Below are 143,301 nucleotides of genomic sequence, written 5' to 3'. Positions count from 1 at the left end.
TGAGTGAAAACATATGGAAAATTTGTTTATTCATTTAGTGGGGTTGCTAAAAAAAATCAATTTTTAGAATAATAATAGTTTAATAAAGAACTTGTATCCAGCATGCACTAGGAACTCTTGAAATTCAGTAATAGGCCAGGCTCAGTGGCTCATGCCTGTAATCCCAGCACTTTGGGAGGCCAGGCCACCATCAACTCCTGATCGCCTGGGGTCAGGAGTTCAAGATCAGCCTGACCAACATGGTGAAACCCCGTCTCTACTAAAAATACAAAAATTAGCCTGGCATGGTGGCAGGCACCTGTAATCCCAGCTACTTGGGAGGCTGGGGCAGGAGAATTGCTTGAACCTGGAGATGGAGGTTGCTGTGAGCTGAGATCGTGCCATTGCACTCCAGCCTGGGCAACAAGAGCGAGACCGTGTCTAAAAACAATGAAAATAACCACAACAACAACAACAACAAAGCCACCTTGGTAATAAAATAAAATTTCCTGATTTTTTAATGGGCAAAAGACTTCAACAGACCCTTCAGCAAAGAAGATATATGAATAGCAATAAGTGAGTAAAACGATGTCCAATATCATTAGATATTAGGGAAATGGAAACTAAAAGTATAATGAGATACAACTACACACACACACACACACACACACACACACACACCCATAAAGCCTTAAAAACTGACAATACTTAAGTGTTGCCAAGAATATAAAGCAACTGGAATATTCATCTGACATTGGTGGGAAAGCAGAAAGTACAGTTATTTTGGAAAATAACTTGGTGGTTTCTTGTTGAGTTAACCATTACCATATGACCCAACAATCTTGCCCAGATATTATCCAAGAAGACTGAAAACATCCATCCACATAAAGACTTGTGCACAAATGCTTATAATGCCTATATTTATTACAGTAAACAATTGGAAGCAATCTAATCTACATCGATGGGTGAATCAATACAGTGTTGTATATGGATACAATGAACGCTCCTCAGCAATAAAATGAAAAAGCTGATACATGCAATGACACAGATGCTTCCCCAAGGCTTTCTGCAAGTGAAAGAAGGCAGATATGAACAAGTACATCTTGTATGATTCCTTTTACAATACATAAGTCCTCAAAACATGATTTCTTTATTTCTTTTCTTTCTTTCTTTCTTTCTTTTTTTTTTTTTGAGACGCAGTTTTGCTCTGGAGTGCAGTGGTGCCATCTTGGCCCCCGGCAAACTCTACCTCCTAGATTCAAGCAATTCTCCTGCCTCAGCCTCTCGAGTAGCTATAACTACAGGCATGTGCCACCATGTATGGCTAATTTTGTCTTTTTAGTAGCCACAATGTTTCACTATGTTGGTCTTGAACTCCTGACCTGGTGATCCACCTGCCTTGGCCTTCCAAAGTGCTGGCATTACAGGCATGAGTCACTGCACCCAGCCAAAACATGGTTTCTTAGGTGAAGACCAACACATAGGAATCAAACTCAAATGAGTGCTTGTCAAGGACCAGAGGTAAGGGTTGGAGCAAAGGGATGCTAGAAAACTGCTTCCTTGTTGAAAATGCTATTTGTCTTTTTTTAAAACAGGAAACTGATTGTATTCATCTGTAGCCTGTCAACCCATAATTCTTTAGGATGTTCAAAGTTGAATTGACCATATGCCCATCCCTGTTCCTCTTGACACTCAATAAGATGCAGCCATCTGAATAAGTGGAAGTGTAATATTCGCTCCAGGAATTATGTCAGGAGCCTTAAATCCAAAATGCATTGGATTGAGTCTTTTAACCCAACAGTTTGCCACTGTTGGCAGATTTAGGAACATCTGAGGTGAGAGGTCACATTATAATGGGGTGGCACAGGGCTCCCCCATACCCAAAAATCTGTCTGAGTGTTTTCCAGGCAAATGCCTCTTTCTCCTCAAATCCACTGATCTTGGTTACAACGGATGGTAGTGCAATAGATGGGTCTGTGTGTTGATCTAGAAACATCTTGATGGTGTGATATGTTGTCATTTGCACTCTGCTAGCCGCCAGTCTAACCTGATCTGGTAGCTCTTCTTCCGGGGACTCAAATTCTCCTATTTTCAAAGCAAAGACGAGTGATCCATCCCATGGTCTCAAATAAAACCAGTCAGCCACCAGCCCCGCATTGTCACAAACAGGTTCGCACCACCCATGTGTGGGTCGTTGGAGAGACACCATCAGGTTCTTGAAGCATTTTTGAGCCTGGAGACTATTCACATGAATTTTGTCTCTCGACCTTGCTACTATGTTGGCCAGCAGGTCACAACAGTGCTGAGGTAAGACAATTTCTCAAAGGATGTGGATTCCAGGTCTTTCCTTTGAGGATTTCGCCATACAGTGTTTTGGTGTTTTTCTTTCCACTACTGGAATTGCAAGATACAACTCCCCAGAGATTCCTACAGATAAGAGATACTCAGCCTGGGAGGGTGGCTCTGGCCTGTAATCCCAGCACTTTGGGAGGCTAGGGCAGGCGGATGACCTGAGGGTGGGAGTTTGAGACCAGCCTAACCAACATGGAGAAACCCCATCTACACAAAAAATGCAGAATTCACCAGGCATGATGGTGCATGTCTGTAATCCCAGCTACTAGGGAGGCTGAGGAGAAGAATCACTTGAACCTAGGAGGTGGAGGTTGTGGTGAGCCAGAATCACACCATTGCACTCCAGCCTGGGCAACAAGAATGAAACTCTGTCTCAAAAAAACAAAAAGATTGTCACATAACACATCAAACAAAAGTAGAGAAACACCTAACTTGCTGTGATGGGATGGAAGTGTGATCAGTGGGTTGGGTCAAGCATTGATGTGGCTGCTGAGTCTTCTGCTTCCCCAGTTTGAGGATGCGGTTCATCTAGGTAGGTTGGGTACTGCCCAAATTTCCACTTAGCTCAAATGACTTCCGCCCAGGAAATAGCAATGTGGTGGGAGGCTCAGAGACATCCTCGGGGTCCTCCATGGTGAACTATAGTGTTGGTTTTGGGAGCAATTGGTTCCTTCTTGGTCCTAATTGTGGCGTCAGTTGCTGGTAATATACACAAAAATTGGTGACTTTTACTTCATGCAAATTATACCTCGGCTGGGTGCGGTGGATCACACCTGTAATCCCAGCACTTTGGGAGGCTGACACCAGTGGATCACATGTCAGGAGTTCAAGACCATCCTGGCCAATATGGTGAAACCCAGTCTCTACTAAAAATACAAAAATTAGTCAGGCATGGCAAGATAGGTGCCTGTGGTCCCAGCTACTTGGGAGGCTGAGGCAGAAGAATCACTTGAACCCTGGAGGTGGAGTTTGCAGTGAGCTGAGATTGCAACACGGCACTCCAGCCTGGCAACAGAACCAGACTCTGTGAAAAAAAAATTGTACCTCAATAATAAATCTGATTTTTAAAATCCAAGTCCTGGAGCAGTCGCTATGCCTGTGATCCCAGCATTTTGGGAGCACAAAGCAGGAAGATTGCTGAAGCCATGGAGTTCCAAATGAGCCTGGGCAATATAACAAGACCCTGTCTCTACAAAAATAATTTTTTCAAAAAATGAGTTGATGAGAGATGTGCTGACTGATAGTGGTTTTTATCTTAAATTGAAGAGAGTTGGCTGCATTGAAAACTGGTACCCCTGAAACCTATCGTAGGAAAAGGATGTGTGATTGTTTCCCAAGGACCAGATGTGATCTAAGGGGGTGGGAGAACCAGCATCAGGCTGATTAAAACCTGCCCAACCTTGAGTAAGAGCTATTAAAAAATGGCCAGGCATGGTGGTTCATGCCTGTAATCCTAGCACTTTGGGAAGTCGAGGCAGGCAGATCCCGAGGTCAAGAGATTGAGGCCAACATGGCGAAACCTCATCTCTATTAAAAATACAAAAATTAGCCAGGTGTGATGGCTTACGTCTGTAATCCCAGTTACTTGGGAGGCTAAGGCAGGAGAATCGCTTGAATCCGGGACAAAGAAGTTGCAGTGAGCTGAGATCGTGCCACTGAACTGCAGCCTGGGGACAGAGCAAGATATCGTCTGAAAACAAACAACAAAAAAAACCCAAAGAATAAAATCTGCCTAGGAGCGCCGCCTGGAGAGAAGGTGCAGCCCAGCAGCAAGAAGCCAAAACCAGAGCTGCCTGTGAGCCAAGAGCTCAGCTACACCAAGGGAAATGTAGGTGAGACCCCAGTAACGGGGTTGGCTGGGGGTCTGGGAAGGACCTAAAAAAAGTCCCAATAGATAAAGAGCCATATACGAAGCCCAAGAAGCTTTCATAGCAGCTCTCACAATATAAAATCAGATCTTCCCCCCCCCTTTCTTCCTTTCCCTGCCGTGTCACAATGCTGGGAGTCCAAAAGCAGCCATGTGAGTGAGGAGGAGGATCCCAGAGCACGGGAGCAGGAGGGGGTCAGGGGTACATTAAGAAGTTAATTAGAGTCTCTCCCTCCTCACCACACCCTTCCTTACACTTATACACACACACACACACAAACACACACAGCCTTTTGCGTGCTGCTTGCCCAAAACAGACTGAGAAGGTGCAAGGGAGAAGTTTTCAACTTTATTTTATTTACTTATTTGAGATGGAGTTTCACTCTTGTTGCCCAGGCTGGAGTGCAGTGGCTTGATCTCGGCTCACTGCAATCTCCGCCTCCCAGGTTCAAGTGATTCTCCTGCCTCAGCCTCCCAAGTAGCTGGGATTACAGTTACGTGCCACCACATCTGGCTAATTTTTTGTATTTTTAGTAGAGATGGGATTTCACCATGTTGGCCAGGCTAGTCTCGAACTCCCGACCTCAGGTGATCTGCCAGCTTTGCCCTCCCAAAGTGCTGGGATTACAGGTGTGAGCCACCGCCCCCCAACCAAAATTTTCAACTTTAAATGGACTTAAATTTTGGAGAAGGGCTGTGAGGTGTTTTTGGTTTTTTTGGTTTATACTTTTTTTGGCATTTTTTTTATTGTGATACAATATACATAACACAAAATTTACCATTTTAACCAATTTACATGTATATGAATCATGTCAGTGGCCCCAGATATGCTCACACTGTCACACAGCATCTACCGAAGCTGTTTATCCTCCCAGATAGACACACACACACTAAATAAACAGTAACACTCAGCCCGCTTCCCCCGCCCCAGTAATCACTGCTCTACCCTCCACTCCATGAATGGAACCATACTTATTTTTTAATTGCAATTATCAAAATGAAACATTTTCTTTTTTTGAGACAGGGTCTCACTGTCTTCCAGGCCAGAGTGCAGTGTGCAAATATGGCTTACGGAAACCTCTGCCTCCCGGGTTAAAGAGATTATCCTGCCTCAGCCGCCCTAGTAGCTGGGACTACAAGCACCCGTCATCCTGCCTGGCTAAATTTGTATTTTCAGTTGAGACAGGGTTTTATCATGTTGCCCAGACTGGTCTCAAACTCCTGACTTGAGGCAGTCCACCCACCATGGCTTCCCAAAGTGCTGGGATTGCAGGTGTGAGCCACCGCAACTGGCTAAAATGAAACTGCTTCAGCCTCCTGAGTAGCTGGGATTACAGGCATGCCACCACACCCAGCTAATTTTGTATTTCTAGGACAGATGGGGTTTCTTCATGTTGGTCAGGCTGGTCTCAAACTCCTGACCTCAGGTGATCCACCCGTCTCAGTCTCCCAAAGTTCTGGGATTACAGGCATGAGCCACTGTGCCCGACCATGAAATGAAACTTTATAACTTGAAGTGACCCAAAAACTTTTTACCAGAGCACAGTGTCCCCAAAAGACATGGGCCTGCTCTATATTCAATTCAAAAGAATGGTGATGGGCTGTTCCCACAGAACAAAATGTGAATGGAGATTAGGAGATTATAATAAAGATAGACTGTGAGTCCTTTTTGTTCACCACACAGCTACACAAAGAAGAGATTTATTTTCCCCAGGTGACAGAAATGGGAAGGTATAGAGTCAAGGGCTGATACCGCTGGCTGAGCAGTTGCTGAGGCTCAGCCTTTTTCTAGCTACCCACCACACTGTCCTTCACTGCAGTCCTTCTGTCCCCAGGGCCCAGGCCTAGAGGCTGAATTCCAGCAGGAAGAAAGGGAAAGGGCAAAGGCTTTTGGGAGAATTAGGAAAATCACTCCTGTGTTCTGTGGTTTGGAAGAGTGACCTGGTTGACAAAGCCTGCTCTAAAGACTCAAGAAGTAAGAAGTGCCAGGTGCGGTGGCTCACACCTGTAATTCCAGCACTTTGGGAGGCCAAGGTGGGCAGATCACCTGAGGTTAGGAGTTTGAGACCAGCCTGGTAAATATGTTGAAACCCCATCTCTACTAAAAAAATAAAGTTAGCCAGATGTGCTGATGCATGCCTGTAATCCCAACAATTGGGGAGGCTGAAACAGGAGAATTGCTTGAACCCAGGAGACGGAGATTGCAGTGAGCTGAGATCATGCCACTGCACATAGAGCAAGACTCTGTGTCAAAAAGAAAGAAAGAAAAAAATAGAAAAAAAAATTGGATTCTATTAGGGAGAACAGAGGGTAGGCAGCCAGAAACCTGACAAACATCACTGCAGCAGGTAATATCTAAGATAAATAAAACTCTTGACACAAGAAAAAGGCTGGGGCCCAAAGGCAACTAGAATCCTATTGGCAGGAGGTAAAAGGAGGGAATAAAGAACTAGATGCTACCAGAAAAGGCCTCGTAATTCATCCCCTCTGCTTCAGAAATATCAAGACAAAAAGGTGACAAAGCGACAGCCTCCTACTGGAATTGAACTTCCTCCCTTTGTCTGAGTCTTCCTCCTTAGTCCACGGCTAAGACACAGTCTTCCTGGGAGCCAGCAGGTCAGGAAGGCACAGATGCCCTCTGTTCCTCTGCAGAGACTTCGAGCCAGCGTCCAACTTGTTAGGCGCTGCTCCTGCCTCCCTGCTCCCGCTCCGAGCTGCAGGTGCTGTTTGCTGCCCTCTAGGGGCTTCTAGATGTATATGCATCAGTCGGTGTTACTAATTGTCAACAAAAGACACACTTCTGCCTGAGTTAAATAGAAAATAAATTTATAAAACATTTATGGGCACAGAAAGTGGATGGGGTTAGAGCTGTTGGAGAGCTAGCTCAGAGGCTATGCAACCAAGATCAATGTTCCAAATCATGTTGCAGAAATGTCTGGTGAAGGCACCACTGTCGCCACATCTGAGCCCCAGCTGCCACAGTTAATGTGCCTGGCGTTGACCATCACATACTGTGTCGCCACAACTCTGAGGCAAGGTTGTAAAAATGCACTGCTCTCCAAAAATAAATGACTTCTGGATTCTCTGGTGACTGGGATAAGGAACAACGCATTTGGCCAGGTGTGGTGGCTCATGCCTATAATCCCAGCACTTTGGAAGGTCGAAGCAGGCAGATCACATGAGGTCAGGAGTTTGAGACCAGACTGGCCAACATGGTAAAACCCCCATCTCTACTAAAAATATAAAAATTAGCCAAGTGAGGAGGCACATGCCTATGATTCCAGCTACTCGAGAGGCTGCGACAGGGAAATCACTTGAACCTGGGAGATGGAAGTTGCAGTGAGCTGAGATCGAGCCACTGCACTCCATCCTGAGTGACAGAGATGAGACTGTCAAAAAAAAAAAACATTTTCCAGGAGCTATGTTGATTTTCCCCATAAAGAAACACTTAGAGGTGGGGTATGGTGGCTCATGCCTGTAATCTCAGCAAGCAAATCACCTGAGGTCAGGAGTTCAGGATCAGCATGAGCAATGTGGTGAAACCCCGTCTCTACTAAAAATACAAAAATTAGCTGGGGCGTGGTGGTGGGCACCTATAATTCCAGCTACTCAGGAGGCTGAGGTAGGAGAATTGCTTGAACCCAGGAGACAGAGGTGCAGTGAAGTGAGATCACACCACTGCACTGCAGCCTGGGCAACAAGAGGGAAACTCCAAGTCAAAAAAAAAAATCATCATGACTGAAGCTCAGTGTCAGAGAAGCTGATTCAATTGGCTAAGGACTGGGTGAAAGGGAGGGACCAGGATATTGGTGTTTGGCTTTTTTCCAATTGCTACAGGTGATTCCAATTGCAGAAATCACTAGCTAAAGCAGTGGTTTTCAGCCTTGCCTGCACATTGACGCCACCTAGGAAGCTTCAACAATCGATGAAGCTACAATCTAGAGATTCTGATTTTATCATTTAACTCATCTGCATAGGTATTTGAATTTTTTTTTTCTACAAATACACGTGTTTGGTGAGTGACAGACAACAGAAGGCAGAGAGATGGTGCCGTACACGGCCGGTATAGGCTTGGAGGCAGAACTCTGGAGAGACAGACATGCAGACAGTCCTCCCAGCAGGGTAGGCCAGGCAGCACTCTGGGCCTTTTAAACCCTTGGTTGGTGGGCGAGAGTCGGCAAGAGGTCTGGTCCAGAGCTGGAGGGGCCCAGGCATGCTTCAGGCTCCCTGATCCGAGGTTCTGGGTGGCACTGGTGGTGGCGCCGGGGCTCAACTCACATCACTCAGAGCCTTGCAAGACTCAGGCACTCAGAGCCTGCAAACTCGAGCAGCACGAGGGTGGCGTGGTGCCCGTTGGAGTTGTGGCACTTCAGCTGGATTTGTGCCACCTGCTGCTGTGCCAGCAGCTGCACCTGCTCCTGGAAGTTGGTGCTCGGGTTCTGGCTGCACTGCATGAAGCCCATCTGGCCACTGGGGTAGATGGGGCTGGTGCAGCAGGAACCAGGGGGAATGGTGACTGGCAGAACTGCCACCTCTCCTAGATGAGGTCCGGGTGCAGCCACTGGCACTCACCCTAGCCCTCTTCATTGAGGGCCATCTTCATGACCTGGGAATAGGACTCTCTGGGGAGACTTTTGCTGGGCCCATGAGTCTGAGGAGTCGGTGATGGTCACATGGAAGGCCTCCTGATTCTTGTTTCATGAACTCAGAACTGTCACCCACATGGTCAGCTTCAAGCTAGACTAGCCAATAGCCATGCCCAGCAGGAACTTTTTGGGGACTTGGAGGACATCTTCGACGATCTCACACTTGACCACGGACTCCGCGGAGCGATGTGTTTCACCACCTCGCACAGGACCTGGATGGTCAGCACCTGTTGGGGGCAGGAGGGGGAAGCTGCAGAGAGGCAGGTGGGCGATCAGCTCCGAGGGGGAGAACTCATCCCCCTCTGTGCATTGGATGACACGCATGACACCAGCACGTGGCCATACGTCTGGCTGCAGGTGAGGATTTCCTGGGAGCATGTGCACTGAGTTTGGAGCAGCTGCTGCAGCTGCAGCAACAAGGCCTGGCTGAGCCACAGGCTGCAGTTCCCTTGGAACCAGTCCTCGTGGATGGCAGCGGGTGGGAGGCAGCTGGGCCCTTGGGGCTGGGCTCGATGATGGGTGAGGGGGGCAAGGGTCGGGACTGCAGGCTGTGTGGAGCCAAGTGCAGTGGCTCAATCTCAGCTCACTGCAACCTCTGCCTCCAGGCTTCAAGCGATTCTCCTGCCTCAGCCTCCTGAGTTCCTGGGACTATAGATGCCCTCCACCACGCCCAGCTAATTTTTGTATTTTTAGTAGAGATGGGGTTCACCATGCAGGCCAGGTTGATTTCAAACTCCTGACTTCGTGATCCACCTGCTTCAGCCTCCAGAAGTGCTGGGATTACAGGCGTGAGCCACCTCACCCGGCCAGTCGTTGAATTTTGTAAAGCTTGCCAGGTAATACTAATGTGCAGCTAAGGTTGAGAACAATTAGGATAAGAGGATGAATGAGGGAATGAATGAAGAAATTAATGAATCTACAGTCTTACACTTCAGACGTCAAGCCACTGTGTGTGTGTGTGTGTGTGTGTGTGTGTGTATTATCCATAGTAATCATGGGGAGACTGAGGCTTACAGAGCAGAGAAAGGAACCCATGTTCTTGAGGGACTGTTCTGTCATAAGCACTGGTCTAAATGCTTTAAATGCATTTTCTTGTGAATCCTCTAAAAAACCCCAGGAAGATGAATATTGTTATCCTATTTCACAGAAGTGGGGTGAAGATGCCTAGAGGTTAAATGTCTTGCCTGCAGTTATATATTCAGTTATTAGCTGACATGGGAGTAGACCCAGGCCTCCTAAAACAAATGCCAACCCCCACCCCTACCCTGAACCCTGAGCCCTGAAATGGGAAACGCCAAACTGGGAAATGTGCCTCAAACCCAGCCAGTGGAGGTCTCGTCCAAAAGAGCTCATCAGGCCCTAGCTGTAGGAGCAGAGGAACATTGGGTGGGCATGGTGGAGCTGAAAATAATGCTGCCTGCTGGACAAAAGGGGGCTGAGGCTGGGGCAGGAGATGGGGCAGCACAGACCCCTAACATTCTCAGATGTCTTTTCTTAAAAAGAAAGGACTGACCTTCATTCTGAGATTCTAACTTTCTTACATTGTGTTAACAGAAAGTGAAACCAAATTATTTTATGACATCATAATATGTCATAAAATAATCCAATGGTCATTTTGAGTCCCACCCTCCCACCATTGGCAAAATTAGAAGGTGGTAACCCTAGGCTGCTCTGATTGTTTTTTTTTTTATTGGTCCAAGAAAAAAAAATGGGGAAGCCAAAGGTTTCTCTGGGGAATTAAAGACAGACGCCAGCTAAGGGAAGAAATAGGAGAGAAGTGAAGACAGCAGGTGAAACTGAATTTGTTTTGAGACTGAAGGCGTGGTCCCAGGACTGTGGCAGTGAGGAAATCACGTCCAGCTGGAGCCAGACTTTCTGGGAGTGGAGCCTAGGGATCTGACTTCACAGGTTCCCCAGGTGATTGTGATGAACTTTAAAAACCTCCGTACTTGCTTGTGAAGAGACCTCCAGAAAGGGAAGCAGCTGGAGGGCCAGATGAGATGATGGATGATTTGAAGGATGATTTGTATGGCTGTTGTTTTAATGTAGAAAATACTTCAGCTTTTTATTTTTAATTTTATTGAAAGACAATATTCATATAGAAAAGTACACGTCATCAGTGCCCAGCTTGACACATTTTCACACTCAGGACAGTCCTGTAACCAATGCTCAGATGAAGAAACAACATTTTGACTGGGTGAGGTGTCTCACACCTGGAATCCCAGCACGTTGGGAGGCTGAGGCATGTGGATCACCTGAGGTCAGGAATTCGAGACCAGCCTGACCAACATGGTGAAGCACTGTCTCTACTAAAAATACAAAAAATTAGCCAGGCATGGTGGTGCACACCTGCAATCCCAGCTACTTGGGAGGCTGAGGCAAGAGAATTGCTTGTGTGCCTGGGAGGTAGAGGTTGCAGTGAGCTGAGATTGTATCATTGCACTCCAGCCTGGGCAACAAAAATGAGAACTCTGTCTCAAAAAAAAAAAAGAAAGAACATCTCCAGCATCCCAGAGGCCCTCTCATCCCTACTTCTAAGGGCAGACTCGTTTTGCCTCTTTGTATACTTTATGTAAATGAAAGCATATTGCATGTGCTTTCTCAGGCCTGGCTGGTTTCCCTCGTCCTTACGTTTGTCAGACCTGTGTATGTTATTTGCATATGATTGTAGATCGCACATTCTCATTGCCGCAGAATGTTCCACTGTGTCTTACATCGCTCATTCTACCGATCATGGATGTTTGATGCTTTCCAATTGGAGGCATTACAAGTAGCACTGTTTTGCAACAGGTCCTTGATGGGAATCCCAGAACGAACTTGGCAATGCTTGGTTTCCAGGCTGCGGCCTCCTGAACCAGAGTCGCATAACACACCAGGGAGTTCTCTTATGAACCAAGTTCCTCCCCAGAGAAATCCAGACCCGGAGTAGCCACAGGCTGAGCCTTGACTCTGGCCAGAGACCAGATACCCCAACGCCAGAACCTAGTCACGTGCTGACCCAAGCATGTGGGACCCCCAACCCAAGTCGCCATGCAACTGGAGCTCAAATTCAAGTCCACAGTTTCTAGACTAGAGTCCTAAATGGGGTCCATGGGCTATATCCCCCCAAGGGGAAAGGGGGGTGTCCAGCAGGTGCCTGAGTGTCAAGGTTGTGGCCTTGGGGATGGGTTCCTCCTCACTGAGCTGCGATCCCTTACAGGCAGTCACACCGGAAGCTGTGCCGTGAAAACTCCTCAGGCCTTGTGTCCTAATGGGGCAGGCTAACATGCAGGCTCCTTGGCCCCCTGCCCTGCCCAGACCTGTTCTGGATTCCACCCCAGCCTTCCCCAAGGTCGCTGCCACCTCCCACCTGCCAGGCTTAGGCAGGGCCTCTGAGACACGGCCAGGAAGGCTGGCAGGCAGGAGGGCTGGGGCAAGCACTGGGGGCCATGGAGGGGACAGCAGAGCCCATAGTCTATCAGAAGCTGTTGTTCTGGGAGCCAAGCCTGGAGTCAGAGGAGGAAGAGAAAGAGAAAGAGGAGACATCACAGGCACTGGTTCCCAACCCCTGGAGGCCCCAGGACTCTTCTGGTTAAGTAAGGGAGGGGTCTGGGGACCAGCCTCCCCAGGCTTAAGGTTTGTAATTCCCTCTATCTGGAGCCCCTCAGGGGGACCAGGAGACTCCCTGCTATGCTTAGCTCCAGGCACTGTCCCATCAACTTGGGGAAAACGTAGGCTGCAGCCCCAGACTTGGCCTGACCCAGTCACAGGTCTGTGCATCTGGAAAGACATTGGTACCAAGCCAGCCTCTGCTTGATACCATCTGCTGCTCTGTCAAAGGTCCCCAGCCCCCAAGCCCTGGTAGAGGAGGCACCTGCTGGGCAGGTTGGGGCCTGGCTACACCTGGCGGCTCCTGCCTCCAGCCCCTTCTCTCCCACCTGTCACACCCCACTGGGCCTTCCTCCCACCTGATTCAGTCTCCCCTTCAGAAGCTCCCGCCCTAGCTAGCCTCAGTTTCCCCAATCCTTTCACAGCTCCATGTCTTTGCCCAAGCTGTGCCCACTGTGAAGAAGCCCTTTTCTCCTTGGCAGACTTGAACTCCTCTTGTTAAATCAAACCTTTTTTTGTTTTTTTAAACAGAGTCTCGCTTTGTTGCCCAGGCTGGAATGCAGTGGTTTGATCTCCACTCACTGCAACCTCCACCTCCTGTGTTCAAGCGATTCTCCTGCCTCAGCTTCCCAAGTAGCTGGGACTACAGGTGCATGCCATTGTGCCCAGCTAATGTTTTTGTATTTGTAGTTTCACCATGTTAGCCAGGATGGTCTCAATCTCCTGACCTCGTGATCTGCCCATTTCAGCCTCCCAAAGTGCTAGGATTACAGGTGTGAGCCCCCATGCCCGGTGCTAAATCAAACCTTCTGGAAAACATTCCCTGGGGACTCTCAGGGTTCCTGGGCATCCCTCTGTCCCAGCCACAGCTCAGGACACCCCTCTGCAGGAACAAGGCTGGTGGGCTGCCCGGAACCTGGGCCTGTCTAGTGGCCGCCCTGCTGCTGCTGGCTATGGGCTGCTTCCTGGCCATGTGGCAGCTCCAGCATCAACGCAGCCCCACAGGAGGCCTGGGCTCCATGGCCCCTCCACCCAGCGGACACTCCCATGGCCCTGGCGTTTACCATCATGGTGCCATCATCAGCCCTGCAGGTCAGTCATGCTGGCAGCGGCTTGGGGGAGGGAGGGTCACGGGTCACCGGGCCCAGTCCCTCCTGCTGTATTACAGTCCCTTCCTTGCTGCAGCCATGTGCTCCCACCTAGGCTGGGAGCTGCTTGTTGCCGGGGGGCAACGTTGTGGATGCCGGCATGGGAGCTGTTTTGTGCCTGGCGATGGTGCATCCTCATGCCACGGGGCTAGGTCAGTGACCCGGGATCCCGGACCACAATCCCAGCCCACAGCATAATCAGTGACCTGGGCCTCATGGAGTCAGTAGCCCTGACCTCAAGGCTGCTTGATAAGCAGGACCCAGGGTTTGGGCAGCAGTCCCCATCCCTTGAGCCAGGTCTGCATCACCTTTACCTCAGGTGTGGCCAGTAACTCCTGATCCCAGACTCAGTCAAGGGATCTTGACTGAAACAAGTCAGTGGCCCTTGACCCACGCCTGCTGAGTAACCACTCTAGCTCCTGCAGGTGCCATGTTTTGGGGCTTCTTCCACAACAGCTCCTTGGGCAATTCCACAGCCCTGACATCAGGCCAGCACAGACCCTAGCCCGCGGAGTGGCACTGCTCATGGCTCTGCCCACCCTGCACCTGCTGCATGCACGCTTTGGCCACCTTCCCTGGCCATGCCTGCTAGTCGGCCCTACCACACTGGCTTAGGAGGGCTTCCTGGTGGACAAGCCCCTGGCAGCTCAGGGCACAGGTCTCTGTCCACTGCTTTGCCATCCTGATGGGACGCCCCTGGGTGCTGGAGCCCGAGCTACCAACCCACAGCTGGCAGCCACGCTTTGCAGGGCAGGCTTTGCTCCCACCTCAGACCTTGCCAGGGACTCACTACTGAGTCTGCTGGCAGGAGACCTGGGGGTGGAGATGCCCTTGGCTGGGCCCAGGCCCACTTTGGAACCAGCGCAGCAGCTACCCATGGCCCAGGGCATCCTGTTCACCACCCCCAGTCCCTCAGCAAGCCCAGAGCTGCTTGCACTGCTGGAGGCAGCCCTAGGGTCTGGGGCATCCAGCCTTGACCCCTGCCCACCAGTCTTGCAAACTTCTGTGAGCCCCAAGAGCGGCACCCTGGCCACCATGGACAGCAGCGGCTCTGTGTTCCTTCTCACCTCCTCGCTCAACAGCTCCCTTGGTTCTGCATACCTGTTCCCAGGCATGGGGGTTCTGCTCAGCAACATGACAGCCAAGTCTACCGCTAGTGCCTGGGCCTGTCCCCTCATCCTCCAGCCTGGATGACACAGAGGCCAATGTGTTGGGGCTAGTGGCTTCAAGGACCCCTGATATGGCCAGAGAAATGACTCACACTATACTCAGCCATCTGGCAGAGCCCCAAACCCAGGCCCAGCACCAGCACCAGGGGCAGCAAGAACCAACAGAGCAGCCCAGCACTTATGGTCAAGGGATCCTGCTCCAGGTGGCAGCCTATGCAGAGTACGTGCATGTCTCCCATGTCCCCCATGGCTGCTGCCCCTACCAGGGGATCTAACAGGATCGGGATGGGTCTGGCACAAGACAGAGTTATCTGAAGCCTGGGGAAGGAGTAGAGCAGACCCAGCAGTAATGGAGTGTACCCCAGCTCACACCGGTCATCTCAAGCACTTTGGGTGGTCAAGGCAGGAAGATTCCTTGAGGCCAGGAGTTTGAAACCAGCCTAGACAGCATAGCAAGATCTTGTCTGTACCAAAAATTTTAAATTTGCCAGGTGCAGTGGCAGATGCCTGTTGTCCCAGCTACCTGGGATGCTGAGGCAGGAAGCTTGCTTGAGCCGGTAGTTCAAGGCTACAGGAGGCTAGGATTACACCATTGCACTCCAGCCTGGACAACATAGTGAGACCCTGTCTTTGGAAATAATAATAATAATAATAATGGCTGGGTGTGGTGGCTCATGCCTGTAATCACAGCACTTTGGGAGGCCTAGGCAGGTGAATCACCTGAGGCTAGGAGTTTGAGACCAGCCTGGGCAATATGGCAAAACCCCATCTCTACTAAAAATATAAAAAACTTAGCTGGATGTGGTGGTGTACACCTGTAATCCTAGGTAGTTGGGAGGCTGAGGCACGAGAATTGCCTGAACCTGGGAGGTGGAGGTTGCAGTGAGCCAAGATCACACCACTGCAGTTCAGTCAGGGCAGCAAGAGTGAAGCCTCATTTAAAAAAAAGTGTGCATCTATTATGTGCTCACTGCTGACTCAGGCCCCCAACCTCTGGCTTTTTCCATTAGCTAGATTTGAGCTGCAGGATCCAGAGCTAGCACAGTCATTCTCCAAACCACCCACACTGAGGGAATTGTTGGCTCCTTTGCCAGGTAAGGAACATGACGGTGATGAGGAATAAGCAACAGGGCCCCGGGGCGAGCACTGAGTTCAGATCCAGCTTTTGGAAGGACAGCAGAAAGAGTGCAGAGCCTCTGCCTCGGCAAGCACTGGGCCCCAGGGAGCAGGGCAGGCAGAGCCCAGGGTACTGCTGGCATCCTGTCCTTCCCTTCAGGGCACCCTCTACCCATCTTTCTCAACCAGACTGATACAAAATAAAGATCAAGTCTCCCGGAGGCCAAGAGCCATTCCTGCTTCTTTAATTTCCCATCAGCCTTGAAGCAATTGGAGTTGGGGCTTCCCTGATGGGCAGCACAGGTGATCAGTAAACAGAGAGGGGAGAGCCTGGGTTGGTATCTTTCAGCTTCCACCCCGGCTCTGCTCACCTCCTGTCTCCTGGGGCACTAGATGTGCGAGGTAAATGTTTTAATCTCACTTTCTAGAACAGACAGCAAAGCAGGGAAGCAGTTGAGAGGGTGAGTTGGAGTTGAATGGGTGGAAATTCAAGGTGAAGGGTAGCCCTGACCTCCTCACAGCGTTAGGTCCTCTCTGGACCACAGCCTTCTGAAAACAGCTTCTCAAACCAGGAAGCAAGTGTGACCAGCAGCGCTTCCCTTCCCTGCCATTGTAAAAGGCTCCTCTGATTTAATAGACCCTTATTCCCACGACCTCCACCTTCCACTTCCAAGAAAATTCTTTTCCAGCTCAGTAATGGCACCACTATGTACTCAGTTATTTTAGTCCCAAACCTGGCATCCCCCTCACTTCCTCTCCCCCCACATCCAATCCATCACCCACCCCACCTGCTCCACATCAGCCGAAATCTGACCTGTTCTCATTTCCCTGGGTCCAGTCCACCACTGTCTCTAACTGGTCTTCCTGTTCTTCCTCTTGTGTGGACCTACAATCCATCATTTCCCACACAGCAGCCAGCATCACCTGGTGAGAATTTAAATCGGATCCAGGCCTGCCCCTGCATTAAACTCACCAATGACTTCTACCACACTCTGAGTGAAATCCTAGCCCGGGATCCTATGCAACCTTGCTTCTCTGAGCCACCTGGCAGCCTCAGCCCCTGCAGCCCTGGGCCTTTGCAGTTGTAAGGATTGGGATTTCCTCCCCTTAGATCCTTGCAGGAGTGTGGGGAAGGGCTTCTTGTCACTCAGCTCTCAGCCCAAATGTCAGCTACTTCCTGACAGAGGCCTTCCCTGACCGACCCCTCAAATCATTACCATAGACTCTGTTGAATGATAATTAGCGGCTGGTGCAAATAGATGCTCAGTGCTGCAAAGAAAAATCGGCACTGAAACAAAGGATCTTTTAGCAACGCAATTTTTACTTCCTGGGCTACAGGAAGTAGCCACAAGAATATGAAAATAAAAGAAAGCAGACATATTTATTTCTCAGGCCTGGATGCTCTTTCACCCCACTTACAGGGGGAAGAGCAGGTAGAATGAGGTAATGACGGTCAGTGAAGGGTCATGTAAATCACGTGTCTTGGAGACTGAGGCCCAGGTGAGGAGAAAACCTAAGGCATCAGCACTTTTTTCCTATACTTGTCAAGAAATAACAAGGTCACTAAGATTTATGTTACTAATTCTTATATTCTAAGAAAAAGAGGAACCAGGTACAGAAGCAGAACTTGAAAGTAGCCACGGAACATGACCACTCAAGCACAGCACCACAGAGAAACAGTTAAGTCCCTGGGTGTCTGTGGGCCTCCGTGACAGCGTCAGGCCTGCCACAAGAGCTTGGGGGAGCGGAGTTTTCTCCTTACTCCCCCAGGAAGATGTCCCGCCATCTTGGATGTGTCCTCCCCTAGCTGGCTAAACCGGGTGCTTTCAGAGCACTGACACAGTCGCACAGCCAAGGTGTCCTCCAGCAGCCCTTATGCGAGCGTGACAGAGGGCTTAGAGCATCTGTCTTTAGCGTCACCTCTTTTCCAATGCCATGTCAGTCCCATACTTCCTGAGGCTTATAAGTAAGATTAGAGATTATATCATTACATACCTATATGTATGATTAATATGAAGAGCTATATGATTATATGATTAAACATCTGTAGTTATGATTACATATAAAAAGCTATATGATTATGATTACATATAGGAATAACTATATCTCTAATTCTTTTTTCTGGGTTTTTTTATTGCATTTTAGGTTTTGGGGTACATGTGAAGAACATGCAAGATTGTTTACTAATTCTACACTTATATGAGAACATGCTGAGACTTCAGGCCCTTGCCTCGGCTCTTGCTGGGTTTCCCCCAACAGCTTAACAGTTAATAGCAGCTTATTCCTTGACAAGAAAGGAAACTTTAAAAGGAACCTTTCAACTTCCCACAGGCGTATTTTTAACCGGTGATGTATTCACGTTTCAGCACTGAAAAGGCTCCCTCGGACCCCTGCATTCCCAGTTCTCTTCATAATTACGAATCTTTTTTTTTTTTTTGAGACGGACTTTCACTGTTGTTATCCAGACTGGAGTGCAATGGCACGATCTCGGCTCACCGCAACCTCCGCCTTCTGGGTTCAGGCAATTCTCCTGCCTCAGCCTCCTGAGTAGCTGGGAATACAGGCACGCGCCACCATGCCCAGCTAATTTTTATATTTTTAGTAGAGATGGGAATGGACTCGATATCTTGACCTCGTGATCCACCCGCCTCGGCTTTCCAAAGTGCTGGGATTACAGGCGTGACCACCCTGCCCGGCCTCATAATTATGATCTTTTTTGATGCACTTAGCTCCGAGTTCCTCCACGAAAGCGGCCGCTTTGTTCCAACCGCCTAGCGCTGCGCAAAGCAGGTGTCAGTAACTGTTGAATGGCTCAGGGCTCCGAGCGCAGGGTCGCCCTGGGACGAGGCGGATGATGTGCTGCACCTCAGTTGGTTTCCGAGATGGACCCTCAGAAACCGCCCCGTGGGGCTCCAAAGGGGCAGATGCCCCAGCCTCCGGGACAGAATGAACGTGAGCGAAAGGCTGGAACAACCGCGCCGGCGCAGCGAGGAACTTCCGCTCAGAGCGAGGGCGGAAATGCCGCCCCTCCTGGGTGCCCGCCCCAGCCTCGCTCCTCTTGGTTCCCCCGTCCCCTGCCCCGCCCCTCCCAGTTCCCACTCCGAGCCAACTGAAAAAAACAGTGCGCATGCGCCGGGCCCTGACCTGGAAGTGGCTGGATCCGGGGCATGCGTGTTTCCATGAGTGTGGCGGAGATGGGGAGCCAGGAACCCTCCGAGCCCCCGTCGCCGGGAGACGCGACGCAGAACAGCGCCCGGCCTGCGGACCGCCACGACCTGTTGAAACACAGCTGTGGGTTCTTGGACTTCTGGGACATTGCGAAGCCTGAGCAGGAGACGCGACTTGTGGCCGAGAAGCTGCCGGAGTATCTGCGCGCTAGGCCGAAGATGGAGCGGCGGGTTTGGGGCAGGGGCCGCGCACTTCCCGACAAGGAAGCGGCGGCGGGCCCAGGGATTTGGGATGGGGGCACGTGGTCGCGAACCTGGATGATAAGGTGCACGGGGTGTGCAGCTTCTTGTCACCGTTCAACGCGAGGGTGCGCTTGGTTCCGCAGGGGTCTGAGATGAAATACGCCCTGAAGCGGCTGATCACGGGACTCGGGGTCTGGCGAGAAACAGCCCGGCCCTGCTACAGTTTGGCCCTGGCACAGGTGAGGTGCTGTTCCTGGCAGGATCCCAGCCACGCGGGTGAAAACGGTGGGGTGTGAGGAGGGCGGGTGTCTCAGCGCGACGGAGGGGCAGCCCGACAGAGAAGTCGGGAGTGTGTTGGAGGCCAGCCTGAGGGAGCCTCCTCACATGAAGGTGGAGAAAGCGTGAGCAAGGCCTGTCTCCAAAGCAGTCCAGGCAGGGGGAGTGGGAAGCGGAGCAGGTTTTCTTTCTGGTGCTTGCGTTACCCGGCCTCTTAGGTACACTTGCTGGGAGCAGTGAGCGCTGGGTGGGGTGGGCTCCCTTAGGCCTGCAGGGCATTCAGCTGATTGGAGTAGCCCACTCTCTGAGGAGCCCTGACAAGGGGAAGAGCAGTTAAGACCCAGGCCCGCCGGATCAGCCTGAGTGGAGCTCAGACCGGGCTATGGAGAGAAGACCCAGTGGCTGAGAATTTCAGCAGAGCAATCTAGGGACTGTAGAAGGTACTTTTGTGGCTAGGAGCGGTGGTGGCTCACACCTGTAATCCCAGCACTTTGGGAGGACGAGGCGGGTGGATCACCTGAGGTCAGGAGTTCGAGACCAGCCTGGCCAACAGGTTGACAACCCATCTCTACTAAAAATACAAAAATTAGCTGGGTGTGGTGGTGCACACCTGTAATCCCCAGCTACTGTGGGTGCTGAGGCAGGAGAATTGCTTGAACCTGAGAGGTGGAGGTTGCAGTGAGCAGAGATCACGACACTGCACTCCAGTCTGGGCAATGGAGCAAGACTCCATCTCAAAAAAAAAAAAAAGAAAGCTGCCAAGGCTCAGCTCCAGTCCCAGTCCCAGAACCACTTGCAGACGGTACTTCAGAAATCCTAGCGGAGATGGGGCAGGGAGGCAAGATTCGTTTCTGAGAGCAGCTTCAGAGGCATTCATGGGGTGCGACTAGGCACCCAAGGCTTCCTGGGAGGAGTTGAAGGGGGAAGGGAGGTTGAGTTGTGAGGATGTAGTGGGCCACTTCCTGAGCCCCTCTTCCTCCTGGCAGCTGTTACAGTCTTTTGAAGACCTCCATTTGTGCAGCATCCTGCAGCAGATACAAGAAAAATATGACCTGCATCAGGTGAAGAAGGTGAGAGAGGGCCCGGGGAGGTCAGTAGCCCCGGGGGTGAGAGGCTGGGGGTGGGAAGTCCCACAGCCCCTCATGCTGTGCCTGGAATCCTTTTCTAGTCAATGGTGAGACCTGCTGTCTTTGCAGACCTGTTCAGAGTGCTCGCCCTCTTTCAGTCAGGCTGGCTGGTGAAGGTGAGAACTTTGGGAGGACGGTGGGGGTGGGGGGTGTAGGCTGGTCTTGGATGGGTGGGGGACAGTAGTGGTCCCTGCTCATACCCTCTGCCCCTTTGTGGGGACCAGGACCAGGAGGTGCTGAGGAAGTCAGTGAAGCTGCTGCAGGCCCTGGCCCAGTATCAGAACCACTTGCAGGAGCAGCCCCAGAAAGCCCTGGTGGACATTCTCTTCGAGGTATGAGCTCACCAGCCTTATGGGCTCGGGAGACACTTCCTGCTACAAAGACATCAAGAGGGCTCAGATGAGAATCAGGAACAGCACTGTTCCATAGAAATATAAAGACATATAATTTGAAGTGTTTCAGTGACTTTGTTGAAAAGGTAAAAAGAGGCCCGGCACAGTGGCTCATGCCTGTAATCTCGGTACTTTGGGAGGTGGGTGTATCACCTGAAGTCGGGAGTTTGAGACCAGCCTGACCAATATGGAGAAACCCTATCTCTACTAAAAGTATAAAAAAATTAGCCAGGCATGGTGGCATATGCCTATAATCCCAGCTACTTGGGAGGCTGAGGCAGGAGAATCGTTAGAACCCAGGAGTTGGAGGTTGTAGTGAGCCGAGATCATGCCATTGCACTCCAGCCAGCCCAAGCCATATGAGAATGAAACTCTGTCTCACAAAAAAAAAGTTAAAAAGAAACAGGTGTCATTAGTAACATTTTACATCATCTAGTATATCTAAAATATTATTTCAGTATGTATTTGTATACAAAACTGTTGAGCTGGCAGGGCACAGTGCCTCATACCTGTAATCCCAGCACTTTGGGAGAGCGAGGTGGGTCAATCACGAGGTCAGGAGTTCGAGACCAGCCTGGCCAACATGGTGAAACCCTGTCTCTACCAAAAATACAAAAAATTAGCCAGGCATGGTGGCAGGCACCTGTAGTCCCAGCTACTCAGGAGGCTGAAGCAGGAGAATCACTTGAACCCGGGAGGCAGAGGTTGTAGCAAGCTGAGATCACACCACTGCACTTCAGTCCGGGTGACAGTATGAAACTGTCTCAGAAAAAAAAAAATCGTTGAGGTATCATTACTCTTTTTTTCAGTGTGTTTCAAAATCCAGCGTGTATTTTACATGTAGGCACATCCCTGTTCAGATTTGCTGCCTTTTAGGCGCTCAGCAGCCCCGTGTGGCTAGTGCCACTCTAGAACTGAACTCGGCACATGGCAGGTATATAAAACGTTTGCTGCTGTTCTCCTGGTCAAGGCTGGTCCCTCCTGGGCCTCCACTGCCCGACTTGGGAAGGTACACCTAGGCCTTTTTGCCACTGAAGAGAAAGGCAGGGGCTGGGAAGTCCCAGACCAGGACTGCTGAGGAGTCGACCTCAGAGCCAAAAGGACCTGAATTTGAATCCCAGCTGTCTACCTAGGGCCCCTTTTGTATAAAATGGGCTAGTCCTCTGAAGTCCCAAAACCAGGAATAATTAAATGGGTAGCTCTGGCTGGGTGCCATGGCCCACACCTTTAATCCCAGAAATTTGTGAGGGTGAGGTGGGTGGATCACTTGAGGTCAGAAGTTCGAGACCACCCTGGCCAATACGGTGAAACCCCACCTCTACTAAAAATACAAAAATTAGCTGGGCATGGAGGTGTACACCTGTAATCCCAGCTGAGGTAGGGGAATCACCTCCACCAGGGAGGTGGAGGTTACGGTGAACTGAGATCACACCACTGCACTTAGCCTGGGTGGCAAAGCAAGACTCTGTCTCAAAAAAAAAAAAGGCAGGTAGTACTGGGCCAGTTAGCATCAGCAAAATGCTTGTCAAAAACCCAGCTGCCTGGGAATTTGAGTTTTTTAGCAAATGGCCTCTGATGACTCTGATGCTTGGCCAGATGGCCCTGTGTCAGGAGGCTGGCAGGTAAAAGAGGCCACACTGGGCTCACCCTGCAGAGGAAGCCACCATTTCTTACCTTTCCACCCTTAGGTCTCAGAGGCCATGTTGCAGGAGATGCTGCCAGAGGTCCTCAGCACTGACTTGGATGCGATGCTCAGCTGTCCTGAACAGCTGGGGCTCTTCCTCCTGGCCCAGCAGAAAGTTCCCTCTAGGCTCAAGAAGCTGGTGGGATCCGTCAACCTATTTTCGGATGAGAATGTTCCCAGGTGTGAGGGAGGTGGATGGATTTGCTCTCCCTGGGGCTGTGGGACTGCATCTGGCCAAGCCCAGATTGGCTGTGTAGCCTGGGGGTGCCCTGGCTACTCTTGGCACACTGGCCCTTGCTGGTGAGGCAAGCATTCCCTGAGTCCCCTGCCCCCCACAGGATGGTGAACATGCTGAAGATGGCAGTGTCCTCAGTGAAGAAGGAATGAAAGCTGCCTGCCGTCGCCCTGGAGCTGCTCTACCTGGCACTCAAGGAAGACAAGTTTCTGCAGTTCTGGAAGGGGATGGTGGAACAGGGGCTGCTGAAGCTGCAGTTCTGGCCAGCCAGGTGCGTGTGGCATGTGGCCTCTCTCGGCCCCCTTCCCTGTCTGTGAAATGGGGCTGGACTACCAGTCCTGAGGTCCGTGCCGGGGGACCAAGGGCTCTGACCATGCTCGGTCCCATAGTCCCTCTTAGCTACCTGTGTTTCTGCCTGCTGGGCACCGCCCTTCCACTGCTGACCAAGGAACAGCTGCAGCTGGTGATGCGGGGAGATGTGATCCGCCATTACATGGAGCACATGTGCATGGCCAAGGTGGGCACCGCCTGTGCAGCCCGATGCTGCTGGAAGGGCTAGGGAGGTGCTCTCCTTGCCAAGAAGGGGAGAGGGCACCTCAGGAGCCTGGCCAGAGACCTGGGTGTCTCCACTGTCTGGGTAGTGAGCTGCCTGAACCCCTTCCCCTCCGACAGATTGTTTTGAGTTGGAGTTTTCTCTTGTCACCCAGGCTGGAGGGCAATGAGGCAATCTCTGCTCACTACAATCTCCACCTCCCGGGTTCAAGCAATTATCGTGCCTCAGCCTCCTGAGTAGCTGGGATTACAGGTGCCCACCTCCACACCCAGCTAATTTTTGTATTTTCAGTAGAGACAGGGTTTTGCCATGTTGGCCAGGCTGGTCTCAAACTCCTGACTTCAGGTGATCCACCCGCCTTGGCCTCCCAAAGTGCTGGGATTACAGATGTGAGCCACTGCTCCCGGCTTCCCTCTGACAGTTGTGAAAAGGAGCGGGCCCCCACTTAGATGTTGGTAGTCAGCGGGTTGTTCAGACCACCCTCCACCCCTGCCCATGTTGCGGTGATGAGAACAGTCGTCATGACCATGTTTGAGCACTGGTGTGCCTGGTGCCCAGTCAGCGCTGCTGGGTTTACTGTTCTCGGCAGCTCATTTTATCTTTGCAGCAAGTTTCCGAGAGCTGTCATTCTGGGTGAGGGGCAGACTTGAAGCATCAGGCAGTGGTTAAGAGCCGGGGTTGGGCAGTGGTGTGCACCTGTAGTCCCAGTTACTCAGGAGGCTGAGGTGGGAGGATCACGTGAACCCAGGATTTCGAGGCTGCAGTGAGCCGTGATAGTGGCACTGCACTCCCGGGGCACAACTGGAGAAAATTAAAATGAGAAGAGCTTGGGCTGTGAGGCCAGACGTGGTCCTGCTGGGAGCCCTCTGACCCTGAGGAGTTTTATTCTAGGCATTTTTGTGTCTCACTTTACTCACCTACACAATGGCAGTAATGGCCAAGTGCAAAGGGTTGCTAAAATGCTAAGCCGCCAGACAAAAAGTGGAACACGGGTCCTGGCCCCGAGGCAGCGCATTTGAGGTGGTTGGGTTGGGTCCCAAAGATGACACAGTGAGGAATTGGTGGCGTAGGCCTTGAACCTGGGTCAGTCTGGCCTCTTAACCACTGCTCTGCCTGTGCGTTGAGCCAGGAAAACAGGCCATCCCCCTCAGCAGTGTGGCGAGAGGGGCCTTTTGGGGCCAGAGGCACTGAAGCTGGGAAAGTCAGACCCGGGGAGGCCTTGACGCCAGACAGAAGCACTGGGGTGACCAGGAATGGAGCAAGCTCAGGCTCAGCCCTGCTGTGTGCCAGGGGAGACCCTGGGCCTCTGTTTAACCCTAAAGGCTGCAAGCCTGTGGGCTCAGCACCATGCCTAACTCTTACAGCTCCCAAACCAGTTCAAGTTCACCCCGGAGATGGAGGAATACATGGGCACTTTCCTAGAGGGATGCTGGGATGACCCTGAGCAGCAGCTGGCCGTGCTGGTGGCCTTCTCCCCCACCACCAACCACGGTCTCCCAGTGGTGCCTACCTTCTGGTGGGTCGTGCGGTTCCTGAGCTCTTGGGCCCTGCAGGGCTATGTGGCCTGGCTGCAGGGCATGTTTCTCCAGCCAAACCTGGACTCCTTGATTGACTTAAGCACCAACAACTGAAGAAAGCTCAGGATGCATCACTGCACGTGTGAGTGGACCGTGCGAAGGACCCGTCGTCCTTCAGGAGTTAGCTTTTCTAGCCTGCAGAGCCCAGCGACCCTGCCCCTCACCCCCCTACCCACGGTGTCTTGGCCCTAAACCATGAGCAGAGAGAGGGAAAGCACCATAGCTCTCAAGGAAACCGAGGTCCCGCACTGGCAGTTGGGAGCGAGAGAGCTTGGTTTTCTGTCTCTGAGATCAGTTAAAGGAATGTCCTGGTTTTGATAATTTGTTTTCTTTTTTTCTTTTTTCTTCCCCCCCCCATAGAGTCTCACTAAGCTGGAGTGCTGTGGCATGTGGCATGTAATCTCAGCTCACTGCAAATTCTGCCTCCCGGGTTCAAGTGATCAAGTGAGTCTCTGCCTCAGCCTCTCCAATAGCTGGGACTACAGGCACCCACCACCATGCCCAGCTAATTTTTGTTTTTTGAGATGGAGTTTTGCTCTTGTTGCCCAGGCTGGAGTACAATGGTGTGATCTCAGCTCACTGCAACCTCTGCCTCCCTGGTTCAAGTGATTCTCCTGCCTCAGCCTCCCAAGTACCTGAAATTATAGGCATGTACCACCACGCCCAGCTAATTTTTGTATTTTTAGTAGAGATGGGGTTTCTCCATGTTGGTCAGGCTGGTCTTGAACTCTTGACATCAGGTGATCCACCCACCTTGGCCTCCCGATGTGCTGGGATTACAGGCATGAGCCACCACACCCGGCCTTAAGTTTTGTATTTTTTGTGGAGATGGGGTTTTACCATGTTGGCCAGGCTGGTCTTGAACTCCTGACCACAACCGATCCACCTGCCTCGGCCTCCAAAAGTGCTGGGATTACAGGTGTGAGCCACTGGGCACAGCCTGCTTTTGCCAGTTCTAAGTGGCTCACGTGACCTCGCCTCTGCGCCCCAGGCCTGAGCGAGCTGTGTTCTGGCTGCGGAAATGGATCATCCTCAGACTGGTGAGCCTTGTGGACAGCCTGCACCTAGGGATGGAGGAGGCCTTGACGGAGGAGGTGGCCAGGTACGAGAGGGGCTGGAGCTTCCCGTGGGCATGTGGTCGAGGAATGAGCCCCTCAACTCATTCTGGTTTGTGTCCTCTGGAGCCAGAAGCCTTTGGGTTGAGTCATCAGTGGGGAGCAGGCACAAGGGGACTTGGGAATTCCTCAGGAGCCTGTAGGGAAGAGACCCAGGAGGCACCCCAGCTGCAGGTGCCTAAGAGGTTTGGGTGTGCTGTGCGTGCCCTGCAGGGAGCCTTTGCCCATGGGTGGCATCAGGGAAGCCTGCCCCACACCTGCCTCATCTGTGTCCGAGCAGAGCCGGGTGCTCACCTCACCCTCAGTGTGCCCGGTCACAGGAGGGGGCTGCACTGGCCCCGTGTTTGCAGGAGCAGTGGCGTGACTCGGCCATAACCACACAGCCTCACATCTCTTGGTTCTTTGAGGGGGGCACTGATTCTCTCTCCCCAGCTCGGGTTGAGCCATGTTCAGCTGGGGATCCAGCCCTTCCTGGCCCAGCGACCTCCAGCCTTGCCAGTGAGGGCCCTGAGGACTGTACCGAGAGCAGAAGGGTTCAGAAGGGCTCCCCTCCTCCTGGTCTTGAACCCTGGGTGGTGCCACCAGGGGAGGGGAGCCCATGGAAACAAACGGCCGTGAACGGCACCAGCTGCTCTCCTGCCCACCCCTAATTGTGTTTGTTCACTTGTTCTTTGTCACAAAGAAGCCCACATCCCAGATCCCTGAGACAAGGCAGCAGCTCTCCCTCCCTTTGGAATGCCAGGCCCAAGAGACCGTCAGCAGCACCTTCTTCAGGTGAGCCTGAGGTAGCCTGGGAGAGGCCCAAAGGTGGAAAGGCCTTCAGGACTCCTGCTTCCTGCAGTTTCCCTATGCTGGGGACAACGGCTGAGGCCCAGGGAGTCCTAGCAGGTCCTGGAGAGTTGGGAGACCGAGCCCTGGGGAGGGCAGAGGGAGGCGGCTATATTCACTCATCAGTCTGGTGACCAAGCCCTGCCTGTCACCTAGTCTGCTGCAGACCCTCAGCACACAGTTCAAGCTGGCACCAGAGCAGACCTGGGGCGGGCAGCCCTGGACCTACCACCTGGTTCATTTCGCAGACGTGCTGCTGAATCACAGTCACAGCGTGAGCCCCGTGACACCCCTCACTGTGCAGCAGTGCCGGGCCTGGGACAGGTGCGCGGGTGGGATTTCCAGGGGGTGGGCAGGACGCTGTGGTCTGATGGCAGCCGGGGCCTGAGGATCTGCCTGGCTCCTCACAGGATGCTGCAGACTCTGAAGGAGCTGGAGGCCACCTCCTCAGAGCCCAGGGCTGCCGCCTTCCAGCACCTTCTGCTGCTTGTGGGTATCTACCTCTTCAAGGTACTGTGGCCTGGGATGGAGGGGCCGTGAGCCTGGGGTCCTGCGGCTATGAGGGCTATGGGGGGGAGCCAGGAAAGGCTTGGGGAGTTATGTTGGGAGGTTTCCTAAGCCAGCCTCATCATGGGTAGAATTATCATCCAAGGAAACGTCACTCCGGCCCCTTAGCAGGCACCAGCTGGTGTCCTGAGCTTTCCAGGCAGGCCTTCTTAATTCCCAAAACTTGAGGCAGACTCTGCTTTTCCATGTTTGACATGGGAAAACTGAGACTCAGAGGCAGAGTAGCTTGCACTGTACCCTCTGGCTGTGGGAACACCTTCTGGCCACTGGTTCTCTAGAACCACGGGGTGTCCCTCTCATTTCTTCCCATCAGGAAGCCCTGACCACATTCAGCACTCAGTATCCTGATTCCTCTTTTGTTTGTCTGTTTTTTTGTTTTTTGTATTATTTTGAGACAGAGTCTCCATCACCAGGCTGGAGTGCAGTGGTGCAATCTTGGCTCACTGCAACCTCTGACTCCCTGGTTCAAGCAATTCTCCTGCCTCAGCCTCCCCAGTAGCTGGGACTACAGGCATGCACCACCACGCCCAGCTAATTTTTTTGTATATTTAGTAGAGCTGGGGTTTCACCACATTGGCCAGGATGGTCTCAATCTCTTGACCTCGTGATCCGCCCGCCTTGGCCTCCCAAAGTGCTGGGGTTACAGGCATGAGCCACTGTGCCTGGCCGTCTGTTTGTTGAGATGGAGTCTTTTTCTGTTGCCCAGGCTGGAGTGCAGTGGTGTGATCTTGGATCACTGCAAGCACCACCTCTCTGGTTCAAGCAATTTTCCTGCCTCAGCCTCCTGAGTACCTGGGATTATAGGTGCCTGCCACTGTGCTGGCTAATTTTTGTATTTTTAGTAGTGACAGCATTTCGCCATGTTGGCCAGCCTGGTTTTGAACTCCTGACCTCAGGTAATCTGCCCACCTTGGCCTCCCAAAGTGCTGGGATTACAGGTATAAGCCACTGCGTCTGCCCTTACCCTGAGTCTTAGAGAGTTTTCTTCTCACAACATGGGAAGCTCTTATCGAGGCTGCTGGTCTTACATAGCCTGAGTAGGTGGGTCTCTCACTTGCCCGTCTGGCCTCTTGGCTGTGATGGCTTTACTTGCCAGCTTTGGTTAGTCCGAGCCCAGCCTGTGGATGAGTTGTGTGGGTAAAGTTTGCCCATGATGCCCCTTCTGAGTGTTGGAGTCAGACCTTTGATAGCAGTGGAGCCCTGCTGATTCCAAGACACACGTGGAGCCTGCAACCTTGAGGTCTCTGGTGTTGACTTGCACAGAGGAGGCTGCAGTTTGCTGTGCCCACTATCAGATAAAAGGTGCAGCTGTGGCCGGGCACAGGGACTCACACCTGTCATCCCAGCAGTTTGGGAGGCCGAGGCAGGTGAGTCACCTGAGGTCAGGAGTTTGAGACCAGCCTGGACAACATGCTGAAACCCCATCTCTACTTAAATGTAATTAGCTGGGCGTGGTGGCAGGTGCCTGTAATCCCTGCTACTCAGGAGGCTGAGGCAGGAGAATCGCTTGAAGCTGGGAGGCGGAGGTTGCAATGAGCTGAGATTGTGCCATTGCACTCCAACCTGAGTGACAGAGCAAGACTGTCTCAGAGAAAATGAATAAATGAAAAAGGTGCAGCCCAGAGGACAGGGACCTGCGTGGCACACAGCCTGGGAGCCGGGGGCAGTGACCAGGGCTTTGGGCTGCTTTTCCTACCCTGGCCTAAACGTTGCCCACTGCATTTTGAGGGAAAAGTCTGTCTTTTAGGTACCAAAGATCACACAGTTGTCAAGATGCCCTGCACAGGCACACACTCCACCACTTCAGTCCCTGGAGTCCAGGGCTGTCCCATCAGGTGAGTTCAGATATGATTAAATTAGTTGAAACTAACGACTTTCAATTCTGCCTCATGCCGAGCCAAACATGGAGGAAATCATTTAGAATTATGAATTGGGGGCTGGGGTTTGCTGGCTACTCTGGGACCCTGACCATCCTTGTCAGCTCTGTCTGTCTTGAGTGTCAAAGTGGGAGCTGGCCTCCTTTTCTGTCCCCTGCAGGTTTTCAGATCCTGTAACTGCATATTAGGTGTAAAAAGGCCCTCAGCCCTTGGTATTCTGGGGTCCAGCTGAGGTCTTCCATTCTGGATTTCGGGGTGGCTGGCTGGGGCCGGCCAGTGGCTGGGCTGTTGAAGGCTTCTGGTGCCACTGCTGCCTTTTGGCCAGCCCCTTGCCTGGCTCAGAAGGGCTGTCCGCAGTGCGTGTCCTACCCTGTCCCCAGTCCCCTACAGAGAGCTGTGACCTGCTGGGTGACATCCAGACCTACATCAGAAACAGCCTGGGAGAGAGACGCCATAGGAGCCGCACCAAGGCCATTGGTGGGTCCTTGCTTCTGGGACAGGGTGTATCCTTGGGTACGAGAGGGACTGAAGTGGTGCAGTGAGGACAACGGTCTCCTGCCTGGGCTCAATCCACCCTCTTGCAGATCCCCAGGAGCTGCCATGGGTAGAGGTGCTGGTGGAGATCCTGCTGGCCCTGCTGGCCCAGCCCAGCCACCTCATGTGTCAAGTGGCCCAGAGCATGTTCGACCACGTCTGCTCCCACCTGACCCCGCGTGCCCTACAGCTGATTCTGGATGTGAGTTGGGACCTTTGAAAATGCACTTTGTGCTGGGGCTCACTGAGCAGGGAGCTGCACCAGGTAGGAGAGCGCTTCAGCCTCCTAGCCTCCCTCCTGCCAGCCTGTGCCTGGTGGGAGGGGTCTCAATGAGGCCCTGTCCTGTCCTTGCAGGGTGTGGCCACCTCTCCTAGGCTCTGTTTTCTTCCCTGAAATGGGGACTTTTGGCCAATGGCAGGCAGGGCCTGGTCAGGAGGGCGGGGCCACAGATGGGTCAGTGGCTGGGTCTCCTCCCCAGGTGCTGAACTCGGAGACCAGTGAGGATGAGGATGACCATGTGGTGGTGATGGACAAGTCTGATGAGCAGCGGCTGAAGGTTGCAGAGGTGCTGCCAGTGCGGGCCAGGTGGGGTGGCAGGAGTGGGAAGATCGCAGAGGTGTGTGACGAGCCTGCCACCACCCCACAGGAAAAGCACGAGGATGGTGAGGAGAGCAGAGGCTCAGAGAGTGAAGATGAAAGCGATGTTGGGGAGAGCGAGGAGGAGGAGGAGCGTGACAGGATGTGGACCAGGGCTTCTGGGTACAGCTGATGAGTGTGCTGCAGGCTTCGAAGGCGCTGGTGAGCAGAGCCGGGGAGGGCTCTTGAGTCCCTATGTTGTGTGTCCACCTGCCCGAAGCCAGGCTGACTGCTGGGCCTCTGTCCCTCAGGGTGGAGTGGAAAGTGAGGATGAGGAGGAGCTGGGGGATGAGGCCATGATGGTCCTGGACCAGAACCTCGCCAGTCTCTTTGCTGAGCAGAGGCTGTGGATCCAGGCCCGGCAGGACGAGAAGAGCAAACCACAGAAGGAGAAGGTACTGCAGAGTGACTTCCAGATTTGAGTGAGCCTGGGGGCTGGTGCCTCCACCGCCTCCATCACCGCCCCCCGCCCGCCCATGCCCTGCCCCCTCCTTGCTGACAAGCTCTCCCAGCTGCAGGTGCTGGACCTGGTGGAGGTGCTGGTGACCAAGCAGCCTGAGAACGTCCTGATCCTGGAGCTGCTGGAGCCGCTGCTGGGCATCATTTGGTGCAGCCTACACAGCAGCAGCACTAAGCAGGAGCAGGACCTGCTGCACAAGACTGTGTGCATCCTCACGTGAGCACGGGGGCAAGGCTGGCGGGTTTGGCCAGCAGTCCCCAGCCCCTAGCCCCCAGGCAGAACTCCTGGCTTGCTTGTTGTACAGGAAAGAGAGAGCCAAGCTTCCAGCCTGGGCCCTAGCTTGCAGGCTCACCACTCAGCCCTAGGTCACGTGTCACTCAGTGACTCACATGGTCCTTGGTCCATCCCGGTGTTCTCCTGACATGTGCGAGTGGTGCCCTGGAGCTGGGTTCCATCCCAGCCCCTGACAGTCTCCAGTGGGGCTGTGTCGGGGTGGGTGGGGACAGTGGCACCACCTGTGGCTGGGGACACACACCCAGTCCTCGGAGGTGCAGTGTACGTGGGAGTTTGTCAGGTTGGGAGGCCTTGGGGAGTGCAGAAAGGGGAAAGAGCATCCTGATGTGAGGCGGTCAGACATCCAGCTGGGAGGTCAGGTGAGGCGTGAGGCCACAGACCCCTGTAACCTCGCAGGCCTGACCCTAGTGGGGCTGGGGCCGCAGAGGCATTTTCAGCAGGGACATTTGGCGTGGGGAAGGCTTTGGATCTGGTTTCCCTTTTTGGAAATGGCTGGCGGTGTGGAGAAGGCTTTGGGCAGGGCTGTGCTGGAGGCAGGTCTAGCAGGGAGGTGATGGCAGGCGGGGGAGAGCCAGGCAGGCGTCAGGTGCAGACCTGCCTTCAGGGCTTAGGTGCTGGGTAGTTGAAGGCCTGGGCCCCTGGGCACTGCATGGATGGTCTGCAGGGTGGGGGGCATGACTGGTGGTCATCCTCCATTCCACCCCAGGCCACACCTTCTCAGATAGTTCTGCCAGTGTGCATGGACAGTGTCACTCATTGAGCATCCTGCCTCTTGTCCCCACTCTGTCCTGGCCCTGCAGGGCCACATAGGGTTCTGAGTGCAGAACCCTTGCCTCGCTTTACAAAAGGCCTGGAGGCCACTTCCCCACGAGGGATGAGTATGGACAGGAGAGGTGTGCCAGGTGGTGGTTGGCCCTGGTGCAGCCCCCCACTTCGGGAACTGTTCTGTTCCCCCTGTGGGGTGCCCCCTTGCCCAAGCACGATGAGCTCACATAGCTCCCAAGCAAGCTGCCAGTAGCCCTGCCTTCCTCTGTGTCCTCAGTCACATCTGTCTTCCAGATCTGTTTCCTCACCTGTAAAGTGGGACTTGCTTGGTGCTGCTTGGCAGAGCAGGGTGGATTGAGATTGTTCTGACCAGCTCTTGTCCTCACCACCTGCAGCTACCACCTGTGCCGTGGCCGTATGTACTGCCACGACTTGGGTGACCGCATCGAGGCCGCCAGCCCGACTCCACCGCCCTCTACCACTTCAATGCCTCCCTCTACCTGCTCTGAGTCTTGAAGGGCGGCACTGCCGAGGGGTGCGTGCATGAGACGCAGGAGGAGCTGGAGGCTGGCACCAACCCCAGCCCCATGACCGAGAGCTCACAGGTGAGCAGGGCCTGGCCCAGGCAGAGCCCATGCACTTCACACTTCCCCAGAACTCACCCTCCACCATCCGAAGCTAGCCCAGTCTCCTCCCATCCCAGAGGCCCTCTCCTGGCCTCAGCCAGCTCTCTCACCTGGCCTAGGCTGCCGGCTGCCTGGACTTGAACTTCACGATATGCGTCTACTCATCAGTACTGAGCTCCTTCCTGACCAAGCGCCACAGCCCCCTCATGGTCCCCATGTTCCTCAGCCTCTTTTCCCGGCACCCAGTGAGTGTCAGGGCCCACCCTGCCCACTTGGGGTCCCCTCTCAGCCCCAGCCCCACCCACACCTCACAACCCTCCCTTCCCCGCCAGGTGCTCTGTAAGAGCCTGCTCCCTGTCCTGGTCTAGCATGTCACAAGCCCAGGGCGGCCCCACCAGCAGGTAAGAGACTTCCCGGCTCCCAGCCCAGGGCCCATGTGAATTAACCTGCTTAACCTGCTTCTGAGGCCCCAGAGTGCTGGCCTGGTGAACACGGGTGCAGCCGTCCCTGCCACACCGAGCATGGAGGCACTAAGGGGGCGGGGCCAGCTTCACTCCCACAGCCACCACTGCCCATCTGGCCACACAGAGGACACCGTGGTAGTGTCTGATCAGGTGCCAGGACTGCTGGGGGCAGACTGAATGAAGATGGCATTAGCCAGGAATGGGTAGGAATTGTCCTGCCTGAGGTCCCACCTCTATCCAGCTGGGAGGCCTCCATGCCCCCACCTGTACATGAAGGCACGAGAGCAGGTGGTCACAGAGTCCAGAGCAGCAGGTGGCCTTGCACGCCGCCCACATCCATGACTGGCAGGCCCCCTCACCCCCCTCAGCCTCTCATACCCAACATGCTAAGGCTCCAGGCACCCACCTTTACCCAACCACAGGCACAAGCTTGCCTGCTGCTCCAGAAGACCCTGTCCATGTGGGAGGTGAGGTCGTGCTTCCAGGACCCAGAGCGGAAGCAGCTGATCAGCCAGGTCCTGACAAAGGTCATGGAGGTAATAGCCGGGGGGCACCCTTCCTCCTGGCCTGCTCGGGATCGGTTCTCTCAGAGAGGACAAGCCAGGATTGGAGCCTGAGCCTCCCGGAGTGTGGGGGGTGGGGAGACAGGGAATTGGGATTGTCCCAGGAGATGGTCCCTGCCTCTGGGCTTTAGTCCCTGCTTGGAAACAAAGGCTTTGACAGCCCTCCAGAGTACCTCAGCCTGGCCACCCCTCCCCAGAACCTGCGCAGACCAAGGCAGAGCACCAGCAGGTGCTGTTCCCCCTGGAGCTGCTCAGTACTGTCTTCAGGACGTGTAAACACGAGGTGAGGTGGGGCCCAGCCCAGGGCAGTGTCGGGTTCCTCCTGGGGGCCTCAGGGCCTCCCGGCATCAGTGCCATTACCCAGGCCAGACCTTGGGGGTGGGGGTCATGTGGGGAAGGTTCTCAGTGCCTTGGTTGGGGCTCTGGGCTGTCATTTAGGCAGTTACAGAGCTGTGGATGGGCAAGTGACTAGGGAAGGGACTGCGCCACCCTGTCCTGCAGGGCAGGGTGCAAGGGTATGGCACTGCCATGTCCGGTGAGAAAGCTGGGAAGGGGTTGGCAGGGCTGGAGATGGTGAAGGATGGGAGAAGACTCAGGGTGGACATACGTTAGGGAGGCCATGTTTTCAGGCCTCGTGCAGGGTGTGGATGGGTGGAATGTGACATGTTGGGCAGCCACAGGGCAGGGTTGGGAGGCAGCTGTAGGTGGCCATCTCGGTCCCCTAGTCTGGCCTAGAGGGTAAGGTTTGGGAGGCCTCAGCATAAGTGCCAGTCAGCCTTTATGGAGGGAGAGCTTGCCAAGGCTACACCAGCAGGCAGAGGTGGGGCCTGGGATGGGGCCTTGCAAAACTGGGTGATAGCGACGAAGCCAGGAGATCGGGGCTCCTGGAAACCAGCAGATTCCAACAGTAACCTATTCAGGACGTGCAGGGAGGCTGGAGGAAAGGCATTGGCAGCCCCACGGTGATGGAGTGGTGGGGATGGCCCTCTTGGAGGTGGGTGCACCAGTGCCACGGTGGAGACTCAGACCAGGCCTGCAGCTGTGGGGAGGAGAACCAACACCTGGGCATGTGTTTCCTCCAATGGTGAGACAGACACGGATGCCTTAACAGGCAGAAGGAGAGGCTGAGGCCCAGGAGACTACAGGGTTTGCTGGTGAGAGAGCAATGGGGCCAAGGTGGGAAGACCACCAGGAGCCCCAGAGAGGCCTGCCCCTGTGGCCACCACCGCCCTGCCTTCCCATCCTCTGCAGAAGCTGACCTTGGACCTGACAGTGCTCTTGGGCATGCTGCAGGGGCAGCAGCAGGGCCTGAGGTAGGGGGTGCACTCCACCGGCTCCAGCCGCCTACTTGACCTCTACTGGCAGGCCATGAAAACCCTGGGAGTTCAGTAGGTACTGGGCAGGGGATGCACACTTGGGCGGGGCTAGGATCACCCTCACACTGCTGCGCACACACAGATGTGGGATCCCTGGGCCTCTGGAACCCCACGGGACCTGGGTGGAGGTGGCTGCTGCCCTCACTGGGCACCTTTTTACCGGCTTATTCCCCTTCAGGCACCCCAAGTTGGAGAAAGATACCAAGGAGATCCCCAGCGCCACCCAGAGCCCCATCAGCAGGAAGCAGAAGAAAAAGGGATTCTTGCCAGAGACAAAGAATTGCAAGAAACAGGTCAGAGGATGGCACACTTGCAGCCACCTGCGGGAGCCAGCCAGCACATGCAGCAAGAGGACAAAGGCCAAGGTCCCAGACCAGGCCAACGGGATGCCTACCACCAAGGGCCCAGTCCCTGGCGCTCCCACCCTGAGCCCCAACACCCCTGCCAAGTCCACAAAACTGCATAAGAAAAACCGGAAGCTGTCCAAGGTGAATGGAGCTCCCAGCTCCCCAATGAAGCCTGTAGGCCAAAAGCAGCACCACGAGGCCATTCCCAAAAAGGGGGTCTTGGACAAATCACCGCCATCCACACTGGCACAGAAAAAGGCAAGGTCGCCTTTAGTCATCAGGAGCCCCAGCCTGCTCCAGAGTGGGACCAAGAAGAAAACGCAGCTGAGGAAGGTGGGGAAGCTGAGTGCAGGCCACCCTCAGCCTCCATCTGCCCAAGACTCCTATTTTTCCACCATGATTTGAATATGCAAGCCATTTCTAAGGCTCTGTCCCCAGGGAGGGTGTCACTGCCTGCCCAGGCATCCTGCTCTGATAAGCACAGCCCAAGCTGTTCCTGCAGGGGTCCCAGGATGCAGAGACCCCCCTGGTTCTAGGCTGGGACTGTGGCTTCAGGGCCCTGTGGGCCAGGTCCAGGGCTCTGGGGTTCACCTGGGTGGATACAGGGTGACATGCTGGCTGCAGGCTGGGTACAGGTGTGACCATCTTTTGCACCCCCCACCCCAGGCTTTTTTGCTGAGGGAGCCACAGGGAGTGATTTAAATAGGTTTATTTCTTCATTTACAAGAGGAATATATTTGGCTTCTCTCTTAAGACTCTGAGATTCATAATCAGCAGCTCTAAAAAATAAAGGAGCAGTTTGGCTTCTGGAAGGAAGAGGAGGCAACAGTTGGACCTGATTCTTGTATGACAAGAAAACATCACTGGGGCCCTGGCTGAGGCTGGGGTGGAGGCCGGGCTTTGTGGGGTACCAGCCCACCCTTGTCAGGCCTCCCCAGGTACCCCACAGCTCCATGGGTGGGTATTCCACTAGCTTACACCCACTGAAGCCACAGCCAGCCAATAACTAAGGGATGGAAAGAGCACTGTCCAAGCCAGCTCTCAGGGTCTCCTAACTGGCCTCTTGGGCCCCAGACACCAGCACTGCCTTGATGGCAGCAAATGTGCAGGGAGTGTATGACACGGGCTAAACTCCCCCAAAGGGGTTTGGGGCTGGTGTGACATTGGCAGCTGTATCCTGGTATGCGCACAGGCATGAGTTGGGTGATCAAAGCCAGTGTGAAGGCCTGGCCCTGGGGGTCATTTGTGTGATAGGGACTGGCATCTCCCAGTGCCTCAGCCCATGCAGGAAGCTTTGTGGAGAGCTGCTTCCTCCAGCAGCAGAGCCCTGGCGGCTGCCCCATGGATTCTAGAATGGTCTCCTGGGCCCTGGCCCTGGCCAAGGCTCAGCCCAGCCTCTAGAGGGAGTGGGTTCCTGGCTTGGGGTGGTGGCAGCAAAGGGCTAGACAGCCGAAATATTCCTGGGGCCACCAGGAGCCCTGCAGAGGTTGGCTGGTGTGTGAAACCCTGAGACCACGAGGCTGGGGCCCAGGTGCTGCGCCGCTGCAGCCAGGGCCTTCACCCCTCATGATGCCAGCTTGTCAAAACAATCCCCACCTGGGAGCTCCCGCCTAGCAGCCAACCCGAGATAGACAGTGGCCTCCAGAGAGACTGGCCCAGCCAGGGGGTGCCCAGCTTCATCTCCCAGGTTGAGTCTGATGTCCCCAAGGTCAGAGGCCAGCTGAGAAGCTGCAGTCCTGCATGCTGGCCCTCACCTGGGCCTCAAAGCTGGGACTGCCTAGGCCATTCACTCTCCGTATGGCCCAGTGCCTGGTGAATCTTCAAAGCTGCAGATCGTGCTTTGCTCAGCAAGTTGCTTGGGAAAGTTGAGCCCCCTGGCCCTTTGTTCCAGGGAGGGCAGGGACTGGCCCAGGATCACATAGGCTGGTGGCAGGCCGGGCTCTCGGCAGTACCCACTTCGGGCTGCCTTCTTCCTTGGCCCCAGGGGCCCGGCAGTCCAAATCTAGGGCCAGGAATCTGTCCAACCTCATGGCTCCAACACACACAGCCTTCCAGGGTGACTGAGGACACTGCCTCTTCCTGCAGCCAGGGCCACTCAGCAGGCCCCTGCCAGAGCGGGTGGGCACCTAGCCGTGGATAACACAGAAAGCCTGTGGGCAGCCCAGGTGGTCCCGGATGCCGTAGGACACCTTCCAGACTAGGTGGGAGTGTGGTTTTTCATTGTCCCAGGGGCACCTGGGGAAAAGGGCATTAGGTCAGAAACAGGGCTCAGTGGGGCCCCCTGCCAGGCCGCCCTCCCTCCTCCCCTTGCCGTTGAAGCAGCAGGCCTCCCCCTGGGCTTGGGGCTGTGACCCTGGTTCTTGTGCTGCTGGGAAGCTCTAGCTCCCACCTGGAAGGTCTGAGGAGCCAGGCCCTGGTACATCCACGAGGAACCGGAGGGCAGAAGTCCAGATAGAGTGGGGAGTTCCAGCCAGGCCCCACCCAGCCCTAGGAAGGAAGGAAGGAAGGAAGGAAGGAAGGAAGGAGGGAAGGAGGGAAAAAGGGAGGGAGGGAGGGAGGGAGGGAGGGAGGAGGGGGGAGGGGGGAGGGAGGGAGGGAGGAGCCCTGACCCGTGGTTCCATCAGTGAATTCTGGCAACATCAGAGTCCAAGCCCAGGGTTGGTGGGAGGTGCTGGGGCAGGAGGGGACTCCAAAGGAAGAGTGCTCCCTGTCACCTAGCCTTGGCCTTCCCCCTCCCCAAGGGCTTCCCTGCCTGCACTCACCACCTCAGACTTCCACAGATGCAGGCAGCATCACCCGCTGGTTGAGCCTAGGGGAGAGACAGGCGGGGGTCAGGATGGTGCGTCAGCAGGGGCTGGGCCCGGGCACTGCTCTGGCACATCGCGTCGTGGGGGCCAGCTGACTGGAGGTGCTGGGCAGGGACTTCATCAGCCCAAGGGGGAGGTGGGAGAGCCCAGGGGTGGGGAGAGGAGTAAAGAGGAAAGGAGAAAGCAGTCAGAAGGTGAGAGGAAAAGGAAGGGGGAGGGGTCCCAGCTTTGGAAACCACCAAGTCCAAGCCTGGACCCACCAGACATCCCTGTGGCCCCGCACAGCTCCAGGCTGATGCTGGCACTGAGCCCCACAGGCGTGGGGAGGCCCAGGGATTGGACCCCAGCAACCAGGTCACCCCCTGGGTGCACCCAGGTCTCCCCTCCACCACCCCCTAGCAGGGCTCCCCAGCAGGCCTCCCCTCATCCCCACTCACTGCTGCTCAGCCTTGGCACAGTTGCTGAGGAAGAAGAGCACCATGGCGAGGAAGAACATGACCCCCAGGATGACGACAAAGGGGCAGAGCATGACCGCATAGCCCAGGCTCAGGAACTCCCAGAGCAGGGAGTCCTTGGTGCTCTGGCAGATCAGGTCTGAGATCTGTGAGGATGTGGGGGTGGGTGTCAGGGCACAGCCCCCCAAAACCCTCAGCCTCCCCAGGCCAGCCCCCTCCCAGGGTGACTCACAAAGCTGATGAGGTAGGAACTCCTGGCGTCCCCCGGCAGGTGGGAGGTGAAGCTCTGCAAGACCACAACCGTGGCATGCCAGGTGGGCATGACCACGTACTGTGGGATAGGTGGGCAGGTCATCAGCCCAAGGAGCCGGGCCCAGCCCAGCGCCTGGCACCTCCGAAGCCCCACACCCTCAGACTCAGTCCTCTCTCCCCTGGACCCTTCCCTCCTCCCCGCCAGCCTGGCCGCTTTTTCCCACCAGGCACCCCTTTCCTCCCTGAGCCCCTCCACCCACACACAGCTTCAGTCAGCCCCAGGGGCTTCCCCACGTCCAGCCCAGACCAGTGCCACCTGCCCCAGATCGAAAGCGTCATTGGCCTCAAACCTGCTGTGCCCCTTGAAACGCCCCTCAGAAATGGGAATCTTCACCTCCCTCCCAGCTACTTGCAGCAAAGGGAAGGTAATTTGGGGGCTGCCCAGCTGCCAGTCACTAGAGGCCATTAGCCCAGAGCCCTCTGAGCCTCGCAGGACCCCAGCCATCAGAAATGGCCATGCCGCCACCTTTCCTGCTCAGCTCTCACTGTTCCTGAGATCAGGCTGCCGTGGCTTCTGCCCTTGGCCCATGGTCACGGGGACACTGAGGTCCAGAGAGGTACATGTTCCAGGGGAACCTGAACCCCAGCTTGGGCCATTTGTCCTCACTCCCATCAAGCTAAAGACCCATCTTGGTTCCCCTCCCTGAGGACCAAGTAAGGCCTGACGCCTGGAAAGGGAGCTGGTGAGGCAGGCACCTGCCTGGAGGAGCCTCTGCTCACACCTATGGGCACCTCAGCACTGAATGCCAGGTACTGCTGGGCCCCAGGCCCCCATCAGACCAAGCAGGCCTGAGCCACAGGAGGCGCACTTCAAAGCTGGGCAGGCCAGAGTCAGGAGGGGCTGGGGTGGGGGTGGGACAGGCACGTTCAGCTCTGTGGGTGCCCTGAGCCCCTGTGCCCTGAGCTCCAGCTGCCTCACCTTTTCGGAGTGCCAACCTTAGTGGGCATCAGCAGCCAGCACCCATGGGCACCCCATTGCAGGAGAGGTGGGGGCGGGTGGAAAAAGGCCTGAATCTGGCCAGAGTGGCCTCGTTTCCAGCAGGAGTAAACTGACACTGATTAAACTGGGACACAATTCTCCTGGGACCCTGACCCTGCTGGCAGCTGTCAGGGGCTCCCCTGGGGGTGGTGGAGGAGGGGTCCTGGCCAGCACCAAGGGCACTTGATCTGCACAGACTCACTCCTCCCTTCATGCTGGGCCTGGACGGGGACCACAGCCCATCCCTGCCACTGCCTGGCTCTGTGCTGAGGCTCAAAGCTGCATCAGACCTCCCCACCACCACCCAGCCCATGGACCCAGGGGACAGAGAGAGACAGCCCAGGAGGCTCGGGGTGTGCAAGGCAGGCTTTCCAAAGCACAGGAGCCAGCAGGGGCCATGGAGCCTGGCAGACTGATCTCCTGGGCTGTCCCATGCTGGGCACCTGACCCCCGAGCACCCTGAAGGTCCACCCATGAGTCCTTCCTCTTTCTGCCCCAGAGCCTGCCCTGACACCTCCCAGACACACTCCCCTGTCCCCTGCTGACCCTGGCCAGGTTGATCCCTGGGCATGGGACCAAGTGTCACACCCCTGCCACCCCCAGATGGCCACGAATTCCTAGCCCCCTCCTGGCTCCTCCCAGGGTGCTCCCATCCCCACCCAGGGACACAAGCCCCTGCTCGCTGCTCAGACGGCCCTTTGTCCCCAGCAGGCTGGGCTGGAGCCCATTGTTGACCCAGTGAAGATGGCCTCTGTCCGCCAGCCCCAGCCACAAGCACTTGGGCAGGTGTGCCTGGCAGCCAGGCTGAGCAAGGAGGGGCAGAGCCCATGAACACTCAGACCCAGGGGGAGGAGTGCTGGCAGGCAGCAGTACCTCGGTGCCAACCTGGAACTGCCAGCCTCCCAGACACTAACCTGAGCCTTGAGACACCCCTCCCCACCTGGTCCCCACATCTCACTCTGCCCACCCAGCCCTCTGCTTCCTGGATCTGTCCAGACGCAGACCCCAAACTCTGATTCCCTCCCTGCCTCTGGCTTCACCTTCCTGGCAGGCCTGCCTTCCTGCCCACTCCCAACCAGCTCTCCCACCCCTTCACCCACCCTTCCCAGCTGCCCCTGTGAGGTCGAGGCCTGGGTCAGCTGTATAAGGTGATCTCTGCCTGCCTGGCTCACCATGAGGATGTCGGTGGTGATGGCCCAGTTGGAAAATAGCAGTGTCTCTCCGATGAAGATATGGATCTGCCCAGGAGAAAGCAAAGCAATCATAAGGGGACCCTCCCTCCACAGCGGCCACAGGCTGCTCCTACACACTGGCTGCTGGTGGGGAGCCCACAAAACCTCACCCCTCCTCCCAGGCCCACATCCATTCATGGGCTGTCCAGAGACTTCAAGCTATGCTCATGGCCCTGAGTCACCCAGAGGCCCCAACAGGCCAGGGATGCTCAGGGGCAGCCAGAGAACAGGAGCCTCCCTAGGGAAGGGACTGTCCCACAAGTCACAGAATTTCCCATTCTAGACCCTCCCCGTGGCCCAGGCCGAGGCCCAGCTCCCCCAGCACCCCTCCCCCACCGCACTCACATAGGCCCCTACGATGCTGCTCTTTGCAGCCACGAAGATCAGGCAGATGAAGATGGCAGAGCCCAGCATGCCCACGGCACACACCAGGGGGTCGGCCCACTGGGTCCTCAGGCAGCACCAGCACATGGCTCCCGTACCCGTGACCACACCCAGGAAGCCTGTAAAGCAGGTGATGGCCCCAAAGATGAGGCTGTGGGGACAGAGGATGGGGCATGAGTTGAGGGGGGTCAGGGCTCAGGCTGAGGGGCCCTCCTCTCTGAGGTCCCACCCTAAGGGGCCCCACCTGTCCTTGGCCCCCACAGGGCAGGCTGTTGCATGACTCTGCCATCTTCTGCACGACTTGTGCGCAGTGCAGATAGAGTGGGATCCACATGCCCAGGGCCCCCGTGTTGAAGGAGACAGCCGACATGGCCAGGGAGGAGAAGAGGTACCTGCGGCTGGGGAGAGGCCAGGCAGTGGCACTGAGCTGAGGGACCTCCTCCAGCTCCCATGGGCAGCACCGTCCATTGAGGAGACAGAAGGCCCCAAATGCTTCGTCTTACAGGCCCCAGGGGTGAGGGTTCTGGCTGCAGGAATAATAGATTCTCGGAACCAAACATCCCTCGCAGCACTGAGACAGCAGAACTGGTGGGTTTCCAGCTGAGGGTGTAGGGGGCTGCCCTGCAGGGAGAGCCCCTCAGCTCAGTACTCCTCCCCCTGCCCACCAGGCCCTTCCCAGCCAGACTCACTTTCGGATCAGGGCCTTCATATCTCGGAGCCATGAGGTCCAGGCCTTGAGCTGGTCCCCAAGCTGGTTGGCATGGCCTCTCTTAGTGGCTGGGACCAGGATGAGGATGAGCATTCCTGTGATCACGCCCAGGACAGGGGACACCGTTCAGGGAGCAGGAAGTTAGGACACCAGGGCCTGGCCAGCCTTGTCTCTGCTGCAGAAGGGGGACTCAGGCAAACTACACCTTCTCCAGGCCACAAGCTTCTCCTCTGAGCTGGGGATCTGCCCAGCCTTTCTAACTGGGCTGCTGAGAAATGCTGGGGCTGAGGTCAGTCAAGAGGCTGGGGGCTTGAGATAGATGGACCTTCCAGACCAGGGGCAGGACAGGAGCAGGGAAGGTGCAGGAAAGCCAGACAGACTAGAGGAAGAAGAAGGGGTGGGTAAGTAAAGCAGTGTGTGGATAAACAGAGGAGGAGAGATGGCTAAAGAGATGGATGGAGAACAGAAGGAGGGAGGGAGGGATCAATATATGGATATATGGACAGATGGATGGATGGATGGATGAATGGATAAATGAATAAATGGACAGACAGATGGACAAATGAGAGAAAAGTAGATAGCCAGATGGGATGATGACTTTGAGGGAGGAGAGAATTCCTGAGGCAGGTTACCAACATAGGTTCTTCAGCCACAGGGCACTGGAAAAGTGCTGTCTGGGCATGGAGCATCTGACTGACAGACCAGGTGGGCTGGCATTTAGGGGGGTTGCCCATACAGGCCTCACAAGAACAGAGGCTCACCAGCCCTTTTGGGTCTTCCCTGTGTCCAGCCCATTTTTCAGAAGAGAACCTCCAAGGCCCCAGGTTTCTCTCCGGATGAAAGAGTGACATCCTGGCAGCCTGGCTTCCATCCCACCAGCCCCTCAGAACAGTCTCCCTTCACGCTCCCAGACTGAGAGCCCCTGGGTTGGGGAGTTCCTTTGCATGCCACCTCCCTCTTGCCCCCCATTAAGAAATTCCATGGAGGCCGCTTCCTTCCTGCTTTTAGGAAAAAACACTTTGTCTTAAGCTTCCACTCGGAGAGAATGGGGGCCTCTGTTTCCTCTGATTGCACTGTCCTGGGGCCTCAGTAACTTGCCCCAAACCCAGTGAGACAGGAAGTGACTCCAGACCCTGGGGCCTTCACGCAGAGGTCTCGTCCCAGCCTTACCCTAGCAGAGCACCAGGGCTTGAAGCAGGAAGCACCACCATGGACCTGGAATTTCCTGACATGGTGGGAGAATCCTTGATTCTCTCCCGGGACTGCTGGGCAGGAGATTCCAACACTCAGCCTGGGGGTCCTGAGGGCAGTGGGACTGTGTCTGGCTCCCCGCACACCTGAGCATTCTGACACCGCGATCTGCACTAATCTGGAAGGGCAGGGATTTCAGGGTCCAGGCAGCTGGGGAAGAATCCTGGAGGCCTATGACCTAGCCTGGGCTCCATCTCTGGGCAATCCTGGGGCAAGGTCTGGACTGGAGGGTGTCCTTGTGGAGGGAAGGGACATAGGACTTACCTGCAAGGCCCAGTGCCAGTCTCCAGCTGCCTGCTTCACACTGGAGCCAGTGATGTAGCCCAGGCCGCTGCAGAGAAGAGACACATCAGGCTGAGCAGAGACAAGCTGCGGACAGGGAGTGCCCGCTGGTCTGCAAGGAGGCTGCCCACCATCACCACCCAGCCAGCTGGCCAGGGAGCGGGCCCAGGCATTTCTCAAAGGCTGACCATCCACCTGTTGTGTTCCCTAAGGGTGCAGGGAATCTTCCCCAGATCCTCAGCCAGACCCTGGTGTCTCGGCTGTCCCTTGCACAGCAGGATGGCGAAGTAGAAGATGGACAGCATGAGCGTACGTGTGTTCTTAGTGAAGAGGTCACTGATGATGGTGGGTGCAATGGTGGAGTAGCTGGCCTCGCCAATGCCCACCAGCCCCTGGGACAGGACAAGCAGCCAGAATTACTGTGGAGAGGGGTGGCAGATGCTGGGGACTGGCTACCAACTCTCTGCCTCTCATCTCTGTTTCCCATTTGCTCCCTCCCCCGGCAAGGCCCAGGAGCCAGAAGAGAGAAGGGTAAGGGTGCTGGTGGGCTGCACCTCTGTAAAAACCAGCCACTCCAGGCCTCAGTTTGCCCCTCTGTCTAGTGGGTCTGATGGGGCCTGGCTGGCCCATGCTGGGATGGGACAGGACGATCCCAGCTTGAGAGTGGTATGGCCCAGGCAGACCCCTCTGCCCCCATAAGCTCTGGGACACAAGCCTAGGTGTCCACTCTCCACCAACTAGGAGATCTGCTCCCTGGCTCTGACCGCCGTTCACAGATTACCTCTGACCGCAGGTAATCTTCCTTGGATTACCTGCCCACAACCTTGGTCTGTTTTTCTGTGGGGTCATTTGTCTCTTTGCATTGTTTTTTTTTTTTTGAGATGAAGTATCGCTGGAGCACAGTGATGCAATCTTGGCTCACTGCCACTTCTGCCCCAGTGGATTCAAGCGATGCTCCTGCCTCAGCCTCCTGAGGAGCTGGGATTATAGGCACCTCGGCCTCCCAAAGTGCTGGGATTACAGGCATGAGCCACCATGCCTGGCCCTCTTTGTGATGCGGGGCACAGGGGCTAACACCTGTAATCCCAGCACTTTGAGAGGCTGAGGCAGGAGGATTGCTTGAGGCCAGGAGTTCGAGACCAGCCTGGATAACATAGCGAGACCCTGTCTCTACGAAATGTTTTAAATAAAATAAAAATCAGTAGGACATCAAGGTGCATGCCTGTAGTCCTAGCTACTTAGGAGACTGAGGCAGGAGGGTGAGTGGAGCCCAGAAGGTCAAGTCTGCAGTGAGCTGTGATCACACCACTGCATATCAGCCTAGGCGACAAGGCGCAGTGAAACACATTTAAGGCCAGGCATGATGGTTCACACCTGTAATCCCAGCACTTTGGCAAGTCAAGATGGGTGGATCACCTGAGGTCAGGAGTTCAAGACCAGCGTGACCAACATGACAAAACCCCGTCTCTACTAAGAATACAAAAATTAGCCAGGCATGGTGGTGGGTGCCTATAATCCCAGATTCTCCGGAGGCTGAGGCAGGAGAATCATTTGAACCCAGGGTAGGGAGGGCAGGGTGTGTCAGAGGTTGTAGTGAGCTGAGATTGAGCCACTGCACTCCAGCCTGGGTGAAAGATCTAAACTCCATCTCAAAACAAACATTTAAAAATAAAATGAACGTAAAAGGAAACCTTCCATGCGTCTTATCCTGTAACTTCCTTCTGCCCCCTCATTCTTATCTTTTTGAAACCCGTTTATACTGATGTATCAAGATCTAGTTCATTCTTTATGAATCCCAGCACTTAGGGAGGCTCAGGTGGGTGGATCACCTGAGGTCAGGAGTTAGAGCCTAGCCTGACCAAGATGGTGAAACCCTGTCTCTACTAAAAATACAAAAATTAGCTGGGTGTGGTGGTACACACCTGTAATCCTAACTACTTGGGAGGCTGAGGCAGGAGAATCACTTAAACCTGGGAGGCAGTGGTTGCAGTGAGCTGAGATTGTGCCATTGCACTCCAGCCTGGGCAACAAGAGTGAGAGTGAAACTCTATCAAAAAAAAAAAAAAGAGTCATACACACTATTCATCTGTGTAGCTAGGGATGGCCATTTCGATTGCTTCCTTGTTTTTTTGTTTGTTTGTTTTGTTTTTGGTTTGTTTTGTTTTTGCTATGACAGTGCTGCAATGAACCTTCTTACATGGATGTGTCTACAAGCTGGAGTTTCTCTCTTGGGTATATACCCCAAGTAGAGGGCTGGGCCGTGGGAGATACAGAGAGTTTTATAATATCCTGCCATTTCACTCTCCAAAGAGACTCTACTTACACTCCCAACAGCAGGGCTGGAGTCCCCGCGTCCCTGAAGCTTCAACAACACGTGGTATTGTCAGCCTTTGCAATTGTTGCCAATCTGACGGGTGTGAAATGGTACCTCGCTGCTCTCATTTGCATTTCCCCATCACTGGAGAGGCTGAGCACTGTCTCTTCCTACATTTATTGGCCATTTGGGTGTCTTCCGAAGCTGTCTGTAACTATCTCTAACCCATTTTTCTGCTGCGTTATTTGTCTTTTTCTTATTGATGTATAGTCCTAGATTTTAAGAGCTTGCTTTCTGCTCTACTCTCCCCTATCCAGACTTTATTCTGCAGGATGGTTTGAAATACAGACCAAACTTTTCTTTCAATCCAGATGGAGAGATAGTTCTTCCCAAGCCACCTGTTTCATATGCAGCTTTTGTCCTCCACTAAATCCCCACAGAAATGAGGACTGTCACATGAATCTTAGTCCATGGCTCCGCTGTTTGAGTTAGAATAGCTGCATTTTCATAACTGAGAGCCAAATCCCCTTTCATTTTTCACAGTGTTCTTGGCGGCTTCTCGGCATTTTCTCTGCCAAATTAACTTCAGAACCACATGGCCAAGGTCTACGAAAAACCCCCATGGGATGCAAATTGTGACTGTGATGGATTTCCAGATTCAGTGGGGTTGACCTGTTTCTCTCTGTGCCTCTGCTTATCTCCTCTACCAACCATCCCTCCCCTTTCACACACCCAGAAGTGGGCACAGACCTGGCATGATGGCCTTGACTCACTGGTCAGTCCCAGGAGCAGCCCAAGAGGTTGATGACAAGGGGCCTGGCCAGGGGCAAGACAAGCCCCTGATGGGCCCTAGAGGTTTCTGATCCAGTCCTTTTTTTTCTGTAGAGACAGATCTTGCTCTGTCACCCAGGATGGAGTGCAGTGGCACAATCTGGGCTCACTGCAACCTTTGCGTCCCAGGTTCAAGTGACTCTTGCCTCTGCCTCCTGAGTAGCTGGGAATACAGGTACACATTGCAATGCCCAGCTAATTTCTTTTGTATTTTAGTAGAGATAGGGTTTCACTGTGTTGCCCAGGGGGTCTCGAACTCCTAAGCTCAGGCAATCCACATGCTTCAGCCTCCCAAAGTGCTAGGATTACAGGCATGAGCCACTGCACCAGACCCAGTTCTTATTTTTGACTGTGGCCACCAGGCTAACTTGCCATCCTGGGCCTGGAGCACACCTGACCTGACCCTCCTCTGTGAAGCTGAGGCATGAAGCAAGGGTGTCCCTGAAAACCTGCTGATTCTCTCTGCCCTCCCTCCAGTGGCCCCTCTATCCATCCACATCTGACCCGGCCACTGTTCTTCAAACTACCACAGAAGGAAGCTCAGACCCTCGAGCCTGGCATTCAAGGTTCTCCATGACTCAGTCCCCACTTCCTTTCCAGTGAAGATGCAATCCTCAGTCTTTTTTTTTTTTTTTTTTGAGATGGAGCTTTGCTCTTGTCACTTAGGCTGGAGTGCAATGGCACAATCTCCATTCACTGCAACCTCCACATTCCAGATTCAAGCAATTCTCCTGCCTCAGCCTCCCACATAGCTGGGATTATAGGGGCACACCACCATGCCCAGCTAATTTTTGTATTTTTAGTAGAGATGAGGTTTCTCCATGTTGGCCAGGCTGGTCTCAAACGCCTCACCTCAGGTGGTCCACCCATCTTGGCCTCCCAAAGTGCTGGGATTACTGGTGTGAGCCACTGCGCCCAGCCCAATCTCACTCTTTCAATACACTGCACCATTTCTGCAGCTGTGGGTTGGCCCCTTCTGCCCATGATGCCTTCACCAAAAGGCCTAATCTCTCAGTCCTGTCTGCCTAGCTCAAATGCCACCTCCTCCAGGAAGCCTTCCCTGACCCCATGGATTTCAAAAGACAGCTGTCTCTAGTGAGGACTCTTTCTGCACCTCTTGAAGGATCTGAGTGCAGAATATCCCATCAAATCTTCCTGCCCCAAAGCCTCGGTGCTCCTAAGGACAGGGCTGTACTAAAATCTCCCTGAACACAGACCTGTTCTCCCCTTCTTCCATCATCTTTCTCTACAGCAGCCATCATTTGATTGCCCCTCTCTGCTTGAATGCACCTAGAGATGGGAAACTCACTATCTCACAAGGCAACAGGCTCATCTTCAGAAGAAAGAGCAGAAACAGGGACTGGATGAACACAGGGTGTGTTCCAGGGTCTGGCCCTTCACAGCTCGGCTACTTCTTACAGGAAACCTTCGAGTTGGGAAGCATCATCCCCATTTTATCGATGAGAAAACTGAGGCTCAGAGAGATTAAGCGTAAGTATCTCCAGGTCACAAAGCTAAGTAAACCACCAAGTTGGGATAGTCAAGCTGAGGCCTGGGAGAGCTAAATGAGAGGATACTTCCTTGTGTTGAATTGATGTTTGCTTCTCTGGGATGACCCAAGAAGTTAGATGGTCATCAGACCAAGCACAAACTGAGCAAGAACCAGAGAGGGGTAGTGACTCCCCCAGAATCACATAGCCAGGTAACAGCCGAGCAAGTACTAGAACCCAGGGCCCTCACTCCTAGGCCAGACTTGTTCTTGGCATCCATCCCAAGTCAGAGGGCCACTCAAAAGGAGTCAGGCCATTAAGGCTACAGGTCTCTCCAGTCAGGCCAGTATGGAAAAGGCCCCAGCTGCAGGGCTGGTTTGTGAAAGTGCCTGAAGACCACCTTGTCCCTCTGCACTGGGAAGATGCTGGGGTTCAACCAAAGAAGCTGGAAGCCCCGGGCTGGATGAGCACAGGCCAGTGAGACTCATGACGCACTTGAGGGCCCGGGATGCACGGGTGGGGGAGAAGCTAGGGTGGGCCTCACCTGCTGGGGAATGAAGGAGTTGGAGAAGGTGACTTCAGACCAGAAGAAAATGCCACAGCTGAGAATCACCTTCCTGTTGAAGCGATTGCTCAGGTAGCTGAAAATGGGGGCTACCACCATGAAGCTGCAGATGACCACTGTGCAGGGAAAGGAGAGCTTGAGGGGTGGCCTGGGCCCATGCCCCAGTACACTGGCCCACTTCACACCCACTTGAGGTCAACTGCCTGTGGGGCAAAGTGACTGAGGAAGCAGCTCAGAGAGAGGGGACCTCAGCCTCACCTGCACCCCAGGATGGCAAGACCAGCCTTACGAGGTCAGGCAATTCCATGGCACCATCCCTTCCAATACATGTCCAGTTTTCCCAGTTTTAGGTGAGCCTTTTGGGTACTTTTTTTGAGAGTCTTGCTCTGTCACCCAGGCTGGAGTGCAATGGCACAATCTTGGTTCACTACAACCTCCGCTTCCTGGGTTCCAGCAATTCTTCTGCCTCAGCCTCCCCAGTAGCTGGAATTACAGACTTGTGCCACCATACCCAGCTAATTTTTGTATTTTTAGTAGAGATGGGGTTTCACCATGTTGGCCAGGCTGGTCTTAAACTCCTGACCTCATGATCCACCTACCACAGCCTCCCAAAGTGCTGGGATTACAGGCGTGAGCCACCACGCCCAGGCTTGGGTACTTTCTAAAGGAGTAAAGACCTATTTATTGAACACTTTCTACATGCAAGACACTGTGCTGGGGTCTCAGCATGTCATATTTCACGTGTCTTTTTAAAATTTTCTTCTGTTTATTGTTTTGAGACAGGGTCTTACTCTGTCACCCAGGCTGGAGTGCAGTGGCACAATCTCAGCTCACTGCAACATCCACCTCCTGGGTTCAAGTGATTCTCATGCCTCGGCCACCTGAATAGCTGGCATTACTTGGCCAATCTTTGCATTTTAGTAGAGATGGGGTTTGGCCATGTTGTCCAGGCTGGTCTAGAACTCCTGGCCTCAGATCCACATGCTTCGGCCTCCCAAAGTGTGAGGATTACAGTTGTGAGCCACTGCACCTGGCTGTATCTCATGTATCATGTGCCTTTCCAGCCCCTCCCACCTCAAAGATGCGGAGACAGACGCAGAGGGAAAGTGGCTTTCCCAGTAGCCCACAGGCAATAAAAATCCCAGTGAGGATGTGACCCCATCTGTCTGATTCCAGGGCCTGTGCTCCTTATACTTTACCACACTGCACTTATTATTCTACTTGGGAAAGAAGTTCAGAGAGTGGAAGGGATCTACACAAGGTCACCCAGCAAATCAGGGCAGAACTGGACCTGGAACTCCATTTCACACATGCCGAATCACACAGCTGCCCTTGCTCCCAGCATCTCAGGGCCTTTCCTGATGGCTGAAAACACTATCATCCACCCCCCCATCCTACCCTCCTGTCATTCACCACCACCACCACCATCAAGTTTTTTTTTGAGACAGAGTCTTGCTCTGTCTCCCAGGCTGGAGTGCAGTGGCACAATCTCACCTTACCACAACCTCCGACTCCTGGGTTCAAGCAATTGAACCTTGCCTCAGCCTCCAGGCTGGAGTGCTAGGGTGACAGACATGAGCCACTGTGCCAAGCCCAGTCCTTATTTTTGACTGTGGCCACCAGGCTCACTTGCACGCCACCATGCCTGGCTAATTTTTGTCTTTTTAGTAGAGACGGGGTTTCACCATGTTGACCAGGCTGGTCTCAAACTCCTGACCTCAATCGATCTGCCTGCCTCAGCCTCCCAAAGTGCTGGGATTACAGGCATGAACCACCACACCTGGCCACCACAATTTTAAGGAGAGGGGTCAGAGGAGGAGATATTTCAGCCAGGACCTGGAGGAGGTAAGAAAACAAATCGTGCAATTCTTGGGGCAAGAACAGCAGGCGCCCAGGCCCTGGGGCAGAAGTCCACTCAGCATGTTGGAGGACAGAAGATAGGCCAGGGTGGGGCCTCAGAGTCCCCAGTGATGACTGTGAGGTTCATGGATGACAAAGGAAGACATGAGGGGATGCTGAGAACACACCATGACCTGGCTTTGTTTTTCCAGGACAAGAGGTTAAAAGACTCAACAGGAGTCCACTGCCAGTGATGGGAGGGGCCTTGGAGGTCCCAGGTGGAATGAAGAGGGGCAGAGCAAGACAGGGTAGACCCTAGGTCACACAGCAAGGCAGCCCTCGTCTCCATATCTCCCCCAGGAAGGCAGTCCCACAGCTGATGGCCAGATGGCCAGACAAAGGCTGGGAGTGGCAGACAAGGCAGCCCGTTGGCCTCTGACTGCCCGGCTGAATGTGTGCATGGGCCCGGCTGCTTTTGCGTGGGCCTGAGACCCTGGCGAGATGGGATCTGAGAGAAGAGAAAGAGGGAGAGAGGAAGGAAGGAGGAAAAGAGAGGGGAAGGTGGGGTGAGAGGGCCGGGCACAGCCCCTTGCACTTGGCTAAGGCAGTGACTGCTCCTCTCTTATGCAAGAAAGAGCAGGCCAGGGAGTGTGTGTACATAGTGGGTGTGCAAGGAGACCCCCTAATGCTGGGAAGCGGGAAGGTCCCCACTGATGTTCCCAAGGTCAGAGAAAGCTCAGGGCACATTGAGGACAGCAAGGAGAAAGGTCAGGCCACGGTGTGAGAAGGCTGAAGAGGAGGCAATGAGAGGGGAGGCCGTGGAGGGAGGACTGTACTCTGAAGAGCAGGACAGCATCTGGTGTTTAGAAGGTGATGGGAGAACCACCACCCCCAATGCCACTTGGAAAAGGCCCCGCCAGGTGGGTGAAGAGGCATCAGAGGAACGTGGCCCAGACCTTGGCCAGACCCTGGAGCAGGAAGTGCAGGCCCCTCCTGGATCTTTCACCCCTCCCTGGTTTCTGGCTGCTCACTCAGATGGGAAGAAGCTTCCAAGATGGCAGGTGGACTCCTGGCAGAGGCAGGCACACACTGTCCCCACGCACCAGCCCCAGCCTGATCAACTTGGCCAAACACCTACGTGCCCTTAGCTCCCCATTTCCATGCCCATCTTACAGCTGGGGTCACTGAGGCCCCAAGAGGTGGAGGAATTGGCCCTAGATGACAACACGTGAGGACGGGACACTCCACACTGCTGCCTGTCCCCCAGTGCCTTCCTTTGGAACAAGGCAGTCCAGGGTTGGGGGGAGGTGGGGTCCATCATTGCTGCCCTCCCCTCTTCTTGGGGTAGACAGGAGGAAAGGCCCCTCGTGGCCCTCTGGGAGGTCACAAGCCTTGAAGGGTCCTGAACACAATCAGGGTAGGCATGGGGAGGGAGCAGAGAGAATGTTCCTGGCAGAAGCGACAGGATGGGCAATGGCCCAGCCATGTGAACCTTGTCCGATGTGAACACAGAGGCCAGCAGGCAGCTCTGTGGAAAATAAAGACCAATCTAGCTGGGCCTCCAAGCTAGAAGCTTCCCCTGTCCACCACCCCACAATCCCGTGGTCTTTGTTTGAGGAGAACTTTCTCGGCAGACTGGCAGCCACACCCCTGGTTCTGAAAGGGGTGGCTTTCCCAGTAGTTCCACAGGAGAACATCCTGTGAAGAATGTGGGGAGCCCTCACTCAGCTCACGTGTGCTGAGCCCGCAAGTTTGGGACAATGGAGAGACAGGGCAGGCAGCCAGGGCCCGGTGGGCAGGGCTGGGGCAGCAGGGAGGGAGGACTCAAAAACTACCCACCCACCTCGAGGTCTCGGGCCGGGGCCTCACTCCCTCCCCTGAATGTTCAGGCAAGAGGCCATCAGAAAGCCAAAGGGGGTGGACGGGTGCCTCAGGTGCTGGCCACCTCTCACAGCAGCCCAGAGCTCAGAACCCCCATGGGGATTCACCGTCCTGGTGGGCAGCCCCGGACCCCCATCCATGGTGAGGAGAGCCATCCTCCTGGCATGCCTGACCTGTGTGACCCCAAAAGGCCATTCTGGAGCTGGAGAGACAGGGCTGAGCTTGGGGAGCACTGAGCCCCCACTCTGTAACCTTGGACCCTGCACTCGGCCCTTGTCTTGGCCTGGGCTGAACCATGATTATTTTTAGATGGCTGACCTGTTATTTGGAGAAGACTTGCCATCCTCCACATCCTGTGGGCAGGGAGGATGCTCAGGAGGCATGGGTGGGGTGGGGCCAGGCTCTACCATCCAAGGGACAGCTCAGGTTGGCCAAGCCAAGGGAGAGTGCTGAGGACACACGGCCCCATCGGCGCCTGAGAGGTCACCACACTCAGACTTCCCACCTCCTCCGTGATCCCTCTACTCAGGATTAAACTGTGCTGGCCTCTCAGGCCTCAGGGTGAATGAGGTTTTGGGGCCACCTCTTGAACAGTGTGGGTGGAGGGCTTGGAGAAAAGGCACAGGAGCTGTCTGACTCTGCATTCAGAATCCAAGTCTGCTGAAGCAGGAGGCAGTCACCAGGCTGGCCAAAGATGTGGGGGAGAAAGTGCCTCGCCCTAAAGCAGAGGCACTGTCTGGATTCAGTCTGAGCTGGCTCTTCCTGTCCCCACTCTCCCTCCATTCCCCCATCCCCATCCTGGTACTTCCTCATGACCCCGCAAACCCCAGCCCTGAGTAGCCTTCAGCTTCCTCTGCCACCCTTCCCACGCTTGATCTCAGAATAAATATCCTGACACACACATCTTACATGGACCTGCCCTGCTCCAAAACCTTCTCTGGCTCCCCACTGCCCCAAGAAGAAATCCACATGCCTTGTCTTGGCCTTCAAGCCTTTCATAGTCAGACTCCGCCCACTGCCGAGCCTCTTCTCTGTTTTCCCCATGCACCAATGGGCCACACAGGTCACTGAGTTAGGCAGTATCACAAACAACCTTCGTTCTCCCTCGCCCTTCTCTGTATTCCACTGACATCGATTTCCTCAGATCTTTCTTTCTTTTTTTTGTTTTTTGAGATGGAGTCTCACTCTGTCACCTGGCTGGAGTGCAGTGGTGCCATCTCAGCTCACTGCAACCTTTGCCTCCTGGGTTCAAGCAATTCTCCTGTCTCAGACTCCCAAGTAGCTGGAATTACAGGTGCACACCAGCATGCCCAGCTAATTTTTGTATTTTTAATAGAGACGGGGTTTCACCACGTTGGTCAGGCTGATCTCGAACTCCTGACTTCATGATTCATTCACCTTAGCCTCCCAAAGTGCTGGGATTACAGGAGTGAGCCACCACACCTGGCCTGCTCTATTAATTTGGAATTTGAGTTTGTCTGCAGTGGCAATTGTCCTGTGTCCCATGCAGTCTCTGCATCATGAAGAATTGCCTAAAGAATGGTCTGGGATTTGCTTCTGCTGGGGTCCCTGGAAACATAGGGGGCCTCCATGGGGAAGGAATTAGAAGGCCCAGGCCTGTATACAGCAGGGGCTGGAACTAGGCTCTCTCTATTAAGCCAGAGCCAGTGGGAAATGTCCATTCTTGAAAGGGAACTCCAAGAAAACTACCCACCAGCGTGGGGACACAGCTTGGAATCAGGAAGCCTGGCTGGAAATGGAACCACCATGATTAAAATGCAGAAGCTCCAGGCCTGGAAACTGAGCCACACTGGTGTTCCTTTGTTGAATCTGGGTGACGTGTCATCTGGAAGTTGGTTGGGCTATTCTCACTGCTTTTATGTATGCTGAAAATTTTTCATGGTAAAAATGTTTATATTAAAAATACTGTGACAAGCTTTGAAGACATTTATCTGGTCTCTAAACACTGCACCACTTGGCTTTGATTCTAGCTCCCACTCCCTTTTCTGAGTTCAGCTCTCTGCTTCTGGCATCTGGGAATTTCCTGCTAGCTTTAGCTGTCAGGCTCAGCTTTGTAATTTAAACATGTTTTCTTGGCATATTTTATCTAGCTTGGAGGGAAAACGAGGGCTTCACACATTTACTTGATCTCACACGCTGACTACAAACTCTAACTCATCTTTCAAAGCCTCATTCTAATGTCTCCTCCTCGAGGACGTATTCTCCACCTGCCACCCACCAGGGTGTGGCGCACACTCTCTGCCATAATACATTTTCTGCCCCTGTAGCTAGAGGGAATCTAACTGAGGGAAGAAACTGAGTCTGGGCCGAGCCCAACACACAGTTTGCCAAGCAGTAGGTCCAGCGGCAGCTGCCTCTTTACGTATAGGCCACGGTGGTTCCTGATTTCCCAAAACAGCAAAACCTATGAGCCATAATTTTTTTTTTTTTTTTTTTGAGATGGAGTCTCGCTCTGTCACTCAGGCTGGAGTGCAGTGGTGCAATCTTGGCTCACTTCAATCTCTGCCTTCTGGGTTCCAGGAATTCTCCTGCCTCAGCCTCCAGAGTAGCTGGGATTACAAATGCATACCACCAGGCCCAGCTAATTTATGTCATTTTTATAGAAGAGATGGGGTTTCAGTATATTAGCCAGTCTGGTCTCACACTCCTGACCTTGTGATCCACCCGCCTCGGACTCCCAAAGTGCTGAGATTGCAGATGTGAGCCACCACGTCCAGCTTTTTTTTTTTTGAGATGGAGTCTTGTTCTGGCACCTAGGTTGGAGTGCAGTGGAATGATCTTGGCTCACTGCAATCTCCACCTCCCGCTTCAAGTGATTCCTCTGCCTCAGCCTCCTGAGTAGCTAGGATTACAGGTGCCAACCACCACACCTGGCTAATATTTGTATTTTTAGTAGAGATGGGGTTTTAACATGTTGGCCAGACTGTCTCGAATTCCTGACCTCAGATGATCCACCTGACTCAGCCTCCCAAAGTGCTGGGATTACAGGCATGAGCCACTGCACCTGGCCTGTGAGTTGTAATTCTGCTCTGGGTTTTAACAGAGGCTGAGCTATGACTGCTGTGGGCAACTCAGGGGCCATGCCCGAGCCAGCAGCACTCTTATCTGCAAAGGGGATGCGGAAAGTGGCCCATCCTCAGCAGTTTTCACGCCTGGTCCCAGAGTGGGGGCAGCAGGAGCAAGCCCAGGCCTATCCCTGAGCCACCTCCTCCCTGTCTCCTGGCCCAGCAGCCCCTGGTGCCCACAAATAAGCAGGCAGCCCAGCTCTCAGCCCTGGCCCTTTGATCTGGGCAAGCACTGACACCTGGCTGGCACCCTCCACCTGGCTCTGACCTTATCGGGCATGGGGAAGGCACAGATGCCTGGAACACAGGCCAATTAGGCGACTTGCCTAGTTGTCCACTGAGTCACGTCTTGGTCTACTTGAATGGTGTCTTGGCTCAGGTGGCCAAAGGTGTGAGGACACCTTGGAGAGCCATCCCAGCTATGCGAGGGAAGGTGACAGGTGAGGGCCATCATGAACAGACTAGAGGGTCCCTGAGGATGCTGGGGGTTCTCACGACGGCCCAGAGACACCCACTCTGGGGACACTGAGATGCAAGACACCCAGACCATGCAGGCCAGTGGGCAGGAGAGGCAGAGGCCAGATTCCTCTTCCGGGCTGGCTGCTGTCCACCGTGAGCCCTCAAGCAAGTGGCTTCTATGTCTTGGCCTTTGTCCCTGTATCTGATAAGTGAAGCTGATGAAGGGAACCTGCAGGGTTACCAGAAGAATCAAATGAGATGACGCGTGGCGTGCTTTGTCCACCTCCGGCCAGGTCACTGGAATGAATAGGAACTGTGTGAATTCTCTTTCATGAGCCCAAGAAGCCAGCCAAGAACAGAGCCACAAAAAGAACCAGGGAACTCTCACAGCTGCCTTGAGCCGAGCCCCATGGCCCTCCCTACAATTCCCTGCACCTCCCACCCCTCCCCCTTCCTGGGCTGTGCTGGCCCCATAAATGGTCAATGGGCATTAAATGGAGGATACTTGAGATAAAGCCTTACTCCAGATGAGGAAGTGAGGCCAGGACTAGGAGGGACATGGGGCTCAGGCCAGGTCCCCAGTAAGTCAAGGGCCATGCAGGGCAGGGGTTGGGCAGTGAGGCCTTCTCCACCCTTTCCTCACCAGCCTGGCAGCCCACTCCTTTCCATGCGCCTGGAATTCTGTTTCTCAGCCAAAATACTGGTCACTGCATGCACACAGCCCAGAGGGGGCCACAGGAGCCCATCTCGGAGGCAGGGCAGGCAGACTTATTCTGGCCTAGCCAGGGAGCCCCAGGAAGAGGTGGGGGAAGGGTTGGGCTCATGGCCTGGGAAGAGCTAATGTCTACTAGGGCAGGGACTTGGACACCCACAGGGAACACTGGACCACACAGCCTTGCCCCATCCTAGCACAGTCCAGTCTCACATGAGCCCTGGAACCATTGCATCCCCTCTCTCTGAGCTTTGAAGTCCCTATCTGGGCTATGGGGACAGCTAGAAGGTGGTGAGTGGCTGTGGCACTCTGAGCTCAGGAGGCATTGTGCATACTGAAATGCCACTTAGGTCAGGCAGGTTCCTGGGCAGAGCCAGTTCACTCCACCCTTCCCTCCCAGGAGGGGAAGCATTCACTGACTGGAGTACAGACCACAGGGACATTATCCTACATCTGACTGGGCCTCCAAGCCAGATGGACTCCAGGGCCAAGGGCTCAGAAAAGGCAGGGCCCAAGCTAGTGCCACACAGCATCCCCCCAGGACAGAGTCAGGACCGGCCTCTTGCCCTAGCCCTGGATTGTAGGACTGGCCAGAGTCTCTGCCTGGCCTGAGGGGTGCTTCTGAGGGCAAAGCCAATGAGGCCTGGGAGCCAGGAGCCCAGTTCCCGAGGGACCATGCCTCAGTGGGGGCAAGGACAGGGAGGCACATTCCTGGAGGGAGGGCCTGGGAGGCTGCCTGGCCTCCTACACTGTCCCAGACCAGCTTCCAGCAGGCTAGCGTATCAGGCCCTACTCCGGCAGCCCATCAGAAGCCTGGGCCCTACAGAAGAGGGTGGCAGGGAACCTCAGGCCCATGGCCAGTCCAGGGCCAATTCTCAGGTGCCTGCCCTGGGCTTGGGAACTGCTCTCAGGCTGACCAGGTGGAGTTTCCTGCTCATCACCTAAGAGGTGATTTCCAGGGTGGATGGTAATGGAAGGAATGTGGGGGAGGGCAGGAGATAAAAACGGGGTCACCATGGCTCTGTTGGCATTGCCCAACATGACTTAAGAAGCTCCCTACACCAGCCGCAGGATGGATCCCAGATCACTGGGTCCCGATGAGGCCCCAGGACCCAGAGGAAGGGTCACCTCTGCAACCTTGGCCCTTGATCTGCACCCCCATATCTGCCCTCGGTGCAGGTATTATCCATTTCGTTAGACAAGAAGCAGAGGCTCAGAGATACATTGTCATTGGCAGGCAACAACAGTGGGATTGGGGGGCAAAGTCCACTCTTTCCAGGAGTCAGCACCAGTGAAGAAAGACCAGGGCAGGGCAGGGGGGCAGAGGACAGCCAACAGGACAGGATTCACGATGACAACACGTGGGTGGGGGAAGGTGGGGGTGGGCATCACCTGACTGCAGCAAGCCAGTGCCTCGGTCCTTGACCCCAAAGTGCTGCTGGATGTCAGAAGGACGCTTGGAGGAAGAGTGTGCTCACTGGCCGAGTCTGATGCCTGGTGTCCCCAAGCCCAGCCCAGCTTCTTTGCCCCCCTGCAGGGCCCAGCCTGCCCCATCGTAGGTCTCCTGCTCTGCTGTGACCTCCACCCTTACAAGGTTTGCCAGGCTTGCCTCCTGCCCCACCTGGGCCTCCTGTCCCCGGCCCGTCCCCATCATTCACAAAGGCCTGAGGGGCAGGGACAGGCAGGGCTTGTCTGTGGTTATTCTGCCCCATGGGCAACCATGCCTCCTATCTGCCAGCCTGGGCCTCTTCCCTACCTGCGGCCCAGGCCTGGATTACTGCAACACACACGGGCTTTCCCTCTGAGTCTATGGCCTAGAGAGCAGTGAGGGGCCTGAAAGCTGCAGGGAGCCCTCTGGCCTGGGATGGAGCAGTCACACTCACTCTGGTTCACCTGCTCATGTGCACAAGCACATTGGTATGCACACACATGGTGGTTTGCTGCCTCTATCCACCAGTCACCTACATTAGGTATTCTCCCAATATTATCCCTCCCCTATCCCTCCACCCCCAACAGACCCCAGTGTGTGATGTTCCCCTCCCTGTATCATGTGTTCTCATTGCTCAACAACCACTTAAGAGTGAGAACATGTGATGTTTGGTTTCCTGTTCTTGTGTCAGTTTGCTGAGAATGATGGTTTCCAGATTCATCCATGTTCTGGCGAAGGAAATAAGCTCATCCTTTTGCATGGCTGCATAGTACTCTGTGGTGTATATATGTGACATTTTTTTCATCCATTCTATGCTTGATGAGCATTTGGGTTGGTTCCAGATCTTTGCTATTGTGAACATACATGAGCATGTGCCTTTATAACAGAACAATTTACAATCCTTTGGGTATATATCCAATAATGGGATTGTTGGCAAAAAGACAAAGAAACTCATTATACAATAATAAAGGAATGAAATCAGAAAGAAGATATTATATGTATATATGTATATATATATATGTATATATATATATATATATTCCACACTGAAGTACACAGATTTATGAAGTGAATATTGCTAGCTCTAAATAAGTAAAATAAAATAATGGTGGGGAACTTTAACACCCCACTCGCAGCATTAGACTGATCATGTACATATATAAAATAAACACAGAAACAGGATTTAAACTGGACTTTATCCCAAATGGACCAAATTTCTTTTATTGAGCATTCTATCTAATCTAAAAATAGAGTTACCATTTGATCTAGCAATGCCACTGAGTATCTAACCCAAAGAAAATTTATATCAAATAAAAATCTATACTCACGTTTACTACAGCACTATTCAAACTAGCAAAGATAACAGAATCAACCTAAGTGTCCACCAATAAGTGAATAAAAAGTTGTGTATATACACAATGGAATACTATTCAACCATAAAAAATAACAAGATCTTGTCATTTAGAACAACATGGGTGGAACTGAAGATGTTATCTTAAAATAAGCTAGGCACAACAATACAATTATTGGCCAGGCGCAGTGGCTCGTGCCTGTAATTCCAGCACTTTGAGAGGCCAAGGCGGTTGGATCACGAGGTCAAGAGATTGAGACCATCTTGGCCAACATGGTGAAGCACCATCTCTACTAAAAATACAAAAATTATCTGGGCGTTTGGCACGCACCTGTAGTCCCAGCTACTCAGGCAGAAGAATTGCTTGAACCCAGGAGGGAGAGGCTGCAGTGAGCCAAGACTGAGCCACTGTGCTCTAGCCTGGCAACAGAGCAAGACTCCATCTCAAGAAAAAAAGAAAAAATACAAGTATCACAGGTTCTCACAAGTCGGAGCTAAAACATTTCATCACGTGGGGGGAGGTAGAGAGTGGAAAGAGATAACAGATATTGGGACAGGTACATGAGAGAAAGGGGGAAGATAAGTGGGTTACGGTGTACAAACATAGTTAAAAGAAGGAATAAATTTAATGCTTGATAGCAGAATAGGGCGACTACAGTTAACAAAAATGTATTGTCCTTGGGTGATGGGCACCCTATATATCCTTGAATGACTTATACATTACATACATGTAATAAAATTTCACATGTACCCCATAATTTTGTAAAAATTTTTTAAAATTTTTTTAAAAGTAAAAAATATGTATGATCAAAAAGTAGGTAACTTAAAACAATAAAAATTTATTCTCTTAAACTCCGAAAATCAAACTTCTAGCATGTTTGTTTCCTCTGGAGGTTCTGAGAGAGAATCTGTTCCATGTCTCTTTCTATATATATCCAGTGGTTGCCACTAATCCTTGGTGTTTCTTGGCTTATAGGCACATCACTCCAATCCCTGCCAATGTCTTCACGTGGTATTCTCTCTATACCTCCATGAATCTGTGGGTCCTCTTCTCTTCCTGTAAGAGCCCATCCTAATCTCGTATGACAATCTTCACCTAACTACTTATATCTATAAGGACCCTCCTTACAAATAAAGTCACATTCTAATATTTACTTAGTGTGGTGGACATAGGAATGTTTTTTTGGGGTGGGTGGGGGACACTATTAAATCCGTCACAGAGTCCAAGTCCTGAACTGTAAGGTTAAGATGATTCACATTTTTATTCCCCAAACACCTAGACTATATAGAATGAACAGCAAATAAAAGACAGCCAGGTGTCTGGCCCATGCCTCTCATCCCAGCCATGCTGGAAGCCGAGTGGGAGAATTGTTTGAGCACAAGATTTTGAGACCAGCCTGGGTAATCCAGTGAGACCTGTCACTATAATGAATTTTTAATTAGCCAGGTGCAGTGGCTCATGCATGTAGTCCCAGCTACTCAAGAGGCTGAGGTGAGAGGATTGCTTCAGCCCAACAGTTCAAGGATGTAGTGAGCTATGACTACACCACTGCGCTCCAGCCTGGGCAATAGAATGAGAGCCCATCTCTAACAAACATAAAACAAATTCCAAACTTGAATACACTAAACATATTAAAACTAAAAGTCTGTCCTGCAACTCTAAATACTTTTTGGATTTTTCCCCTATTTCAAACATATACATCATACATTGGTCCCTGGACGCCCATTCCCAAAAGGCCATGTTCTCCACGGTCACAACATTAACAACCATGAGCTGCAGTGATCTCTCATAACAAACTTTATTCTCAATAACTCTTTCAAGTTGCAAAGCACTTTAACAACACAATCGTAACCCAGTAAGAGCGATTTTGAAATCCCTTCTACTTGGACATATACTTCGTATGCTCGCCCAAATCCCATATCTACCATGATCTCATAATTATATGTCTGTGTTTACTAGGTTATTAGTAAAATAATAGCACCATCATGTTATGTATATACAATGCGAAATACTGTTTTTCAGTGGCAGATGTGGATGCTTTAAGAAACAAAGGAAGTGGCTCATAAAGTCCACCTGAGAACATAACCTTGGCCTACTTCCCAATTTCCAAGGCCCTATGATCAGTTATGTTAAAACATACTAAGGACCACTTGATCCAATCATTAAATTTCCCCTATGCAAATACAATCGCTGCTCCACTGTTCTGTTTTCATTCATCCTCTTTCTAAGCTCTCTTCCTATCCATAAAACCTCAGTAGGCCTCTTTAATACTCAGAGTGTTTTTATTTGCATGAATCTAGTTTATATGTTGGAATGTTCCAAGCAATAAATATCAAATAAGAACATGGAAGGTATTATATGGTAGGAGGGGTCTAATACAGCCTACCTATATCACTAAGTGAAACACATTTGGTCTTGATTTCCTTCAAAACCTATGTTGACATTCTTAGAATATACATCCTGAAGTGTTTGAAAATAAAATTTTATTGCAACTACGAGTTATTTTTAAATGGTTCAGTCGAAAAGATGGCTAGAGGCAGACATAGATAAAACTAATACGACAAAATGAAAACTGTTGAATCTAAATGTGTTCGGTATATGAAAGTTAACCAATCTTTTTCTTTCCTTTTGAGACAGAAGAGAACTTTATTACAGATGCACCCAGGATGGCAGCAGGCTCACACCTAAAATGGTCAGGAAGCCTAACAAAGGAGGCAGTCCAACTTATATGCTGTTTGAGGCTGGAAGTTGAGGCAGGAAGTCGGTTTCAGATGACAATCAGGTTTTACAAAATTAAGCATCCTGATCATTTGACTCCATAAACTTGCAGTTGAGGTAAGGGGTAAAAAGGTGGGGGGAGGTGATCCAGGAAAATCAGAAAATAAGGAAATGCAGAAATGTGCTGGTTACAGACCCAAAGATGTGCTCTGGTGAGCTTATCTATGTAAAGAGAGGGGTTCCCATTCTGCTTTATTTGTACTTTTATTTAACTACCACATACATACATACTATAGAAACTATCTACTATTGCATTTAATTTTCATTTTCTTCCACATTTTGCCCCTTTAGAAGCTTCCCTTTAAAATCTAGATACTATTATCAGAAAGCTTTTACATCTGTTTTATGCACAGAATGCAGAGTCCAAGTCTCCTCATTGGCAACATCCTTGCCTGGGAATTACCTTGCATGTGTATCTGCTCCTATCGCTGCTCCTGTACTTCTTAGGAGCAGAATGGCTTTTGATATGACTTTACCCTTTGCTGGCCTCCCAAGGGCTGTGCCTGTCTTAGGTTGCTTCCGTCCTTCAGAGAGTCTTACCCGTCATTAGCTAACCAGCCATCCACCTGGGGGACACACAGGCAACTTGTCTGCTTGTCAAGTATGCTGCTGGTGCATCTCCTCTCGGTATCAATTTCGCCTTTGCTGGCCTCCCCGCGGCTGTGCCTGTCTTAGGTTGCTCTAGTCCTTCACAGAGTCTTACCCGTCATTGGCTAACCAGCCATCCACCTGGGGGGCACACAGGCAGCTTGTCTGCCTGTCAAGTACGCTGCTGGTGCATCTGCTCCCAGAATGAATTTAGCCTTTGCTGGCCTCCCCGCGGCTGTGCCTGTCTTAGGTTGCTCTCGTCCTTCAGAGAGTCTTACCCGTCATTGGCTAACCAGCCATCCACCGGGGGGGCACACAGGCAGCTTGTCTGCCTGTCAAGTATGCTGCTGGTGCATCTGCTCCCGGTATGAATTTAGCCTTTGCTGGCCTCCCTGCGGCTGTGCCTGTCTTAGGTTGCTCTAATCTCTCAGAGAGTCTTACCCGTCATTGGCTAACCAGCCATCCACCTGGGGGCACACAGGCAACTTACTTGTCTGCCTGTCAAGTACACTGCTGGTGCATCTGCTCCCAGAATGAATTTAGCCTTTGCTGGCCTCCCCGCGGCTGTGCCTGTCTTAGGTTGCTCTCGTCCTTCAGAGAGTCTTACCTGTCATTGGTAACCAGCCATCCACCTGGGGGGCACACAGGGAACTTTTCTGCCTGTCAAGTACGCTGCTGGTGCATCTGCTCCCAGAATGAATTTAGCCTTGGCTGGCATCCCCGTGGCTGTGCCTGTCTTAGGTTGCTCTAATCTCTCAGAGTCTTACCCGTCATTGGCTAACCAGCCATCCACCTGGGGAACACACAGGCAACTTGTCTGCCTGTCAAGTACGTTGCTGGTGCATCTGCTCCCGGTATGAATTTAGCCTTTGCTGGCCTCCCTGCAGCTGTGCCTGTCTTAGGTTGCTCTAATCTCTCAGAGAGTCTTACCCGTCATTGGCTAACCAGCCATCCACCTGGGGGGCACACAGGCAACTTACTTGTCTGCCTGTCAAGTACGCTGCTGGTGCATCTGCTCCCAGAATGAATTTAGCCTTGGCTGGCATCCCCGTGGCTGTGCCTGTCTTAGGTTGCTCTAATCTCTCAGAGAGTCTTACCCGTCATTGGCTAACCAGCCATCCACCTGGGGGGCACACAGGCAACTTACTTGTCTGCCTGTCAAGTACGCTGCTGGTGCATCTGCTCCCAGAATGAATTTAGCCTTGGCTGGCATCCCCGTGGCTGTGCCTGTCTTAGGTTGCTCTAATCTCTCAGAGTCTTACCCGTCATTGGCTAACCAGCCATCCACCTGGGGAACACACAGGCAACTTGTCTGCCTGTCAAGTACGCTGCTGGTGCATCTGCTCCCAGAATGAATTTAGCCTTTGCTGGCCTCCCCGCGGCTGTGCCTGTCTTAGGTTGCTCTCGTCCTTCAGAGAGTCTTACCCGTCATTGGCTAACCAGCCATCCACCAGGGGGGGCACACAGGCAGCTTGTCTGCCTGTCAAGTACACTGCTGGTGCATCTGCTCCCGGTATGAATTTAGCCTTTGCTGGCCTCCCTGCGGCTGTGCCTGTCTTACGTTGCTCTAATCTCTCAGAGAGTCTTACCCGTCATTGGCTAACCAGCCATCCACCTGGGGGGCACACAGGCAAATTACTTGTCTGCCTGTCAAGTGCGCTGCTGGTGCATCTGCTCCCAGAATGAATTTAGCCTTTGCTGGCCTCCCCGCGGCTGTGCCTGTCTTAGGTTGCTCTCGTCCTTCAGAGAGTCTTACCCGTCATTGGTAACCAGCCATCCACCTGGGGGGCACACAGGGAACTTTTCTGCCTGTCAAGTACGCTGCTGGTGCATCTGCTCCTGGTATGAATTTAGCCTTGGCTGGCATCCCCGTGGCTGTGCCTGTCTTAGGTTGCTCTAATCTCTCAGAGTCTTACCCATCATTGGCTAACCAGCCATCCACCTGGGGGGCACACAGGCAACTTACTTGTCTGCCTGTCAAGTACGCTGCTGGTGCATCTCCTCTTGGTATCAATTTCGCCTTGGCTGGCATCCCTGTGGCTGTGCCTGTCTTAGGTTGCTCTCGTCCTTCAGAGAGTCTTACCCGTCATTGGCTAACCAGCCATCCACCTGGGGGGCACACAGGCAACTTACTTGTCTGCCTGTCAAGTACGCTGCTGGTGCATCTGCTCCCAGAATGAATTTAGCCGTGGCTGGCATCCCCGTGGCTGTGCCTGTCTTAGGTTGCTCTAATCTCTCAGAGTCTTACCCGTCATTGGCTAACCAGCCATCCACCTGGGGAACACACAGGCAACTTGTCTGCCTGTCAAGTACGCTGCTGGTGCATCTGCTCCCGGTATGAATTTAGCCTTTGCTGGCCTCCCTGCGGCTGTGTCTGTCTTAGGTTGCTCTCATCTCTCAGAGAGTCTTACCCGTCATTGGCTACCCAGCCATCCACCTGGGGGGCACACAGGCAACTTACTTGTCTGCCTGTCAAGTACGCAGCTGGTGCATCTGCTCCCAGAATGAATTTAGCCTTTGCTGGCCTCCCCGTGGCTGTGCCTGTCTTAGGTTGCTCTAATCTCTCAGAGTCTTACCCGTCATTGGCTAACCAGCCATCCACCTGGGGGGCACACAGGCAACTTGTCTGCCTGTCAAGTACGCTGCTGGTTCATCTGCTCCCGGTATGAATTTAGCCTTGGCTGGCATCCCCGTGGTTGTGCCTGTCTTAGGTTGCTCTCATCCCTCAGAGTCTTATCTGTCATTGGCTAACCAGCCATCCACCTGGGAGGCATACAGGCAACTTGATTGTCTGTCAATTACACTGCTAGTACATCTGCTCCCAGTATGAATTTAGCCTTTGCTGGCCTCCCTGCAACGTACTTTCCTGTCAATGACGCTGCTGCTGCATCTGCTTGTAGTGCTTCTCGATTCCTTCGTGGGAGCAGGCTGGCTTTTTGTATAAATTTAGCTATTGGTCGCTGCCCTACAGCTGTGCCTGTCTTAGGTTGCTCTTGTCTTCCACAGAGTCTTACCCATAATTCACTAACCAGCCATCCACCTCAGGGGCACATTTTTGGCTTTTCCCTTGGAGAGAAGCATGAGTTAGCCAGTTAGAAGTTATACCTATTGTTATTTCCTGCGCCTTTTGCTTTTGCTTAGGCAGGATTTATATATTACACCCTAGAATGTTATTTTACAAGTTATCTGCATTATACCTAGAAAACAATATGGAAAAAGTGGGAGACAGGTTTTCTGCTAAGCTTCAAATCACACATCTGTGAAGCAATAGTTACATGGGCTTGTTTGGAGTCAGAAAAATTTGTGGCATGTAAAACTATCAAAGAAAAATATTTTATTTTCAACTGACAGGTTGAGTATCCTTATCCAAAACGCTTGGGCCAAGAAGTGTTTTGGATTTCTGATTTTTTCAGATTTGGGAATATTTACATATACATGAGCTATCTTGGGAATGGAACCCCAAACTAAATGTAAAATTCTGTTATGCTTTATATATACCTTATATATACAGCCTGAAGTTAATTCTACAAACTATTGTAAGTAATTTTGCTCATGAAACAAAGTTTGTGTTAAGTACTCACAAGTGGAATTTCTTACACGTGGTGTCATGTTGTTGCTCAAAAGGTTTCAGATTTTGGAGCACTATGGATTTCAGATTTTCAGGTTAGGAATCTGTAATAAGAAAAACAACAATTATATCTTTTTCTTTGTATGTGTTATAATATTCCTTATATTTCAGTTACATTACCTTTATATTTATTGAGGTTGCTTATCACACTGTTTAAAAGATCCAATAGTTTATAAAATTACATTACAAAGAAACAGTAGTCCTCTCCTCCCACATTTCACAAGTCTTATAGAAAAGCAGTCTCAACAATTGTAGCCTTCTCTTAAATAAACTCTGAGAAAAGGAAAAAAAAAACACTTATCTGAAGAATGTAAAGTGCTTTTAATTACCAGGCCCAGAGAGACATTAAAATGAGACAGCAATCATGCCCTACTCCTCCCTTCTTTGAGCTATGTAGTCCTTTCCTGAAACTGCCTGTACAGCTCATTTCAGATGTATAATAGTATAAAACAACATTTTAAGGCTAATCTTTGTATGCATTATTTTTCACTCATTTAACATCACACACACACACACACCCCTACTTAATGAATAACTGGAATACATGAATAAATGAATAATTTGAAACATATTTGAATAGGTAGAAAATAAAATGTAGTGTGCAATGATTTGCTCCTACAAAGGAAGTTGTAAAAATTTACGTAATGAAATACTTGCATGAATCTGGAAGCATATATGTTATTTGATGCCAGTTTCTGACTCTGCAGAAGTGGCCAGATTAGAAAGTGATGCTTCAATCACAGAACTCAAATGATCAGATCCATGAGCCAGTGGGTAGAAATCTAGAGCAGAAATCTCAAGGCTAAGAATCACCTTAAGAATTGAAAGGGCTCTAAAAAGTCTCCTTGATTTACCAAATATCAGAAAAATTATCATGTAAAATTGTTTCTTTCCTTCAAAACATATAAGTTAAATGGTTGCTAATTACTGGCTTTTGTTAATAACAAAGAAAAGCTTGCCTCTTGATGGCAACCATACAAAAAAGGTAACAATAATGAACTTCAGTGTGAAATTAACCATAAGGAAAGTGAAGTCAAAAAGGGCTGAAAAATTACTGATAAAGTTCTGATTCAGACCCAGTGAAAATTAGGAAAGACGTCTCAAAGAATGAAGTGGGGTACCACCTGATAGGAAACCCAAAGCATGTTGAAAGAGGAGGCTAATATAAGAGGACAAGTAGTGCCGAAGTAACAGAGTCATAAATTATTCAATGCATCAGTGGAAGGAAACTTAGAATAAGTATGGGCCTAGCAAGTGGGTACAGATTAAAGAAGAGAAAATAAAAATCAAATTAGTGGAAAGATTGAGAAAACCAAAACCAAATATAGTAGATATATGCAAGGAATTGTCTTTTATGGGAAACAAATATTTTACAGTGCCTGATATATAAGAATTGCTCAACAGTTTTTGATATATAAATAAAAGGATTATAATATAAAGTTTAGAAATTTTCTAGGGAATCAGGGTGAAATGATTAAGTGAAAGAAATTAGGAAATAAGATAAGAAAACTTCAGGTCAAATCAAAGAGGATGATAACTCATTATTCAAACATTAGAAGTTTAAGAAAAAGAAAATGGAAAATGAGAGGATATACATGAGATAATTAACTCAAGAAAATGTGCCACGGCATAAGTTTCCAGTTTGAAACAGTTCACTTAGTACCTAGGTCAGTGGTTGAAATTAGATCCACATCAAAGAACATCGTGAGGACATTTCAGAATACCAGAGACAGAGAGCTCTTTTGAAGGATGCAAAACTAAAAAAAATCAAATTACAAGGATTGGTAAACATAGTCATGTGCCCAGACTTTTCACAGCAGTACTGGAAGTTAGATATCATACCTTCAAACTTCGGAGAGAAAATGGTAATAAGTCTAAAATTCAGTGCCATGTCAAGCTGTTAATTAAAAGTGTCTAAAATTGAGATATTTTCAGATAGCCTTGGTATAATAATAGTTACTTCTTGGCTGGGGAGGTCGCTCAGGCCTCTAATCCTAGCACATTGGGAGGCTGAGATGGGCAGATTATGAGGCTAGGAGACTGAGTCCATCCTGGTTAGCACAGTGAAGTCCCGTGAGTCCAAACTTACTGTGTTTGGAGAAAGAGAAAACACTGCAATCTTAATAAATGTTCAAAAAGATCTAACTCTATGCTCCCTACAAGAAACTCACATTAGCTATAAGGAAACATATAGGCTAAATACGAAAGTACAGAATAAGATTTTCCATTAAAAACGTAATCAAAGAAGAGCATAGGTGTCTATACACATATCAAACAAAATTACAGAACAGAGGTCTTGGGGGCAACCTCACACATCTACAACCATCTGATCTTTAACAATCTGACAAAAACAACCAATGGGGAAAGGATTCCCTGTTTAATAAATGGTGTTGGAAAAACTGCCTAACAATTTGCAGAAAACAGAAACTGGACGCCTTCCTAACACCTTACACTAAAATCAACTCCAGATGGATTAAAGCCTTAAACATAATACCTAACACCATAAAAACCCTAGAAGAAAACCAAGGCAAAACCACTTAGAACATAGGCATAGGCAAGGACTTCATGACCAAAACATCAAAAGCATTGGCAACAAAAGCCAAAATAGACAAACGGGACCTAAGCAAACTCCCGAGTTTCTGTACAGCAAAAGAAACAATGATTAGAGCGAACCCACAACCAACAGAATGGGAAAAATTTTTTGCAATCTACCCATCTGACAAAGAGCTAATATTCAAAATCTACAAAGAACTAAAACAGATTTACAAGAAAAAAAACAAACCCATCCAAAAGTAGGAGAAGGATATGAACAGACGTTTTTCAAAAGAAGACATATATGAGGCCAACAAACATATTAAAAAATGCTCATCATCACTGATTATTAGAGAAATGCAAATCAAAACCATACTGAGATACCACCTCATGCCAGTTAGAATGGTGATCATTAAAAAATATGGAGACAACAGATGTTGGAGAGGATGTGGAGAAATAGAAACACTTTTACACTGTTGGTGAGAGTGTAAACTAGTTCAGCCATTGTGGAAGACAGTGTGGCGATTCCTGAAGGACCTAGAAATAGAAATTCCATTTGACCCAGCAATCCCATTACTGGGTATATACCCAAAGGATTATAAATCATTCTATTATAAAGACACATGTACACATATGTTAATAGTGGCACTGTTTACAATAGCAAAGACTTGGAGCCAACCCAAATGCCCATCTACGATAGACTGGACAAGGAAAATGTGGCACATGTACACCGTGGAATACTATGCAGCCATAAAAAATGATGAGTTCGTTTCCTTTGTGGGAACATGGATGAATTTGGTAACCATCCTTCTCAGCAAACTGACAGAAGAACAGAAAATCACACACTGCATATTCTCACTCATAGGCAGGTGTTAAACAATGAGAACACATAGACACAGGGAGAGGAGCATCACACACTGGGGTCTGTTGTGGGGGGCAAGGAAGGACAGCAGGGTGTTAAAGAAATCAGGGAGGGATAAAATGGGGAGAAATGCCAGATGTGGGTGACGGGGAGATGGAGGCAGCAAACCATGTTGCCATGTGTGTACCTACACAACAATCCTGCATGATCTGCACATGTACCCCAGAACCTAAAGTACAATTAAAAACAACAAGAAACAAAAAAAATCGACTTTAAGTCAAAAATTGTCACAAGAGAGGTCATTATATAATTACAAAGGTTTCAATTCATCAAGTGGATATAACTATTATAATGTATATGCAGCCAACATTGAAGCACCTAAGTACATGAGGCAAATATTACCAGATTTGAAGGGAGACAGACGGCAATATAGTAATGGTAGAGGATTTCCACATCTCACTTTCAACAATATACAGGTCATCCAGACAGAAAACCGTAAGGACCCAGCCAACTTTAACAACACTATAGACCAAATGAACCTATCAAATATAAACCTAACATTTCAATGAACTGCAACAGAATATATACTCTTTAAAAATGAACATAAAACAATTTCTAGCATAGATCCTATGTTAGACTACAAAATAAGCCTTAACAAATTTAAGAAGACTGAAATAATATTAAACATCCTTTCCACTCACAATGGTATTAAATTAGAAATAAATAACAGGAGAAAAATCCCAAATTTACAAATACGTAGAAATTAAACAACATATTCCTGAATACTGAGTCAGAGAAGGAATCAAAAAAGAAAGTGAAAAAGTATCTTGACACAAGTGAAAATGGAAAAACGACATATGACCCTTATGAGATGGTGTAAAAGCAGTTCTAAAAGGGAAGTTTATAGCGACAAGTGCCTACATTTAAAAAAAGAGAAATATTTCAAATGAACAATCTAATATTATACCTCAAATAACTAGAAAAGAGCAACTAAATACAAAGTCAGCAGAAGAAAATAAGAAAGAATGGAGCAGAAAAAAATGAAATAGAGTCTAGAATGACAACAGAAAGATCAACAAAACTAAGATTTGATTTTGGAAAGATAACACTGACAAATCTTCAGTTATATGACAGAAAAAAGGAGAGATGACTCTCAGATAAGTATAATTATAAGACATTATAACTGGTAACAAAGAAAAACAAAGGATCATAAGAGACTATGAACAATTATGCACAAATTGGATAACCTAAAAGAAATGGATAAATTCCCAGAAACATACATCCAACAATATTAAACCATAAAAAAAATGAAACTAAGAGGAGACAAATAAAGAGTAACGAGATGAAATCAGTAATCAAAAACTCCTAACAAAGAAAGAGTCCAGGACCTGATGGATACGCTGGCAAACTCTAACTAACATTTACAGTAGAAAAATTGTTAATCTTTCTCACAAGCTTCAAAAAGAAATTGAATGAGAGGGAACATTTACAAACTAATTTTATAAGGTCAGCATTACCCTGCTACCAAAGGCAGACAAGTACACTACAAGCAAAGAAAATTACAGGCCAAAATTCCTGGTAAACAAAGATGCAAAAATCCACAACAAAATACTAGCAAACCTAATTTGACAGCATGTTAAAAAAATTATATACTGTGATCTCTGAGATACAAATATAGTTCAATATGTACAATTTGATACGTCAATTTAACAGAATGTGGGATAAAAATATAACTATCTTAATAGTACAGAAAAAGCATTCCATGTAATTCAACATCCTCATAATTAAAAAAAAAAAAATCTCTCCACAAATGAAACACAGAAGGAATGTATCTCTACACAATGAAGGCCATAGACCATAAGTTTATAGACTAACATACTCAATGTTAAAAAGTTGAAAATTTTTCCTCAAAGATCAGGAACGAAACAAGGAAGCCAACTCACATCAGTTCTCAGTATTATACCCAGAAGTCACAGCCAGAGCAAGTAGGCCATAAAAAGACATATGAGACATGCAAATCAGAAACAAAAAAAGTACAATTATCCATTTGCAGATAACATACTCTTACATATAGAAAACCCCAACAACTCCATCAAAAACTACTAAAACTAATAAACAAATTCAGTAAGGTTACAAGATACAAAATCAACATACAAAAATGGGTTGTGTTTCTATATACACAATGAACTATCCAAAAAGGAAATTAAAAAAAAATCCCATTTACAATTGCATCCAAACATAAAATACTAAGGAACAAATTTAACCAAGGAGTTAAAACTTTTACACATTAAAATCTACAAAACATTAGTGGGAAAAAAACCCTAAAGCTACAAATAAAAAAAAAAAAAAATATTCTGTGTGAAGCAATGCTTACTAGCTCTTATAATCAGCTGGCTGATTATTCTACTTCCAGCTTTTCCTTAAAAAATTAAATTTCAGACACACATAAGAGAGGAAAAATTCTCCAAATTATCTGTGTCTACTTCTGAATAAGAGTCACAAACTCTACAATTAGATCATACAGATTGAGTTCCATTAAGGTTTTCCATTAGTACACATAGATTGTTTCATTTTTCATTAAACATAGATATAGTTATTCCTAAAGCAACAACTAACTATATTAAATGCAATTTTTAAAGGGAAACATAGGAATACTCATGTTTTGGGTAGTCCTTTTCTAATTAATCAAATAGTGGTTAAATCTCCAATGCATTGTGCCCAAGTCTTAATTTACAAAGATGACTGAAGGATAACATGGAGAGTCTGATGCCATTAAGAGATTTTTAATATTCAGAGTTGCTGAAGAAACAAGATGCACAGCATGCCACACAGGGCCTCATGGGAAAGACACTAAGGTGGTCAGCAGGCAGAAGACAAGAGCAAGAACATTTAGGCCACTGCCTTTACTGGGGGTTCTATAGGAAAGGACAGGCAGGGCAAGATTGGGTTTGGCTAGCTTGAACAATTTTAGTAGGCGTTGGGCTATAGGGGTCATCCCTAGTTGCCTGGCTCATGGCTCTGGGATTATTCAAGCACAAGAATATTGCCTCTTGGTATATCTGGACCAGTTATAGGAGGTTGACTAATGGTTAAGTTTAACTGTTAAAGAGGGACAGCTCTTCTCTCCCTAGGAAATAACCTTTTAAAGAGAGTAAAAAACTTCATTACCATAGTTGACCTAAAAGCAGCCACCAATTAAGAAAGTGTTCAAGCTCAATATTTAAGTATTTCAATTCTACTCACTTTACTGAACACCTAACATCACATTGCACTAATCTATTAGTAGAAGCAACAATGTTAATATAAGTAACAAAAGCATTCTCTCCTGTGTAAGTTATATCAGACTGAAATAACAGCTCAACTATAATAACTTATATTCTAAACACCATATAAAACTGTTAACCCAACTCAGGCATGTCCTTAAGGAAAGATTTAAAAAAGTAAAAGAACTCGGCAAACCTTACCCCCACCTGTTTACCAAATACATTACCTCAAGCATTACCAGTATTAGAGGCACTGCCTGCCCAGTGACCTATGTTCAATGGCTGTGGTACCCTGACTGTGTAAAGGTGGCATAATCACTTGTTCCCCAAATAGGGACTTGTATGAATGGCCACACAAGGGTCTAACTGTCTCTTACTTTTCATCAGTGAAACTGATCCATCCCTGAAGAGGCGGATACGACCAAATAAGATGAGAAGATCCTATGGAGCTTCAATTTCCTAACACAAACAACACTCAAAAAACATACAGGCATTAACTTATCATCCATGCATTAAAAATTTTGGTTGGGGTGACCTTGGTGTACAGTAACCTCCAAACAATATAAACTAAGACCACACTAGTCTAACTAAATTAACAGACATTGGCCCAATAACTTGGTCAACGGACCAAGTTACCGTATGGATAAGAGAAAAATCCTATTCTAGAGTTCATATCGACAATGGGGTTGACCACCTCAATGTTAGATCAGGATATCCCAATGGTGCAGCCACTATTAAAGGTTCATTTTTCAAACGATTTAAGTACCACATGATGTGAGTTCAGACCAGAGACACCCAGGTCGGTTTTTATGTATTCAATATTTCTCCCAGTATGAATGAACAAGAGAAATAGAGCCTACTTTACAAAGTGCCCAAACCCAACAGATGATATTATCTCAATCTAACAATTTTCCCTGCCTGAGAACAGGGTTCATTAAGATGGCAGAGCCCAGTACCCACATAAGACTCAAAGCTTTACACTCAGAGGTTCAGTTCCTCTTCTTAACACCAAGTTCATGATGAACCTCCTCCTCCTAAGTATTCCTGCCCTAATCGGCATTTCTAACACTCATCAAACAAAAAATTCTAGGCTGTATACAACTATGTAAAGGGCCCAACATCATAGGTCCCTACACAATACTTCAACCATTCGCCAATAAAACTTTTCATAAAAGAATCTTTATGACCCTCCACATCTACTATAACCCTTTACATAACCGCTCCTACCTTAGCCCTTTCCATTGCCCTCCTATGAGCTCTTCTCCCCAGACCAGATCCCCCAATCAATTTCAACTTAGGCCTTCTATTTATATTAGCCACATCAAGCCTGGCCATTTATTCCATTCTATGATCCGGATGAGCACCCAATTCAAACTGTGCACCAATTGGTGCATTACAGACTGTAACCCAGACAATTTCACATGAAGTCACCCTAGCCATCATTCCATTATCAGTCCTACATTTTATATACACTCATTACAACACAAGAACATTTCTGACTTCTACCACCCTGACTCCTAGCCATAATATGATTTATCTCCACATTAGCAGAAACCAACCGAGCTCCTTTGGTCCTAACAGAAGGAGAATCAGAACTCGTCTCAGGTTTCAACACTGAATATGCTGCAGGTTCATTCACTCTCCTTTATAGCGGAATACATAAATATTATTATAATAAATGCCTTAACTACACTATTTTTCTAGGAGCACCCCACACCATAATTTCACCAGAACTTTACACAATAAATTTAATCACCAAACCCTTCTCTTAACCACCCTATTTTTATGAATTTAAATGAATCCTCAGTTCTCCTATGACCAGCTAATACATTTATTATGAAAATTTTTTTTATCACTTACACTAGCACTATGCATATGATATCTATCTCAATACCTATTCTAATGTCCAGCATCCCACCCCAAACACAAGAAATGTGTCCGGAAAAAAAGAGTTACTTTGATAGAGTAAATTATAGAGTTTTAAATCCTCTTTTTTTTAAGGCTATAGAAATTGAACCCACACCTGAGAATTCAAAACTTTCCGTGCTATGTATTATGCACTAAAGTAAGGTCAGCTAAACAAGCTTATTGGGCCCATATCCCCAAAATGTTGGTTTAATCCTTCCTGTACTAATTAACCCACTAGCCCAACTCACCATCTCCCTTACTATCTTTACAGGAACTTTCATTACAGTATTATGCTCACACTGATTCCTCATCTGCGCAGGTTCAGAAATAAATTTATCAGCCATCATGCCGATCCTAATAGAAAACATAAGCCACCGCTCCACAGAAGCAGCCACCAAAACTTCCTAACACAAGCAAGCACATCATAATTCTTAAAATAGCTATTCTTTCTAACAACATGCCCTCCGGACAATGAACAATTACCCCTCACATTAACCACCTTTCACCCATAATAATAGCTCTGGCAATAAAACAAGGAATAGCCCCCCCTTTCACTTTTGACTCCCAGAGGTAAGCCGAGAGACCCCCCAATACCTGCCATACTTCTCCTCACATGGCAAAAACTACCTCCCATCTCATGTAACTTCAAATCTTTCCATCAATCAACACAAATAACCTCCCATTAATTTCAATTTTAACCATTATAACTGGCAGCTGAGGAGGACTTAAACACAACTATGTAAAATCCAAGCCTATGCTTCGATTACCCATATAGGATGAGTAATAGCAGTATTAACCTATGACCCAAACATCACCACCCTAAACTTACTTATCTACTATATTCTAACAGCTTCTATATCCATAATACTTAACTTAAACTTGAATACTAAAACGCTATCACTATCCCACACCCGAAATAAACTAATGTGATTAATACCTATTATTGCACTAATTCTATTAACCCTAAGAGGCATACCACCATTAATAGGAGTCTCTCCTAAATAAGAAATCTAACAAGAGTTAACAAAAACAATAACCCAATTATTCCAATTACTATAGCGATAATAACTCTACAAAATCTATACTTTCACATAGGCCTAATTTACTCTATTTCAATAACAATATTTCCTACATCCAACAACATAAAAATAGAATGACAATTTGAAAACATAAAACCCATACTGTTCCTTCCTCCACTGATCATTTTTTTTTTCACTCTCCTTCTACATATAACCCTGTCAATATTAATCACAACTAAGAGCCTTCAAAGCCCTCAGGAAGTAAATTATACTTAATTTCTGTATCAATTTTATGGACTGCAAAACTTTACTCTGCATCACTTGAATGCAAATCAACTACTTTCATTAAACCAAGCCCTTCCTAGATGGATGGGACTTTAACGCACAAAAATTTAGTTAACAGCTAAATAACTGATCAACCGGCTTCAATCTGCTTCTCCTGCCATAAGAAAAAAAAAAGGCAGGAGAAGTCCCAGCAGGATTGAAGCTGCCGCTTTGAATTTGCAATTCAATATGATAGTATCTCCTCCGGACTGGTAAAAAGAGGCCTATTCCCCTGTCTTTAGATTTACAGTCGAATGCTTCCTCAGCCATTTTACCTTTTTCTACCTATGTTCATCAACTACTGATTATTTTCAACTAATCATAAAGATATCAGAACATTACATCTATTACTGAGTGCACGAGCAGCAATAGCAGGCACAGCCCTAAGCCTCCTAATTCCATCAGAATTAGGCCAGCCAGCAATCCTACTAGGAGACCACCATATCTATAATGTTACTGTCACCACTCACACACTTATTATAATTTTCTTCATAGTAATACCAATCATGATCGGAGGCTTCGGCAACTGACTTTTCCCTCTAGTAATCGGTGCCCTGATATAGCATTCCTTCAAATAAGTAACAGAAGCTTCTGACTTCTCCCCACATCCCTTCTACTCCTACTTGTGTCCTCAGTACTAGAAGCCGGTGCTGGAACCGACTGAACAATCTATCCTCCCCCAGCAGGAAGCCTGGCACACACAGGAGCCTCTGTAGATTTAACTATCTTCTCACTCCACCTAGCAGGTATTTGTTCTGTCCTAGGAATCATAAATTTTATTACCATAATTATTAATATAAAACCTCCAGCCATAACCCAATACCAAACACCCCTTTTTGTCTGATCCATCCTTATTACAGCAGTTACTCTACTTCTTTCTCTCCCTGTTCCAACCACTGATATTACTATATTACTAACTGTAACCTTAATAATACCTTTTTTGATCCTGCTAGTGGAGGTGACCCTATTCTATACCAACATTTATTTTGATTCTTTGGGCACCCCAAAGTCTAAATCCTTATCCTACCAGATTTTGGAATGATTTCTTTTATTGTAACATACTATACCAGCAAAAAAGAACCATCTGGGTATAGGTAGAATATGAGCCATAATATCAGTTGGTTTCCTAGGCTTTATCATATGGGATCACCACATATTCACAGTAGGAATAGATACAGATACACGAGCATACTTTTCCTCCACCACTGTAAGTATCATTATCCCTACCGGAGTAAAAGTCTTTAGCTGATTGGCCACATCACACGGTGGCAACATTAAATGGTCTCCTGCAACACTCTGAGCTCTAGACTTTATCTTTCTCTCCACAATACGTGGCTTAACAGGAATTGTATCAGCCAATTCATCATTAGACATTATTTTACATGACACGCATTATATATTAGCCCATTTCCACTATGTCCTATCAATAGGGACAGTGTTTGCCATGATAGCAGGCTTAATCCACTGGCTCCCTCTATTTTCAGGCTACACACTTAACCAAACCTATGCTAAAAATCACTTCACCATTATATTTGTAGGTGTAAACTTAACTTTCTTCCCACCACATTTTCTCAGCCTATCTGGAATACCTGGATGATACTCCAACTACCCCGATGCATCACTGCATGAGATATTATTTCATCTGCAGGCTCATTCATCTCATCAACTGCAGAGGTACTGACAGCCTTCATAGTCTGAGAAGCCTCTTTCTCAAAATGAAAGTTTTTCCCATTGAACAATTAAATAACTTAGAATGACTTTATAGCTGTCTCCATTTTTATTACACATGCAAAGAATCAGCCTATGTAAAATCTTAAATGAAAAAGGGATTCAAATCTCCAGAAACTGGTTTCAAGCCAATCCCATAAACCCTACAACTCTTTCAAGAGCCAGAACCTGGCTCTGGTTCTGTCCTGGTCATGGTCCTGCAATATTCTGGGGCTTGGCCCTAACCTTGTTCAGGCCCTGACCCACCATGGCCCTGACCCCTTCGGTGCTCTGGCCTCACCTTTACCCTGCATTGGTCTTACACTGGTCCTTTTCTACTCTGGTTCTGCCTTGGCCCTGGCCCTGCCTTCTTGAACTTTTCCTGGTCTTGCCCAGGGCTGACCCCAGGACTAATCTGTCCATGACCTAGTCCTTGTCCTGACCTCCTCTGCCCTGTTCCGGCCACACACTGTGCCCTCTGCTTGGCCTAACCCTGTTCCTATTCCTGCCACTGCTATGGCCCTCCCCTGCTTTTAGCCATGCCCTGTACTACCTTAGTCCTGCTTAGTCCTGCTCTGGCCTGGCCCTACACTGGCTGTGTCCTGTCCTGGCTCTACCTTTGCCTAGTCCTGGTCCTGTTCTGGGCCTGCCCTTACCTTGGAAACTTGCTGGCACTGCCCTCTGTCTGGCTCTATCACCAACCCAGGCTTGGCCTGGCCAATGGTGGCCCTGGCAATACCCTGGCCCCCACTGGCTGTGCCTTGGCACTGGACCCATCCTATGATTGCTTGGCCCTGGTGCTTCTTGGCCCAGGATTGTCCTTGGACCTGCCCTGGCTATGACGTGGTGCTGGCCACACACTGTCCATTCCATGGATTTGAACCTTCCCTGCTGTGGTTCTGCCCTGGCTCTACCCTTCCCTGGTCTGCCTTAGCCCTATGTATCCCAGTCCTGCCTTGGCACTGACCTTGCTGTGACCTTATGCTAGTCTTGCCTAGCTCTAGCCCTGCCTTCAGCCTGTGCAGGCTCTGTATCTGACCTAGCCCTCCTCTTGCCTTGGCCCCTGACCCTTCTCTGGCCTTGCACTTGTCCTGGCCCCTTTCTGGCACCGTCTTTTTGGGGGCCCTGCTCTGTCCATATCACGACTCTGGGCTTGCATGTGCCTGTCCTGTCATAGCCTGGCCCTTTTCTAGTCCTGCTCTGGCACTGGCCCTACCCTGTCTTGGCTTTGTGCTACCTATATCTGCCCTTCCCTGTCCTGGTTTTGTGCTGGTCCTGACCACGACCTGTGCCAAGTTCTGGTCCTGCATTTTCCCTGTCCTGTCCCTCGTTTTCCCTGTTTCTGACTTTGTCCTGGTCCTGGTCTTGGTACTGTCATAACACTGGCTGTGACCCTGCCTCTCATTTCTCCCTGGCCATGGCCCAGCTCAGGTTCTGTCCAGGCTCCAGCCTGACCCCAGTCCTGGTTCTGCCCTGGCTGACCCATGACTGGGCACTGCATTACCCAGTACCCTGGCCCTGACTTGCCCAGGACCCTCATCCTGTCACTTGTTCTGCCATGTTCCTGACCCTCTCTTGGCCCTGGAACTGTCCTGACTCTGGTCTTGTCCTGCTTCTTACCCTGGTACTGTCATGGTCCTGACGTTTCCCTGGCCCTATCCTGCAGTGTCCTTTCCTTGGCCCTCTGCTACACTGTACTTGTTTCTGCCATGAACCAGTCATGCCATTACCCTATCTTACTCTGAACAGTTTGTGCTCTGGCCTTGGCCCTTTTCTGGACCTGTCCTGACCCTGTCTTAACTTTTGCCCTGCCCTGATTTGGTGGTCTTGTCATATCCCTGGCCCTAGCCCTTTCCTTTTCCAGGCCCTGACCCTGGACCACAGGTCTCTCCTGGACCTTCCCTGCCCATTCATTCCCTGGTCTTGTTCTCACCCTGAAATGACCCTGTACTGACACTCTCTGCCTTGGCCCCGGCCCTACATTTTCCTTACCCTGGCCTTGCACTGTCATCCTCTGTTATGGCCCTGTAATGGCCCCAGAATACCCTGGCCCTATTCCTAGTTGTACCCCAGCTATGACCCCTGCCCTGCTTTTTGCTATGCCTTGTACTATCCTAGCCCTGCCCTATTTTGGAACTGGCCCTAACCAGGCCTTGCACTGCCCTCTCCCTGCTTTTGCTTCTTGCTGGTTCTGGTTCTGCCTTGATCTTGCCCTCCTCTGGACCCTCCATGTTTCTGCTTTCTCCTTGGCTCTGAATCTGCTGTGGCCCTGGCCCCAGCCTAGACATGGCCACAGTGTCTTAGAGCCTGACCTTACATTGCTTCTGGCCTGCATCTGACCTTGCACAATCCTAGTTCTACCCTGGTCCTGACCTCACTCACCCTGCTTCTGGTCTTGCCACTCTGACCTGGCCATAGCCCTGACCTTGACCACTGGCTCTTGCTCCTATCCCTGGTCCTGCCATGGTGCCGACCCTATCATGGTCCTGCCCCAGTCTTGTCCTAGACCTGGCCATGGCACTAACCCTGTCCTGGTCCTGACCTGCTAAAGGCCTTATCATGACACTGGCCTGGCCCTGGCCCTGATTTGCCTGAGCCCTAACCCAGTACACGCTCTTCTGGCCCTCGCCCTGACTCTGGTCCTATCACTGTCTGTACCTAGCCCTGTTGCTGGTCCTGCCATGTCCCTGACTCTGGCCCTGAGGATCTTTCTTTGCCTTGTTCCTGAAATTGCCCTTTTTCCTAGTCCTGGTCCCAGCACTGGCCCTGCCTCAGCACTTCTCTGGTTCTGGTCCAAACCCCAGCCCTGCAATGGACTTGCCCTACCTTTATCCTGTGTGACCCCAGTCTTGTCCTGCCCTGTCCCGGTGGTGACTTGGCCTTGCCATGGTCTGGTCCTCCCATTGCCCTGCCTATCCCTTCCCTGGTTGTGCCCTGGACCTGTCCTGATCCTGACCCCTCCCTGTTCATGTCTTCGATCTGACCCTGGCTCAGCTATGGACCTTCCCATATCCTTCCTCAGCCCTTGCACTCGGAGCTGTCATTCAGCCCTGGTACTACCTGGTCCTTCCTTGGGACTTTCCCTGCCCCATGGTCTGGTTCTGGTACTTCCCTGCCTTGCCCTGAGCTGGCCCTGGACCTATGATATTCCTGGCCCTGGCCCTGGCCCTGACCCTGACCCTGGTCCTATCCTTATCCTGTCCCTGATCTACATGACCCTGCCCCTGCAAGCTCTGACCTTCCCCTTCCCCTGAAATTGTCCTGCGCTTCCCTGGCTCTGTCTTGGCTCTGGCCCTGCCTTCTTATCAGACTTGCCCTCACCCTGCTCTGGGATGACAACCCCAGGCCTACTCTGTCCATGGTATAGTCTGGCCCTGCACTGCCCTCCTCTGCCCTGGCCCTGCCATGCCCAGAGCCCAGTGTTTTCCCTGGCCCTACTCCTAGTCCTCCCCTGCCATGGTCCTCCCCTGCATTTGGCCAGGCCGTGTGCTACCTTGGTCCTGCTTTGCTCTGGTCCTACCCTTAACCATACTTTGCCCTGGACCTGCCTTTGTCATTTCCTGGTTCTGCACTGGCTCTATCCATGCTCTAGACCTTTCCTGAACCTGGACTTGGACTGGCCCTGTCCTTGATGCAGCCATGCCCTGTCACTGAATCTACCTTATGGCTTACTTGGTCCTGGTCTATCTTGGTCCCGTCTTGTCCCTGGACCTTCCCTGGTTATGGTATGGCACTGATCCTGCCTTGTTCAAGCCATGGACCTGACCATGCCCTGGTGATGGCATGGCTTTGCCCTTCACTGGCCCTGTCTTAAACCTGTGCTCTCCTAGTCCTGTGTTAGCTTTGACCTTGCCCTGGCCCTACTCTGGTCTGCTGTGGCCCTCCCTTCCCTTTGTCTTGCCCTGGCCCTGACTCTGGTTCTCACATAGCCCTGTCCTTACCTTAGCTCCTCCGTGGCCCTGCCTTTTCCTTGGCCCTTCAGTGACCTTGCCCTTGTCCTGGCTCCTTTCTGGCCCTGTCTTGTTGTGGGCCCTGCCGGGTCCATGTTCTCAGCATGGCCTTCTGTGACCACACTCTGACATCCTCTTGCTGCATTCTTGCTCTACACTGGCCCTATCCTGCCTTTGCTCTGTACTACCCTATCCCTGCCCTGCCTTGTATTGGTCCTGAACCTGCCCTGGCCTAAGCCCTGGCCGTGCCATGTTCCTGGCTATTTCTGGTTCTGCCCTGTTTCTACTCAGCCCTGGCCCTCATCTTTGTCCTTTCATGTCCCTGGCTCTTACCCTGCCCCTGAATTTTTCCTGGCCATGACCCAACCCTCTTCCTACCCTGGGTCTTGCCCTGCCACAGTTCTGGTCCTATCCAAGCTCTGCTCCTGCCCTAGCACAGTCCTGACTGGGCAATGCCATTTTCCTTGCCCTGCACTGCCAATACGAGGGTGCTAACCCAGCTCTGGTTCTGTCATGGCCCTCACGTGGCCATGGTCCTGATCTTACCCATTCCTCCAGCCATCCTCCTGTCATTCTCTATCCTGGCCCTGTACTGGCCACACCATACCCTGGCACAGTGTTTGCCCTTGCCCTGATCCTCATCCTTCCCCTACTATGGTCCTACCCTGCATTTGGCCAGGCTGTGCTACCTTAGTCCTACTCTGCCCTAGCCCTACCCTACCTTGGCCCTACCTTTGGTTTCTCCTGGTCCTGGTTCTGCTCTGGATCGGCTCTTGCCCTGTACCCTAACTGGTCCTGCCCTGATCTGGCCCTGTCCCTCACCCAACCTTGACCTGTCCCTAAACTGGCCCTGGCAACATACACGCCCTGCAATTACTGTGCCTTGACACTAGACCCACCCTATGTCTGCTTTAACCCTGGCCCCTCCTTGGCTCTGCATTTACCTGCCCTGCCCATAGCAATGTGCTGACGCTGCCCATGCCATTGAATTGACCCTGACCTGGCCCTGTCATTCTGTGGTTCTGTCCTGGCACTAGCCCTGCCTTAGTCCTGTGCTATTTTAGTCCTAACTTGTCCCTAACCTTGCCCTAGCCCTACCCTGGCTTGATGTGTCCCTCCCTACTCTGGTCTTCCTCAGTCCTGGCCCTGCCTTTGGCCTCCTCTGACTCAGGTTCTGAACTGGCCATTCTTGCCTTCAACCCTCCCTGGCTTGCTTTTTCTCTGGCACTTCTTTGGCCTTTTCCTTACCCTTGGCCTTCCCTGTCCCTGCCTCTACTCTGACCCCTATCTGCCCTGCCCTTTCCTTGTCCCTGTACTACACTGGCCCTAGCAGGCCCTACCCCTTACCTTGACCTGGGCTGGCCATGCCTTCACTGTGACCCTGCCTTTTGTCCTGACCTTGGTCCTGACATGACCCCAGGCTTGCCAGTGCTCATGATCCTTGTCCTGTTCTAGCTGTGACCTGTACTTGGACATGCCATGGGCCTGATTTGTCCCATCCTTGACTTGGTCCTTCTCTGCTCTGTCTCCACCACATCCTTGCCTGTTCTGCTCTCTCCCAAGACTGACCTGGCCATGCCATGGTCCAGTAGTGTCATTGCCCTGGCCTATCCTACCATGGTTGTGCCCTGGACCTCATCCCTGCTGGACCTGTCCTCACCCGACCTTGACTTTTTCTCTACTCTGTATGGACTGGCTCTGGATCTGCCCTACCATGGTCCTTCCCTGTCCCTGCCATATCCCTGACCATAACCCTGCTCTTATCCAGGCCTGACCCTGACCCTTCCTGGTCCATGCCAAGGACCTGGTCCTGCTCTGTACTGGTATAGCCCTTGTCTTGACCCACCCTTCCCTGCTGTGCCCTGGCTGTGTCTTCACCCTGCCCTAGCTCTGCCCTTGACCTACTCTGGCTTAGACCCTGACCTGGCCCTACCTTGACCCTTAACCTAGCTTTGACTAGGCCCCACACGGGACCTGGCCCTAGCCCAGACCTGGTCCTACACTTTGGCTTGCAATAACCCTGAATCTGCCATGGTCCTGTACTGGACTTGGAGGTATCCTGGCCCTGAATTGACCTGGACCAGCCTTGGCTTGTCCCTACTTTGGCCCTACCATCGTCCTTCCCTGTTCTGCCCTGTCATGGCACTGAAATGACACTGCAACATCCCAGTCGTACCAATGCCCTGACCTACCCTGCCTTGCCTGTGCATGGCCCTGGTCCCACACTTGATTTTCACTGTCCTTTCCTCAGCCCTGGCCCTACCTTAGCACTGTCCCTGCCTTCTCTATGAACCAGCTCTGGCCATGCCCTGCCATGACCCTACCTTGTCACAGTCCTGGCCCTTCCCCCACCCTGGTCCTGATCCTTAACCTACTCAGGACCTTCCTTAGACTTGCCCCTCTGTTACGGCCCCACCCTGGCAATAACCTACATCCTGGTCCTGGTCCTGCCCTGCTTGAGGTCTTACCCTGGTTCTTCCCTGGTCCTGATCCTGTCTGACCCTGAAATGTCTGGCATTACCCTGGCCTTGCACTGCTCTGGGCCTGACTCTGGCACTGTTACTGCCCTAGCTGCAGCCCAGTTGCTGGTGATGCTATGGTCCTGACCCTGTCCCCAGACCCTGGCCATGCCATGAACCAGCCCTATCCTTGCCCCTGTCCTGTCCCTACTCTGGCCATTCCCTGTCCTTTCCTTGGTCTTGGTACCATCCTGGTCCTGCCTCTGCCTTGGTCCTACCCTAGGTTTGACCCTACCCTGGCCATCACTCAAGAGTTGGCTGGGCCCTGTCATGGACCTGACCACAGCACAGACCCAGCACTTTGGGATGCTGATGCAGACGGATCACTTGAGGTCACAAATTCATGACCAGCCTGATCAATGCTGTGAAACTCTATCTTTACTGAAAATATAAAATGTAGCTGGGCGTGGTGGCAGGCACCTGTAATCCCAGCTACTCAGGAGGCTAGCACAAGAAAACTGCTTGAACCCGGGAGGCAGAGGTTGCAGTGAGCCCAGATTTTAACGGGCAAAATAGTTCCAGGTTTCTAAAGCTGAGTGTTCTGAGCAGTAAGCTTTGAATCCTGAAAAATTTACTTACCAGAACATTCTTCAGTGATGTCCAAGAAGTGAGGTGTGTCTGCTCTGCAGAGATGAGTCAGGAGTAGTCAAGAAGCAGGTGGCTTGTCAACTCTGCCACACCAGAAATGATGCTCAGCAGGGCTTAGCAACAGCAGTCTCCCCTCTGAACCCAAAAGGTAAAGTCTAGGAGGAAACAAGAGGGGAGTTAGCCATGTTACAGAGGAACTCCTGAGGTTGGGAGGCCCCACAGGAAGGAAAATGCCAGGGAGACAGAAGCTTCTGACCAGTGTTCTCAAGTGGATTGTAATTAAAAAGTAGCTTTGGCAGCCATCCCAGAGCAAGCTCATGAGAGATGGGGTGACACAGCTGCCTGGCAGTTCTGGAGTTAAGCCCAGCCCTGGAGAAGCTGAAGTCCAGGGTGCCACCTGCATCTGCATGGCTGGAATCAACTCCATCACTTATTCTCCTCTTCCCTCCAAACTGTCACTGTAAGATCCTGCTCTGCCACTTACTAGCTGTGTGACCTTAGGCAAGTTACTTAATGTTTCTGCGCCTCTGTAAATGGCAGCTAATATTATTGTTTATTGTTATCAAAAATGGTTACATTTTTATAGGGTCACACATGGCCATTATCAGTTAGAACTGGGAAAGGCAAACATTTCTTCTGACGCATTAGATGATAAATATTTAGACACTGTAAGCCAACAAGCATTACATATATACATGTATATAGTTCATACATACACAGCTACAAGTACTCAGACACGGGCTCTTTCGCCAATGGCAATGACTTTCTGGCCAAGACTGGATTGATCAGTGGTCCTTCTCATGTGACATTTTCATGTGAAGTGTCAAAGGCTGCTGCCTTCTCTGTCCTGTCATTACACAACACTGAGTGAGCCCACTCTGGTCCCACTCCTGAAACCTCAGGACCGGGATCAGGAAGTGAGAGGCCAGGGGCCTCTCTTGCCCTGAAGTTCTAGCTACAGCCCCAGCTCTGGGCTCACCCAGGGGTCGTGTTTGTGCACTCCCAGGCCAGTGTGGGTTACACTGTGCCCCCCCGCTTAGAACACCCAGGGATGCCGAAATGAACCAAATGTTTCAGTGGCCAGAGAGAAAGGCAACAGCTAGTGTGGCCACTCGCTGGGGACTCCCCTGCATCCCTGGGCCAGTGTGGATAGAATGATAGAAAGATAAGAAACCTGAATAGACCAGTTATGGGTAATGCAATTTACATAGTAATGAAAAGTCTCCTGTCAAAGAAAAACACAAGAATCATGGTTTTACTGATGAATTCAATGAAACATTTTTAAAAGAGCTAATACCAATTTTATTCAAAATATTTCCCCAAAAATGAAGAGGAAGGAATATGTCAAAAACTTGTTTTATGACGCCAGCACTATTCTGGTACAAAAATCAGACCAAAACAAGACACAAAAAAGAAAAAGGCAAATAAACCTGATGAACACAGATACAAAAAATCCTCAACAAAATACATGAAAACTGCATTTGACAAGACAATAAAAGGATCATCTGCCATGATGAAGTGCGATTCATCTGAGAAACAGGAGAATGATTGAATAAACACAGATACATAAATATGCTACATCACATTCAGCAAATCAAAAAAACCATATAATCATTTCAGTAGATGCTGAAAAACGTAAAATTCAACAGTCCTTCATAATAAAAATTCAAAAAGCTATTTCACTGCTGCCGCCACCAAAAAAAGATACCTAGGGATAACCGGAAAGTTGGAAGATCCCACAACAAAAGCTATAAATCAGATGAAAGTATTAAAGCAGGCACATGTAAATGGAAATATATCCCATGTCCAAGCACTATGAAGAATGTATACATTACCCAGTGAGATCTACAGAATCAATGCAATCCACATGAAATTACAAAAGGTATTCTTCATAGAAATAGAAAAAAAAGCATCCTAAAATTCACAGACATCCAAAATACTTCAGATAGACAAAAGAATCATGAATATAAAGAAAAAAGCTAGAAGCATCAAAATACGTGATTTCAAAATATATTACAAATCTATAGTAACAAATACAGCATAATACTGGCCAAAAAAGGTGCAAGTGAGAGACAGAGAGAGACAGACAGACATAGAAGAATGACAGACAGACATACACAAATGAAACAGAATAGAGAACTCAGAAATAAATTAATGCCTTTACAGGAAACTCATTTTTAACAAAGGCACGAAGAACACACCTTTGGAAAAGACAATCTCTTCAATAAACTACTAGGAAAACACAACACCCACATGTACAAGAATAAATCTAGAACGTTATCTTATCAAATACAAAAACCTACTCAAAATAAAGATTTAAATGTAGGACCTGAAACTATGAAACTACTAGAGAAGAAAACAGCTTAAATGCTTCATGAAATTCGTTAGGACAAGGGATTTTCAAATAGACATCAAAAGCACAAGCAACAAAAGCAAAAAGAACAAAATGCAATTACATTCAAATTAGAAACTTCTGTGAAGTAGAGGAAGCAATCAGAAGAATGAGGAAACAATCCAGAATATGGAAGTATCTGCAAACTATGCTTCAGGAAAGGGGTTAATACACAAAACAAAGAACTCAAACTACTGAGTTTGAGTTCCTAATACCTACTGTCCTTCTAGTATTTGCTGTATGTGAAGCTGCAGTAGGCATAGCCCTACTAGTCACAATTTCCAACACATACGGCCTAAGCCGTGTGCAGAACTTAAACTACAGGTGCACACCACCACGCCTGGCTAATTGTTAAATGTATTGTAGAGGTGGGATCTCATTATGTTACGCAGGCTGGTCTCAACCTCCTGGGCTCAAGCAATCCTTCACCCTTAGCCTTCCAAAGAGCTGAGATTACAGATGTGAGCCATTTCACCATTTCACTAATCTTTAGACTAATTAAATTCATTTCCAAAAAATACATGTTTATTGTAAAAACAAATTAGGCAATGTGGAAAGATGTAAAACCAAAATCTTTTTCCTTCTTCTCTTCGTCTTATGCCCTGGGTGTGAACTCTGCTAGTATTTGGTTTATCTTTCTCACATCCTCTATCTCTTATATAGCTGGGATAATATGTGAGGGTTCACCAATTATGGTTTCCCCATCCCACACTCCCTTTTCTCTGGATTCCTCCTCCAATTACCATTTGGGGGAATAGATGCAAGATATCCATTGTTTAGGGAAGCTGTCACAGTGGAATCAGTGAAGAAATATGCCAAATTCTTGAGTTTTAAGACAAGAGTTCTCAACCCAGACATAAGATCCAAAAATTGAACAAATAGTATATTGGCTCAATCAGTTTTTTTCACACTCTTTCCAACCCCAGACTAGATAAAGCTGAGTTGAGGGAAGAGGTGAAATGGGGCGGAAGTAATGATAAAAGCAGTCATGGTCTCCAAGAAGGAATATCCCTGTATCCTACTTAGGGGTTAGATGTAAAGAAGTATGAGAGCCTATTATTGAATTCTCCAGATAAAGTTTGGGGATGCAGGTGCAGAAGCGGCAGTGACACACTTCCACCTGGAGGTCTGGGGAGCAGACACCTCTCCCTGAGACTGAGATATAAAGTATATCCCCAAGCCTAGGAGCCAGGCTAAGGAAAAAGAACAATTCTTAATTAACTAAGCTTAAATGTAAAATGCCTGAATTTACCAAGAAATGACCATGACTAATTTTCTGCCACTATGAGAATTGGAGATTCCAAAGAAAGGTAAAATTGTATAATGGAACAATAAAAAAAGTTATATTCTGTACACCCTAAAAAATAATTTAAAAATATAAAAAATATTATCCCCAAAATTTGGGATATCATACTACTACCAGCAACATAACTTTCAAAAAATAACAACCTGAATCAACACAGCCACCCATAGCTTATTTATTAGCCTCTTTGCACTATTACGCTTTTGCCAACCCAACAACCCACGCAGCCTCTCACTGACTTTCCTTTCAGACCCATTAACATCCCCTCTTCTAATTTTAACAGCTGATTACTACCCCTTATAATTCTAGCTACTCAACATCACGTAGCCACTGATGCTTTCCCACAAATAGCTCTATATTTCCACACTAATTCTTCTACAAATTTTTCTAATTATAGCATTCACAGCCACAGACCTAATTATATTTTATATTCTATTTGAAGCTACATTAATACCCATTCTAATCATCACTACCCGCTGAGGGTATCAGCCAGAATGTCTTAATGGAAGCTCATATTTCTTATTTCATATACTAGGGGATCCCTCCCCTTACTTATTACATTCCTATATATCCAAAACATCTCATCACTAAATATACTAAACAATAACAAATATAACCCAAGAATTATTATGTTCTTGAACTAATAACACCACATTGTTGTCATATATGATGGCTTCCATAGTCAAAATATGTCTATACAGACTTCACCCATGACTTCCCAAAGGCCATGTAGAAGCCCCTATTGCTGGCTCAATAGTACTTGTGGCAGTATTACTAAAATTAGGGGGCTATAGCAAAATACAAATCACCCCGAACCCTCTTTATCCCTGCATTGTCCCTGGACCTTCCCTGGCTACAGTACGGAGCTGACCCTGCTCTGTTTATGCCATAGAGCTGACCCTGATCTGGCCCTGCCATACCGTGGTTCGAACCTGGCAATGTCCGGGCTCTACCCTTCCCAGGACCTGCCTTTGCCTTGTCCTAGTCCTGCCTCAGCCATGGACTTTTCCCTGGCCCTCCCCACCCGTTGCCTTCACCTTTCCATGGCCCTGCCTTTTTCTTGGCCATTCTCTGCCCTTTCCCTTGTCATGGCCCCTTTCTGGCCCTGACTTGTTGTGGGTCCTCTCCTGTCCATTTCCGAACCCTGGTATTCCCTGTCCCTGCCCTGCCATCCCTGGGCACTGTCTTTGCTTTATACTGATTTTGCCTTCTCTTGGCTCTGCACTACCCTAGTTCTGCCCTGACCTGGCCCCCAGTTCATCCTGACCTTATCCTGTGCCAAGCCCTGGTACTGCCACGTTCCTGCCTTGGCCTTGATTCTGCACTGCTTTTGGCCCTAATCTTGGTCCTATCATGTCCCTGGCTGTGACCCTGTCCCTGGTTTTTCCCTGACCATGACCCACCCAGGTCCTGCCCTAGCACAGCCAACTGGGCACTGTACTCCCTAGTGCCCTGCCCTACAATTCCCATGCCAGTGTGCTGCTCTAACCCTAATACTGTTTGGGCCCTGACTTGCCCATGGTCCTCGCCCTGCCATAGCCCTGACTCTAACTTGGCCTGGTCCTGCCCTTTCATTCATTCATGCCTGTCATTCTTACTTTGCTTCTGGCCCTGCCCTGGCCACTACCTGCCCTAGCCTTTCCTTGTCTCTCTGCTATGCTGGCCCTGCCATTTCCTGGTTCTGCCTGGGCCCTGCCCTTCTCTGACCTTACCTTGGTCCTGTGCTATCCTAGTCTTGCCTCAACCCTGACATTGCTCTTAGCCTATCCTAGCCTGACATGGGCCTCCGTACACTGGCCATATCCAGCCCTGGTCTTACACTACCCTGGCTGTAATTCTGACCTGGCCCTGCCCTTGTCTTAGCCCCTCCCTGACACTGCCTTGCTGTGGGCCCTGCTGTCCATGTAGCAGCCCTGGGTATCTCTGTCGCTGCCCTGCCATACCCTGACACTGTCCTCACCCTACACTGTCTGCCTTGCTTTGCTTCTGTGCTACCTTAGCCCTGGCTTGCCTAGGCCCTGAGCTTGTCTAACCTTACCTTTTCTCAAGGTCTGACCCTGCCATGTCCCCGGCATTGCTCTGGTTTTTCCCCATGTCTTGACCTCTCCTGGCCCCATCGTGTCCCTAGCTATGACCCTGCCCTTGTTTATTCCCTAGCCATGACCCAGCCCCAGTTTACCCTCGTCCAGTCCTGACTAGGCATTGCTGTACCCACTTCCCTGGCCCTACCCTATCCTTGTCTTGGCCATGTGCTACCCTGTACCTTCCCTGGACTTGTGCTTGCCATGGTTTGATTCTGGCCCTGCTGCTCCTGCTGACTCTGGTCCTGTCATGGCACCCAGCCTGCCAGTGGTCACTGTCCTGGTCCTGTTCTGGCCCTGACCTGGACGTGGACATGTCCTGAGCCTGATTTGTCCCAGCCATTCCTGGACCTGTCTCTGCCCTAGTCTATCAGGTCCCTGCATATACTGCCCTTTCCTGGCACTGCCATGGCCCAGTCATGGCATTACCCTGTCTTACCCTACACTGGTTGTGCCCTGTTTCTGGCCTGCCCTAGCCCCTTCCTGGATTTGCCCTGACCCTGACTTGGCTTTTGCCCTGCCCTCTCTATGGTCAGGCTCTAGCCCTGTCTTGCCCTTCCCTGCAATGGTGCTACTCTGTCCTTATCCAGATCCTGAGCCTGCCCTGGTCTGGACCCTGGCCCTTCCCTTGCTCTTCCTTGCCCCACCATGTCCTGGTCTTGCCCTCACCCCACACTGACCCTTCATCGGCCCTCTCTGCATTGGCCTGACCCTGGCCCTGAGTGTGCCTTCTCCCTGGCCTTGCCTTGGCTCTACTCTGTCATCCTCTAACCTGGGCCTGTATTTGCCCCACCATACCCTGGCCCTGTTCCTAGGCCTGCCCCTGCTATGACCATGCCCTGCTTTTGGCAATACCCTGTGCTACCTTACTACTGCTCTGCCCAGGCCCTATCCTGCCCTGACCCAACTCTGACTGGGCACTGCACTACTCTGGCCCTGCCCTGCCCAACCCCATCCATGTCCAGGACCTGCTCTGGCCCTGTGTCTGGTCCTACCATGGCTCTGACCCTGCCACCAGTCCTGCCATAGCCCTGACCCTGACTTGTCCCTGTCCTACCCTGGCCTTTCTTTGGCCCTGTGCTACACTGGCCCAGCCCCAGCATGCACTGCCTCTTCCCTGGACCTGGGCTGGCCGTGCCTTCATCTGACCCTGATTTTTGTCCCAACCTTGGTCCTGACATGACCCCAGGCTGTCAGAGGTCATAGTCCTGGTCCTGTTCTGACCATGACCTAGACTTGGACATGTCATGTGCCTGATGGGTCCTGTCATTGCCATGGCCCATCCCTGCCCTGTCCCCACCATGGCCTTGCCTGCTCTGCTCTCTCCCAGGACTGACCTGGTCCTGCATTAGCCTAGTCATGTAATTTTCCTGGCCTACCCTTCCCTGGTTATGTCCTGGCCCTGGTCCCTCCCTATACCTGCCCTAACCCTGCCTTGGCTTTTCTCTACCCTCTCTATGGACTTCCTCTGGACCTGCCCCACCATGGTTCTGCCCCGTCATTGCCATATCCCTGACCCTATCACTGCCCTTATCCTGACCTTGACCCTTCCCTGGTCTCTGGTCCTTCCAAGGACCTGTCATGACTCTGCCAAGGCCCTAGGCCTGGTTTGTACTAGTATAGCCCTTGTCTTAAACCACCCTTCCCTGACATGTCCTGTCTCTGTCCTCAGCCCCCAGACCCTGCCATTGTCCCTTAACCTAGCCTTAACTAGGCCCTGCTCTGGACCTGACCCTAGTCCTATACTTTGGCCTGGTATTACCCTGGACCTGCCCTGTCATGAACTGGACTTGGAGGTATCCAGGCACTGAAGTGACCTGGTTCAGCCTTGGATTGTCCCTGTCCCGGCTCTACCATCATCCTGCCCTGCTCTGCCCTGTCTTGGCACTGAAATGGTCCTGCAACAGCCCAGTTATACCAATGCCCTGCCCTACACTTTCCTGGCTCTTTCCTGGTCCTGGTCCTGCCCTCGATATGCCTTGACCCTTCTCAGCCCTGGTACTAGCTGGCACTAGCCTGGCTCTACCTTGACATTGGTCCTGTCCTGTCTATGAACCAGCTCTGTCCCTGCTGCACCATGACCCTGCTCTGTCACAGCCCTGGCCCTGGCCCTTATCCTGCTCAGGTCCTTCCCTAGCCTTGCCCCTCTGTTATGGCCCTGACCTGACCCTAACCTAGACCCATCCCTGGTCTTTCCCTGCTTAAGGCATTACCTGGTTCTGTACTGGTCCTGATCCTGTCCTGACCCTGAAATGCCTGGAATTACCCTGGTCTTGCACTACTCTGGCCCTGACCCTGGCTGTCACTGTCCTAGACCGAGCCCTGTTGCCAGTGCTGCTATGGCCCTGATCATTTCCCTGGACTCTTGCCATGCCATGAAGCTGCACTGTCCTTACCCTTGTTCTGGCACTGCCCTGGCCATTCTCTGTCCTTTCCCTTGCCTTGGCATCACCCTGGCCCTGCTCTGCCTGCCTTGTCTCTGTATAGGCCACACCCTAGGTTTGACCCTGCCCTGGCTGTCACCCTAGACTTGGTTGGGTCCTGTCTTGGACCTGGCCATAGCACAGACCCAGCAATTTGGGAAACTGAGGCAGGTGGATCACCTGAGCTCAGGAGTTCAAGACCAGCCTGACCAACATGGTGAAACTCTGTCTTTACGGAAAATGTAAAACTTAGCTGGGTGTGGTGGCAGGCACCTGTAATCCCAGCTACTCAGGAGGCTAGCACAAGAAAATTGCTTGAAGCCGGGAGGCAGAGGTTGCAGTGAGCTGAGATTGTGCCACTGCACTCCAGCCTTGGCAGTAAGAGTAAGACTCCATCTTTTACAAAAAAAAAAAGATTTAATGTGCAAAATAATTCCAAATTTCTAAAGTTGAGTGTTCTGAGCACTAAGCTTTGATTCCTGAGAAACGTACTTACCAGAACATTCTTCAGTGATGCCCAAAAAGTGAGGTGTGTCTGCTCTGCAGAGATGAGTCAGGAGTAGTGAAGAAGCAGGTGGCTTGTCAACTCTGCCCACCAGAAACGACGCTCAGCAGGGTTTAGCAATAGTAGTCTCCCCTGTGAACCCACAAGGTAAAGTCTAGGAGGAAACCAGAATGGAGTTAGCCAAGTTACAAAAGAACGGCTGAGGCTGGGCGGCCCCATGGGAAGGAAAATGCCAGAAACATAGAAGCTCTGGTCACAGTGTTCTCATGAGGATTTTTATTAAAAAGAAACTTTGGCAGCCATCCCAGAGCAACCTCAAGAGGAGATATTGGGGTCACAGAGCTGCCTGGCAGTTTTGGAGTTATGCACAGACCTGGAGAAGCTGAAGTCCAGGGGGCCACCTGCATCTGCATGTCAGTAATCAAGTGTATCACTTATTCTCCTCTCCCTCCAAACTGTCACTGCAAGATCCCACTATGCCACTTACTAGCTGTGTGACCTTAGGCAAGTTACTAAACCTTTCTGAGCCTCAGTAAATGGTAGCTAATATTGTTTATTGTTATTAAAAGTGGTTAAATCTTTACAGGGTCATGCACAATCATAAGCAGGTAGCACTGGGAGAGGCAAACATTTCTTATGACATGTTAGATGGTAAATATTTTAGACACCATAAGCCAAACAGCATTATATATATGTATATATTTCATACATACATAGCTACAGGCACTCAGACAGTGGCTCTCTCAACAATGGCAATGCCTTTCTGACCAAGACTGGATTGATCAGTGGTTCTTATGCCACATTTTCATGTGAAGTGTTAAAGGCTGCTGTATTCTCTGTCCTGTTATTACACAACATTGAGTGGGCCCACTCTGGCCACACTCCTGGAACCTCACCACCGGAACCAGGAAGTAAGAGGTCAGGGTCCTCTCCTTCCCTGAAGTTCTAGCTGCAGCCCCAACTCTGGGTTCACCCTGGAGCCCTGTGTTGGTGCATTCCTAGGTCAGGGAAGGCTACACTCTGCCCCCCACATGACACCTGGGGATACTGAGATAAACCAGATGTGTCAGTGGCTAGAGAGAAGGGCAGCAGCTAGTGTGGCCACTTGCTGGGGCCTCCACTGCTTCCCTTGGTTGGTGTGGAGAGAATAATAGAAAAATAAGAAACAGAACAGACTAATTATGGGTAATGCAACTAAAGTAGTAATAAAAAGTCTCCCATCAAAGAAAAGCACAAGAATCATGGTTTTACTACTGAATTCAATGAAACATTTTTAAAAGAGCTAATACCAAATATACTCAAAATATTCCCCCAAAAATAAAGAGGAAGGAACACTTCCAAACTTGTCCTATGAGGCCAGCCCTGGTACAAAAACCAGACCAAAACACAACACAAAAAAGCAAACCACAGGCAAATATCCCTGATAAACACAGATGCAAAAAATCCTCAACCAACTATTTGAACATTGCATTTGACAAGACAATAAGCAGATCATCTGCCACGATTTAGAGGGATTCATCTGAGAAATATGAGGGCAATTCAATAAACCCAAATAAGTAAATGTGCCACACCACATTCAGCAAATCAAGAAAAAATATATCATCATTTCAGTAATGCTGAAAAAAATAAAATTCAACGTTCCTTCGTAATTCAAGAAAGCTGTTTCATTACTTCTACCACCCAAAAAAGATACCTAAACACAACAAAAAATTTGGAAGATCCCACAATGAAAATGATAAAAGAGACAAGATATCAAAACAGACACGTTGGAAAGATCGCCCATGTCCAAGCACTAGAACATTAAAATATCTATCACCCAATGTGATCTGCAGAATCAATGCAATTCATGTGAAATTACAAAAGACATTCTTCATGGAAACAGAAAAAAAATCCTAAAATTCACATAGAAATGCAAAATATCTCAGATAGATAAAAGAATCATGAACAAAAAGAAAAAAACTGGAAACATCACAATACCTGATTTTAAAATGTATTATAAATCTTTAGTAACAAAAACAGCATGGTACTGGCCATAAAAGTGGCAAGGGAGAGACAGACAGACACACAGACATAGAGAACTCAGAAATAAATTCATGCATTTAAAGTCAACTCATTTTTAGCAAAGGCACCAAAAACACACCTTTGGAACAGACAGTCTCTTCAATAAACTGTGCTAGGACAACACAACACATACATAATAAACGGTCAAGAATAAATCTAGACCGTTATCTTACCAAATACAAAAATCTACTCAAAATAAAGATTTAAATGTAGGACCTGCGACTATGAAACTACTAGAGAAGAAAACAGTATAAATCCTTCATGAAATTGGTTAGGACAAGGGATTTTCAAATACACATCAAAAGCCACAGCAACAAAAGCAAAAAGCGTCAAATGCAATTGCATTAAACACAGAAGCTTCTGCAAAGTAGAGGAAGCAATCAGAATGAAGAAAATTCAGAATATGGAAGAATTTGCAAACTATGCCATCAGGCAAGCAGCTAATACAGAAAACATATAAAGAATTCAAACTTCTCCAAAGCAAAAAATACAAATAACCTTATTTAAAAATCAGAAAAAGATCTACCCAAACCCTCTGTCCGTCCCCCAGCATTATTTTTCCATCTTCTTTTCCCAACAGCCTTTGGCCCTTCCCTCTCGCCAGCCTTTTACTTTCTCCATCTACCCCAAAGCTTTTTCCACATTTTCCCCCACTGTCATTTCACAAAGACTTCTCTACTCTCTTGCTCACTACAGTTTTCCCCACTCATCTACCCCAAAACTTTTATACACCGTTTTCCCCCACTGTGTTTTCTTCCTCTTTCCTACCCTCTTTCCTGCCTCACTCTCATCCCGTTTGCTCCTCTATCTACACAAAAATATTTTCCCCATCTTTTACCAAAGCCTTCTCACCACTCCTGCTCAGCACCCTCTTTTCCCCCTTCATCTCCCCAAAACTGTTTGCCCCATCATCTTTTTCCCCTTTCCTTCTTGCCACCCTCTTTCCCTTCTCCATCTATCCCAAAACATTTCCTCACCATCTTTTTTGCAAAGCCTTCCCCGCTTCCCACTCACCCTCTTCTTCCCCTTATCCTGCTTGCCACGTCTTTGCCCTCTACGCTATTTTTCCCATCTTCTTTTTCCCATCCCTCTTTCTGCACTCCCTCTGGCCACCCCCTCTTTTCTCTTCCCACTTGCCACCCTCTTCCCCCTCCATCTATCCACTTTATCCACTGTCTTTTCTTTCTGCAGTCTTTCTTTCCTGCCCATCGTCTATTTGCAAAACCTTTTCTCCTCCCCACTCGCCACCCTCTTTTCTCTCTTCATCTACGTAAAAAATTTTCTCCCCTTCTTTTCGCAAAACCTTCTCTCCCTCCTGCTTGCCCACTTTCTCTTCCCCCTCCCTCTTTGCATCACCTTTCCTTCTCCCACTTGTCCCCCTCTTCCCTTCTGCATCTGCCCAAAATCTTTTTACGCACTGTCTTCTTTCCTCCCGTATTTTTTCAGACCTTCTCTCCCTCCTGCTCACCCCCTGGTTCTCCCCTCACCATCCTCTCATTCCTCCTGTCACTTGCCACTCTCTTTTCCCCTTCCATCTACCCAAAAACGTTTCCCCACCATCTTTTCACAAAAGCTTCTCTCCCTCTTCCTCGCCCCCTGCTTCCCCCCTCACCATCCTCTCATTCCTCCTCTCACTTGCCACTCCATTTTCCCCTTCCATCTACCCCAAAATAGTTTTCCCACCATCTTTTCCTCACCGTCTTTTTTCAACATCTTATCCTGTTCGCCATCCTCTTTGTCCCTTCGGCAATAACCACCCTCCTTAGCCCTCCCACCTCACCCCAAACTCGTTTCCCCTCCTACCGCTCCAGGGGCATGCGTCCGTGGCTACCGCCAACCACAGTGAGGTGAGCTGCAGCAAGGCGAACCGAACCGCAGTACTGCAGACTCCAGCTTCCAGCAGGCGGCAGCTGGCTCTCCCGTCTTCTACTCCTCTAAGCCCAGCACCGAGGAGCACAGCCGACACACACAGAAAAGCCTAGAATGGAGTGCCTGCCCAACAGAGCCATTTATATACTGAGGTTATGCACAGAGGTTCCTGAACTACACAGTCTCATTGGATGAAAACAAGTCTGAGGCCAGCCAATCAGAGCATGAAAATAAAACCCAATCAGAGTAGGCCTAAAGGTTTCCTCTCATCCAATCAGAACATGTAGTCCAGGAACCATGGGCAAAACCCCAGTATATAAGGCATGCTGAGGCCGCCTCACGCTGTTCCAGGCTCTTGTGTATCTTCTAGCGGAGCCACTGTGTTCACGGCTTAGAGGACCAGGAGAAGGGGCGGCAGAGCCACCTACTGCACGCTGGAGGCTGCAGCCTGCTGTACCGCGGCTGGCCTCGCTGCAGTGGGTGGTGGTGACGGAAACTGCAGCGGCTGGAGCGGTAGGAGGGCGTAGGGGAGCAGGCTGGAGTGGTAGGAGGGCGGCCAGAGCGGTAGGGGAGCGGGCTGGAGCGGTAGGAGAGCGGCCGGAGTGTTAGGGGAGCGGGCTGGAGCAGTAGGAGGGCGGCCGGAGCGTTAGGAGGGCAGTTGGAGTTGTAGCAGAGCGGGCTGGAGCGGTAGGAGTGCAGCCGGAGTGGTACGGGAGCGGGCTGGAGCGGTAGGAAGGCAGCCGGCCGGAGTGATAGGAGGGTGGCTGGAGTCGAAGGGGAGAGAGCTGGAGCGGTAGGAGGGTGGCCGGAGCGGTAGGGGAGCGGGTTGGAGCGGTAGGAGGGCGGTTGGAGCGGTAGGGGGCGGCTGGAGCAGTAGGGGAGCAGGTTGGCGTGGTAGGAGTGCAGCCGGAGCGGTAGGGGAGCGAGCTGGAGGGGTAGGAGGGTGGCCGGAGTGGTAGGAGGGTGGCCGGCGTCATAGGGGAGCAGGCTGGAGTGGCAGGAGGGAGGCCAGAGTCATAGGGGAGCGGACTGGAGCGGTAGGAAGGAGGCCGGAGTGGTAGGGGAACCGGCTAGAGCAGGAGGAGGGTGGCAGGAGTCGTAGGGGAGCTGCCTGGAGCGGTAGGAGGGCAGCCGGAGTTCTAAAGTAGCGGGCTAGAGGTAGGAGGGCGGCCAGAGTCATCGGGGAGAGGGCTGGAGCGGCAGGAGGGCGACTGGAGTCATAGGCGAGCGGATTGGAGCGGTAGGAGGGCAGCTGGAGAGGTAGGAGGGCGGTCGGAGTCATAGGCAAGCTGGCTGGAGCGGTAGGAGGGCGGCTGGAGAGGTAGGAGGGCGGCCGGAGTCATAGGCGAGCGGGCTGGAGCGGTAGGAGGGCGGCTGGAGTCATAGGCGAGCGGGCTGGAGCGGTAGGAGGGCGGCTGGAGAGGTAGGAGGGCAGCCGGAGTCATAGGCAAGCTGGCTGGAGCGGTAGGAGGGCGGCTGGAGAGGTAGGAGGGCGGCCGGAGTCATAGGCGAGCGGGCTGGAGCGGTAGGAGGGCGGCTGGAGTCATAGGCGAGCGGGCTGGAGCGGTAGGAGGGCGGCTGGAGAGGTAGGAGGGCAGCCGGAGTCATAGGCAAGCTGGCTGGAGCGGTAGGAGGGCGGCTGGAGAGGTAGGAGGGCGGCCGGAGTCATAGGCGAGCGGGCTGGAGCGGTAGGAGGGCGGCTGGAGTCATAGGCGAGCGGGCTGGAGCGGTAGGAGGGCGGCTGGAGTCATAGGCGAGCGGGCTGGAGTGGTAGGAGGGCGGCCGGAGCGGTAGGAGGGCGGCCAGAGCGGTAGGAGGGTGGCTGGAGAGGTAGGGGAGCGGGCTGGAGGGTTAGGAGGGCGGCCGGAGTGGTAGGAGGGCGGCCGGAGTCATAGGGGAGCAGGCTGGAGTGGTAGAAGGGAGGCCAGAGTCAGACGGGAGTGGGCTGGAGGGGTAGGAGAGTGGTTGGAGTCATAGGGGAGCGGGCTGGAGGGATAGGAGGGTGGCCGGAGTCTTAGGGGAGTGGGTTGGATCAGTAGGAGGGCGACCGGAGGGGTTGGGGAGCGGGCTGGAGCGGTAGGAGGGTGGCCGGAGGGTAGGAAGACAGCTGGAGTGGTAGGAAAGCGGGCTGGAGTGGTAGGAGGGCGACCTGAGTGGTGGGCGAGCAGGCTGGAGCGATAGCTCGAAGGTGCAGGGTTTTCAGAACAGGATTTCTGGGAGCAGCCCCTCGATGATTACGGGGCAGGGGTTACTCTTATCACTTGTAGGGCACTTGGACCGGGTACCTGATGCCCAAGGCTTCCCCTGTGGGTGAGAGGCAGGGTCCTGCTGGTCGGCAGTGAGAGCCAGTGTGGGGCGTGTGTACATGGGATTTCACGCATGTGATGGAAAGGCATCCATGCAGAAGAGTGAACGATGCGAAAGTGTTGTAGCACCGTGGAAACGTATAGGCATTACAATCTGAGCTATTTGATCAGAAAATAAAACAATAGGCCAGCAGGGTGACTCATGCCTGTAATCCCAGCATTTTGGGAGGCCAAGGCGGGAGGACCACTTGAGTCTAAGAGTTTGAGTTCAGCCTGGGAGACATAGCAAGACCCTGTCTCTCCTAAGAATTTCTTTTAAAAAGCTGGGCATGGTGGTGCATGCCTGTGGTTCCAGCCACTTGGGAGGCTGAGGATTGCTTGAGCCCAGGAGTTTGATGCTATAGTGAACCATGATCACACCACTGCACTCGAGCATGGGTGACAGAGAGACTATCTGAAAGGAAAAAAGAAAGAAGAAGCCACACCAACATGCTACCATGTCCTATGCTCCTCTTTTTTTTTTTTTTTTTTTTTAAAGACAATTTCACTATGTTGCCCAGGCTAAAGTGCAGTAGGGCGATCTCAACTCACTGCAACCTCTGCCTACCAGGTTCAAACGATTTTCCTGCCTCAGCCTCCTGAGTAGCTGGGATTACAGGTGGCCACCACGACACTCAGCTAATTTTTTGTATTTTTAGTAAAGAGGGAGTTTCATTAAGTTGACCAGGCTGGTCTTGAACTCCTGATCTCATGATCTGCCCACCTCAGCCTCCAAAAGTGCTGGGATTATAGGTGTGAGCCACCAAGCCCAGGCTTTTTTTGTTTTTTTTTTTTTTGGATAGTTTCACTTCTGTTGCTCAGGCTGGAGTGCAATGGTGTGATCTCAGTTCACTGCAACCTCTACTTCCCAGGCTCAAGCAATTCTCCTGCCTCACCCTCCTGAGTATCTGGGACCACAGGAGTGCACCACCGCACCTGGCTAATATATTTGTATTTTTGGTTGAGACGGGGTTTTGCCATGTTGCCCAGGTGCAAGGCTCATGAGTACAGTTCCTGTTTCATTCACCGCAGTATCCCCAGTGCCTGAGACATGCCTGGCATTTGGTAAATCCTCAAGAAATATGTGTAAGGGAGTGAATAGTTTCGGCTGGAAGTGGGAAGCCTCCCACTTCGCTGTCCACAGTGTCTGCGTGTCCCTCCCCCGGGGGTGTTCCACTGCTCACTGTATTTCCTATTGAAAATGTCCTGGACCTGCTCCCTCAGTGTGTGGGTGATGTGGATCTGGGAGAGCCTCATGTTGTAACTTTCTGCAAAGCATAAAACAACTATGGGTTTGGGCTGTTCAGTGAAAAGGCACTTAGGGAATTTTTAAAGAATATGATTTTCTAATTATGGGAAACTCCTTCTCTGGCAATTAATGGATCTTTAGAGTGGGCCCCTCAGGTCCTTCAGCACCAAGGTGTTGATGGAGACATGTTTTTTCCAGAAGGACATGCACTGTCGTCACAACGGTGATGAGCTGGAAATTAATTGCTGACATTTGAAAACCACCAAACCAATACATAAGTCCCAGAGGTGAGGGACACTGGAGAGTGGATTCTTGTGCCCCAGGCTGGTGGGTAGGGAATGGGGGCTTTATGAAGTCCCTAGAGAGCTGGAGAAAAGGGAAAGAACACAAGCTCAGCTAACTCAGCAGGTGGTGGGGGACAGGCAGTCCCCACAGACACGGGGTGGGCCTGGCAGCTCCCAGTGGGCACTCACTCACCCAGAGGGTGTTCATTAAAGACCACCAAGTATGGCCAGGAACAGTGGCCTATGCCTGTAATCCCAGCGCTTGGGGAGGCCACGGTAGGAGGATCACCTGAGGTCAGGAGTTGGAGACCAGCCTGGCCAGCGTGGTGAAACTAGAAATACAAAAATGAGCTGGGCATGGTGCTGTGAACCTGTAATCCCAGCTACTAGGGAGGCTGAGGCAAGACAATTGCTTGAACCTAGGAGGTGGAGGGTGTAGTGAGCCAGGATCATACCCCACATGCCAGCCTGGGCAACAGAGTGAGACTCTATCTCAGGAAAAACAAAAACAAAAGCTGGGCACAGTGGCTCACACCTGTAATTTCAGCACTTTGGGAGGTGGATCATCTCAAGTCAGGAGTTCAAGACCAACCTGTCCAGCATGGTGAAACCCTGGCTCTACTAAAAAAATATAAAAAATTATCCGGGCTTGGTGGTTCACACCTGTTGTTTCAGCACATTGAGAGGCTGAGGCAGCAGGATCATGAGGTCAAGAGCTCGAGACCAGTCTGACCAACATGGTGAAACCCTGTCTCTACAAAGAGTACAAAAATTAGCTGGGTGTGGTGGTGGGTACCTGTAATCCCAGCTACTCAGGAGGCTGAAGCAGGAGAGTTGCTTGAATGCTTGAACCTAGAAGGCAGAGGTTGCAATGAGCGGAGATTTTGCCTCCAAACTCCAGCCTGGTCAACAAGAGTGAAACTCTGTCTCAAAATAAGGCAAGTGCCAGCATGTACTGGGGGATCCCGGACCGCCATGAGCCCCTGACTGCAGGGCAGGGAGAAAGGAGGGGAGGAGGGAGTGACTCTGGGCACTTGGGCCAGGCTTGTAGTGAGGGTCTCAGTCTGCTAAGGGGGCGGGGTATGAGGAGCTGTGGTGAGGAGAGTCATGAACTCCCCCAGTCATGGAATGTCCCAGAACAGCTGTGCAGAAAAGAGTATGAGAGACCAGAGGCAGAAAGCAGCTGCTCTCTGGGCCTTGGGCCCCTCTCTCTGGGCTCCCCCACCCCCAGTGACTCTTCCCACCACCAGTCTTGTCAACCCCTTTCTCCTCAGTACTAGAGGGTGGCCACACAGTCACCGTCTACTACTCACTTGCAGCCATACCCTGGCTCCTCAGAGCAGCCCCAACATGGGGGTTCCACAGGGCATCACCTGTCTCCCAGCTCAGACCCTGGCACCTTCCTGCTGCTCGATCCTCTTCTTGCCTTTCCTCAAGTGTCTCCCTGCTTCCACTCCTCTCCTTCCTTGCTTACTTCCACCTCCTGCCTCCCAGCCCAGCCCCAACCTTTTCCACCTGACCTTAGTGACACACCCCTCCCTCCCTCCTTTCCTTCCTTTCTTCTGTGCCTCCCTTCCACTATTTCTCTCCTCTTTCTTTCCTTATTTTTCCTTTCTTCATTCATTCCTTTTTCTTTCTTTTTTTCTTCCTCCCTTCCCTTCCCCTTCCACTTCCCCTTCCACTTCCCCTTCTCCTTTCTTCCTTCTTTCTTTCCTTCCCTCCTTCCTTTTTCCTTCCTCCCTCCCTTCCTTTCCCACTTCTTTCTTTCTCTTTACTTCCTTTCTTCCTTTTTCTTTTTCTTTTTTTTCTTCTTTCTTTCTCTTTCTCTTTCTTTCTTCCTCCCTTCCCTTTGCACTTACACTTCCCGTTCTCCTTCCTGCCCTCCTTCTTCCTTTCCTCCCTTCCTTCCTTTCCTACTGAGGAGTCTCTACGTGTTGTCAGAGACATCTCCTCTTCATCAACTCCCTGTGACCCCTGTTTCTCAGACTTGGAGGGAAATAAGGGCACACAAATTGTGACCATGGAGGTGGGGCAAGGCTGCTAGGAAGAACAGGGAGTGTCTGAGGTAGTGATTCTCCTACCTCAGCCTCCCAAGTAGCTGGGATTACAGGTGTGTGCCACCACAGGCAGCTAATTTTTGTATTTTTTTTCAGTAGAGATGGATTTTACCATGTTGGCCAGGCTGATCTCTTGAACTCCTGAGCTCAGGTGATCTGCCCACCTCAGCCTGCCAGAGTGCTGGGATTATAGGCATAAGCCACTGCGCCCAGCCTAATTTTAAAATTTTTAACTTTTTTTTTTTTTTTTAGACAGAATTTTGCTCTTGCCACCCAGGCTGAAGTGCAGTGGCACTCGGCTCAGTGCAACCTCTGCCTCCCAGATTCAAGCAATTCTCCTGCCTCAGTCTCCACAGTAGCTGGAACTACTGCCTCCCAGATTCAAGCAATTCTCCTGCCTCAGTCTCCGCAGTAGCTGGAACTACAGGTATGTGCCACACCCAGCTAATTTTTGTATTTTTTAGTAGAGACAGGGTATTACCATGTGGCCAGGATGTTCTCAATCTCCTGATCTTGTGGTCCACCCATGTTGACCTCCCAAACTTCTGGCATTACAGGCGTGAGCAACCACACCTGGCCAAATTTTCTCTGTTTAATTGTCTTTAGAGACGAGCTCTTGCTCTGTCACCTAGGCTGGAGCGCAGTGGCTCAGTAATAGTTCACTGCAGCCTTAAACTCCTGGACTCAAATGATCTTCCCACCTCAGCTTTCTGAGTAGGTAAGACCGCAGGTGTGCACCACACCCTGCAAAGTTTCTACATTTTTTTGTAGTAACGGGTTTTCACTATGTGGCACGGTCTGGTTGAACTCCCAGCCTCAAGTGATCCTACCATCTTGGCCTACCGAAGTGCTGGAATTACAGGCTTGAGCCACCGTACCTGGCCTTGAGTACAGAATTTCCTTAGGGGGTGACGAAAATGCTCTAAAATCGGTGATGGGTGTGCACTAAAGTGTGAGTGATATCTCAGCAAAGTTGGTTTATTTAAAACAGCAACAGGCTGGATGAAGTGGCTCATGCCTGTAATCCCAGCACTTTGGGAGGCCAAGGTGGGTGGATCATCTGAGGTCAGGAGCTTGAGACCAGCCTGGCCAACATGATGAACCCCTGTTTCTGTTAAAAGTATGAACAATTAGTAACTTGAATGAGGGGCAGGGTATCCCACCTGCTCTGAGCAGCTCTTTATGAGCCCCAGCTATTTCTGGGGTCCTCAAATGAAACCTCCCAAGTCATACCCAAGTCATTCCCAACATGGGCCTCCTCCCCTTTTCTAGCCCCCTGCTGGGAGATGCTGAGTGACAGAGGCTCAGGCTTTGGGTGTTCCTGTCAAAGCCTCACCCCAGGAGCCCCACAGGTCAGGCCCAGTCCATGGTTCACATGGCCCCATTTCGTCCTCTTTTTCCTTTGAGAGCAATTTGTCCCTGAGAGATCCCTGGATCCCTCATTCAGGTGCAGTGCTGTAGGGCAACACTTCTTCCCGGGGTGACCCAGGCCTGCAGTGTCCCAGTGTCACTGGCAGGCCTTGACCTGGCCTCCACCTGAGTCCCTGCTCCTCCTCTCCCACAGGGAACATGACATCCTCTTCCCAGGGTACACCCACCTGCAGAGGGCCCAACCCCATCACTGGAGCCACTGGATTCTGAGGTGAGCTGGGTGAGTTGCTGGGGCTGTACTGGATGGGAGGACCCTGGCTGCCCTGACTCTCCTGCCCCTGGCTTTCCACAATGGTGCATGGTGCTGACCCTAGATTCTGAGCAGCTGCTGGAGGTGCAAAAGCTGATTGCTGTCCTGCCCCTGGGGAGGTGGGTGAAACTCCAGTGCCCTAAGGGCCTGGTGAGGGTGGCTGCTGCATAGCCTAGGGATTCACACATGAGCTGGGAAGGGCAGAAAGGGTTAGAAAATCAGGTTATCTGCTCAGAGGGGGACCCTGCATGGATCCCCAGGTCTTGCTAAGGTGGGGACATCCAAGCCAGTGAATGTGTCTGAGCAGGGCTGGCCTCCTCAGGCTCCTAGTGAGTCCAGCCCACTGCCCTCAGGCTGACATATGGGGACATGTGTCAGGAGACAAGGGTTCTGCACCCAAGGTTACTCGGTGCTTGGGGATAAGTGTTCAGGAGACATGAGGGGACAAGTGTTGTGGACCCAAGGTGACTGGGCCAGGGAAGAGGTTGAGCTCCAGGTGGTTTCCCTGGCAACTAGGACTTCATTCTGTGTGTGTGTGTGTGTGTGTGTGTGTGTGTGTGTGTGTGTGTGTCTTTCTGTCTGTCTGTCAGGGTTGCCTGCCAGGAGCCCTGGTCACCATGAATCCCTGTCCCTGAAGCAGGGCCATTTTGGGCAATTGCCTGGGTATAGACAGAGAGCTGCTCTGAGCAGGTGAGATACCCTGTCCCTCCTCCCTAGGGAGAGTCAACCTCAGCACTCGCCAGGAGATGCAGACACACCAGAATGCAGGAGCTAGTGGCCCCTGGTGAAACCATCATTCATTGCCTATGGGCACTGAGCTTATCTAGGCCAAGGGTCACCCATGGCAGGGGCGCCTGGTACTGAGAGACTCAGGGCTCCTATCTCCCTCCTAGACTGGAAAAGATGCCTTTACCCAGCTCCCACCCCACCCACCCTAATCCTCTTCCCTGATCCTTTTTCCAGGGGGAGGGGGCCAGGCAACCAGCTTAGGGGAGAGGAGGCCACACTCCCTGTTCTCCAGCCCAGCCCTGCTTCCTCCCAACCCCCAGAACTCAACTTTGGTGCCATCACTCTTCACAGCCTGGATGCCACCAGTGAGCATGACTTCATGGGTGAAGTGACTTTGGGGAGCCAGTCCCCTGCCCGGTGCCTCACTTCTGTCCCTCCGCCCAGCTTCTCTCCAGTCTTCTCCTACTCCTGTATGGTCAGACTGATTGTACACTAAAGTGTAAACTTTAAATGAGTAAATTGGGCAGGGCACGGTGGCTCACGCCTGTAATCCCAGCACTGGCCAATTTGGTGAAACCCCATTTCTACTAAGAATACAAAATTTAACCAGGTGTGATGGTGAGCACCTGTAGCTACTTGGAGAGCTGAGGCAGGAGAATCGCTTGAACCCAGGAGTCCAAGGCTGCAGTGAGCTGAGATCACACCAGTACACTTTAGCCTGGGCAACAAGAGTGAAACGTTATCTCAAAAATTAAAATAAAATAAAAATAAATAAATGGGTAGATTTTATGTGAACAATACCTCAGTAAAGCTGGTTTATCTTATTTTTTGTTTTGTTTTGCTCTGTTGCCAGACTTGAGTGCAATGGCACGATCTCAGCTCACTGCAACCTTCACCTCCGAGGTTCCAGTAATTCTCCTGGCTCAGCCTCCCAAGTAGCTGGGATTACAGGTGCGTGCCACCACACCCGGGTAATATTTTTGTATTTTTAGTAGAGAAAGGGTTTCACCGTTTTGGCCAAGATGGTCTGGATCTCCTGACCTCATGATCTGCCCACCTTGGCCTCCCAAAGTGCTGGGATTACAGGAGTGAGCCACCACACCCAGCCAAAGCTGGTTTATTTAAAACAACAAGAATAACAAAAAACAGGCTAAATGCAGTGGCTCACATTTGTAATTCCAGCACTCTGGGAGGCCAAGGCAGGAAGATTACTTGAGCCCAGGTGTTTTAGACCAGCATGGGCAACATAGCAAGACTCCATCTTTACTCAGAATGAACGTTTAGGTCAGGCACAGTGGCTCACACCTCTAATCAAGAACTTTGGGAGACCCAGCCAGGTGGATCACGAGGTCAAGAGATCAAGACTACCCTGGCCAACATGGTGAAATCCCGTCTTTAACAAAAATAGAAAAATTAGCTGGCCATGGTGCCAGCTATTCAGAAGGCTAAAGCAGGAGAATTGCTAGAACCTAGGAGGTGGAGACTGCAGTGAGCCAAGATCTCACCACTGCACTCCATCCTGGCAACAGAGCAGACCCTGTCTAGAAAAAAAATGAAAATGTAGCCAGGTCCCCCCTACCGCCTAATGTCCTCTTTCTCCCTGTATGGTCAGGCTGGGTGAGTACCAGAGAGGCTTGGTGACTGGGAATCTTTTCTTTCTCCAAGCTGAGTTCCTGTTCTAGGCTTCATTCTGCATGACCCATCTCAGCAGTATGGCCAGGGACCTCATCCTCTGTGGCACCAAGGAATTCAGCTTCATGTAGCTCTCAGATGCCTACAGGTAAGCCCTGAACTGCCACTTCCACCTGCCCCTCCCAGCCTCTGCATTCTCCACACCCCTTAGGCATGGCTTCCTTCCTCCCCGCCCTCTGCCAGACCTGGCCAGTCAGCTGCTGGACCAGACAAGGGCCTAGCCCTTTCAGTGCCTGCATCTTTGTCTGCAGCACCAGAAGCAGCCTGATGCCCCAGAAGAAAAACCCCGACAGCTTGGAGCTGATCTGGAGCAAAGCAAGGGTGTGTGTTTGGGCAGGTGAGCATGGCAGGGAGAAAGGAAGGGTGGATATGAGATCCCCAGCAGGGGCAGAATTCCTGGTCCAACCCCATGCCTCCCTCTTCTTGCAACATTCTGTGCTCCTGATGACCCTCAAGGAACTTGCCAGCACCTGCAACAAAGACCTACAGTTGTGAGGCTGGGGACAGTGGCTGTGGGAGGCCTGCCTGCCAACACACCATGTGCCAGTTCTCGGGGTTCTAGCATACCCAGGCAGGGACCCTCAAGATTGCTGTACCTACACCAATCCTGTGCACTCAGCCCCATCTGTGGCTGCTTTTGGAGCTCTCGGCCCTTCCTTTGGGTACTGAGTATTCTTCCCATGGAAGGCAGCAGGGATGCCTCAGTGTGGGGTGTGGCTGTGGGGACCCTGGGTGCCAAGAGGAACATCTTCTGCCATGTTCCTCCCAGGAGGACAGGAAAGCTTTGTTTGAAGTGTCAGACACCATGAGTGCTGTGCTTCAGGTGGCCACTGGCATCATCTCTACACTGCAGGCAAGCCCACCCCCACCTGCCTCTCCTCCCCTAGATCCCAGGCACTGGGGTGGGCTTGCCAGGAGAGTGGCCTTGGGCGGAGGCAAGGTGGGGCCGGAGGACCTGGGCAGGGAAGGAGTGGTGTGCTGGCTCCTGTTCCTGGGGAACAGGGAAGGGACAGAAGCTGCTGCCATGCAATGGAAGTAAATGAGACTCAAGGGACCTGGGGCCTGTCAACTGACCCAACCAGAACCCTTTTAAAAAAGAAAATTTATATAAAAGGTTGTCATGGTGGCTCACGCCTGGAATCTCACACTTTGGGAGGCTGAGGCAGGTGGAGCACTTGAGTTTAGGATTTTGAGACCAGCCTGGCCAACATGGTGTAATCATGTCTCTTAATAAAAATGCAAAAATTAGTTGGGTGTGGTGGTCCACACCTGCAATCCCAGCTACTTAGGAGGCTCAGGTAGGAGAATTGCTTGAACCTGGGAGATGTAGTGAGCCGAGATGATGCCACTGCATTACAGCCTGGATGACAGAGTGAAACTCCATCTTCAGATATGTAAATTAGTTAATTAAATATCTTTTAAAAATTATTTTTTAGAGACAGGGTCTCTTTTTGTCACCCAGGCCAGAGTGCAATGGCACAGTCATAGCTCACTGCAGCCTCAAACTCCTGGGCTCAAATGGTCCTCCCACTTTGGCCTCCAAAGTAGCTGGGACTACAGGTGTGCACCACCACACCTGGCTAATTTTTTGAATTTTTTGTAGAGACAGGGTCTTCCTGTATGGCCCAGGCTGGTCTCAAACTCCTGGCCCCAGGCCATCCTTCCACTTTCATCTCCCAAAGTGCAGGAATTATAGGCATGAGCCACTTTGCCTGGCTGATTTCTTTTAAAACCAATTATTATGGGAATTTCTGTCTATAACAGCTAGAGAATGCATAATGAACCCTATGTACTGACACCCAGCTTCAACAATAATCAGCTCACGAACATTCTGGCTCCAGCTGTCTTTACACACTGCCCAACACTGTGGGTATTGGGTAATCCCAGCACTTTCAGAGGCCAAGGCAGGTAGATCACCTAAGGTCAGGAGTTTGAGGCCAGCCTGACCAACATGGTAAAGCCCCATCTCTACTAAAATGCAAAAAAATTATCTGGGCGTGGTGGTGCATGCCTGTAGTCCCAGCTACTTGGGAGGATTGAATCGTTTGAGAATCACTTGAACCCAGGAGGTGGAAGTTGCCGTGGGCCAAGATTGCACTATTGCACTCCAGGCTGGGCAATAAGAGCTAAACTCTGTCTTAATAATAATACTAAGGCTGGGCACAGTGTCTCATGCCTGTAATCCTAGCACTTTGGGAGGGCAAAGTCACACAGCTTGCGGTAGGACCTCCAGTCATTAAAGGTACCTGGTATAACAGAGACTACTGAGTTACTCACCGATGACCAGAAGTGAAATGTGGAGCCCAGACCTTCGAAAGGCTGGGATGGCACTTAAAGAAAAAAGGGGGCATGGCACGGTGGTTCGTGCCTATAATCCCAGCACTTGGGGAGGCCGAGGCGGGTGGATCATGAGGTCAAGAGATTGAGACCATCCTGGTCAACATGGTGAAACCCTGTCTCTACTAAAAATACAAAAAAATTAGCTGGGCATGGTGGCACGCGCCTGTAGTCTCAGCTACTCAGGAGGCTGAGGCAGCAAAATTGCTTGAACCCAGAAGGCGGAGGTTGCAGTGAGCGGAGATCATGCCATTGCACTCCAGCCTGGGTAACAACAGGGAAACTCTGTCTCAAAAAAAAAAAAAAAAAGAAAAAGAAAAAAGAGGGATAGCATATGCTATAGACTGAATGTCTGCCTCAAAGTTCATGTTGAATCCTAATCCCCGATGTAACGGTATCAGAGGTGAGGACTTTGTGAGGTGATTGCAGCTATTGACGGAGGAGTCCTCATTAATCGGATTCGTGCCTGGTAAAAGAGGCCCCAGAGTGCTCTGTTACATCTTCTACCACCTGAGAACACAGCAAACAGGCACCATCTAGGAATCAGGGCTTCCCCAGACAACAAACCTTCTCCTTCCTCCACCCTGACCTTGGGCTTTCAGCCTTCACAAATGTGAGAAATAAATTTCTGTGGTTTATAAGCCACCCAGTCTATGGTATTCTGTTATATCAGCCCAAACAGACTAGGATAGTACAGTAGCTTTCGAGGGCAACTGGAACAAGGGGAAGGAGGACTATTTGTTAAAGATGTCAGCAACTGGCTGGGTATGGTGGCTCATGCCTATAATCCCAGCACTTTGAAAAGCCAAGGGGAGCAGATCACCTGAGGTCAGGAGTTGAGACCACCCTGACCAACATGGTGACAACAAAAAAATTAGCTGGTTGTGGTTGTGCACACCTGTAATCCTAGGCACTCGGGAGGCTGTGGTAGGAGAATCACTTGAACCTGGGAGGTGGAGGTTGAAGTGAGTGGAGGTTGTTGCAGAGGCGAGATCGTGTACACTGCACTCCAACCTGGGTGATAGTGACTCCATCTCAAAATAAAAAAGATGTCAGCAACTTAAGTATTTTTAAAGGCTGGGCAGAGGGGACCAATGAAAAAGAGTAGGACATTGTGATCTGAGGGGAGGGTTTGGCTCAGGAAGGAGGAAGTACACCTCTTCCTTGGATACTGGAAGGGAAGGTGTTGCTGATGAAAACTTCAAAGGAAGAAAAGGTCCATGGAGGATGCTTCATCACTGGGTTTAAGTTTTTTAACAAAATTGGTGAGGAAGACATCTGCACATAATCTAAAAAATAATGAATGCAGCCATGGTACCTTAGGGCACTGGAAAAGGCAATGCACCTGACCTCTGGGAAAGCTGATCTCAGAGGTACGCCGGACGTCTTGGTGTGGGGAATCTGTGTGGAGATGCGTCTGGAGACAGTGAGTCATACTTCCTGACCTTATAACCATGCAGCTCAGCAGTCTCTGTGAGAGTCGGCTCCCTGCAATTTGTGTTCCAGGTACTGCTCTCGTTCGTTAAGACTTCTACAATGGGGAGGGTAAAAGAAATACATTTTAATTTGTAAGAAAATGAAGCATTCAAAAATAAAATTACCTGCTCTATCCAGGGTATATTTGCTTTCCAGCCTATCTTAGCAGTTACAGAGGATAACTGCTAAGTACACTTGACTCGTTCATTTGAACATCATGTGAGCACAATTGATAACCCATCTTAAAAAAAATCTTGATAAAAAAGTTTTTAATTTATTGACTAAATTTAGCTTTTAGAAGGGATCAGTGATTCTGTTGATGGTGATTGAGACGGTTAATATGTAGATGTTTTCTTCTTGGCATGTGAGAGACATGTTTGTTTTAGTGGGAGCAGCAGGTGTGTGTGAAAGAAAACCTGGAGTCCCAGGCCACCACACTACTTGGGCTGGTAACATGTATTTTTCAAGTTCTGCTCCACCAGGCTGAGTACCATGTGTTGATAACTGATATCTGTGCTTCTATCAAATTAAACCTGAAGTGCCTTTCTCTTTTCATTTCAAATAACTTTGCTCTTTCGTTGCTTATGCCATTTAAAGTGAGATTTGTACCAAAGTGTTAAAATGTATTTAGTGTATTCCTTAATAACATGAATGTATACATTACAATCTTTGATTTAATCTTATCATAAGTCTTTAGTAGCAGTGTAGTCTTGCAATGGAAATCTTTCAGCTATCTTTAATCTTTATCAAGTTTTCAGTTTATTAGTCTGTTTAATCTCTTATGCCACTTTTACACTTATGCCATTTAGACTATCAATTAATAAACATTGAGAAAAATAATTATTATAACTGTTACATTGAATTCAGAAGAGTGACACATGTTTAATATTACATTCTATAAAAAATCCTAAGCTTAATTTCAGGAAAGATTCAGTTTTATTCTTATAAGTATTTACTATTAGTCAAAACTCCCCCTACCCCAATCCCTTATCAAAATCAATGTTCATAAACCAACAGGTGAGGTTTTTATGTACCCACTAGATGCTTATATGTCCATGGGCAGGAATGATCACAGGAATTAACGCATCCATCCAGCTGGACTGTGGAGATGTTTCTAATGTTTGATAGAGATCCTGCTATTCACGTAACTGTGGAGTGACTTGGCTAACTGACATATGTTCTTTAGGATCCATGGAGCACGTAACACATCCTGATGCTGTTCTCAGCCTTCTATGGCCTCTTGGTCACCGTTTCCTACCATCTGAGCTGGCAGAGCAGTGACCCATCTGTGTTCATGTGAGTGATCTATGCCTGTGCTGTCATCACTGAGCAGGGGGTGCGGTTCCCACAGCGTTTTGCCCTGACTGAGGTGGGGAGATGGCAAATCACTGCCTATTGTAATTTGACTCTCATTATTAAACTAGCGGGTCATTCACCAGAGGAGGGCAGGAGAAATACAGGACCAGCCAGAAACTAGTAACAGTTAAAAGTGAACATCCAGCAAACATTTTGGCTTTGCTCCTTTGATTTTGGAGTAAAATGCACAGTGGCAGGAACAGATGGCCAATAGCACCCAAGCCCTGTTGTGACTTTCCCTTGGGTGAGTTGGGTGAGAAGCTACCACCTCAACAATACTTTCTCTAGATCCATTAAACTGCATCCCTGCATTGAGGCAGTTACCTGTGGAGACTAAACCAGCACCTCTGAAAGGAAACGTTTTTGTTCTATTTTGTTGTGGTGGTGTTGGTTCTCAATCTGGCCAATGCCCTCTGGATTTAAAGTGAGATTTGCACCAAAGTGTTAAAATGTGTTTAATGTGATCCTTAGTAACGTGAATGTATACATTACAATCTTCCCTTTAATCATACCTTTTAAGCCTTTGGTCACATGTACTCTGGCACTGGAAGTCTTTCAAGTGATGCCAGAGTGAGTTTCCGATACTGACAGTAGCATCTTATGTAATGTGTTTAAATTTATGAAAAATTTTGATTTAAGATAACCATACTCTTGGAGGACCGGAGACAGCATAATTTTAGGCTATTAGATGCGGCAGTATCAAAGGCATGAAAAATGGAAAAAAGAAAAGTTAAATGGTTCTCACACTTTTTAGTGTCAGTTGTATTACTTCAGTGTTCACTTTCTGCTGCTAATTGTTTGTGAAGATGAAGCTCTAGTGGGCTGTCAGAGATGGAGGACCGTTCCTTTGTCCCACTGCTGACAGTAGAGGGTGATGCTGCTGCTGAGGTACTTGACTGCTCTCATTAGGGTGAAATTGAGAATTATGATCACTTGAACGAGTACCTCTTTTTAGATTTTAAATGAAGAGGGAGCTGCTTTTGTCATGTGTGGGTGTGAGATCTAAGGTGAAGTTATTTACCAAAAACACTGCCCCAGGGACGTCATTGATAAAGTAAAACCTATGTGTTTTTCCACTTTCAGGTCCTTCATTCAATGCAGACTGTTTCCTAAGTTTTTACATCAAAATCTGGAAGAGTCAGCTGCTGATCCTCTCCCCAAGAAGATGAAAGATTCTGTGCTGAGACATTTGTGTTGTGTAACGTAGTATAGGAGGGCCTCACCTTTTCAGCAGAGCTCGGGCTCTCAATGGGCCTCTAGGCAGGTGGACATGAGAAGGGCTAGGACAGAAAGAGACACCTCAGCATGTCTCTGGCACACTGAACTATTGAACTGCCTGCAAGGGTGCAGCCCTTCAGAGCATCTTGATGGCGGCCGCTATGCACACATGGCATGGGTGCTTAGGTGGCCTTCAGTTGGTTGCAGTTTGCCAGGATAGTCACATGAATCACAGTGAGTCAGTTTTGCCTATTGCTGGCACCAAATAGCAGGTGGGCTCTGCACAAATGAAAGCTTTTCAGATAAACGTTTAGCCAACCTGCCTTCCTGATGTGGTCCACATAAAACTCTTCTCCATATCTTCTCCCTGCAGCTCCACACTGAGTTCAGAGCACTCTTTCAAAGTTGATGTCTGCACAGCCATTGCTTGGGGCACTTGGGCTTTAGACTTAGGGCTGTGTCACAGAGAAGTGGGTAACCACACTGGGGAGCACAGGAGAAGAAAAGGAAGAAGGAGAGGGAGACAGGAAGAAGAGAATCCTACAGCTATAAAATAATGATGCCATTTCCTTGTTCATCAGGAAAATGGCTCTGGACAGCTTCAAACTTTTTTCTTTTTTTTTTTTTGAGATAGTCTTGCTCTGTTGCCAGGTGCCAGGCTGGAGTGCAGTGGTGCGATCTCAGCTCACTGCAACCTCTGCCTCCTGGGTTCAAGCAATTCTGCCTCAGCCTCCTGGGTAGGTGGGACCACAGGCATGTGCCACCATGCCCAGCTAATATTTTTGTTTTTTTAGTAGAGATGGGGTTTCATCATGTTGGCCAAGATGGTCTCAATCTCTTGACCTTGTGATCAGCCCACCGTGGCCTCCCAAAGTGCTGGGTTTAGAGGCTTGAGCCACCGCACCCGGCTCAAGCACTCTCTTAGCAAATGTAGTTTCTTTGGTATCAACTTACAAACATTCATATGTTAAAAGCCAATGCTCCTTAATTGTGTAAGCTCACATACATCTGAGTATTGAACTTGGAGCTGTCTAATGTCCTTGACTCACACTTTTCCTGGTTTTCTTAGGAATAAGAGATAAAAGGAAAAGGGAATAATCTATTGATCCAACCAGGACTGTGTCTCATTTGTCCTGATATCCACAGAGCCAGTGCATGGTGTTCTAGTGGGTGCTCAGTACAGTTCATGGAATTTAGACGAGTTTAATTGCAGTCTGCCATTTCAAGGCAATGTATGGACTCACAGCCAACATGAAAGCCTTTAAAAGAAATTCATACTCAGCTTTTGTGCCTTTAAATGTGGTCACAATTCAAGCTAATGTATAAAGGCTTTTTTTCCACCATAAGGGAATCAAAGGACAAATCACTTAATATCAGTAAGGGCATAGTTCATGAATTTTAAGAGCAGAGATACATTTAAAAGCAAGTTAAAAGTCAAAGCAGTTGGCCCTGATGAGATGGCAGCCCCCAAAAAAGAAATATTTGACATAAGCCTCGCATCCTCAACCTGACTGCTAATATTTATACCTGGAGACTTACAGGGAGAAGGTCAAACTAACATTCCCACAATACTTTTTGTAAAAGCTGTAGGGTAGCCCAGAGTCTACCCAAAAGTCTCCCCATGAGTATCTGAAAAACTATGCCCTTCTTTCTTCCTCGATTTCATGACTAATGAAGATGCATCTCTACTTTCTGATTTATTGTAGCTTTTTTAAAATTTTTAACCTACACATGGAAGTAAGGAACCAGCAGAAACAAGTCTATAACTACTTCAGTTGTTGGAGGTATCAGACACAGATTTTAAAACAACTATTCTTATTCTTGAAGTAAAAGGCAAATTTTAAAATTTATAGGCCATAGAAAATATTTAAAACAATCCAGCAGGTTTGAAAGCCAAATAGAATTTTTGAAACAAGTAAACAAGTGAATCAATTGAATTCTACACCACCACACCACCCCACACATGGGAGATTAGATACATCTGAAGAGAGAATTCGTAAACTGAAAAATAGAGAAGAAAATATTCAGAACATAACATCCATTGACAAAAAAAAATCAAGAAATATGAAAGGGAAATGAAGGATAGATTGAGAAGATTTAAAATATATCTAATCAGAATTCCTAGAAAGGCTGAAGCATAATTAATACTTGGTGAGATAATATCTCAAAGTTTACCAGAATTGATAAAAGATACTTATCTTGAGATTCAGGAATTTCAGTGAATCACAAGTAGGGTAAATTGAAGAAGAAAGAATCCACACCAGCCAAGCCATAGAAACTGCAGCATGCCAAGCACATATACCAACTTAAAGCAAGTAAACAGAATGAACAGATTACATTCAAATGAATGACTGCAAGCTCCCTTATTGAGAGCCATCATGGAAGCCAGAAGATAGTTGTTTGATGTACTTAATGATGTGTAAAGAAAGTAACTACCAAGCTAGAACTTTACTCCTGCTGAAAGTATCCTTTAAGGATAAAGGCAAAATAAAGTTTAGAAAAAGAAATGCTCAGAAACCCTCATTACATGTAATCTGAAGGTATTTTCAGTAGAAAGTGGCCTTGTGGTAAAAGTAGTTTGAGGAGAAAAGACAAAAAGGAAAAAAAAATGATCTTGGCTGGAAGGTCTGATTTGCAAGTGAACAAAAAGAAAAAATGGCAGGTACATTGGCAAATCTGAATAAATATTAGCTGCATAAAACCATGATAAAGCTATATAGTTGGCTTTAAAATGTAGAGTAGCTGGGCATGGTGGCACGTGCCTGTGGTTTCAGCTACTTGGGAAACTGAGGCAGAAGAATCGCTTGAACCCAGGTGGCGGAGGTTGCAGTGAGCTGAGATTGTGCCACTGCACTCCAGCCTGGTGACAGAGTAAGAGTCTGTCTCAAAATATGTGAATAAAGTGGAATTAAAATACATGACTATAATAACATACAAGTTTGGATGAGAGGAGAAATGAACTTCAAGTTGTCAGAGGTCTTAGTAATGTCCAAGAGAAGAATAAAGATATAGATTGAATGTTCCTAATCCAAAAATCCAAAACCTGAAATGCTTCAAAATCCAGAACATTTTGAGCACCAATGTGATGCGCAAAGGGAGTATTTTGGATTTCCGATTTTCGGATGAGGGCTTCTCAGCCTGTACCGTTAACTTCAGCTTGTGATAAATTAGATATGCATGTTGGGATGTTTTGTGCAACTACTAAAGGAATAGAAACAAAGCATGTAGGTTCCAATTCCAAACAGAAGGAAAAAATAGAAAACTAAAAATAGAAGTTATTCATAAATAAGAAAATGAAATTGGACTACTATGTCATACTGTACTTAAAAACAATTTCAAGTAAATTATAAGCCTAAATATGAGAAAATAATACCTGAAAGCACTTAGGGTCACAATAATGGAAACTTCTTCCATGATATCAGTGTAGGAAATAAGTTTTTAAAACAACACAAAAGGTTCAAATTTATTTAAATTGTGACTTGATTTAGTATTTTAAATTATACAGAAAAGCTACTAGTGTCTAGATGAATATAACATTTCTCTAAATCAATGAGCAAACCATATCTCTCCATTGAAAATAGTTGCAGAAGAATTGCACATACACTTCACAAATGAGGAAATATAAATGGCTAAAAAACATGAGTATATGGTCAACTTCATTAATTATCAGAAAACTCCAAATTGAAATCACACTGACTTACTGTTTCAAAACTACCATACCAAGAAAAGTAAAGTGCTCACAATATTAAGTGGTGAGAAGTGTAGAGCAAGGTAATTCTTATATATTGCTGGTGGGAGTGTGAACTAGTATACACATATTGGAAAAAAGTTTGGTTATATAAAAGTTTAAGACATGAGTAGACTGCACCCAGCAGTTCTACTCCCAAGTACTTTTCTGGAGCAAATCTTGCACATTTGCACTAAAATACACGTATAAAGTTGTTCATAATAGCACTTGTTCATGGAAATGCCAAATGAGTAGTCCGTAGCAAAGGAAATGAACTTACAGCTAAATGCAATTCATGGGTAATCTTAACCACATAATGGTGAGCAAAGGAAACATAACACAAAATAATGCATATAGTATGGTACAATATTTTGGGTAAACATGGGCAAAATTAAATCGCTTAAAGCAAGAAAATGATTTTCACCAGTCAGGTTTGTTTATGGGAACCTCCAGGAGGGGAAAGAAGGATTGTGATCAGACAGCCACATGCAAAAAGCTACTAGAATGCTGGAAATGTTAGATGTATTGAATTAGTTGGTGGTTACAGAGGTGTTCACCTTATAATTATTAAATTGTTCATACTTATATATACTTTATGGTTACCTGTGTCACATTTTAAAAATATAAAACATTTTTTAAAAAGACTAACATCAAACATTTATCCAAAATATATAGCGGAATGAGTTTTTCAGGCTTAGGATCCATAAAATAAATAACACATATACAAACCCCGAGTTAAATTTAAGAATGTAAAAATAAGTCCGGGCGTGGGGGCTCAAGCCTGTAATCCCAGGACTTTGGGAGGCCAAGGCAGGTGGATCACGAGGTCAAGAGATCGAGACTATCTTGGTCAATATGGTGAAACCCCGTTTCTACTAAAAATACAAAAAGTTAGCTGGGCATGGTGGTGCGTGCCTGTAATCCCAGCTACTCAGGAGGCTGAGGCAGGAGAAAAAAAAAAAGAATATAAAAATATTAAACTTGTATTTAAGAAAGGTAATAAAATAATTTGGTATGATACTTGTGGCAAACTTAGCAAAATTAAATCTCTCTCTAATATCAACAATCCTTACAATTTGATTTTTAAAACTCTATAGGCAAATTATATGTGTATCATTTGTATATAACTATATAAAAATATATATATCTGAGCTCCAAAATGAAGCCATTTGAAATTTTATATAAAATTAAGGAACAAATTATTAAGTAAATGTATAATTATCCTTCTTATAAGTTAATGCAAATTAAAACCAGTTGGCATTTTTTTGTACACACCATTAGCACTGGGAAAATTAGTGATGGTGCCAATTGTGTCAAGATGCAATCTCTTAGACATCATTTGTATTTACGTAAATTATTATCATCTGGAAAAGCATAATTTATCAAGGATCATAAAATGCTTACAACCTATGATAGAGTAAATCTATTTGTTAGAGTTTTTCTAGGAAATCAATTCAAATTATGAAAAAAGTTTTAGGTACATAAAGATAATTTCAGCATAATTCATCATGATGAACAATGGAAGGCAACCTAATAGTAGCAGTCAAGGGATATTTGCAATAACTATATATGTCATTAAATTTCATTCACTAAATTAATGTTTTCAGTGATCACATGGCATTATACGTGTGTATATGTGTATGACATCACAAGGTAGAAAATTATTTAGTCACTAAATGATATTAGTGAGCCTATACAATTTTATCTATATATGTGTGCGTGTATATATATATATTAGGTAGTACGGTAGAAAAGATAGAAAATTGTTTGCACACTAAGATTAGACCCTTATGAAATATGCATAGAAATACTCATATACATAAGGATTATAGCTAGAGCCATGGTTTAACATCCACAGGAAAATACAGGCTTGGGAAACACAAAAATGCAAATACTGTTAATGTCAGGCTATAATCACTGTGAAAGATTTTTCCCTCATATATGTTCTAGGGTGCTGCAGTGTTATTGTTATTCTCTAATAGAAAATTAACCATAAAAATTACAAAGATCTAAATTTTCAATTTTCTTCCATCTTGCAGAACATTCCCTTTCACATTCATTTTTGTAAGATCTAACAGTACAATTCACTATTAAGACATAGGGCATTTATTCAGAAGAAACAGATTCTTAAACTCTTGTTTAAATAATTTAACAGTTGCAGATTTGTTTTAAACCTTCAAGCATGTGAAGAAAGAAGGCAGTACCAGTAATTCTCTTTTTATATTACAAAAGTAAGTTTAAAATAAAATAAACTCTACTGAAAAACCTCACATATATTCATGTCTTATAGAAGGTAGAAAGATATAATAATATACATTTAAATGAGCAAAAAGTGATTTAACAAGAAAACCAACAAGTTACAAACTTTAGTGTTAAAGCTTGCTATCGCAGGACAGGGTAGCAAGCTCTGAAGTTCAGGTGTCTTACAAGATTCCTTTTAAAAATAGTATTTTTATTTTAAAAAATAGATTTTATTGTGTATATTTAAGGTCTATAACACAATGTCATGAAATACATATGGATAGTAAAATGGTTACTGTAGTGAAATAAGTTAACATATCTGTCATCTCATAGTTACCCATTTTTATTTGTTTTTGTGGCAAGAGCAGCTAAAATCTACTTATTTTGCAGGAATCCCAAATATAGTTTTATTAATTATAGTTCTCATGAACATCAGATCTCTGGAGTTTTTTATCCTATGTATCTGCTACTGTATAACTTCTAACATACATGTCTCCATCTCTACCTCCCCCATGTTTATGTTAGCTCCTGTTTTATTCTCCATCTCTGTATATTTGACTCTCTCTCAATTCTACCTACAAGTGAAATGATGGAGTATTTGTCTTATGATGGAGTATTTGTCTTTCTGTGTCTGGGTTACTTCACTTAGCAACATGTGCTCCATGTCCCTCCATGTTGTGGCAAATGGCAGGATGTCTCTTTTTATAAATACTGAATAATATTCTCTTTATCCCTTGTTTCTTTGTTGACAAGACACTCAGGTTGTTTCCATATCTTGGCTACTGTGAATAGTGCTGTAATACACATGGTAGGACAGATATATTTATGGCATGGTGGTTATATATCCTTTGGATATATGCCTAAAAGAGGGATTACTGGGGCATAAGGTAGTTTTGTTTTTAATATCTTTTTTAAAATATAGAGATGGAGTCTCATTATGTTGCCCAGGCTGGTCTTGAACTCCCAGCCTCAAGCAATCTTCCCACCTCGGCCTCCCAAAGTGCTAGAATTACAGGCATGAACCAACTCACCTGACTTATTTTAAAATTTATTTAGAACCTCCATATTCTCTTCATAATGGCTACACAAATCTATATTCCCACCAATATATATATATATATTGTTTTGCAGTATAATATTTTGGAGCAGAATAATATCTCTTTTTTGTGGCTTTGGGGAAAAACAGCTGTTTTCTTTTTATTTAGCTGTTATTTTCAGCAGTATTAGGAGAGCAGTCTAGTTTCATAAACTAGCATCAAGAGTAAAAAGCTCAGTAATTGCCATTTGCCATATGTATATCTCCATCACTGAAGCATCTGTTTAGAACTATTTCCCATGTGCAGCTGGGGATATAGGGCAGTTTTTGTTTATAGGTAAATGTCCTTTGTTAAATGTGTGTTTCATGAGTAGTATTTTTTCCCAAGTCTTGGCTTGCCTTTTTGTGTCTTTTGAAGAGCAAAAGTTTTACATTTTTGTGATGTCCAATTTATTTAACTTTTTTTCTTTTACAGTTCAAACGTTCAGTGCCCCATGTAAGAAATCTTTGCCAAATCCAGGGTCGTTAAGATTTCTTCTTATGGTTGCTTTGAGCAGTTTGGTGGTTTGTTAGATTTATAATGTTGAGTTAATTTCTGTGTGTGCAGCAAAGTAAGTGTCAAAGTGTTTTTGTTTTATTTTATTTGTAGATGACTATTCCGTTGTTCCAGCACATTTCATAAAAAGGGTACTCCTCCAGTATCCTCCAACATCCTCCTCCAGGTTGGGAGCTCTTCATTTGTCCCAACATCCTTAACACATTTATTTAGCACATAGAGGTGCTGTTCTAGGAACTTGGAGTACACATGTGATCAAGATAGACTCCAGCCTACCTTCATGGCATTTGCAGTGTGGCTGGGGACACCTATGAAGAACAAAGAAATAGACAATGCCAGGTCCTGAAGAGTCTTCTGCAAAAGCTAATGCAGGGGAAGGGGAGGGAGGGTGGCACATTGGGGAGGAGATGAGGAGTGAAGGAGATGCTATCTCTGTCATCGCCTCCCCTGACCATGACTACCTGCCCCTTGCATAAGCCTGCACCTGCAAACATGAAGTTGAATCCAGAAAAAAGCAGGAAGAAATACCCTGACCTTCTCTTATCTTCTAGTCTCCTGGCAACACCTCCCATTGGCTGAACCCAAGAGAAGCCACCTGTTACAGGAGTCCCTGACATACTGCACACAGGGCAGCCTCCCTGGTGCCGAGCTAGATAAGAAGAGATGGGTAATAAACTAGGGTGTGAAGAACAACCAGCCAGGGATGATTAGCAGAATATTTTCTCCTAAGCTAGTGGCATTGCTTCAGCATGTCCATTACAGGCTGTTTCTTTGTATTTTGGTATGAATTGATTGTTTCACAAACAGTGTGAATCATTTATTTTATGAAACTATTTTTAAAAATAATCAGATGGCCTGGTGCTCAGGGGCAGAAAAAAAGGTGACCTTGGCATCATGACCCCACCTGGAAATTGGGTCTCAAAGCCACATTTGAGGCTAAGCAGGTGCAAGCACCAGTGAAAGAGCAGAATCCAGGAGCACAAACACCCGAGTTCACATTCTGCTTCAGCTACTCACCTGCAAGGTGACGTAGAGAAAGTCCCTCCTCTCCCAGCCTCAGTTTCCCCAGCATGCATTAGTGATCCCTCATGGGCTTCTCAGCTCTGATGGGCCAAGAGCTCTCTGAGAAGTGAGAAGACACCAATACTATCAGAAGCCCAGCGTTTACTGATTGTGGAAGACAGATGACTGATTGTACTTATACGGAGGAAGAAATTCAAATAAGTGCTCCTGGATAGCACCTCAGGAGCATTTCCAAGATGATTCAAATGCAATGATGAGCACTCTTATCAACGCCTGCTGGGACATGAGGAAAAACCAAGGGCAGGTGCCGCCATAGCAATTTTTAGGTGGAAGGAAGGATTCTGGGAATGGCAGCAAGTTGGGGAGGTGAGAGAGACCCAGCTGGCAGCTGGGCTCTGATTCCAGCTGTGACCTTCAGGATGTGACCTTTGGCAAGCCCCTTTGCCTCTTCGGGCCTCAGTTTCTCCATCTGTAAAATGAAGGGGTTGAACATATCACTACTCTGGCCCCTTTCAGCCCCATGCCCATATGTGCCAATGGATCCAACAGTAGGCAAAATCCTGGGGAACTGAAGTTTCCAGGCCTTTAGCCAGAGGGAAAGCTCCCCACTGGGTTAGGAGCACAGGCCCCACAGGCTGAGCTGAAGGCCAGGCCCACTCCACATTATTTCCATAACTTTGGGCAGGCTCCTTTTTTTCTCTGTGTCTTGGTTTCTTTCCCTGGAAAAGGAGATCTTCATGGTGATATGATTGGGTTTGGATTTAGATCTCGTTGTGTTTCTATTTGTCCTATCTGGTATTTGTATACCTTTCTCCCTTTCTCTGCCTTCTTTTGGACTGCATATTATTTATGATTCCACCGTGTCTTCTCTGCTGCTTGTTCACTATAACTACGTTTTGCATTTTCGTGGTTACTTGAGTGTTTATAGTACACATTGTTAGCACAGTCTGCCCAGGAGACATTATACCATTTCTCACTTTAAGAACTTTTACAGTAGTGTAATTCCACTTCTCCTCGCCCACCTTTGTACTATTGTTATATGTTTTACTTCTACATGGTTTGTAAATATTACACTACATTATTGTTTTTTGTTTGTTAAGGTGCCTCACAGGCCAGGAATGGTGGCTGACACCTGGAATCCCAGCACTTTGGGAGGCCAAGGTGGGTGGATCACAAGGTCAGGAGTTTAAGACCAGCCTGGCCAATATGGTGAAACCCTGTCTCTACTGAAAAAAATACAAAAATTACCTGGGTGTTGTAGTGGGCAGCTGTATCCCCAGCTACTTGGGAGGCTGAGGCAGAAAAATCGCTTGAACCCGAGAGGCAGAACTTGCAGTGAGCCAAGATCATGCCACTGCATTCCAACCTGGGCAACAGAGTGAGAGTCTGTCTCAAAAAAAAAAAAAGCCGGGTGGTGGCTCACACCTGTAATCCCAACACTTTGGGAGGCCAAGACAGGCAGATCTCCTGAGGTTGGGAGTTCAAGACCAGCCTGACCAACATGGAGAAACCCCATCTTTCCTAAAAATACAAAATTAGCAGGGTATGGTGGCACATGCCTGTAATCCCAGCCACTCAGGAGGCTGAGGCAGGAGGATTGCATGAACCTGGGAGGCAGAGGTTGCTGTGAGCTGAGATCAAGCCATTGCACTCCAGCCTGGGCAACAAGAGCGAAAATCCATCTAAAAATAAAAAAGAAGGGGTCTCACTATGTTGCCCAGGCTGGTCTTGAACTCCTGAGCTCATGCGACTCTTCCTGCCCCAGTCTCCCAAGGAGCTGAAATTACAAGTGTGTGCCACCATGGCTGGCCCTTTTATAAGGTGTTACCCCCTTTGGCCTTTCCAGTCACTCTATGAGATAATTATCATCATCCCCATTGCACAGATGAAGAAACCAAGGCCCAGAGGGATTGACCCACTTGCTCAGGATCTACCCCAAGCCAGTGTTCCCTTAACATCTATTCTGCAGTTTGGTATGTGGCCATTGACAGTGCAAAAGGTGAGCTTGGTCAAAAGATGTTCCCAGAAATGTGTCATCATTATATATTTGAAGTGCAGGAGAAAAAAAAATTAAAGTAGCATTTTAAGCTCATGATTCACAAATGGTGTTGCTTAGGTTAAATATATTTAAGTTCATACAGTGACCAGTGCAAGTATGGTCATAGAAGCTTTATTCATAACAGCAAAAACTAGAAACAAGTGAGACACTCATCAACTATAGAATAGAGAAACAAACTGTGGAATGGCCATGTAACGGAATTCCCAGCCGGCAGCGAAAGGCAGCAAACCACTTGTCAACCTACAATGGGGACAAATCACAGATATTTTTTTGCATGTTTTGTTTTGTTTTTGAGATGGAGTCTTGCTCTGTACCCCAGGCTGGATTTTGGTGGCATGATCTCGGCTCACTGCAACCTCCGCCTCGTGGGTTCAAGTGATTCTCCCATCTCAGCCTCCTGAGTAGCTGGAATTACAGACACCTGCCACCACACCCCGCTAGTTTTTCTATTTTTGTAGAGACAGTGTTTTGCCATATTGGCCAGACTGGTGTCAAACTCCTGACCTCAGGTGATCCTGATCTGCCTGCCTGGGCCTCCCAAAGTGCTGGGATTACAGGGGTGAGCCACATGCCCATCCTCAGAAACAATATTGAGGTGAAGAGGCTAGACTCAAGTGTACATATTATAAGAGTCCATTGATACAAAGTTCAAAAACAGCTAAAGCAAATCTGTGGCTGCCACTGGGGAGGCAGATACCGTCCAGGGAACCTTCTGGGATGATGGGAATATGCTATATCTTTCTTTTTTTAGACAGAATCTTGTTCTATCACCCAAGCTGGAGTGCAATGACATCAGTTTGGTTCACTGCAACCTCCACCTCCCAGGTTTGAGCGATTCTCCTCCCTCAGCCTCCTGAGTGTCTGGGATTACAGGCACCCACCATCATGCCTGGCTAATTTTTGTATTTTTAGTAGAGAGGGGGTTTCACCTTGTTGGCCAGGCTGGTCTAGAACTCCTGACTTCAAGTGATTTACCCACCTCGGCCTCCAAAGTGCTGGGATTACAGGCATGAGCCACCTCACCCAGCCTGGAATATTCTATATCTTGATGTGGGTGTGGTCACATCAGTGTCCTTGTAGGCAAAAATGCATCAACAGGTACATTTCATATTTGTTCAAGTTAATATATATGCAGTATGCATCAATAAATCATTGTTAATAGATTAAGGGAGTTTATTATTTTGTTTTGTAAGAGGGGATCTTGCTTTGTTGCCCAAGCTGGTCTTGAACTCCTGGCTTCAAGCAATCATTCCCCCTTGACTACCCACAATGCTGGGATTACAGGCTTGAGCCACCACGCTCTGCCAGGGTAAGTTTTTAAAAAATAAATGTATTTAAAGAAAAATTGTATCTAAATAGTAGTTTGGGGTATGCAAATATGACCAAAAACAAAAGAAAAAGCAAGGCAGCAAACAAAACTTCAACCACCGAAGTTGGGGGTAATGTAAGTGCTAGGCAATGGAGATGTATTCAGCTTCCCCTCAAAGGGTGCCAGATAAAACAGGATGCCTAGTTCAGTTGAAATTTCAGATCATCAACAAATACTTTTTCAGTGTAGGTATGTCCCATGCAATGTTTGGGATATACTTATACTTTACTTATTTATTTAATTTTTGCTTTTGTTTGTTATTTATCAGAAATTCACATTTAACTGGACGTCCTGTATTTTTACTTGATAAATCTGACCACTTTGCCTTCCTGGGATCCCGCCCCCTCTCGCAACCCAGTGCCCACTGCAGGCGGTGTGCCCTGCACAGTGTAGTCATGCCAGGCGCAGCTTGGCAACGCGGCCACAAAGGGAGCCCTGGAGGCGGAATCTTTCCACATACCTGATCAATAGGGGAGTGGAGATGGTGGCACAAACAAGCCTGAGACAGCCGCACAAAGAGGAGACCCCTTGGCCGCTCCCGCCTTCCATTGATCCTGGCCCTCTGTGGCTCGGACAATGGGGGCTTGGGAGGCGCCTTGCAGGAACCTGGCCCATTTTCCTTAGAGGGAGAAGGCCCTTGAGGACCCCTGTCCTGCCGGCCCTCCCCACCGTTTCTCCTCCCATGGGTCCCAGGCCTCAAGTCTGGAGCTATCCAAAGGTATCAGGGGAACTGGGCAGGGTGCAGGGTGGGGTCGGGACAGGCTAGGAAAGTGTGGAGCCTGCCTGTGGGGGCCACCCAGCCCCGCCTCCTGAGGACCCTCCAGTCTACTCTGGCAGGCCCTCTCTGTCTCCTTGGTTACAGGCAGGTTTTGCACAGTCTCTATTTTTTTATTTATTGAGCAAATATTTATTGAGCATTTGCTCCAAGCCGTTCCTACTAGGTACTGCCTCCATGGCCACTTAAATGAGCCAATTCCTCCTCCAAGTATCGCCTCTCTGGGAAAGTCCCTCTCAGCCCTCTCCCACCTCGGGTTGGGTAGTGAACCCCCACTACACACGCACACACCCTGTGTGCCTCTCTCCACCTCCCTGCTCTTCAATCACGGTAAGAATGGCTATCAATTATGGAGTACTTCCTATGCCTGCCATGCTAAACATTTCACATTTTCTGTCTTTAATTCTCATAACAACCCTCTAGATTAGAACTACAGTGATCTCCATTTTCCAGAGATGGGAACTGAGGTTTGGCAGGCTGAAGGAGTCATCCAAAGTCACACAGCAAGCAGTAGGGTGGAGATTTGAATGCAGGCGGTGGATTGAAGAGCTTGAGAGTTTCACGTCCCAAGTTCCAGGCTCTATGCAGGATTCATTGCTGAGGCCCAGTAATGACCTGTTTACTCCATCAGCACATTTACCACCCACCCCTCCCCAGTACTGTGTTCGTTTGGCTTTTCCCTTCTGTGTTCCCCACTAGATTGATTGCTCTGTGATCTTGGCACCCAAGACAAAGAAGATGCCCAGGGTATATTTGGTAATCTGAACTATGGGGTTTAAGAATTTTGGCTGGGCACGGTGGCTCACACCTGTAATTCCAACACTTTGGGAGGCTGAGTCGGGCAGATTACCTGAGGTCAGGAGTTTGAGACCAGCCTGGCTAACATGGTGAAACCCATCTTTACTAAAAATACACAAATTAGGCAGGTGTGGTGGTGGGCGCCTCTAATCCCAGCCACTTGGGAGCCTGAGGTAGGAGAATCTCTTGAACCCGGTGGGGGTGGTAGTGAGGAGGTTGTATTGACCCAAGACTACACCACTGCACTTCAGCCTGGGCAACAGAGTCAGACTCCATCTCAAAAGAAAAGAACAAGAATTTTTCTAGGCCCTTGGGTTGGGAAGTGAGGGAAGGACCTAAAGATAAATCTGATACAATTTCTGCCCACAAATGAACTTGAAATCAGACACTTGAATAACGTAAGAAGGGTTGCAGGGCTCCAGAGTCTGGCATATCTTCCCCACCCCCTTAAAAAGATCAGCTTCATTGAGGTGTAATTTACATTGCAGGAAAATGCACCCATTTTAAAGTATCCAGTTCAATAAACATTGACAAACGCATACACCTATGTAACTAGTATCACTGTCAGATGTAAAATATTTCCATCTCCCCAAGTAGGTTCCTCGGGCTCTTTGCAGTGAATGCCTGGCCCACCCCCATCCCACACAACCCCTGATCTGCTTTCTGTCACTATAAATTAGTTTGCATTTTCTAGAGTTTCATATAAATGAAATCATACAATGTGTATTCGTTTGCATCTGGCTTTTCTTGCTCACCATGCTAATGTGGTGATTCATCCATACTGTGGAGTGACATCTCAGTTCTAAATCCTCTCTCTGCTTGGGACCTCTTTGAGTTTCACCCTCTTCCTCTATAAAGCAGGGATGGATTCTGTGAAATTTCATTGAGAGAATGTCTGCAGAGTGCACAGAACCTGCACACAACTGGCATGCAATAAGTGCTCTTGCTTAGTATTCCCTTCCTGCTGGACTGTAAGCTCCATGAGGACAGGGACCTTGGCCATTTTGTTCACCACTCTCCATTAACTGTGGTGGCTACTGTTTATTATAGATGGTGAATAGGAGCTTGGAGACCTGCAGCAAAGTTGCCCAAGATCACACAGCTAGTAAGAGGCAGAGTTGAGATTTGAACCCAGGCAACTTAGTTCTGTAGTGCTTACTTTTTAATTTTTTTGACACAGGTTCTCACTCTGTCACCCAAACTGGAGAGCAGTGGCACAAAAACTTGGCTCAATGCAGCCTCTGCCTCTCAGGCTCAAGTGATCCTCCCACCTCAGCCTCCCAAGTAGTTGGGATTAAGGCAACCACCACAAGGCTCAGCTAATTTTTGTATTTTTTGTAGAGATTGGGTCTTACTATGTTGCCCAGGCTGGTCTTGGTCTCCTGGATTCAAGCAATTCACCCACCTCAGCTTCTCAAAGTGCTGGATTATAGGCATGATCCACCACACTGCACCAGGCCTCTATTTTATTTTATTTTACTCAAAAGTGGGCCCCCTCTGTCACCCATGCTAGAGTGCAGTGGCATGATCTCAGCTCAGCTGCAACATCTGCCTCCTGGTTCAAGTGATACTTCTGCCTCAGCCTCCAGTGTAGCTGGGACTACAGGTGCAGGCCACCACGCCCAGCTCATTTTTGTATTTTTAGTAGAGATGGGGTTTCACTATATTGACCAGGCTGTTCTTGAACTCCTGACCTCGTGATCTGCTCACCTGGCCTCCCGAAGTGCTGGAATTACAGCCTTGAGCCACTGTCCCCAGCCTTTTTTTTTAGATAGAGTCACACTTTGTTGCCCAGGCTGGAGTGCAGTGACACTGTCTTGGCTCTCTGCAACTTCCACCTCTTGGGTTCAAGCAATTCTCATGCCTCAGTTTCCCAAGTAGCTGAGACTACAGGCACCCTCCACCAGGCCTGGCTAATTTTTGTAGTTTTAGTAGAGATGGAGTTTCACCATGTTGCCCTGGCTGGTCTTGACATCCTGAACTCAAGCAATCTACCCACCTCAGCCTCCCAAAGTACTAGGATTACAGGCATTAGCCACCACATCTGTCCTCTTTATTTTTTTCTTTTGAAGGTAAAGTCTCTCAATCTCAGCTCACTGCAACCTCTGCCTCCCAGATTCAAGTGATTCTCTGGCCTCAACCTCCCAAGTAGCTGGGATTACAGGTGCCTACCACCATGCCCAGTTAATTTTTGTATTTTAGTAGAGACGGGGTTTCACCATATTGGCCAGGATTGTCTCCATCTCTTGACCTCATGATCCACCTGCCTAAGCCTCCCAAAGTGCTGGGATTACAGGCGTGAGCTACCACGCTGGCCAACCTGGCCTCTTTTCTTATTTATCATGGTATTATGTATGGGCTCCTTACCATAATCACTACACTAAACTACCTCATAATCAATATTCCCCTCTCTAACAACCTCCCTGAATCTTCTCTTCTTGTCACCTTCCCCCTTTACTGATCCCTCTATGGAGGGAGCATAATATAAAAAATAACTCTACAACTACTAATATATATTTTTAGTTTATGTATGAGGCAGTATTCTAAGCACTTTACATATATTAACTCATATAACTCCACAGTAATGCTGTAAGGTAGGTGTTGGGCATCTCGCCATTTTATAGATAAATGAGGAAATTGTAGTGTAACTGAGTGACTGGTTTTTGAGTCAAGACATCTTCCTTTTTTTTTAAAGTGATACATGATGATTGTACATATTTTGGGGGCACGTGTGGTATTTTGATACATACATGCAATGTGTAATGATCAAATCAGGATAACTGGGGCATCCATCAACCCAAATCTTCACCCCTCCTTCATGTGGGGACATCCCAGTTTCCTCCAGCAATCATTTCTTCTTCCACCTCCTCTTCTTCCTCTTTCTCTTCTTCATCCTCTCCTCCTCCTCTTTCTTCTTCTTCCTCCTCTTGTTCTTGTTCTTCTACTTCTTATTCTTTGAGATGGAATCTCGCTCTGTGGCCCAGGCCGGAGTGCAGTGGCATGATCTCAGCTCACTGCAACTTCCACCTCCTGGGTTCATTCGATTCTCCTGCCTCAGACTCCCAAATAGCTGGGATTACAGGCGCATGCCGCCACACCTGGCTAATTTTTGTATTGTTTTTTTAGTAGAGATGGGTTTTTCACCATGTTGGCCAGGCTGTTTTCAAACTCCTGACCTCAGGTGATCCGCCCACCTCAGCCTCCCAAAGTGCTGGGATTACAGGCATGAGCCAGCGCATCTGGCCAAGCAGTTTTGAACTCTAAAACAAATAATTAACTCTAGTCTCTCTACTGTACTGTAGAACTTTAGATCTTATTCCTTCTGTCTGTATTTTCATAGGACATCTTCCTTTTGAAGCCTAGCTTTGTCGTGCTTTCCACGGGACTTGAGCAAACCTCTTCCCTGATGGCCTGTGTATTCCTCTCATCAGGACTTCCCCAGAGCTCCTCCTTGACCTGACAGTTTTTTCTGGGCACTTCTCTCTGACCCCTTGGCAGGGTTTTCTCTTCCTCTTCTAAGCTTCTTTCCCCAGTCCCTCCCTGGACCTTAGCAGGTCAAGGCTACAATTTCAAAAGGAGTTGAGTTTTTTCTGGAAAGTGCCTGGAATGGAACCCCTCCCCTCCATGATCTCTTCCCATAAATGCCCCCTGTGTGCAGCGCCCAGGGGCCCTGGGGAGCCTGGCCAGCTGATCTGTAATTAGAAATTTTTTTGCCTTCACACAGGAGGAGGGAGGACCCAGGTCTGGCCCAGTCATTTTGTTTGTCATGAATTATTCAGGAGATGGGAAGTGGAGTGAAGCCAGCCCCTCTGCTGACCAAAGCCCTGCCCAAGGCAGCATGAACTACCCAGCTCTGTCCGTTTCACCATTTCAGATCCAGAAAATAAACAAACCATGTGCCACGCACATTTACTGAGGGTGTTTTCATCAGACTCAGGGAGGGAGGTATGTTCTTTAGCTGCGGAGGGTGACAGGGACTTATCCACGGTCACAAGCCTAGGAAGAGGATGGCTTATCTGGGACTCAAACCCAGGAACACGATGAGAGGTTTGGTGCTCCTTTTGTGCTATTATAGATGCTGGGCGGAGGAGGAGGAGGAGGGGAGTATATCCCATCAGGCCCTCTAGGAAAAAATAAAAGGTGCTTTCCTTTCTTGCCCTACTCCTGCTAAGGCTGGGGGATGGAGAAGGAGGACAATATGGAAAGGAGAGAACTAACCTCAGGAGCACCAGCTGGGTGACAAGCAAGAATTATTTTGTATTTTTAGTAGAGATAGGGTTTCTCCATGTTGGTCAGGCTGGTCTCGAATTCCCAACCTCAGGCAGTCCGCCCACCTCAGCCTCCCAAACTGCTGGGATTACAGGCGTGAGCCACCCCCAGCAACAAATATTTTAAAGGAGTTTTTTCAAGACAGATAACAACTGGTTAGCAGCAAGTGGGGCTCAGTTCTGGCACTTCTCTCTGCATTGCACTCTTTCTCCTCTACTCCTGTGGGGAGGCAAGCAGGGTTACCGAGGAACCTCAGCTCCAGAGTCCACAATGATCCTTGGATCAGACTTGCCTTGTTGTCACCCCTCTCAGTGTCCAGGTGCTGCTTCAGGACAAACCCTCATGAGTGTCCAGATGATATCTGTCATCCCACACTGGTTAACCTCGAAAGGTGGTCCTTTAGAAGGCGCAGGGCTTCCTCATTGGCACAAAGACAGCAATTCTGAGAGATAGATCAGCTCTAAGTGTAGTTCCTGGAAAAACTAAAGCACGGAATCTGGAAAGAATGTCCTGACTCCACTCCTTATTTTCTGTGTAAACTTGGGCCAGTTCCTTAATGTCTCTGTCAATTTGTCCATTGATGAAGTGAGATGAGGATAAGAAAGAAACATGGCCAGGCAGAGTTGCACACCTTTAATCCCAGCACTTTGGGAGGCCGAGGTGGGCAGTTGCCTGAGCTCAGGAGTTTGAGGCAGGTGGATCACGAGATCAAAAGTTTGAGACAAGCCTGGCCAACATAGTGAAACCCTGTCTCTACTAAAAATACAAAAATTAGCTGGGCTTGGTGACATGTGCCTGTAGTCCCTGCTACTCAGGAGGCTGAGGGAGGAGAATCACTTGAACCCAGAAGGCGGAGTTTGTGGTGAGCTGAGATCATGCCACTACACTCCACCCTGGGCAGCAAGAGCAAAAACTCCATCTCAGAAAAGAAAAAGAAACATGGGCTGTTGTGTGGAATGAATATGATAGCATATATAAGGCATAGAGCAATACTTGGCACATAGCGAGTGCTCAGTAAGTGTTGCTGTCATTACCGTTATTGGTTATTATTATTCCTGATGACAGCCTCTCATTAAGCTTGCTTAACAGAGAGGCAGCAACTACCAGATGGTGAACATGTGTCTTCTTGAAACAGCACCCCAGTTTTGGCTGGGGAACTCCCCCTCCCCCAGTGTCAGTTCCTGTATCTGGGATGCAGCTTACTCCACCCACCTTTGGCTCCAGGGTTGGGCCTGGGATCTAGGCTGGCCACAAGGATTAGTGGAAGAACAGGCATGTGATCCAATGAGAGCCAATCAGTGGGAGACTTAAGATTTTTGCTGGAGAGAGGCAGTCTTTTTTAACCAATAAGAAAAAGCATGGGTGGAGCTTCTGAGAGCCTTCTTGTCACCCTGGGGAGGAGAGTGTCTGTCTGAGATTGAAGCCACAGAAGAAAGCAGAGCCAAGACATGGTAAAGACATGAAATGGAATCTTTGACCTCCTTGATTCAGTTGTAAGTCAGTAAATAATAATTATTATGATTATTTGCTTTGTTTGCATCAGTGAGTTGAGTTTTCTGTCATTTACAACCAAGAATGCTGAGGAAACTTGCCAACAATGTGCCAGTGTGCCAATGTGTGCCCCCTCTCTCTCTCTCTCTCTCTCCATATATATATATTTATTTATTTTACATTATTTTATTTTTTGAGAAGGAGTCTCATTCTGTCACCCAGGCCAGAGTGCAGTGGCTCAATCTTGGCTCACTGCAGCCTCCGCCTCCTTGGTTCAAGCATTTCTCCTGCCTCAGCCTCCTAAGTAGGTGAGGCTACAGGTGCACAACACCATGCCTGGCTAATTTTTGTATTTTTTTTTTTTGAGACAGAGTTTCGTTCTTGTTACCCAGGCTGGAGTGCAATGGTGCAATCGTAAATCACCACAACCTCCGCCTTCTGGGTTCAGGCAATTCTCCTGCCTCAGCCTCCAGAGGCAGCTGGGACTACAGGCACGCACCACCATGCCCAGCTAATTTTTTGTATTTTTAGTGGAGATGGGGTTTCAACACGTTGACCAGGATAGTCTCGAACTCTCGACCTTGTGATCCACCTGCCTCGACCTCCCAAAGTGCTGGGATTACAGGCGTGAGCCACTGCGCCCAGCAATTTTTGTATTTTTAATAGAGACAGGGTTTCACCATACTGGTCAGGCTGGTCTCAAACTCCTGACCTCAGGTGATTTACCTGCCTTGCTCTCCCAGAGTGCTGGGATTACAGGCATGAACCACCACGCCCAGCCTTCTCTCTCTCTCTCTATATATATATATATATTTATATGTGTGTGTGTGTGTGTGTGTGTGTATGCCAGGTACAATGACTCACGCCTATAATCTCAGCACTTTGGGAGGCCTAGGCAAGGAGATCATAAGGTCAGCAGTTTGAGACCAGCTTGGCCAACATGGTGAAACCCTGTCTCCTCTAAGAATACAAAAATTAGCTGGGCACAGTGGCACATTTAGTCCCAGCTATTCAGGAGGCATCACTTGATCCTGGGAGGCAGAGGCTGCAATGAGCCGAAATCATGCCACTGCACTCCAGCCTGGGTGACAGTGAGACTCTGTCCAAAATATATATATGTGTGTGTGTGTGTATTTGTTGTGCTTTGTAGAGAAGGGGTCTTGCTATCAGCCTTGCCCAGGCTGATCTTCAACACCTGGCTTCAAGTGATCCTCCCACCTTGGCCTCCCAAAGTACAGATGTGAGCCACTGTGCCCAGCCATACATCTCTCTCTCTCTCTGTCCATATATATATATATATATATATAGTCTGATATCTAGAGATAGATAGATGTATCTCTAGTGTGTGTGTGTGTGTGTGTGTGTGTGTCTATCTCTCTTTGGTTAAAATAACAGTATATGATGAAGAGTCATTTCTAATTATTGCTTTTGTTTTTACAAACTTAGGTCAAGAGAGAATGTCGAGGAAGGCCTTAAGATTCACAACAATGCCTAGGTACAAATTAAGGGCCTCTCCTCACTGAACTTACACAGTCATGGAGTCACAGACTTAGTGTCATGGCTTGGCTGTAACTATGGTCCTCCTTTCTGCTTTTAGGAAAACATTTAATTTCCACCCTGGGCATGGTCTGTGCCCAGCTTCCTTGTGGTGCTCTGTTTCTGTCTGCCTTTTGTCTACATGCTGGTGGTGTCAGAGCCAGTAACTATCTGTTTACAGTTTCAGACAGAAGCATTAATTTCCTTTTGAACCTTTTATTTTTCTCCAAGAACTCCCTGCTCAACTGTCTCAACTGTCTCACCGGTGTTTCTTTCTATGTGGAAATGTCTATTTTTTTTCTACAAAATCTGACCACATGCAAATCCCTACACATTCTCTTGTGAGCAGGCAACATGAGAGAAAGACATGTAGGCAGCAAATATCTGCACAGAACAGAGCTCACAGGACAAGTTGTCACAACCCTAAAGCTTCCAGGCCAAACAGCAAGGCAGCTGGGGGTAGCAGAGGGAGCACTGGAAATGGAGGCAGACCAGCATTTGAAATCCGGTTTTGTTACTTACTTCCTCTGTGACCTGGGACAAGTTGCTTCATACTGCTGAGCTCAGTCTTCTTGTCTATAAAATGGGCACAGACTGGTGTACACCACCACAAATGGTGCAGTGGTGTACACCTGTAATTCCAGAACTTTGGGAGGCTGAGGCAGGAGGATCACTTGTGCCCAGGAGTTTGAGACCAGCCTGGCCAACATGGTGAAAATCCATCTCTACTAAATATACAAAAATTTGCTGGTGTGGTGGCTCACACCTGTAATCCCAGCACTTTGGGAGGCTGAGGTGGGCAGATCACAAGGTCAGTAGTTCAAGACAAGGCTGGCCAACATAGTACATAGTGAAACCCCATGTCTACTAAAAATACAAAAATTAGCTGGGCATGGTGGCATGCGCCTGTAGTCCCAGCTACTTGATTAAAATAACAGTATATACTGAAGAGTCATTTCTAATTATTAGCTTTGTTTTAATAAAATAAAAGACATGTAAGTGGCAAGTATCTGCCCAGAACAGAGCTCACAGGAGAATCGCTTCAACCCAGGAGGTGGAGGTTGCAGTGAGCCAAGATTGTGCCATTGCACTCCAGGCTGGGAAACAAGAGTGAACCTTCAAAACAAAAATTAACTGGGCATGGTGGCAGGCACCTGTAATCCAAGCTACTTGGGAGGCTGAGGCAGGAGAATTACTTGAACCTGGGAGACAGAGGTTGCAGTGAGCCGAGATTGTGCCACTGCACTCCAGTGTGGGTGACAAGAACAAAACTCTGTAAAAAAAAAAAAAGAAGGAAAGAAGGAAGGAAGGAAGGAAAGACAGAAAGAAAAAGAAAGAAAGAAAGAGAAACAGGAGAGAGGAGGGGAGCAGAGGACTCCTGACCTTAAGGGGTCTGCCAACCTTTGCCTGCCAAAGTGCTGGGATTACAGGCATGGGCCACCGCGCCTGGCCCAGCTTGCTGTTTTAAGAGTCCAGACCCTGGGCAGGGCCTGGTGGCTCACACCTGTAATCCCAGCATTTTGGGAGGCCAAGAAGGGGGGATCACGAGGTCAGGAGTTTGACACAAGCCTGAGTAACATGGTGAAACCCCATCTCTAATAAAAATACAAAGAAAAAATTAGCTGGGCATGGTGGTGCATGTCTGTAATCCCAGACACTCAGGAGGCAGGAGAATCACTTGAACCCAAAAGGCAGAGGTTGCAGAGAGCTGAGATCACACCACTGCACTCCAGCCAGGGCTACAGAGCAAGACTCTGTCTCAAAAAAAAAAAAAAAAGTCCAGACCCTAACTACTCTTGGGAGACATGGTGGGAATAAGGAAGTGGCAGCTGGGCTTTGGAATTCAAATCCTGGCCCCTCCTGGTCACTCGTGTCTCCTGTGTACCAAGGGAAAGGTGGAGAAACCAAGGAGATGCGTCCTATGGGGGCCTGGAGAGGGGACTCCATGGGAACATCCATCCATCCATGCTCAGCAATCATTATGTCACCAGAGCACTGGTTAACACATGCATGTACCCATGCTGTCAGACTCACAGTGAACACATGAGTACATGTGTGCATATGTGTGGCTCCACAAGTACACACCTCCCTCACTCACACACTCACAGGTCCACCACCCTGCATTGAATTCCTGGATTTTGTCAGAACCCCATTAGGGCAGGTGCGGTGGCTCATGCCTGGTAATTCCAGCACTTTGGGAGACTGAGGCAGCTGGATCACTTGAGGTCAGGAGTTTGAGACCAGCCTGGCTAACATGGTGAACCTCTCCCACTAAAAATACAAAAATTAGCCAGGCATGGTGACGCATGCCTGTAATCCCAGCTACTCAGGAGGCTAAGGCAGAAGGATCATTTGAACTCAGGAGGTGGAATTTGCAGTGAGCCAAGATCATGCCACTGCACTCCCACCTGCGTGACGGAGCGAGACTCTGTCTCAAAAGAAAAGAACCTCATTAGGCAGAAAAGCTAGGTCAAGTGTATGGACTCTGCTCTTGACTATTGGGTTTGAATCCTCATTCTGCCAAATACCAGCCAAGTCTTTGGGCAAATCTTCTCATCTTTCAATCTGCAAATGAGAGTAATAATAGCATCTGTTCTTTTTTTTTTTTTTTGTGAGACAGAGTTTCGCTCTTGTTACCCAGGCTGGAGTGCAATGGTGCGATCTCGACTCACTGCAACCTCTGCCTCCTGGGTTCAGGCAATTCTCCTGCCTCAACCTCCTGAGTAGCTGGGATTACAGGCACGTGCCACCATGCCAGCTAATTTTTTGTATCTTTAGTAGAGACAGGGTTTCACCATGTTGACCAGAATGGTCTTGATATCTTGACCTCATGATCCACCCGCCTCGGCCTCCCAAAGTGCTGGAATTACAGGCTTGAGCCACCGTGCCCGGCCTGCATCTGTTCTTTTGGTTTGTTGGGAGTTTAAAAAGTTATAAGGTGTCTGTACTAGAAATTCTAGCTGGTATGGTTTACATATGAGGTCCCTCACACGCACACACAATAAACAGCCTTGAAGTGATGCTATATCCTCAGGAGGTTCTTGTGGCAGCAACACCCACTGAAGAAAAGGAAGGAAGCTAGATTGGGCAGAGGGAAGGGTGGTGCTGTAATCCAGTCTCAGCGGAGGCCTCAGCCAGCCCCGTTGGGAGTTCTGAAGCTGAGATGACCTATCAGAGTGGTTCTGTGTTGAGATGAGGAGGCTGAGTATTTACATCTGTGCTGACCAGTCCAAGCATATGTGCTGCACTGGGAAGGGGCCATGACCTCGGAGTGATGACTCCCTTCAATGTGGCCAAACCACAGAGGGACTCAGCTGTGAGCTGTCAGCAACCAACATCTCCAGCAGCTAGAGAAATGTGTGGATTCTAAAGGGACATCAGGCTGGATCCCTTATGTTATATAGCTGGTGGGTGGTGGGAGCATTTTTCCTCCTCTCATGTCTGGACTCCAAAGACCCCTGAAAACAGCCAATCAAGGAACAAGGACCTGAACTTTCCCTGACTTGGGCCTCACACCAAGCTGTTTGCACTTGCTTCTGTATTCCAGGGTACCTTATTCAAACCTCACTATTTCATGTAGCACATTCTTTGAATAATAATAATAAGTGACGTGGCTGGGTGCAGTGGCTCATACTTGTAATCTCAACAGTTTGGGAGGCCAAGGCAGGTGGATCGCTTGAGGTCAGGATTTGGAGACCAGCTTGGGTAACATGGTAAAACCCCTTCTCTACTAAAAAATACAAAAATTGGCCAGGCGTGGTGGAGTACGCCAATAGTCTCAATTATTCAGGAGGCTGAAGGGGGGATTGCTTGAGCCCAGGAGGTGGAGGTTGCCATGAACTGAGATCGTGCTGCTGCACTCCAGCCTGGGCTACAGAGTGAGACCCTGTTAAAAAAAAGTGATATATAAACCAAATCTAAGCACTTTATGGCCAAACGTGGTGGCTCATGCCTGTAATCCAAGCACTTTGGGAGGCTAAGGTGGGTAGATCATCTGAAGTTAGGGATTACAGATCAGCTTGGCCAACATGGCAAAACCCTCTACTAAATATACAAAAATTAGCCGGGCATGGTGGCAGGCATCTGTAATCCTAGCTACTCAGGAGGCTGAGGCACAAAAATCACTTGAACCCAGGAGGTGGAGGCTGCAGTGAACTGAGATTTTGTCACTGCACTCCAGCTTGGGCAACAGAGTGAGACTCTGTCTCATAGAAAATTAAATTAAATTGAAAAATCAACGAGTAGTATGTACGTTATTTATTTATTTATAATTTGAGATGAACTCTCACTCTGTTGTCTAGGCTGGAGTGCAGTAGCGCAATCTCAGTGCAATGATGTGATGGTCTCAGCTCACTACAACCTCCACTTCCTGGGTTCAAGTTATTCTCCTATCTCAACTTCCCAAATAGCTAAGATTATAGGCATATGTCACCAGGTGCAGCTAATTTTTGTATATTTTTTTAGTAGAGACAGGGTTTCACCCTGTTGGCCAAGCTGGTCTTGAACACATGACCTCAAGTGATCCACCAGCCTCAGCCTCCCAAAGTGCTGGGATTACAGTCGAGAGCCACTGGGCCCAGCCTGTTCTAAGTACTTTACATGGATTAACTCATTTAATGCTTACAAGAACTCTATGAGATAAATACAATATTGTTATCTGCACTTTCAGATGAGGAAACTAAGTCACAGAGAGGCTAGGTAATTTACTTAAAGTCACATGGGTTGTATGTGGTGAAGCCAGTTGGTTTCAGAACTCACAGTCTTAACCAGCTTGCCCCTGTGATCAGTGGTGAGTGTTAACATGGATGATGGATATCCATGAGTCAGATGAATGTACAGATGGATGGACAGATGGATGGATGGATGGATGAATGGATGAATGGATGGATGGATGGATGAATGGATGGATGGAAGGATACCTACTGTCCTGGCCTTCTTGGAATGAATGGATGGATGAACAGATGGATGGATGGATACCTACTATCCTGGCCTTCCTGGAATGAATGGATGGATGAATGGATTGATTGATGGATGGATGAATGGACAGATAAATGAATACCTATTATCTGGCCTTCCTGGAATTATCCATCCTATGAATTTCCTCTCCATTCTTGGCATAGCAGCATCTGGGTCCACATCAGCAAGGAGCACAGCTCAGCCCTCCTAGTAAAAAGAACAGATTGAGATCCTCACCTCCTGGAGCTCAGCCCTTCAGCCAAAAGATGATGGGCCAACGTAACTGAATGAGACCTCACTGGCAATGGCAGAATTCCAGGCTTGCCAGCTCTGTGGCCTGAGAAGAGCCTTCCTTGCTGTACCTCAGAGACCTCATATGTAAAATGCACTAGCTAGAACTTCTAGTCCAGACACCCTACAATGCTTTTAAGTAGCAGCCGGGCCCAGTGGCTCATGCCTGTAATCCCAGCACTATGGGAGGCCAAGGCAGGTGGGGTCAGGAGTTGGAGACCAGCCTGGCCAACATGGTGAAAATCCATCTCTGCTTAAAATACAAAAATTAGCCAGGCACGGTGGTGCATGCCTGTAATCCCAGCTACTCGGAAGGCTGGTGCAAGAGAATCCCTTGAACTCAGGAGACAGAGGTTACAATGAGCCGAGATCATGCCACTCACTTCCAACCTGGGCAACAGGGTGAGACTGCATCTCAAAAAAGAAAGAAAGAAAGAAAACTAAAGTGGGAGCTCAGCCCAGGGCATTTGGTGCTCTTTCACCTTTGGAGACCAGGCAATTTCCAGTTCCCTTTTCGGGGCATCGTCTCCCTCTCCACAGCTTTTTTTTGCGGCCTTTTCCAGTATTCTCTCCTTCTTCAGGTACTTTCCTTCCCTTCTCTCACATCCTTTCTGTTGCTCTCAATGCTTCTGGTCTTCACCGTGGACTGGCCATGCCTGCACATGCACTGGGGTTGCTTGACTTCCTCCCTGCCTGGGCATGTGAGTGCTTAACAGCTATTTCCTTTAAGACAGATGGGGGGGGCAGGAAGATGGACAGGTCGCACTCAGGTATGGAGGGGAGATGCACTGCTGAGGCCATGGTTCTGAGAGGTTCTGAATCTTGCTGTAACCCAAAAGGACTACGGGAAGATTTTCTGTGACTGTGTTTTGAAGCTCCTAAGGTGTCAATTCCCTAGATCAGCATCCTGCAACCAGGTAATGGAACATGGTGCAAAGAATCCAGTGATCTGGGCTGGGCTCTTTCCCTGACTTTGGGCAAGTCATATCACTTTTCCAGGCCTTAATTTTTCTACCTGTAAAGGAGAGTTTGATCATGCAAAATCGGGCAAAGGGAATTGAATTGCCTGGTTCTAAGCTCAGCTGTACCACTGACCAGTTAAATAACCTTGAAAAAGACACTTACAACTTTGGCCAGGCACAGTAGCTCACGCCTGTAATCTCAGCACTTTGGGAGGCTGAGGCAGGTGGATCACGAGGTCAGGAGTTCGAGACCAGCCTGGCCGGCATGGTGAAACCCTGTCTCTACTAAAAATACAAGAATTAGGCAAAATGGTGGGATTACAAGCGTGAGCACCACACTCAGTTTACAGCAGTTTTTAAGACCCTGGAAAATGGGTATCTCCTTTAGCCCAGTAGCTCTACTGCTGAGACATAAACACAAAAATTTAGCCCAGCATGGTGGCGTGCACCTGTAATCCCAGCTACTTTGAAGGCTGAGGCAAGAGAATTGCTTGAACCTGGCAAATGGAGACTGCAGTGAGCCGAGATCCTGCCACTGCACTCCAGCCTGGGCAACAGAGTGAAACTCTGTCTCAAAAAAAAGGAAGGAAAATGGAGAGCTAGCAGAAAAATAGGCAGAGATGTTTGTTTCTGTGCTTACTTGAGACAAGTTATCACCCTATTTCACAGGCTGGAATGCAGTGGTATCATCATAGTTCACTGTGGCCTCGAATACCAGGGTTCAAGTGATCCTCGAGTATCAGCCTCCTCAGCAGCTGGGACTACAGGTGCACACCACCATGCCTGGCTAATTTTAAAATCTGTTGTACAAACGAGGGTCTTGCTCTATTGCCCAGGCTGGTCTTGAATTCCTGGCCTCAAGCGTTCCATCTGCCTTGGCCTCCCAAAGTGCTGGGATTACAGTTGCGACCCAGCCCTAAAGGTAGAAACTTAGATTCTAGGTGTTCCCATCCAATTTTGCCAAGCAGAACTCCTTCCTTTCCCATCTTTTCTCACCCTCCAGAATGCCTGTGCCCTTCATACTTAATGAAATGTACAGGATGTCTCATGCACTGTTCATGGAGATGTAAAGAAGGATTAACACTTTTTTTTTAGATGGAGTCTCTCTGTCACCCAGGTTGGAGTGCAGTGCCACAATCTTGGCTCACTGCAACCTCCACCTCCCAGGTTCAAGTGATTTTCCTGCCTCAGTCTCCCGAGTAGCTGGGACTACAGGTGTGCTCTACTGTGCCCAGCTAATGCTTGTATTTTTTGTAGAAACAGGGTTTTATTATGTTGGCCAGACTGGCCTTGAACTCCTAGGCTTAAGCAGTCTGTCCACCTTGGCCTCCCAAAGTGCTGGGATTACAGGCGTGAGCCACCACGCCTGGCCAGAAGTGTAACACTTTGGAGAAATAATTTGACAGCGATTGTAGGCCAGGCATGGTGGCTCATGCCCATAATCCTAGCACTTTGGGAGGCCGAGGTGGGTGGATCACCTGAGGTCAGGAATTCAAGATCAGCATGGCCATAATGGTGAAACCCCATCTTTAAAAAAAAAATTCTAA

The 143,301-nt window shown here is 49.2% G+C and overlaps 2 long non-coding RNA genes and 3 pseudogenes across 33 annotated transcripts; 3 read left to right on the top strand and 2 right to left on the bottom strand.

The window, feature by feature from the left end:
• The first annotated feature begins 12,272 nt into the window (after positions 1-12,272).
• On the top strand, positions 12,273-15,024 carry LOC128931055 (glutathione hydrolase 6-like; annotated as a pseudogene).
• Positions 15,025-19,006: 3,982 nt separating this feature from the next.
• On the top strand, positions 19,007-36,406 carry LOC100400769 (myb-binding protein 1A-like; annotated as a pseudogene). Its single transcript, XR_013528363.1, has 26 exons — positions 19,007-19,263; positions 19,419-19,514; positions 20,538-20,621; positions 20,720-20,794; positions 20,903-21,010; positions 22,759-22,934; positions 23,093-23,260; positions 23,389-23,506; positions 24,907-25,201; positions 26,111-26,223; positions 26,885-27,008; positions 27,219-27,386; positions 27,473-27,572; positions 29,887-29,983; positions 30,091-30,242; positions 30,520-30,606; positions 30,688-30,839; positions 30,929-31,099; positions 31,196-31,353; positions 32,592-32,801; positions 32,942-33,067; positions 33,155-33,223; positions 33,709-33,822; positions 34,010-34,132; positions 35,101-35,237; positions 35,404-36,406. The product of XR_013528363.1 is annotated as a myb-binding protein 1A-like (transcript).
• Positions 36,266-39,156, bottom strand: LOC128931130 (uncharacterized; annotated as a pseudogene). The gene is made up of 4 exons (XR_013528928.1): positions 39,067-39,156; positions 38,858-38,980; positions 38,335-38,381; positions 36,266-37,807 (listed from the first exon to the last, which is right to left on the bottom strand). The product of XR_013528928.1 is annotated as an uncharacterized LOC128931130 (transcript).
• Positions 39,157-60,823: 21,667 nt separating this feature from the next.
• LOC128930938 (uncharacterized) lies at positions 60,824-98,357 on the bottom strand. 2 transcript variants are annotated; one of them, XR_013528362.1, is made up of 5 exons: positions 98,176-98,357; positions 94,303-94,465; positions 85,599-85,762; positions 66,889-66,979; positions 60,824-66,373 (listed from the first exon to the last, which is right to left on the bottom strand). It is a non-coding gene; the product is annotated as an uncharacterized LOC128930938 (long non-coding RNA). The 2 variants fall into 2 exon arrangements; XR_013528361.1 differs by having other exon boundaries at positions 60,824-66,979.
• A 228-nt stretch (positions 98,358-98,585) lies between these two features.
• On the top strand, positions 98,586-130,824 carry LOC103791331 (uncharacterized). Of its 29 annotated transcripts, none has more exons than XR_013528334.1 (9): positions 98,586-98,754; positions 104,429-104,603; positions 105,741-105,818; positions 107,440-107,537; positions 108,252-108,366; positions 108,530-108,615; positions 113,278-113,387; positions 114,531-125,247; positions 130,322-130,824. It is a non-coding gene; the product is annotated as an uncharacterized LOC103791331 (long non-coding RNA). The 29 variants fall into 29 exon arrangements; XR_013528356.1 differs by lacking the exon at positions 130,322-130,824 and adding an exon at positions 111,939-112,121 and having other exon boundaries at positions 104,433-104,603; positions 108,462-108,615; positions 114,531-121,067; XR_013528333.1 differs by lacking the exon at positions 130,322-130,824 and adding an exon at positions 111,939-112,121 and having other exon boundaries at positions 114,531-121,067.
• The last annotated feature ends 12,477 nt before the right edge of the window (positions 130,825-143,301 follow it).

This window comes from Callithrix jacchus, chromosome 17 (genome assembly GCF_049354715.1).
Source record: "Callithrix jacchus isolate 240 chromosome 17, calJac240_pri, whole genome shotgun sequence".
Classification (NCBI taxonomy): domain Eukaryota; kingdom Metazoa; phylum Chordata; class Mammalia; order Primates; family Cebidae; genus Callithrix; species Callithrix jacchus.
This window is presented reverse-complemented; position numbering and strand designations above follow the sequence as displayed.